Source organism: Dromaius novaehollandiae, chromosome 2 (genome assembly GCF_036370855.1).
Source record: "Dromaius novaehollandiae isolate bDroNov1 chromosome 2, bDroNov1.hap1, whole genome shotgun sequence".
NCBI lineage: Eukaryota > Metazoa > Chordata > Aves > Casuariiformes > Dromaiidae > Dromaius > Dromaius novaehollandiae.
In genome coordinates, this window is record NC_088099.1 from 67,887,821 (window position 1) to 68,031,999 (window position 144,179).

General features: G+C 40.2%; 2 protein-coding genes and 1 long non-coding RNA gene across 6 annotated transcripts; 2 read left to right on the forward strand and 1 right to left on the reverse strand.

Moving 5' to 3' along the window:
* Positions 1–9,716: 9,716 nt before the first annotated feature.
* Positions 9,717–55,266, forward strand: RPRD1A (regulation of nuclear pre-mRNA domain containing 1A). 4 transcript variants are annotated; one of them, XM_064506713.1, is made up of 7 exons: positions 9,717–10,115; positions 20,056–20,185; positions 20,919–21,025; positions 21,093–21,202; positions 22,175–22,301; positions 22,400–22,575; positions 37,063–46,995. In XM_064506713.1, exons 1-7 carry the CDS (start codon positions 9,965–9,967, stop codon positions 37,159–37,161), a joined length of 900 nt encoding a protein of 299 aa, XP_064362783.1. In that variant the 5' UTR covers positions 9,717–9,964; the 3' UTR covers positions 37,162–46,995. The 4 variants fall into 4 exon arrangements, with proteins under 4 accessions (XP_064362783.1, XP_064362784.1, XP_064362782.1 ...); XM_064506714.1 differs by lacking the exon at positions 37,063–46,995 and adding an exon at positions 25,641–25,735; XM_064506712.1 differs by lacking the exon at positions 37,063–46,995 and adding an exon at positions 50,216–55,266 and having other exon boundaries at positions 9,718–10,115.
* Positions 55,267–57,453: 2,187 nt separating this feature from the next.
* On the reverse strand, positions 57,454–64,408 carry C2H18orf21 (chromosome 2 C18orf21 homolog). Its single transcript, XM_026096074.2, has 5 exons — positions 64,251–64,408; positions 64,020–64,042; positions 63,062–63,261; positions 59,668–59,876; positions 57,454–59,257 (listed from the first exon to the last, which is right to left on the reverse strand). The coding sequence occupies exons 1-5, from the start codon at positions 64,331–64,333 to the stop codon at positions 59,104–59,106; spliced, it is 669 nt and encodes a 222-aa protein (XP_025951859.1). The 5' UTR covers positions 64,334–64,408; the 3' UTR covers positions 57,454–59,103.
* A 2,335-nt stretch (positions 64,409–66,743) lies between these two features.
* Positions 66,744–69,735, forward strand: LOC112980862 (uncharacterized). Its single transcript, XR_003258531.2, has 2 exons — positions 66,744–67,028; positions 67,653–69,735. It is a non-coding gene; the product is annotated as an uncharacterized LOC112980862 (long non-coding RNA).
* Positions 69,736–144,179: the final 74,444 nt, after the last annotated feature.

The window sequence follows — 144,179 nt, forward strand, 5'->3', positions numbered from 1 at the left end:
TAGAAGATATGACTGATGGTTCTACACACCTGTGCAATAATGATCCTAATAGCCAACTTTTCCACCCCACTCTGCCTGCTCATTGATCAGTAGGAGTTTATGGTTAAGCAACTCCAGAAAGCCACAAATACCTTCTTAGACATTAGAATGTGGGTCCTCACGATTCCTGCTATATGGCTGCCAGCTCACAGCAAGGTTTGTTACAAACGTCCCCCTCCTCCTAAATTTCTGTATCATCATTGGTTGTTTCCTGTGTGGAAGACCAGATGCTGCTTGTCTGTCTTCTCTCCTCGGTTGGAAGAGTGGAGACTGGAAAAACTGGTTAGCTCTTTGCCAGCTGATACAGCTTTATCTATTACAGAGGATGCAGCTGGTTCTCAGGTGGGCCTCCTACCTATTGTTCAAATCATCATTGGCCTTATCAGCAAGCTGCATGCTGTGGAACCAGGTAAGACAGACACAACTCTCATTTACAGTGAGTAGTGAAAGATCACAGTGGTGTGCAAATTCATCTGAGGTGCTCTGTGTGACAGGAGAGTAATGCTGCAGAGCTGGAGAACCTATTGTGCCGTGTGGATGCAACTGGCACAAGCCATAATAACCCACCCCTGCAGCATGGATTTGTACTCGAACTCGTATTATCTGGCCAAGCAAATGTGAATAGTATACAGACACAGCACAGAGCACTACTCCATCAAGAGAAGCACAGAATGATTCAGTCTGGGAGGGACCTTCAGAGGTCTCTAGTCCAATCCCCTGCTCAAAGCAGGATCACCTATGAGGTCAGACAAGGCTGCCCAGGGCTTTATAGAGTCAAATCTTGAAAATCTCCAAGGATGGAGACTGCACAGCCTTTCTGCGAAACTTGTTCCACTGCCTGACTTCCCCTGTGGTGAAAAAGTTTTTCTTTACATCAAGTTGGAACCCTGTTTATTTTATGACCATTGTCTGTCATCCTCTCATCATATACAACCGTAAATAGCCTGGCTTCATTTTCTCAGCTACATCCTCGTAGCTGTTGAAAAGGTGCCATCAAGTCTTCTCGAAGCCTTCATTTCTCCAAGCTAAACAAGCCCAGTTCCCTCACTCTCTCTTCACAGGTCATGCGATCCAACTCCCTGACCATCTTGGTGGCCTTCTGCTGGACTTGCTTAAGTCTACAAACATTTTTCCTGTACTAGAGGAGACAAAAACTGGATGCAGTGTTCCCGATGTGGTTTAATGAATGCTGAGTAAAGGTGAATAAGCACTTCCCTCAATCTTCTGGCTATGCTCATGTCAGTACAGCACAGTATCCTGGTAGCCATCACCTCCAAAAGAGTGAGACAAGTATACAATAAAAAAATACAGCACCTCCTTCCTAGAGCTGAATAGTCTCCAGGATGCAGTGTCCTCTGTTGGATCACAAACGTGAATCAGTGCATTTACTTTGATTTAAAGTCAAGTTTAAATTGGCATTTACCAAAATTTCAGAGAAGGTTCTCCACATAGTACATCAATCCATTTCAGTTTTCCTTTTCATTGCAAAGATAACATTATTTATTGTTAGGAATGTGCTTTATTACTTTTATGCTAGGACTAAGAGCTATACACACTCCAGGGCACGTATTAATGACCCATTAATATATTGCTCAGATGTTTAAAATTACTCAGATTAATGTTTCATGTCCTTCTGCACACCTGAGTTAATACATACCCTGGAATGCTTTCTTGCCTAGTTACAGCACTACCTCTACTAAGGAAAACTGGGATTTGATTGCATCCATATATTAATCATAGTATATGTTTACATAGTATGACTTTACTTCAAAGTGTAGTGATGAAGAAGCTGGATGTACATAGCTACTCTGGCTGAATGCCTGAAAAAGGGAAGGATTTAAAAAAACATCCTTACATCTCCACCACAGAGGGCCAAAGAAATCATGGAAAGGACTAAATGCTAGTGAGAATTTTCCAGACTGTGCAATCTATCTTTCTGCAATAGATTTGAGAGCCCCTTGCTGGATCATATATACATAGCTCAGTAAGTGGTTGTTATTAATCTCGTAAGTAGCAAATCATTTCTGCCTTTAATGAATTACATTTAAAGGTGAAGTGCTTAGTGGTAGGAATTCATATAAAAGAGCCATTATTCACCCCTAGGTTTTTGGCTCCAGTACGCAGCTTGTGTAAGTGACTTCAGTGGACTTCTTCCTTTCACTTAAGCTTTCTTTTATTCTCTGCCTACAGGCCTTAGCACTAATTCAAAATTTTAATTTTTGCCTGAGATGTGCCCCCTTGATTGCCAGTAAAAATTGAGCTTTATCAAAAAATTACCCAGATGAATTACCATCTCTCAGACAGGAATCATTAGGGGCTTTTTTTTCTGTTTGTCCATTTTTCATGCCTTTGCTGGACATGCATGTTCTTTCGTCTTTTCCACAATGCACCATAAGCACTGTTACCTTGGAGACAGATCGGCCCTTCTAGTGCTAAAACACTTCCTAGGATTTCCTCAAGGTAAGACAACTTAAAGCTTCTAGTCACTAGGGTGAAATTCCCCATTTAAGAAAGATTTTATGTGGATGTCCTTAGGTGAGAGGAAAGGAAAAGCATAAAATGTGCTACCAGAACACAGACATAAAGTGTGCAGATGCTGTACAGCCTTTTGGTGACTTCTAGTGCAGTCCGAGATGTAATTACATTTTTGAACTACCTAGAGCTTCCTGGGCCCATGTTCTACATTAACATCAACTCAGCAGTTTATTCACACTCATTGTCTTAGAACTTGCATGGGCCCAATTCTCTGGGTACTGGAGAACACAGTGGAGTATCACTAACCCATGGTGATCAGACAGAAGCGCAGAATCAGACAGAAGGGCAGCAGGGCATAATTTTGCTTTTAGGAAATTAGAGGAAAGATGATATTATGGTTTGAACACTGGAATGGGTGGAAGAAAACCTGACATCTGTTTACTCTGCCCCTGCAGAGCTGGGTGAATTTTTTAAAAGCAAGTGAAAGAGCTGGGACTGTTTAGCCAAAGCTCAAGATGATCTTATAACTGTTTATAATATCTGATGGGAGGGTGTAAAGAGGACAGGGCCAGACACTTCTCAGTGGTGCCCCGTGACAGGACAAGAGGCAATGGGAACACACTGAAACACAGGAAGTTCTGTCTGAACATAAGGAGAAATATTTTTACTGTGAGGGTAGTTGAACATTGGAACAGGTTGCTCACAGAGGTTGTAGTCTCCATCCTTGCAGATATCCAAAACCCAACTGGACACAGTCCTGGGCAACCTGCTCTAGCTGACCCTGCTTGAGAAGGGAGGTTGGACCAGATGATCTCCAGAGACCTCTTCCAATGCCAGCTAATCTGTGATTCTGTGAATAATTCACCAATTGTTCTCTGAATTGAAGCTGAGATTTTCAAACTCCACAGCAAATGAATATCCCATTGTGACTACTTGTTGTTTGAGATTCAGCTGACTTTGAATAAGTCTCATAGAAAACTTCCATTCCCTGACTGGATGAGCATAGTTTTTAGAATTAGGTTATTGATGTAAACATTTACAATTAAAAATTTAAAATGTGCTATAAACATTTATGAGGGGAGTGAAATCCCAGTTTTCCTGTATAACATGTGTAAGGGTGAGGCGGGGGCACCACCTGGACTCCCAGCAGGGACGCATACACAAACACAAGGCATACGATGGTCGATATGCAGCATTTATTACCTCTGCGTCTGAACAGAGGTTCCCCGGCGTTTTCCCGATTGAGGCAATAATGGAGCGGGGGATCCCTGGCACCGCTGAGTGTTGGTCCAGGGTGAGGAACACCGTGGGGGGGGGGGGCACTAGATGAAGTTTTTATGTCCTATACACATGCGCAGTAAGCATGTTGAGCTCATTGTTATTCTCGATTCAAAGCCCAGGTGCAGTGCCACCCTGGCACAGGCTCAACTACGTGACTATGGGTCCACATGCCCTGCTGATGCTCCTTTTCCCACGGAATGGTCTGGCTAGCTTCCATCGTCTATCTCCTCGACATTCTTCCGCACTTTCTCATACACTCCACCCCCGCGATGGAAAGCTAGTTACAGGCTGTCCCAATCCTCAGAAGGGCATGGGGTATGATGGCAAAGGAGTTTACAAAGTAATGAAATCAAAACATAACATAATACAAAGCAAGAGATAAACAAGAGTCCTCCTTGTATGAGGTGGCTGATATTCTCAATAGATGCCGATTCATCGGTGATGTTGAAACAGCACGTCTTGGCGAAGTCATGATGTCTGTGGTTATCTCGCAGTAGGAGGCGGTCGATCCCTAGGTGGTTTTGCAGTGTTCCTTGCTACACTGCTCCCAATTCCCTATTTGAAGAGGCAATGGCTCCAGATGTCCAATTTAAGCTTTGAGCCAAGCACAGGTAACATGCTCTAGCTGTTTACAATTATGTGCCACCACCCCTGGGATCCCAAGTAGGCTCAACGATAGGCCTAGAGCTTCTGCATGAGAAAATAAACTTATATGGCGGTTACAAGCAGCGTCTTAGGATATGTCACAGGATCCTCCACCGCTCTGTTGTAAAGGGAGGAATGCTTAAAGTAGCACAACCGACAATGCATAGGCCACCTGTGGCGCTGGCCGGCACGTATGTATATGCTGTAGTACCACACAGAAGGAACCACCCTAACGGTAGTATGGGCTGAGCAGATGCATAGGTAATATCCATAGTGTCATTACAAATTAGCTGCATATCAGTTACATTCTGCAGAACAGAGGCAGCATTTACAAAGCGAAAGCAAGTATCTGCTTTAGATATGTTAGCTATATGAGAAGAGTAAGCCCAAGGTGTCAGCTTTTGGGAAACTACTCAAATCATATAAATTCATGGGAGTAACGGAAATCTCTCTCTCTTTTTTCTTTTTCTTTTCTTTTTTTTTTTTTTAAGTATAACTGTAATACCACGAGTGGAGCTGGTACACCTATGTAACGTAGTTAAGACATCATCCACTGATCTTCTGCCTGCAATACGGAAAGCAGAGAGGTTAGCTGATCTTTATGCGAGTCAAATCCATGTATTTACATGGGAAGCTGGATGGTCTTGTAGTTCAAGGTCATCTGTTGTGGTCACAAGAGGCAACATTCCAACGGCAACTTACAGATGCCGGCGTGGTAACCTGTTGATGGGAAGATAGAAAGGCATGAAATCACCATCAGGAAGAACAAGAGCAGTGGCTCCTGGACCATCTGCTAAAATAGTGCCAGGCTGTTTTTTCTTTTGAGGAGTTAGTACCCACACACTGGCTAAAGAGTGTATTGAGGGTGTGTGCTGAACTTGAGGCACTCCGGCACTGTGGATCAGAATTCCTCACAGTATTGGTGCTCCCTGTGAGACATTCACTGGCATGGATACAGATACCTGGAAAGATAAATCTTGAGAAGAGGTCAAAAAGAGTGGGGCTATTTTAACAGGTATCAAAGGTGTGAATAGCCATACACACTGTGAAGGGCAGTCAAGTCTTAAAGGTAAGCTTATAACTCTTCATTCAGTAATCATAAGTTGCTCAGGTGTATAGAATTCTACCTCCCCAGAGGCGAGTACGCGGGGGGCAATCCCCCCCCTTCCATTACAGATATCCGAGCAGGGATTGCTTGGGTTGGTTTGGCTTGTCCTCACTCAGGAGATAACGTCCCAAAAGGAGGGGCCTCTTGGACAGGTAATGGGTCTATTGGGGGAGCGAGGGGGGGGAACCCCTCTGGCTCAGACAATAGAGGCATTTGCTCAAAACGTACTTTGCCTAACAAGGTTGCATGTGGGGTATAAAGGTCTGCCAGAACCCCAAAAGGCCCCCAAAAGCTTGTAGTTCTTTTACAGCAGTGGCAACAGGGTACTGTTGAATAGTATTGCACACTTTCTCAGGGATAACTTTCGTCTGCCACCTCCAGACTGTCCCTAAGAATTGCACACTGATGTCCGGCCTCTGTACCTTCTCATGGTTTACAGCCTACTCCTGCTCCTGTAGGGTCTGAATATCTCGGCCCAATAACACGTCAATCCCCAAGAGGTACTCACGAATCCGTGCTAATAAAACCAGGGTAATTTATTTTTTTTTTTTGGCCGATTGTTAATGTAACTACTGCCTGTACCGCTGGGGTGGCTGATCCTTCCAACCCACATATAAGGATAGTGGCCTCCCCAGAGCTACCGCACTATGTAGTACGGTAACATCTGCCCCAGTATCTACTAACGCAAGCACAGCAATTTCTCCTCCAGAGCACCAGTGAATTTGCAGGGGTACATAAGGGCGTCAGTCCCCCAGATGCCAAGCCGCAACGGATGCTCATATTGCAAGGGACCCGCCTCCCCCTCATTGTCTTTTGGCTGGCAATTTCCGCGCTGTGGCTGGAGCAGTAGGCTGTGTCTGATATTGCTGATTAGCAGGTAACTGCTGCTTAAATAAGTCAGCAGTAGAAAGACCATTTATCTCTTCATGTAATACCCCTACCTGCAGCAAATCAGTCCATATCTGTCACCTTGTTAGCTTTCCACTCAATTTAGTAGTCCCTGCCAATCTTCTTGCCTTGGAATTCCGAACTGCTCTCACTTGCTTAGTATCCAGTTTACCAACAAGTGCAAAATTCCGTATGTTATTTACCAAAGCCCCCACTGTAGCGGCTAACTCACCTGTGGACGGGTAAGCACCTACCACAGCGGCACACAACCATTGATATAATGTTGGAGCTACAGTAACATTTCCTGCCCCATCCTGTGCAGAAGTTAATTGGGTAAGATAATACTGTATTTGAGCATCAGTTGATAAGGGGCTCATTAAATTCAGCTCCGCTCTTATGAGAGTAAGCGATCCAGCCTCTGCATCCCATGCTCTCACTAACCAGGCTAATAAAGACTCCCCGGGGCTGCTGCTGGAAAGTAGTTAAAAACTCACATAACTCTTTTGGCCTATAAATCCTTGACTACTGTACAGTATCCCTATTTATTTGTCTCTCCCCCTTCAACTGCACAAGAGGTCAGACCTGGGGAGTAGTCAGTTCTACTTCTACTGCAAATTCAACCTCCGAGCCAGATGAAGTACTCCAAGTATTGCCATCCCACTCCTCTGGGTCTCAGGAGGGTCAAGTTATAATTGCCCGCACCTGAGAAGAGTAGTGGGCACCTTCCCATAATGCCCGCAGCGCTTCTTAGCCATCCACAAAGCTAATCGCTCTACCCTATGGGTTAATTCCTGACTCTTTTCAGTTTGGGTCATAATCAACTCCTGTGCTACCGCCTTCGCATCACGTAAATCTCCACTCTCCTTCTCCAGATCCTTTACTCGTTGCTGCAAAGATGATACCTTGTTATCTGAGGCTCGAATGCCTGTCAGCAGTGCCCACCCTAATCGTCCGGCTAGCTTCTGAGCTGCTCCCAAAGCGTCGTGGAAGGGCATAACCTGTAAAGTGGATTCAACTGCCTTTGGGGTAACACTTTCCCCCTGTGCCAACTCTGGCCAGTCCTCGGGGACCGCCAGCGTGGCAAACAATGCAGCTGCCGGCCCCCATGGCTCAGTCTGGGGCCATCCTGGCAGCCGTAGACAAGCAGTCCCTTCTTGACTCTCGCCCTCCCCCTTCGCTCTCCTCAGCCACGGCATTGTCGTTTGTGTATCCTGCCGACTACGCCAAGTGTAAGGGTGAGGCGGGGGCACCGCCTGGACTCCCAGCAGGGACGCATACACAAACACAAGGCATACGATGGTCGATATGCAGCATTTATTACCTCTGCGTCTGAACGGGGGTTCCCCGGCGTTTTCCCGATTGAGGCAATAATGGAGCGGGGGATCCCTGGCACCGCTGAGTGTTGGTCCAGGGTGAGGAACACCGTGGGGGGGGGGGCACTAGATGAAGTTTTTATGTCCTATACACATGCGCAGTAAGCATGTTGAGCTCATTGTTATTCTCGATTCAAAGCCCAGGTGCAGTGCCACCCTGGCACAGGCTCAACTATGTGACTATGGGTCCACATGCCCTGTTGATGCTCCTTTTCCCACGGAATGGTCTGGCTAGCTTCCATCGTCTATCTCCTCGACATTCTTCCGCACTTTCCCATACAACATGTAATAATCACTTAGTCTCTCAGCGTTCAAATATATTTATTTGCAGAATAAACAAATACCTATCTCAGAGGATTTATCCTTGTTTATAAAATGTTTTGAGAGTCTGGGATGCACTAATAAGCATTACTGTAATCATTACCAAAATTTTCTACCTGCTTCCTGTTTTTTTTCTTATCTTCCCTGCTTTAACTTCTAAATTTTGCCCAGTTGGTTGCCAGATCCTTTTTTATCCAATATTGTGAGAGAAATCTATTTCTTTTTCCATAGTTGCCCACAAAAGTTTCCACTATTAACTTCAGATTGTGCACCTCCAGAAAATATTATTTGAATGTTAATTTCTAAATTACTATTCATATTTAATTTTTCTAATGCTTGCATCTGTGTTAGCTCTATCTTAATTTTACTTCAGTGGCCAGTTCTATATAATGCCAATAGCGTCCTCTGCTGTACCTAGCAAAAATAGCAAGGTACTACAAATCCTCTTTCATTCATGATTACCAAAATGCAGTGAATTTATAGAAAATGAGATTTCTCAAAGATTTGTGCAGCTCTTCACTTAAATTCTTCTGCCAGGAATCATCCAAAATCATCCATGCCAATTTTGTGAATAGAATTCACATGAAAACACATAACACCCCCAAGGTCTTATGTTTTTGAAATGTATCGGATTTCTCTAAGAAGCAGCATTAGGAAAATTCCCTGAAAAGAGTGCTCTCACGATTATCACCTGGGCCATCTTCTCTGAATGTCAGACATGAAATAGGGAAAATGAAATTTAGAGTTTTTAAAAACAAAAATTACAGATTTTTTTCTCAATTAGCTTGTTGCTGTTTGGTAAGAAGCAACTGGATGCGCACATGACTACAGGAATACTCTGTCTTAAGAGTGAATACTTAAAACATTGTCAGGATGCCCCAAAGTAAAGTATATTTTTCTGATATGTATATAATTTTATAGAAATATTAAAACAGTATCTGTGAAAGACATTGTCTGAAGTTATGATTAACTACCCAGAAATAGGGCTCCAGAGAAATTTGTAGGAGCTGAAGTTCATAGTTCTCTGAAAACGTCAGTTACTCAGTAATGTCTAAATAAGATGTGATGTGAGGCAGTTTTAGAAGACTAGAAAAGCCACACATGCTCAGCAGTAGAGACTATCTTTCACACAGGCACGTACTAAATAGATTTGGATTCTTTAGAGTGAGAAAAAAAATACTGAAGGTGATACAATATTAAGTCTCTAAAACAATAACCACCACAAAACACACGGGAGCAGGGAGCAACTTTTATTCACTATTGCCACAAAAGCAGAACTAAGGGGCATCCATCAAAGCTTTAATGGAACAGGTCTGAAACAAGTAGGAGGAAATACTCCAGCACACAATCCATCACTAAGAAAAAGAGAGCGAAAGAAAGGGTTTTTTAGAAAGAGTTTGATCGGGACAAAAGACTGAAGGAAAGACATAAGCGAGCCGCAACGCTCCTTGGTCTGGCAGCTGACACCCGCTGAGGCCAACTGCCCCCGCCCCCGTTCCCTAACGGTCGGGCGGTTGGGGCACGCGTGAGGGCGGCGCGCGCACAAAAGGCGGGAACCGGCATAAGCCCCCTTCCCCCCGCCTCCCCTCCGCCGGAAGTGAGGCGCGGAGGAGGAGGGGCGGAGCCCGGCAGGCCTCCGGGAGGGTCGGCGGCCGCCGCCGCCATTTTGTTCGCGGCGGACTGCCGGGGCGCGCGAAAGTGGCGGCCGGCGAGGCGGGAAGGAAAGGGCCGGGCCGGGGAGCGGCGGGCTCCTCCCCCGCTGGGGCGGAGCGGCGGGGCCTGAGCGCGGCCGGGCAGCGGGGGCGGCAGGGTCGCGGCCGAGCGGCGGCCCGGCATGTCGGCCTTCTCGGAGGCGGCGCTGGAGCGGAAGCTGTCGGAGCTCAGCAATTCTCAGCAGAGCGTGCAGACGCTGAGCCTCTGGCTCATCCACCACCGCAAGCACTCGGCGCTTATCGTCAGTGTGTGGGAGCGGGAGCTGCGCAAAGGTGAGGCTGCCGCCGCCGCGGGGCCCCTTCCCGCCTGCGGGTGCTGGATGGGGCTTTTACCGGGGACGGTGGCGGAGGTGGCGCCCGGCCGGGCTGCGGGTGAGGGGCCGCCCTCGGGGTGTGCCTGCCTGGGGAGGCCTGCGTGGTCTGCCGAGGCGGGGAAGGGGGGCGGGTCGACCGCGGTGCCTAGGGAGAGCGGAGCCACCAGGACAAGTAACAGACCCCGGTTTCTTGATGGCTGTGGGGTTGGGAGGTGTTTCTCCTCCCTCTTCTCTCTCCCCTGCTCTGGCTCCCCTCTTTATTCCTGCTTCCTCCCTCCCAGAGATGCTTCTGAGGATGCTGCTTTTCCTGTTAACTTGTCCTTCTTCTCAGCGTCAGAAAGGAGAGGGCAAAAGAAGGGAAAGAAGGCGGCGAGCACGGGGTATAGGGCTTCTTGTTATAATAATGGTAGTTAAAGTACTTGCAACTTAACGAGAGATAAGGCATGTAAACGGTTATCTGCAATGATGTTAGCTCTGAAACGGTCTGTGTTGGCTGACATGGTGGCTTTGCCCACTTACACCAGCAGTTATTCTCGTGGAGCAGCTGAAGATGGGAATACTTCAGGGGATTAGTGAATAATATGTCCAAAGTGTTTTTTTTTACTTCCTGTTCTTGCAAGTGGGCTAATACTGATGATAGCATAATACAGATGAGTTTGTTTCTTTAGGTGTATTCATTATTTGATATTGTTGAACATACAGACTTAGATTTCTGTATGGCTTTCCTTTTAACAAGAAAGAACTTGCAACTCTAGCAAGTGGTTTAGGGAGTGAAAGGCAGAGATGGCATGTGAAACTTTACTTGACCTTCCTGGAAAGTAACTGGATCTTAAGTTGGCTCATCTTAAAACAAACCAACCAAAAAAAACCCTAAAACCCCACTTCCTAAAGCTCTAGCATGGTCTAGAAGATGTTACAGCCTTCCAGTAGTTACCTTTCTACCCCCAATAATACTTGAGTCTTTAATGGCAGAAGTAGAGGACTAGGTTTTCAAGTGGAGAGGAAAAAATGGAGCTAAGTTGTTAAAGAATCCCTGAAAGAGAAACCACTCCCTTAGTTTCAAGCAAATAAGAGGAGAATTTGACCTGCAGAAATGGTGTGTATATTGGTATGCTAAGAGAGTGTAGGGCTGGATCATAATTACTTCTTGGTTAGAGGGCATAGTTTCATTGAACCACCATAGAACAAAAATCTTGAATATGAAACAGTACCGAACTTTATAGTATTCTATGGAAGCAGGTTCTCAAACTCTGTAGATATTCATATGAATACTGTATTTTTATTTAAAATATATTTGTATGAAATACTATCTTTGGAACTTTAAAGTCTGAGGGTTTTTTCCCTTCGGAAAAAGGAACAATACATGATAGAATATTTTAATACATAAATTGAATTATTTGAATCTGTTTTCATGGTTTGCTTCATAAGACTAAATAAAAATATTTTATGATATGGTTGTTGCAGGATTTTTTTTTCCTTGTTCTGACAGCAAATGAATGGGTCTTCCATCTACATATGAAACAGTTCATGTTCCTGGGTCTTCTAAATAAACAACTTCAAATTTTCAGTGTTCTCAATGATTGGTGCTCAGCTAGTAATTTGGTTGTCTTGATTAACATACCAGTTGATCATACCAATGGTACCAGTTCATGATAAAGAACATCAACATTCGGTTCTTAGGACTTCAGCGTTAGCATAGTTTTCCTGTTGTGCTGTTTGAATAATTGGAGAAATGGAATGTTAGAAACATGGGCTGAATGTTTGGAGGGGGCATTGGGAGGCAAGGATAAAGCCTTTATCAAGAACTGATGGTTGTGCTTTGCTTTCCCTCAGCTTTCAATGAGGCAGTACTGTCCTGGAACTGAAAATTGAACCTTGCCTTTGTAGATTTTATATCCTTTGATTGTATCACCTTTTTGTTGTTGCTCCCCTTCTCCAAACCTTCTTTCTGCCCTACCTCTTTCAGGCTTGTGGAAGATTTGGCTAAAACATTGCATAGCTGACTGAGTTGAACACAATGCATTGTGAGACTAAATTTTTCTGAATGCTTTCACTTCTGATGAAAGACCCTTTTTGTGTTTAGATCAGGTTGCATGGACTCTTCTTAAGGTGACTTTAGATATTTATGAAACAGGGTTAAGATCACTTTTCTTTTTCTCCTAAAGGTTTGTTTCTGATTCTTTCCCATCTGGAATAGTTAATGTCCCTATATCATGCTGGAGTAGAGGTGAACAGGCAGCACTTCAAATGTGCATGTAGCTTGTTGGGCAACCTAAAATTTTAGTCTACTTCTGTTTCATTGGATTATTGGCAGTGTTCAGGCCTCATATTTGGAGCATCTTTACAAATCATCAGCTCTTTATACCTTAATCTATGATTGTTCCATAGCTGAGCTTTCATTGATTCACTTGGTGCATTCTTGTACTTAAATGTAAACTTAGAAGGGGCAAAACTTTCATGTCTTTGCCATAACTGTCAGGAGTTATGTAACATTGGATTTGTCTTGCTGAATTCTAGTGTTGCTAATAGTTTATTGAAAGAGTTCATGCAACTGTGGTTACTGAAGGCATATACATGAATGTTTTTCCTAATATTGCTTTAACTTTGGTTTGAAGTTCTTTAAAATACTGTCATTTAGCATCCATAGGGTCATTCTTAGCAACTGTCAAAAGTTGGAGGAAAGCTAGTATAACATTCTAGAATTAACAGCTTAGCAAAAGTACTGATTACTCTGGATTGTCAAATGGCTCTTAGTAACCCTCACAACAGTATGTTAAAAAAGAATGTCTTCATCAAATTACTGTCTGTAAAAGAAATTATGGTAAGGAGTTGCATGCTGTATGCTTCAAGAGACTGAGTGTAGAGGCATGTTTTTTTTGTAATTGACCTGGAATATTTGCTTATGAAGTATCTATTGTTGTGATTAATGGAGAATTGATCCTGTAGTTCATTGATCTTTTGTTCAGTGATCTTTCAGAATGCCTTTAACTTTAAATGACAACTGTAACAAAACAAAAAATAAAGATTTCTCCTGCTTCGAAGTATAAGCAGAGGCCTATACTGTCAGCAGAAGAGCTGCTTCTCCCCTCTGCTGTTGGTTAAATATTTCCATGGCTGCTTTTGCTGACATTATCTTGTGGAGTGCTGCAGCTGCAAATCTAACAAAAGCAATAATTAGCTGTTAACTCCATGAGTTTCCTGATACAAAGCTGGTGCTAGCGTAAAGAAAACAGCACAGTATCACCCCTTTAGGCAGTAGTCTTCGTTAACAGTGGCTTAAGTTGATCACAGGACTGCATGCTTCTGAATTTCACAGTTGATTTATGGAATAAATGGTGGGGAGGCAACTCTTTCAATACTTCATTTATAGTAAATGCACTACTGATACTAGAACATGTCATACGGTTTGGATTTTTATTCTAGAAAAGTGTGGGTTTTTTCCTTTGGCACTTAAGATGTGGCAACTTTAGCTTCGAAGTACTTCTGTGATGATATTGACACATACTCTAAGTTATTTTACAGAGGCCTTTTGAGTGGAGGTTAGGGAGAATTTGTAAAGGTTTAAGTGTGCATTGGGGAAAATGATCCTGCTTCAGCTAGATTTCAGATGTATGAAATGCAGCACTCAAAATTAGTTACTTGCCAAATAAACTTACCACTACTAAGCAATTAAGTAGTAGTAGTTAATCAAGTATAATGGGAATACATCAATCATTCCCAAATTGCAACCGGTGCGTCCCTTCTCAAAACCATTTAATGCTGCATGTGCATAAAGGGGTTGTCTTACAGGGGTTATTCTAACAAAATATTTCATTACACATGCAATTTTGTGTGAGCCTGCAGCCACTGAGTGCCTGTGGGGAAAAAAACCCATAGGGATCCATCCCTCTTTCAGAGTCTCTTCTGAGATGGAGGCTGACTATTCTTTTGGTACTTGCAAATCAGGTATATTCTCTTGAATCTGTTTCTTGCTCCATGGTTTCAGAATTCTTTGCAACCGTAGTCTTTAGGTGAAAACTTCAGTTCTCTAAAGCTTCTGGGGTGAGTGCTTGTTCAGTATGCACCATGTGATCCTAACTGTACTGCATTAAATATGTTCATTACAAAATAGTTTGGTAGGATACCTTCTGTTCTTTGAATTTTAAGTTGCAGAAGTTTCACCAAGTGTTTAACTTCTGAAGACAGTAGTGTAAAGGGCTTTTTGTTTTGAGCTCCAGTTAGTTGCATATATTATCTTCCTTTCCTGTGAGCTTTTTTGTTAGTTTTTTCAGGTCTGGTTATGTCACTGGTTGCTGATATTTATATCCTACTGACTTCTTAACAATTGTCATGTGGTATCTTTGAGCTTAATTTCAGATTTGTGTCTGATCTGTCCTTCAGCACCTCATAGATTAGTCTCCAAAACTGACGCTGAAACCCCCTTAATGACCTGATCTCTTTATTTTGGCAGTAGTCTTTGTCAACCTCAGTGTCACTGATTCTTTCCTCCGAAGTTTAACCAGGTTAGCAGAGCCATTGTATATCTGCTTCTAAGACAGCCATAATTGTGTGAGTACATCTGCACTGGTATAGAAGGATGTATTTTTAGCACTTGACTCTGCCATTTTACCTGCTTTTCCAGGTTGCTATGTCTGATTTTTTCAGTGCTGAAGTGATTCAGTGGTATAGGCAAAAATTCTTATTTCTTACGTTTTTTCTGTTTGTCCTCAACTTCTGCTGCTTGGACATATGCTAGTGTTTAGGTCCGCACTCATTTTGGCTGTTGACATTGATGCAATATATTTTTCTGAAATAAAAGATTGGGGATGTTTTAACAGCTGTTCAACACTACCAAGAAATGGAAGTTAGAGAATCTTAATAGGCAAATTGAGTAGGCCTAATGAGATTGAGACCACATTCAAAAGTTGTGCTACACCTGAAATACTCTGATATTCAGTCAGCAGCCTTGGAGCACTAGGTGTGTGGTTTTTTCTGCCATGAAAAGGAATCTTTTAGTGATCATAAGGTTATTTGACTTAGTGCTGGCATAGTGCCATTGGTTAATGTGCTAGACTTGAGAGAATAAATGGGTTTTGTTAATCTTTTACTCAAAAGAAACAAAATTATGGCTTACTGATTTCACTGGTTAGCAGATCTTCTTGAGAAGGTCAATAAAATACTTAAGATGAAGATGCTTGTGATACTTCCTGCTTATCTTTGTGAAGCTGCTTTTGTATGGAAAAAGGTTCAGAAATCAAAAACAAGCAGACAAAACTTAGGCGGTAAAAAGGTAAATGTTAGCTGTTGAACTGAATTTTGAAAAAAACATTTAAAATACATGGTTTACAAAGTGATGTGTTATCATGAGCAACAGATTGGCATTTATAGGATGCTTTCACTTGAAATAGTTGCATTTGGATATGTAATCCAACCTTGTGCAGTGCTTTGCTATTAGTGTTGAAAGAGTGCAAGGTGTATGAATCAGTATGCTTTTATGGTTGTGCTGTTCATGTCCTGGTACCAGTACCTGTCTGGCTCTTGTCATTCTGGTTCTGAATACAGAAGACAGGAACAATCACTAAACTTAAGCCTGTTTTTGTTGATTGGTATCCTTCTTGCATTCTACCAGGCCAGATGAGGAAAGTTTTTCTTTAAGATGTACGTTTCAGTCATGTATCCAGAAATGCTGCACTTAAATTGTATAAAAACTCAGTTTGTTCTCAGTGTGAGGGGTCAGTGATCTTGCAAGTCAAATTTCAGTGCTGCTTGACTTAGAAAAGATGAGTTGGGTCTTGTGTAATGGAAAGTTTGAAAGCTTGCCAGGTGTATACAAAGATGATATGCAACTGCTTATGCAAAGTTGTGGAACATGTTATGACACAGGAAGTGTTGCAGGGGTTTAGGGATGAAGTGCTGTTACCTGTATACTGTTGCATGTATGTAGGCTAACATACTCTAAAATAATTGAGCCAAAACTGAGTCCAAATTAGAGCACTTCAGTAAAAGGTAATCTAGAAAATACTGGGAGGGTTTGCCCTGAAACCTAGTAAGAAGTTGTCTCTGCTGGCATTTTGCTGCTTAGTGCTGTTCACTGATGAGGGTTTTTAATTTATTGATACCCATTTTCTCTAAAGCTCATTATATTTTCTTTCAAGGTCATTTGGCATAGCAGAGCTGGCCTATAGATGGCTAAAACCTGAGTTATGTTTTCAGTTGGGTCAGCAGTCTATTCACTTGCAGTGGGATGCAAATGAAATCCCTTGTGCTTGTATGTTTTTTTATTGTAGTTTTCTCCTGTTATGTCTAGGATAGCAAATCTCTCTGTTCCCTAGGGAAGAGATGTTGAACAGCATAGATGTGTTTCTAGCAATTCTAGTGGGAGCTCAGTTTCTAACGCCAGGCAGTAAAGCTTTGTAAATGGCTAAACCTGAAGAAGACAAATATGGGTGATTATGCTGGCTTTGACTGCCAGAGTTAACATCAGTGAAAATGACATGCTTACTGCCTTACCTGGTGAAGCGCTTCCCGGACTTGCTTGCCTTAAAGTGGTGGTTCTTGGGAGTTACAGTTCTCACGAACAGGGCTCCTACATGCAGTGGTAGGTTATCTGTGTTGGGCTCAGAAAATCGAGAGTGCTCCTGCCAGATTACCAAATACATGTTCCTGAAAGGTATAGATTGCCAAAAGCTAAAACTTGATAATGAACAAGCTAAGTCTCTGTGGTAGATACCTGATTTACACTAGTGGCAGGTGAAATACCATGAATACCTGCAGAGTAGTTCTTGTCATTTAAATGTCAGATTGGTTTTTTTTGAATACTTTTGTTTTCAGTTGGCAGATGCCAAAAACAGTGTCCTTGTGGATGCTATTAAGCAGTTAATGTCATTATGGATGCTTTTAAGAGGAATCTGCTTAAAATGATTCTTATCTCAGTCAGCACAATCAACCTTTTAAAATATTTCAGAATCCAGTGCTTCTGGGAGCTTTGACTGTGGAATTGGGTAAATGGGAAATCTAACTGAAACAAGCAGAAGAATGTTGTGAACACTGCACCAGACTTCTGAAAGCATGAGTCTGTTCAACGTGGATCCATTCTGAGGTTTGTGTGTGCAGCTGCTGAGCTAGTGTAGCAATGATACTATGGGCTCACTCCTAACACTGTACACTGGTGGTGTGTGCCTTTCAGATCCTTCCTTAACTGAAGATCATACCTGTTTTCTTTCATTTGATAGTAACAGCTTTTCTTTAATACCCTTGCCAAACACCGAGGACACTTTTCTGTTGTTTAAATAGTTTTATTGTTTGATCCATCTCAGTGTTCTGAGGTATATCAAAGCCCAGAGCTGATTAATGTCACCACTGCTGAAGAGAGATGCTTTAAACAAATTTCAGAACAGATCTGGTCTGGGATTTAATTTTGTATTTCAAGCTTCAGTAGTTAATTTGCAGACCTAATAGCAACAAATTGTTTGGGGTTTTTCAAGTCAGTTGTCAATCTCAGTTGCTGAAGATTCTTTAGCACTGAAGCCTTGCATGCAAGGCAGAACTATAGTAACCAGTATGTAACTCCTGAAGATATGTGAAGCGAAAAAACACTTTGAGAGTAGGCATAATTTTTAGCTTTGGAATTTTGTGCAAAACATTCCTACAGCAGAAGAAATGAAATTCTGGTTCACAATTTTCTGTGAACTTGGGGGATAGAATATTAGTTAAATTTCAGACTAAAGCCTTCGGTAGTTTAACGGTGATGTTTTTTCCCCTCTTTCTGTTAAATGTACCTTTGTTTTCATTGAGTAGTAGAAGGAAGCTAAAAAGATAACATTAAACAAGCTTGAAAGTAATTTTCTGGGTTTTAGCATCCCTTCTCCAAACATGTTATTGATCTGTCTACCAGAGTGAGAGACAGAGTAGGCTTTATGAAAACTAACATCACCTGACTCCATGACAGCATATACATCTGCTGTGTTTCTGGTATCAGGTGATTTGGTTACTTGCTGGCAGCAAGAAAGTTAAGGCCTGTCATTATTGAGGACTAAAACCTTTTTTTGTGTGAAATGAACGAATGAGAACCTAAGATGCATGCGATCCACAGGATGTAGTATGGAGAACCATGTGCCTGATTAGGTTTGGAGCCCTAACTCTGGATTCCTTTAAGAAATTTGAGGGGAAAAGGGTGGAGGGTGGCTTTAGTAATAGTTGCTTAGTTTTGGTACAGGCATGAAACAATCTGTGCTTTCTAAGATCCCACAGGGGTCCTAAATTCAAGGCCTTCTGTGTATTAGAACTCTGAATTACCTGGAACATATGGATGTTGCCATGTTTTCAGTCACTCTTTAATACAGAAATTGTGTGGCATGCATAAAATCTACATTTTATTTTTAGTTTATACAGTTCCTAATTTCAGGATGTTGAAACATAACTAAGCCAGATGATCAGGTCAGATTTTGACCTGAATAAATCAACTTCTTGGGTTTGTTCATGTAGTGTCTTGACTGATTGGAGTGAAACTTTATTAGATACACTTTGTGCAGCAGTTCCAATCTAGTTCTATTTTGCTGCTTGTTCATCTTTATTCTAACAGATTCATATATTTTTGCTATTAATATATTATCTTTTCACTTAATCTAGACCTCTGAACTTCTTGGGTGTGTCTGTCCAAGAGAATGGGCATTTAATATTCCAAGCAGAAATTTGAGTCATCTTTCTGTAGTGCAAAACTTATACTCAGAAACCTTTCCCTGGGGTCAAAGCATCTTAACACTGAAGTTTTGTTTTCGTGAGGATGGTTCTGTTTCATGTTTGAGAGGTTGAAGAGGAAATTAATGAAATTAAATCATGTTAAGAACTGAACTGAAGTTTAAAAGAAAGTGCTAGATTGGCTTTAGCACAGTGTTGCTTTCCTTGAAAGGGCAGAAAATAAATCTTTTGTCTCAAGAGAAACTTTTTTGTAAAGTGAGTGTATGTACTGAGATTGTGTGTGTGTGTGTGGGGGGGGGTAACAGAATTTGAGGATTCTTCTGATAATACAAAATTATATTTGATACAGTAAGAGTTGCAGCTCTGAGAAACCTGTTGACTAATGAAGATTAGATGAAGTGTGGTAAAATCAAAATAAATGAGTAGGGAGAATTAAGGAACAAGGAATACGTTTTTGAAAGTAATGTAAAGTTGGAAGCTTGTGTTGAAAACGTTGCCTCGAAGTTATAGCTTCAGGCACATAAATGTTTTGGTGATTAGGAGGCAAGGCAAAGGAGTATCTTAGATGTCTGCAGGTGAGTAGCAGGGACTGAGTAGAGTTTGACTGTTCAGTCTTCTCAAGTACAAGAATGAGAGGTGGTTATGTAATGCTAGGAAAGTGAAATTCAAATCAAAAGGAGGCGTTTCCTCACATGAGTGGTAGTGGACGTGTAAAACTCCTTGTCAGAGGACTTTAGGTGTAAGAACTTTATGCAGGTTGAAAGGGAACCAGAGGTACTTGGAAGAAATCCATGAAGGCTGCCAATAGACAAATCAAATCAGGCTCTGGAAAACACATGAAAATAGTTAGAGGCTGAAGAACACTTTGGCAGGTAGAATGTTTTGTTTTCTTCTGTTCACTTTTGGTGGTGGAAGAAACTTGGGTCATATGAAAGTGGAAGAATCTGAGCCAAGAGTTGCAACAGAAAAGAGAAAAGACAGTGTGGCTGAACTCTTTGCAAATGGGGTGTGTGGTTTATATACATGTGCATATATATATATAAATATAGCTATAAAATACACATATACACACAGAATTAAAGTGAAATGTTGTAAGCATTCATGAGATAAAGAAAGATGCGTTTAATCTGGTCTTTGTATTTAGTGTAAGAAAAAACTAGGCGTTTATTGGAGGAATAAACTTCTAATTATTCTGGATTTTTTTATCACTTTCTTTTTATTAGCAAAACCAAATAGGAAGCTGACATTCCTGTACTTGGCCAATGATGTCATACAGAACAGCAAAAGGAAAGGACCAGAATTTACAAAAGATTTTGCTCCAGTAATAGTGGAGGCTTTTAAGCATGTTTCAAGGTACAGTAAACTCTGCAATGTGCAGTATCCTTCATACTGTATTTGAAGGGGGGAAAAAAAAAAACTCTTTAGAGAAGTCCTCAATTCATCTCTTCTGGCCCAGCTAGTACTCACGCCAATTCTGAATAAATTAACAAGACTTCGAGTACAGAGTTCTTTTGATCTTGAGTAGTTTTAGTGCTGTTAGATGAAGATATATAATAAATTTGTCTGCATTCATTCCTGTTTGTCTTAGAAAGCAGTTAGCTGTGCCTTAAATCATAACCTTTTTTCAGTCTACATTAATGAGCTGCAATTTGGTATTTCTCATTACAGGTACTGCATGATTTTTCCCCCCCCTAGGAGCCATCCATCTCATTGCAGGAGTAGAATGCTAGAGTCTCAAAAGAGTTATTTTTAAATACTGCTTTACAGCTTTAAAGCCTTGTATTAAGGCAAATCTATTTACAGTACTTGCATAATAGGGGTACAGACTGATTTAAAAGTTGAACAAACAAGTAGAGGGATTGGGCATTGGGGTCTTTTTTGATATATTTGCTGGGACATCTTGGACTGGTCTTTGTTTACTTTTCTGTAAAATGCAGTTTTGTTATTTTGTGAGGCTACTGAACTTTTGATCCTTTGATATTGGTAAAGCATGCTCAGATCTTTGTGTGAAGGGTAATCAGTGTTGCAGTTATGATCGTGTTGCACTTTGACGTAGTACTGATGTTGCTTTTCTTCCTTGTAACAGTGAGTCTGATGAGAGTTGTAAGAAACACCTTGGCAGAGTACTCTCTATCTGGGAAGAAAGGTCTGTTTATGAAAATGATGTATTAGAGCAACTTAGGCAAGCTTTATGTAAGTATTTTGTGTGTGCATGAAGATTCAATCTCTTGTTTGAAATGTTATTTCCTTGACTCCTCAGTTTCTTTCAATTTAGATGGAGACAGAAAGCTCAGGAAGCGTACTTACGAGCAGATAAAAGTTGATGAAAATAACTGTTCACCTCGAAGTTCTCCCACTGATCCTCCACAGGTAAAAGTGTGTTTATAAAATTCTGTAATGGCATATAGTTTGTTATACAATTTTTAAATTGCTCTTATTTTTGAATACTCTTTGCTTTTTTTCCCCCCTTCCTTTCTAATGAGAGGTTTCTTATGGGCTGGATCAGTGCTCAACATGCGGAAAATTGTGGTGAGGGTGACTAGAACTCCAATCTTGGGTCCAGGTGATTCTAATATTCCCTGACAGGATGCAAAATTTCCCCAGTGCTGTGCTTAGTTGTACTTTATGACCTATATTAGCTTCATAAGGAGAAACTGCTATGCTTTTACCTATCCCAACAACCTTCTTATTGCAAGGTGAGATGGATCCTACTGGTTACATCATTTTGTTTCCTGCAGGTACCTCATGCTGGGAATCTTTGTTCTTCTGTGAAAAGGCAGCTTAACATTACAGTGATGTTTGGGCAGTGTAAGGGAACTGTGGGCTTTGGAACAGTGTGTAGTTAAAAAGTATATATAAAAAATTCTCACTATCTAATATGCCTTTGCAAGGTGTAATCCACTAAAGTGTTTTGAACAAAATCTGTTCACTTTGCCTCCTGAAACTTCATTTTGAAATACTTTGTTGCAGGTTGGAGCTCAGGGGCAAAGCTACAAGAAAGTTAAATAATTATATTTAAAATGTATAGTAAAATGAAAGGTACTATAGAATAATCAGTAGTGTCAAAACTGCAAGGTTAATAACTAGTCCTGGGGCGAGAATTTAAATGTAAATGTTTTAGGAAGATGACCTTTAAAACTAAGAAGACTGCCATGTTTCCTGAGAATTAATGGCTTGATTTTATATTTTTTTCAGTCTAAGAGAAGACAATGTTATAATGCTGATACTGTAAATAATTTTTAAAAACCATCAAATTGTATTCCATAAGCTTTCTATGAAGTATTGTTTTGTATTAGGTTTTATTTATATAAACTAGCTCTCAATCTTGCATGCTTTTTTCAGACAACAGATCTTATTAGAGCATTACAAGAACTAGAAAATGCTGCCTCTGGGGATGCAGCAGTTCATCAGAGGATAGCTTCTTTGCCTGTAGAGGTCCAGGATGTGTCGCTCTTAGACAGAATAACAGGTGAGGTTTGGGGATCCGATAACTGAAATGCTGGTGTGAGAACACAGAAACATATAATGGAATCTTGCTTTATCTGTTTCTCTCTGCTTGCCTTTTAGATAAGGAATCTGGAGAACAACTTTCCAAAATGGTAGATGATGCATGTATGTTGCTGGCGGATTACAATGGCAGGTTGGCAGCTGAAATAGATGATAGAAAACAGCTAACTCGAATGTTATCAGACTTTCTGCGATGTCAAAAAGAATTCCTTGCAGAGAAAGAACATAAGCTGGAAGTGCGTAACATTTTGTTTTAGTCCATTCTTCACTAAAGCTTGATCTTGTGAATGTTTTTAGTTTGCTTAAACAAACTTTGTCTCCAAAGGTAAATATTTAATCACCACTCTTAGATCTTTGCTCACCACTCTTAGGTCCAGCACATTATTAACAGGAATTCTGTGGTTTTGGTATTCTGTAACTATTAAACCAGCTCAACATTAGGTAGTATTACAGTTGTCGTCATTTCAGTATTTGTCTTTTTTTCACATGTTCAGTCTTTGTTATATAGAGAGACTTAATTCGACCAGTGCACTTAGAAAGTCTTACTGTGAATGGTACAAACTTAATTCTCCATGCAGCAAAATTTTCTGCTCATTTATTCATTGATGTCTTAATTATGTTCTATATGGTTTAATAGTATCCTTTTTTGTGAAGAGGGCTCTCATTGCTGGTGAAGACCTGGGTTTTTGAAGCCACTTTAAGAATTTAATAACTAGTTTCAGCATAACTTTTAACCTGATTCAAGCTCCTATTAAACCTAATAAAATATAAAGTTTAGGTGCTTCAGCCTCTAACATGGCTGGTTAGCAGTGTTTTTGGCACTGAGACCTGTAGGATAGGGCAAATCATTAACGAGGGGGATGCGGGATGAACAGTTCAGTGTGACTGATCCACAGAGTTACTCCATTCTTTGCTACTGTTAGTCATCTGTTTTCCTTTCCTACCTCATAATACTGTCAAGCTTCCAGGTGAATGTTTCACTTATCCTAAATAGGTCCTTAATTTCATGTGTTGCTTGCCAAGTCCCTTGTCTCAGCTTTGAGACATGAGTACCAGCACTATCTTGGGTATTGCAGGAAGAGAAATGAAGCTGCATCTTCTTGCAAGGGAAGGTAGCTGTACAGTTGCAGTGGACTAACTGCAGCATGCGCATGCAGCATTCTTGCATAGTGCACAAACGAATTCCTTTTCAGGTTGCACGGGCCTGTCATGAAAACTTCAGTCCTGTTTCTTTGCCCTTTTATAACTTCATACCTTGCATTCAGGTTTTTTAGTTTCTTGGTGCAGGAAAGTACTGTTCACGATGTATCTGAAGAGATCAGTCAGCTCAATTGCATCATTCCTGGAATACTCTTATTTCTTGACTTGCTTCCTTTGCTCTGTGCCTTGCAAAAAAGTGATGGATGAACATTCTTCCTGCAAAGTTTGTATTTATGTTCATCTGAGGGAAGGATCCTGCCAACTTCAGTTAAGATATTGCACAGTGTAGTGATGATTGCAGAAGTAACTGATCCAATGACACAATATAACTTGAAAGATGAATGCAGAAGCTTTAAGCTTCTAGTCACCTGCTGTGCCTTCCCTATGTGTATGAGCCTGTGATGTGTTTGAAGGACAGAGGTTCCCACAGTATTGGTATGGGAGTGATTGTCTTGAGATGCTTGCATTTCTGTGTAGATCGTTATCTGCAGTTACAACCTGTTTAGTAGACCATTGGGATAGTGAATTGATCAAAATGTAGTCACTTATTCCTTCAGACAGACTTACACCTTCATGAAGCCAAAGAGTTTGATGCATCAGAAATTATAAGCAGATTGCAGCTGTGAATAGATTACACTTCTTTTTTGACTTAAGAAACAAAACAGTTTAATTTCTCTTTATTAGTAGACCAGAGTTTTCAGTAAGAGAAAGGAATTGCTAATTCCCAGGCTGTCATGGTCCTTATAACTGGGTTGCTTTACTGAATTATTAACTATTCAAGAATCTTATTCTAATACAGCTCACTTCCAGTTTTGGATTGGTTTTAGATGTCTCATTCTTTACAAAATAAGTGCTGTCATCTTCAGTAATGGTAGCAGTCTGGTTTAAACAAATGAAGTCCTAGAATATTGAGGTAGACTGCAAGAATTTTTTTAGGCTGCTTAATGTGGTATAAATGCAAGTTACTAATAAAGACCTATAAGCCAAGGAGGTGTGGACTCAAGGTTCTAATAGAGCTGTGAGCCAAGAGATTATAAAGAACAAGAACCTAAAATCAAGCTTCTAAACTTGTGTTTAGGTGAATTTTTTCTTATGCTTACAAACCTGTAGCCACTTCCAGACTGTTTATCAGCCTCCAGTTCCTGAGCTTGAAGTTTTGAAATGTAAGATCAGGATGCCTTTCTGATACTATCTGTAGGGTTAGCTGACAGAATTTGTTCTGTATTTTTAAGGAATGGCTATCTTCTGAGGCAAACACCAATTACCTGTAGTCAAATGCGCATCTAATCCTTTGTTTTCTGAAGCAAGGACTTGGTTTCTACAGACTTGGAGAACACCATACCTCAGATTCAGCATTGCTTTTTGGCTTCTCATTTGAAATAGCACTGGAAAAGGGCCTCTCACCTAATTCTTTGAGAATGTATTTCTTGAACTTGCTGTTCCTAGGTTTTGTGTCTCAAGCTTAACTTCTGGTAAAATTCATTGGTTCTAGACAAGCTGGTTTCCTTTGATAGAGAGTTGTGACTATTGACTTTTTTGCATGTAACAGTGTCTCTAGGTTGTAACGTATCAAGTCTTCATTTCTTTCTGAATTTGTATCATCCATCTATCACCATACTGTTGATATGCTATGTGATTGCTTTATCAGACCCATGTATGTTAACAAGAGAGTGGTTGTATTAGTGGAATCTTGAAGTATAACCTGCTGTTGACCTGGTTTAACAGTATTAGAATTTGAACTCCTAGAGAATTCTTGCTGACTTTAAACTTGGAGCTTTAGACATAAATTTGCAGATCTTCTGAAGAGAATTTACAGGTAAGTAACTTTCTCTGAGTACCTTGTTTTTGCATGAATACTTTTTAAAATAAGAGGTATTATGTTTATATCTAAACAGAATTTCATGATTCCCATAAGTCAGGGTAGTGTATGCATTGGCATTAAATCTTGACAGAAAATTTTGACCACAGATAAATAACATGGGGTATCATGTCTGCACAAAAAGCTAACCATACTGCTTATTAGGTGATTGTCATATGTCTGCCCTGGGTAAGTAGTGTCATCTTTGACTCTTAAACTATGTTTTCTTTAATGTCTGTCTAGCTTCTATTGCAGGTGGTGGACATGGACGTATCTTCTAATGATGTCACCCTCCATTAGTACACACATCCTGCTAAAAATAAATTTCAAAATCCAAATCCTGTATTGTCTGTTGTTTTTGAAAACTGAAGAGGAGAAATTCTGTAACTACTCATACCAAACCTGTGCTATTTTCATTTATATTCTCACAAACAATACTGAGTTTATGCCCAAGATGGATAAATGTTTATCCAGTGTCACTCCTTTTTCTTGGACACAGAAGCTTTTGTTTGGTAAAATTCATAGGTCCTTTTAGTTAAATTATTTGAGGTTCCGATTGCAAAAGGTTGGGTGTCACTTTCACTGAAGTTGCTGTTACCAAAAGGAAAAAAAACTGTGAAAGCAACACTTTCTCTGACTTTAACTTTTTAGCTTATACTCTACTTACTGAGTTTGCATGAATATCAGAAATGAAGTGATGGATGTAGAACTTGTCCTTCACAAGCACAATAAGGAACTTACACTTTATCAATTTATGTCTGTTTTACATTTTATGTAGGTAACAGCAGATGCATTTTATAATTGCTCCTATGGTCCTTAAAAAAAAAAAACAAAACAAAACTTCTCTTCCTAAATAGCATTTTTCCTTCACTTTCCTAAGTGTTAAATAAGTAAATGCTAAAAGCTGCATGTACTTCAGTTTTATCTGGAAACTTGTATAGGATTTACAAGTAGATGTCATTCTGTCAGTTAGAGAAAACAAATACTTGTTGCAGAATGATATTGTAGGAAGCATTTTTGCAGAACTTTGAAGACCAATATCGCTTCCTGTTTTCTGCTGCTTTGCCTCACTGTTCCCCCTCTGCCTCCTTCCATCCCCAGTTTTTAAACAGAAAAGTTGGTTAATCTCTTGTTCTTAATCAAGGCTGGCAAATAGAGCAATTTATGTTGTGCAAGAACAGAGAATAAGCTATACACAAATTAGCCATGTGCTCTCATCTCCTGCAATAAACACCATCCTGTAGATACATACTCTAGAATTAATATGCCTTTAATTATAGGCGTGACATGAATGAGAGGAGTACTTGGTTTACTGTTTTTGGTTTGATTTGCTTTTGCCTCTTTCACAATCTCATTGGTTATGCAATAGACTCTTTAATTTCAAATAAAGGCTGTGGAAGTACAAAATTTTACATGAATTATTTTTGGGAAAAGGTCACATATGATCCCTTGTCCAGACTTGTAAATAACACTTGCAGGCAGCCTCTGTTCATCTTTAATGTTATTAAAAAAAACCCATGGCATTGCTATACTAATAAGTGTAGTGTATCCTGGATGATCCAGTCTCTTTTACACAGTACTTGCATCTACTTAACACCTTAAATTTGAGAAGATTCCTGTCACTAAATCCAAATTTTTATGAAGGAAGTGCTATTCTGGAAGACCTGCTGTATTTTAGCAGCTTCCATTTAATTAAGAGACTTCTATTGATGTTGCTATTTTCTTACATTCATTATTTTATACAGCTGTGCAAACAATATTCATATCTTTACACTAGTGCATCTGTTTATCACTCTGGTTTCTTAGTATGTCAAGAGAACATATGTTCAATGTATTTTTAGCAGTAATATTTCACAATTGAGCTATAAACTTGACTTGTCTTCCTAAATGGTTTAGTTTCATCATTGGATTTTTTGGGTAAATAGGCAGTTAATCATCCTAGTCTGTAGCTCTGGAGATAAGAGGGTAGGGTTTGGGTGGGGGAGCATCAGCGCTCTATCAAGGGTTTCAAATGCAACCAAAAGTATTAAGCTAAGTATTTACAGATGGTGATGGTATATCACAACAGGCCTCTTGCATTCAAGTTTTGTTTCTCAATACAAGCCTGGATTGACACTGTTTAACAGTGTCCTTCCATGCCCTTAGTGTTATCACAGGGTGTAGCGTTTTCATTCCTGTTTGTTTAGACCCCTTAAACGTGCCTAGTGCCTTTGTATGTCTTGGGACTTTTTTCTTTCAGTGCCAAGTGAACTTGGTGATATATTCAGTCATGCATTTCTTCTCTAGTCCGATTGAAATAGATCAGGGTTCGTAATTTTGCAGCTGAGCCAGTGAAGTTTTTTGTCTTGCACTAGACAAAGTTGAAGATTCATCAGTAGCCTGAATCCTGTGCTGCTTTTTGTTTGGCGTTCGCTTCATAGCATTCTAGGTGATCTACACCTCCCTAAATGTGGTGAACCCACAGTAACTCAAGTTAATCTTGAATTAGGACTGAACTCTACTGCAACTGCTGCTACCAGTACAATGATTTACAAAATAGTTGAGAAATATCATCAGGAAGTGGGAAATAAGGTGCATCCATGCTTTGTAGGACTGAGTATTCAAAATCTTGTGATAAACTCTGGGCAGCAAAAATCTCCCTGTAAATAGTGATACCAACAATTGTTTTATGTTATAGTCTCTTTGCCATTGTAAATTACTGCGTTCATTTCTATTCAGGATTGTAGCTCCAGGAGCTGAAGCTGGATTGTACATACTTCCAGTTCAGAGTAGGGTGTGACTTCTTCTGAAAGGTGTTTGCATCCATCTCAGAGCCTGGGTGACCCCATGACCTTGGGTCTCCTGTTTTCTCTACTTTAACTCTAACTTGCAATAAAGGAGGGGAAGGCCTTCACTGGCACTTTTTTCCCCACCCTTCCTATTGCAGGCCTATTTCAAGTAACCTTCACTGTTTTTCAGAGAAATGTATGTAGCTTCTAACCGTCAGGAGAGGCCTGTAAACTAAAGATCTCTAATAGATGGGTTCACTTCATTCTATTTCTCCCTACTATACCCTGTAGGAAATAGGATTTGAAATAGACCCTTGTGCTTGGAGTTTCCTGTTGGCTAGTTCTAAGCCCCTGCTCACCAGCTTTTGTTTTGAATGACCATTTTAAGATGTTTCACTTTGCATGTAGTGTATGTGACTTGAGGCTCAGTCGTCTTAAAGTTGAGTTGGTGCAAGTCTTTTACTGAATATAGTCCTTGATGTTGAAAAAGAAACTTAACTTCAGTAGACCTGGTGGTAGACCAGAGGTGATTGGGGAGAATTCAGCATTCAACTGCAAGACTTGTCCCTTTTTAAGATTTACTAGATTAGAAGTTAAAGAATGTGAGGGGGCATTTGAAATGGGAGATTGAGACAGATTGCATCTTACCTGCAATAGAAATAGGCTTCCTAAACGTGCTCACAGATTGCTAACCTGTCTTAAATGTAGTTGTTCTCTTGCTTCAATGAACCTTCTATTTCTGTACCAGAAAGTGGCAAGGAATACTGTTGCAAAGGTTAAGCTTTGTAGAAGTGATTTACTGGAGTGGAGAATAGCAGTCCTTATGTCATATACAGCAAAGCAAGGTCCAGATGTCAGTGCATTTTGTTGCTCAGTGCCATACTTGTTTTATGAGAGTAATACTTCATTGCCCTGTTCCTCATAGCAAGCTTATAACCTCTCTGGACTTGAGCAGGACCAATAAATATCCTTTTTAATGTTGTGACTAACAACTGTGATCTCAGATATTATGGTACAGGCTGTAGATAATTTCATAATTAGTAGCTGAAAAAGTATTAGATATCAGTTCTGTGTGGCCATTCAGAGAAACAAGAAATACTTGAAGCTTTCACTGCCTCAGTGAAATTATCAGTGTTAAGATTTGAGTATAAGTCCTGGCTTTTGTAGCAGATCTTGTAGGTTGTACCTTGTTTTACAAGGACAACTTTTTGCTTCAGGTCATGTTCTAAAGCATTGTCACACTGAAGATGCTCTACTTCTGAAATAAAATAAAACATTGTACAATGTTGTTTTCCTAAAACTTTTTACCAATTTCACCCTTATTTATGGAGGGTGGGGTTTTCTCAGGCTTCACTCTGCAGCTTACCAGTTACTTTTATTAAAGAAAAGGAGGGGAGAAAAAAAAAAGACTAGGTACTTCCCATCTAATGCTGAGGTACTTTTTGAATTCCTTATTGTAAAAATACACAGTGAGGATATTGGCCTTAATAACAGCAAGTCTTACCTAGATAATGAGACCTTTAGGCAGAATGTTCCTGGCTGTAGCAAGCCCAAACTTGATACTGCTAACCAAATTAAATGGATCTATTTCCATCATCTTCTGAAGAACAAGTTTTTGCAGGTATGTAATGGGATTCCTCTTGTGTGCTAATGAAGATCTTAGGATGGGAAATCAAAAGCAGAATGATCAGTGGGATATGCTCCATCTAGAACTAAAGTTTTTTTAAGGGATAGCTGTAGACTGGCAAGTGACTTAAAATGTGCTTTCTTCAGCAGATGTTCCCTTTGCTTTGATCAGGCATTTGCTTGGGGGGGGGGGGGCGGGGGGGAGTAGTGGTTTAAGAAGTGTTGAAGCCTAAGCACCTATATATGTCAATGGAACCAGTGTAGTTATTTTTTTTAATTAAGCCTATTCCTTTTTTACAAGCCTTAATTCTCCACAGTAATAATGCTGCCAAGTAAAGCAGACTTTTATTTGTGATGTTTGTATCACTAGACCTGATAAATTTTAGGAACATCTTTTTGAACTTTACTGCAAATAAAGTCAGCAGAACTGTAAACCCTGCTTTTTTCCCTTCCCCACCTGAAGCTTACTTTTGGAATTGATGTTTGTGTAATTCATTGAAGCACCTGTAAACTCTAAAGAGAAACATAAGACTACAGCATGGTAACAGGTAGCTGGTTGGGGAAAATATATTGTAAAATGTAACTATGTGGACTAAACGTTATCCTTTCTCAGTCAGTTTGTGGGCTGCAAAGAAAATGTTTGCAAAACTCGCTTCACCAAAAAAGAAAACATTGTGGATGGAGAGGAGAAAGGGAAGGAAGCTTTTGCAAAATTCTGCTTCACAACTTGAGATAATTTGTATAAACAAATAAACTGAATAGAAAACTCATGCCTCTAGCAAATGGCTTCTGGTACTTTCATTTAATGGGAAGATAAGCTAGTGTGTATTTGAGGGTAGTTGTGTTACACTTGCATAAATTTTCTGCCATCACTAGGATCTAGAAACTTTAAAACAAAACTGTGGAGGTTTAACAGCTTTCTACATGAAGTTGAAAAGCACCACACAAGTTTATCTTTACTCTGATGTATACATATAATTAGTTTTTTTTCCACTTCATCTCTGATAATGGTCTGACTGGTTGGTTTTGGAAAGTTTGACCAGAAGTGCTTCTAGAGATATCTACAGATCTCAGTGACAGAAGAAGAGAAAAGGTTAAAACCTCAGCTTTTTTTCTCTCAGACTTGCTGAAAAACACAAAGCAGATTTTGTTCCATCTCAGCTGCAACCTTTAGATGCTTACACTTAAAACCAGTGTAGTGTTAGGCAAAAAAAAGCAACTTGCATAAAAACTGACACAGAACTTGGTAATACTCATGCATCTGTGGACAAAAAGATAATGCCTTTTAAAGAGCTTGTGCACAGCATGGAGACAGTCTACCACAGAAAACTTGCGTACAATGTAGTTACTGTAGACACTGGGAAGAATGCTCTTATCTACTTGTGTCCTCACATATGTATAGGAAAATAATTTGCTTGTTTCTGTAATGGGTTGAGGTGACATGTTTTCAGAGTCAGTTAATGAAATCAAACTACCCTTTTATCTGTCATATTTTAATGTCAGCATGGGGAAGGTAAAGTTGGCTGACACAAACTAATTAGTAGTCAAGTGATGACTTTAAGAGAAAAGCCTCTTTATATTTTAATAAAATCATTTTAGGAGTGAAATACTCTTTCTTAGAATACTGTAACACTGTGGTAAACAAGGACAGTGCTGTTTCCGTATTTTTTTTTTTTTAAAGAACTTGAATTGAAATTCATCTGTCAGTAAGCCATCAGTTATGGGTAAGATCTCACTGAAAATAAATAATACTGAAGAGTCCATTTAAATATTGCATATCCTAGATAAAGATAATTTCTTTTTTTAAAAATTCTGTTGTGAAGTTATTTTGAACTTGTACTTGAGTATCTTCAATCAGGCACCAAAGCTGCTTTCTTTCCCTAGTTCTAGTTCATGATGATCTCAATGTTATTAGTGAACTAGTTGCAGGGTTTGTTGAGTCTTATACATCTTTTATGGTATGTATGCTCCTTTGAAACAGCTACTGATGATGTGAAGGGCACCTTAAACTTTTCTGTTAATAATTAAAAATTCTCTATATGCAGCTGCTAATAAAGGTACAAGTAGGTAGAAATACATTAACCAATGGGTAGAGTTTAACACATGGCAATGGAGTCTTTTTTTATTTGACCAATAATTTTCCAATGAGCTTTTATTAAGAGACCTTTTCTAATTGTCTAAATGGCAGATGTCTTAGTATCTTATGTATCTCCTCAACTAAGGTGTAAGTGTAGAGGGCAGAAATACTGTTTGTAGGATTCCAACTGAATTTTACAGATTGAAACATCATGCTTATTCCAATGTTTAAGTCAGTATATTTACCTTGGGAATTTTTACTTAAAGGGGGTGGGAGCATATTTTAAAACCAACTAGAGCTTATTGTTTCTTAAAGAACTCAAAAAATAGTACTGATTGGATGGGCCAGTTCATGCAGTAGCAGGTCAAGAACCCCAGCTGAGAGAATGTGTAAGCTGTTATGGAAAATAATGCTTCTCTTGGCTGCGCTGTTGCTGAAAAGTCCAGCTCTTAAGAACTGGCATATATTTCTGTTAAAGCATGCAAGTGCAATACAGAATTTTGAAGAATGTTTCCTTTCAGCTCCTCAGTAGCAACTTCAGCTTAATTAAGACTGACCTGATTCTGAAGATCAATCTCCAAGGATAATGATAGTCCTTCTCCCTAGAAAAGTAAATCTGGAAGACTTACCTCCATACTGAAATACGCATACAACTTGTGTGCCCTGAAATGAAATACAGGGGGAGAATGGGAAGAAGAGAATGCAGAGCGTTATGTAATGCTACAGAAACCTGGTAGAAGTGCGTGTTCTTGCTTTGCTTGTTATTGGAAGCTGAGATTCCTGATCATATATGTGTGTGTGTATGCTATATAAACTATTATTGTCCTGGCACCTTCTCCCAAAATGAGTTGTCTTAGAATCTGAATGATTTTCTTCCTAGCTGGATTTCCCTGATTGAGAGGGGCATGGTACAGATACCTAGGAGGAGAAACAAATTGGAAGATACAAATCGAAATGTGGTTGAGGACAATGTAAAAACCAGCACTGTTTATTGATGGTCTCTTAAAGTTGTATGCATTATGCATATTTGGGGGGTTAGTGGAAAGAGTAATAAGAAGAGCTACATTGGTAGCAGATCAGGAAAGAATAAGTATATGCCTCATCTGCTGTACTCACTGAGAAGTAGCTCTTTAGCCCCATGGCTATGGAAATAGTTCTTTGCCATAGGTCTGCTGACCTTCAGCTGATAAATGGTGCAAGATTGTACTTACATGTTCCCTTGGATTTAATTCTAGACAAAAAAACAAGGGCCAGAGTAGATTTACTTCTACATTCAGGCTGAAACAGTTGAGATGTTTTTCAGCTCTGGTAAAAGTAAAAGAATCCTGGATTAGTCTACTTTGAAGTTGTTGAAGTTTGCTACTGTGGACTAAAAGGAAACAAGAAACAGAATACAGAGAGAAAACAGAGAAACAAATCAGGATGGCATGTGTAAATTCTGTAAATTAACTGTATGTCATCCTAAAATTTTGTTCCATTAATATATTATGAAGATGTATCTCCAAGATTAAAAAGCATATTAAGTTGATTTGATTAATTGCTGCTTAGAGAGTGTCAAGCATTTTTCTAATGTTTCTCACCTAGTGCTGGGCCATGATTGGAGGGAGAGGAGAGTAGATTGCTATCATAGAAGGCTTATAGGCATTGTTTGATCTGGTTTCTCAGGAGACTAGACTAATGCAGTTGTGCTGCCTATCAGTTCTTTTCTTATTTGTCAGGGAGGTGATCTTAATAGTCTAGTTCCTTAGAAGTTTGCGAAAAACTAGTTTTCTGAAAACATGGATATAAGAGAAACCTAAAGGAAAGCTTCAGTAGCTTTGTTCCCCTTAGTCTGCTACCCATTCAGTTTGTGCAGCTTGGAACCAGCCATAACTGCTGCTGTGCTTCACTGAAATAAGCCTTGGGGGATGTAGAAGACATCAAGGGGTGGTGTTGAGGACAGGAGGGATGGAAGACAGACTGTGATTTACTGTGGGATGGAGGTGGGAGGTTTAGTTATTTATAGAAATCAAATAGCATTACCACTCGTTGAACACCTTTTTACTGCTGTGCTCCTCATCTTGGATAAATAGTGCTATTGAGGGTGGAAGTATTTGTATGCAATAATAGAATTAATATGGATATATCTCTAAAATCACTAGTCTGAAGAGCCAGTATTTTTAGGCACTTCTCTCCATGTTGCTAGCTGCATTATCATCTTCCTTGTTTTCATTATGGGATGAAATCCTTGGGTTTGTTCACAAAAGCACCTTTCTATTTAATTTTCATCATCTGTGAAATTGACCTCATAGCAGGTTCTAAATTCTTAGTGCTTTGGTAATTCAGAAGGATGTTACGGATTTAAATTGATTTTAAAAACTGACTAGTCTGCTTGATTTGAGAACTGTGCTATCAAGAAAATGAAGAATCTGCTGTTACAATCTTTTTTTATATTTTAAAAAGGATAAAGAGATTCAGTATTTGAAATGAGGTGGTACGTATTTAAGTGGGATTGTTTAGAATATATTGTGTAAGTGTCAAAAAAGAATTTTAATGACTTATTTTTCACACTGTTACATTACCAAACAAAAAACTCTTTTTAAGCTAATCGAAATGATGTTTTGAGGGGCATAGGCAGAAGAGGAACGTATTGTGATTTATTAGGCAGAAAATTTGGTGAAGACTGAGTCAAATATGTCTCACCTTTTTGTTAGTGGACAAGATGAGGACTCGGAGGAGATAAATTACTGTTAACAGCGTAACTGGCCCCAGCTTTAGTTCCATGAATTGAAGACTAGTTTCCCAGCCAAAAATGACCAGTTCTCTCTCCATAGCTGGGTTTGTCTGTCACTGGGTATAAAACATTTGTATGTGTGGGGGAGGGAGGGAGCTGAGAAGTGGGAAGAATGCCACATGCTTTTAAAATAAATCATAGAAGTTAAAGTATAAGTGCATCTGTGTGCTGGAATATAAATTGATATTTTGTAATTTAGCACAAGGCTCAAAGTATTTGAAGCTCTTCTGTGAGTCTTTTGATTTAAATGTAGGCCTGTGTTGAGTGATGCATAGAAGTGACTGTAAAAATAAGCTTTCACTCTGCCTGCAAATTAAGGGTTTCCCTCTGCTTTTTTTTTTTTTTTTTTTTCCCCCCCCTCCCCATACCTCCAAAGAAGACTTCTGTGTGCTGCTCCATCTCTGAGACTCTGTAAACTGGATGCGGAAGCTGTTTTGCAAGGAGCACATGAACTAGTCTTAAAGCTCTGCTGCATGCGGAGTTTGGGGGTTGGAAACATGTAGTTACTACGTTACAGAGAGAGACTTAGGTTTTCAAAGGCAAACAACTGAAAATAGGTAATACACATTTGAGCTTTGAGTTTCACTGTTCAAGTACTCTGTTTAGAGTCACTTCTGAAAATAGGACATAAATGACGTCAAAAATAGCAATAGAGCAATGTGAAGAAGGTTGGAGAAGCGAGATTAACATCTGACTGCAATCTTAGGTAGATACTTCCTTTTTGCTTGTTCTTCAGATGTCTCATTATCCTTTTCCATTCCCAGTTACATTTTTTCATTCTTTGTTTCTTTTAAGTCAGTAGCACATAGGTTTATTTTGCTTTGGCACAAATATTTCTGTCATCAGACAGCAAAGGAGATAGAGGGATAACAATTTGTTTGTTTCAACGTTCTGTCTGTAAACTATTTATTGGATCTTATGTGGAGGGTTGAGCTACTTATAACATCTTTAAAAAGAGCCTTAGAGTTGGCCTGATGTCAAGAAAGGTGAGGCCTTCTAAATATGAAGACTGTAGAAGGCAGAAGACTGATCAGACAGTAGAACTGTCCCTGTTTTACACTTCTGTAATATTTCAAGCACGTGAAGTTTTTGTGTACTTTGTCCTATGCTGCTAATAACACTCAGAGTAGAAGGAATGATTCTGCAAGAGCAAGCCATAGGAAATCAATTCTGTTTCCTGCATCACATCCTAATGTATTGTTTGTAATCTGTGCCTTTGCTTTATTTGTCTTTTCTTCTGCTGTGTCACTTCTGCACTTTCATTGTACGATGGTCACTAAGATGACATTAATGTTGTATTTTTATAGGATGTCCTTTCTTTCCCCTCTCTACTTGGTTATTGGTTACTATCATATGCATCAAGACTCAACAGAGAAGCTGAAACTGGTGCTTTTCATTGCCTAAGTATTCAGAGCATCAGGGTGAAGCTTGGTTAAATTCCAGAGGTATTTCAGGAGCATTGTAAAATCTCCCCTGTTGGTAGTGATGGAGCTACTTGACATCCATCAGCCAAAGTGAGCCATGGTCAGAAGGTGGTGGCTTCTCTGTAAGGTCAGTATAGTTGATAGATGATTGAGTGAGCTCTACCAAAGTGCCAACTTTATTCTGGAGTACTTGGCCTCCCAGATCCTGAAGATCATTTGATATCCAGAAAAATCTTAGCCTTAAGTTAAACTGGTATTTGATGGTTAGGTTCCAGCCACATCTTTTCAGTCTTTCACTCCTGTGATTCCATAATAACCAACAGATACTGCATGGGTGTCAGTAAGACATGTTCTCCCCTTTCTCATGTTTTGCCCTAGGAAAACAATGCTTTTCTTAACCTGTGATACATTAACCAACCTTTGGTTTTAAAAAGTTTACGTCTGGAAGGTGTAACACTGTCATTAGTATTACATACACTGACTGCTTAGCAAAACAATTTAGCATGCCATCTTGAAAGCCAGGCATTTCTTGTGCTCACTTTCACAGGTTATGTAGTTAGTTGAGTGCCTTTCCAGCAGAGAAATCCATCATTTGCCATAGAACAATATTAGATACAGTCTCTGTGGAGCAAATTAACTTCTGTCTATGTTTATACCTATTAATTTGCTCTTCTAGCCATAACCCACTTACTGCAGTTAGCTGTGGCATTATCTGAAGATACAGGAGTGGAAAGTCCCTGTTCATAATATTCATAAGTGTGGAGGAAACCAGGTATTCTTCCCAACCAATGTTATCTCAAAGCCTTTTATCCCAAGGCAGAGAGGTTGTGGATTAAAGCACAGGTAGAATTATGGGTACATACCCAAAATAGAAAGTATGCTCAGTACGAACACTGATTTGTTTCTGGGGAGTTACACCATCTGGCCATGCTCTGCCATCCGAGACTAGCTAAGTTCAAGTACAGTTTTGTCCAATGCATGCCTGTTTCTTTTTCAGATGACATATTCCCCTCAAGAACTAGTATTTCCTCATTTTCTGGATTTCTTCCTGTGCCATAGTGCTACCTTAGAACATGGATGGCCGCAAGAAGTTTAATCTGCGAAATTATCCTCCAGAGAGTAATCTTTAAACCACTACTCCTTTGGTTTCCTGGCTCGCTTCTCATCTATCGTTTATGTGGATTCTCAATGAATTCTCTTGTTACAGTGCCTATGAGAGAAAGCGCTATGCTGTTGAAAACATAACAGACTCGTTTCTTCTGCAGCTAGTTTGTACCCATTGTTTTCAGCAGTCCTGCAAAGAAAGAAGCACTTTGAATCAATGTATTTGTTGTTTTGTTTTTTGTTTTGTTTTGTTTTCCTGTCTGACTAGTGTCCCCTGCCTTATGCTGAGAGAAGAATCCAGGCCAGTTTTGTGAAACAAAGAGGATCTTCTGTTACTTGCAATCCCACACTCTAGCAGAGTTGTTACACTTAGCGCTAAATATTGAGTCCTAGAGAAATGCTGCTTTTTTATTTGGCTGATCAGTAGGATTGGATTCTAAAGGATCCTGCAACTGCTTTCAAGCCAGAGAGTTGGAAAAAAAAATTTTTTTAATATGTGTGCAGAGCATAAAATGACTACTAGTAGAAGACTTTCAAATAAATCATAAGGTTCAAGACAAAGAAGCTACCTGTCGCTGTGCTGACTAGGAACATCTCAATTTGTTCCCTTTCTGTCCTCTGCATTCTACTTACGTGTGTACAACTTAGCAAATATCCTAGTCCAAACTCCTTGAAGCCATGTTGGAAAATGGCCACTGTAATTGGTGGAGAATTAATGTTCTCTTCATGCAAAATACACTGAGAAATTGTGCACGCTCAGTAGCACGTGTAGGTTTTATGCTTCTATTCAATAGTAGGCCACAATTCTTAAGCTTCTGAGGAATTTTTCATATATGGGCTGTAGAACAGTCTTGATCACTTGAACTTCAATTTTGGAGTAACCTGTAAGTATTCATTGTCTTCTCCGTATCTGAATAACTAACATCAAGTTAGGTAATAATAACTACAAGAGCAAGATAAATTACAGAAGCTACCCTTAATAAAGTAAATTTAATAAAGATTAAAGTACTGTTTGAGATATATAATCTGGGTCTTAGCTATCTTCAGTTACCAAATGCTGAACACAAACTCCAGGTTTGCATCATTTGATGAGACTGATAACGGTTTAGCATTTAAATATGTATTTTTTAATTTGAAAAATTGTAATTGTATTATGATTTAAGGTTTAGAACAAAAATTTTCTATGTATAAGCCAGTGCCCAGTTATCAGCAAGAGAAAGTTGACTGAAAATATTAAATTTAGAGCTCCAGTGTGTTTAAAAAAAAATAAAAAAATAAAAAAAGCTATCGATGAAAAACGTAAGTGCAAAAAACAAACTGTTTTGAAGGACAGCAGGCACAATCTCAATACTACAATGGGTGGAATGGATACCTTACCATTCTGATGATTAAGTGATGTCTAAAATTGCATTAAAACTATTTCCACGGGGGAGACATTCTATTCAGTCTGCAAAATGTTTAATGGCGAAAAGTTTTTTCTTATGCTGTTGCTTACAGGTTTATTTGCTTGATTAAGCATGTCGTGCTTTTTTTATGGCACATTTGTGTTTCGCAATATTTTCTCTTTCAATATTTCAGCATATAGCATGATTTTATGCTATATCATACTGTTTTTGACATACTGCATGATCATCCTTCCTCCTCCAAAGTTCAGTTTGTTTGCAAAGGTAATGAAATATGGCCAGCATTGTTGCAGATTTTCCACATACATATTAGTGACTGTGGGGATGGATTTTTTTTTAGTTGGGCCTGTTGTCTTGACTCTTGCTAACGTAGGTCAGAGCAAGTCACTTTCCCTAAGTAGTGACAAAAGCATGTCTTCACAGTTCATTCTTTTTAGCTGCGAAAGGGGGGGACAGTAGGGTTCTCTGTGTGCTGTCGACAAGAGTTATTTTCTTGTTCCAGTTCAAGCCCCCCTTGCTAAACTCTTGAATATCAAGTATATGCTAGAGCTGCCAGTGTGTCACTGAGGGCCTCATTTCGCCTGCTAAGCCCTTTCAGCTTGTGGTGCCTGACCAGCTTGATTTTTTTCGCTTGGATGGGTTTGTTGGATGCCGGTAGAGAAATTACCCTTTGCTTTATAAGATGAGCCCTTTCAAAAAATTTGAATGCCTGGCGATGACACTTTTTCAGTCACTCTTTCAGACTGCATCTTAATTTTTCATGCAAGGGGTTTACATAAATCACAGTTAGGTTTTGGATTTAGTGCTGCTTGTTATCATTTATTTCCTTTTCCACAGGGGGGAAATATTGCCCTTTTGCACAGCAGTTGCACTGCAGAATGAAAGGAAAATGGCATACCCATGCTTAGTACTCCAGCTCTTCACCTCAGAGCAGGCTGGTAACACATACCCGGAGCATGTTTTTGTTGCTTCTTTATAAACACTTTCTCTCCTCCCCGCAACTGATTGTGTCCAGCAAACTGCAAATCTTAAAAAATGTACTGACAGGCTGTTTTTCTGTGCCCTGAAGCCTTCCAAAGCAGCTTACTGGCAGAGAAGCTAACTATTTTAGCATTTGCCTGAACTTCATCCAGAGGTTCAGACCTGCTGGTTTTGTTTGCCTTGATGGAAACGCCAGTCACCAGATGTTAGTCTTAGTTTAGTTATTTTTTTCTTTCAAAATTAATGTTTATGTGAGATCTGGATGTGTGAGCTTATGGACAGTCCAGTCTTAATGGACCACTGAACAAGTAGAGAAGAAATGGACAAGTAGTTTAGAAATTCTTAAATTGCCCTACAGCCATGTATTCAATTTGACTGTGGTGTGCACCCTTCTCTGCAGCAAGAGTGCCATCTCCCTAGTTTCAGTTCATGTTTGTGTGAGTGCATTTTATGTGGATAAGAGGGAAATTTGGCATGTCTGTCACACAAAAGCCGCCAAGGTAACGTACCTGGTGAAAATGTACCTGACTGGTACACTGACATGCAGGAAGCACATGGAAAACCAGAGATTTCAGGCAATGTACTACTTTGTCATCAGTTCCTTCACTGAATTTCTTAAACTAGTTCTTTTGGGTTTCTGAGGCGTTGAAAAAATAGAATCATACAAAGAGTAACACAGTTCAGGTGTTTTATTGCTACCCACTGAAAATTCACAAATTACAGTCATTAGAGTGATTTATCAGAAAGCTCTGAAATAAAGAACTAAGGATTTTTTTCCCCATTATTTGAATTTTTCCTTTGAAAATGTCTATTGAACTACTCTGATTTTAGGTATAAATATCATAATAATAAATAACTTTAACAACATTTAACTTACTATGTTAACCGCAGTGACCTGATCTTCAAAGGTCACTTCATCTAAAACTGAATGTAAATCCAGACCTACAAAACAAAGAAACCACAAGAATTCTTAGAGCTGTTACATGAACAAGTATAATCATTTAAGAGACCTTTTTAATGAAACACAGGTGGCTTGAATGGATGAAAGATGTTTTTAAAAGCTGAGACATTTTTAAAATGATTGCTAACCTCCGATATGTTTTATTTTATCAGTAAATCACAGAAGGATGTGCATTAATGGGGTTATTGCAAGCCTTAGGATTTTTGAATGAAAATAGCTCATAATGGGGAAGAAAACTTCAGGAAAAAGGAAAACACTGTAAATATCTTTCCATATTCTTTTTAATATTATTTACCTATTCTAAGTTCTCCTTTCTCTCTAGACCTTTTTTCTCTGGTTGCTCGTAATTTCTTTCCTAGCAACCACTTTTTACACGCTTTTTATTATAAAAATAAAACTAGCCCTTTGAGCAATTCAGAGTTGGGTTAATAATGTTAAAAAGGGTTGGTATACCAAATTTACTACCTGAAATTGGTTGTTTGAGAAGAGACACTTAAATCGTGATTCTTTCTTGTAGTCTGTGTCTGCTCTCACTTGGTATCACCTCCCTTATGGACAAAATTCTCATCATAATATTTTAATTTTTGCCCCCTTAAATTTTTAAATTTAATTTAAACTAAGGCTTGAGAGTAGGCATTTGATTTTTTTACATGGTGGAATTTGTATCTATGTGCACTGTCAGGAAACTAAGATTCTGCTCCTTTCTTGTTGGCTGTAGAAGAGGTGTGATTGTTTGCTCACCTCATGTGCTGGAAAGCTTTCATGGGAGTATTCCCACAGGACATACAAGGGGAGATTCAAGAAGAGGAGGGGTCAGAATATCTACTGGTGCTGTGCAGTTCTCCCTTTCTAGCCTTACCTTTCCCGTACTCCCATGCCCATCACTGAACGCTGCATTTGAAGCATCTATTTCACACTCCTGAAAGGAGGGAAAAAACAAAATTATTACACAGCATATCAACAGCATGTCTTACGCAGTCAAGTAGTCTCATTAGTCACATAAACAATTATTTCAATTTTTGAGAGATGCTGAGCACTCAGAACTACCATTAAAGTAAATGAGGCCTGTGGATGCTCATCTTCGAGTTGTAGCAAAATCCTCTTCTTTAGAATCCTTATCTATAAAATGGATATATCAACCCACCTAGTGAAATTGTGAGAATGATTTGACAAGTGTAATATGAAAGTGTCTAGCTAGTAAAATTCATTAGAGTATACACACATTGTATGACTCCCTGGCATTTATTGGCTTATTTTGAGAAACTCCCTTTAAAATCTCTTTAAGAAATAGCCTTGTATCCTTTGTGTAAGAGGTTTTTCTGAAGTTGTGTGGTGGTTGTTCATTGCATCAGTTTCTTCAAGTTTTATAGGAATCCTTTATGAATTGGAAGAATAACAAGAAGGAAATAAAAAAAAATAGTTTGAAGAGCTTGTTAACAAAACCTGTAGTCTTGAGTGGCCTGCGTTGATAAATTACTTAAATAAACAAGGCCAACAGCATTGGGTGTGTCTGTAGCAGGATATCAAGATCCTCCACTTGTTTTACTTAACTTATTTCAAGTAAGATTAATATAATATCCGAACTTCAGGTCAATCAAACACTGTTCATTTTTTTCCTTTCTTGCTTATAGGTTAACAGTGAGCGTGTCCACACCATGATTGTAGAAGGTGTATACATTAGCCTGCTTTAAGCTCTGTGCTGCTGCCATTAGACTGCTGCTAGTGCTTAACCTTGTTACTATAAAAGCAGGTCTCATACTTTATATAGATGTCTTTTTGAGATTAAAAGAAAGCAGAACCTGAAACCTTTGTCTCTTGGCTAGCTATAGATAAATCCCCTACCTGGTGACCTGAAGTGTTGCTTTCATTCTCAGGCTCCACCTTCATCTTCAAAATAGTTACAGGTAGTCCTGGCTTTATAGGATTTTCATACTTTTGTATGTGTGTTTGTTAAATAATGAACGTACAAAAGTCCACATTTTTGCACTTAGACACAGCATTGGCTTTGAAAAGATGAGTTGCACATACGGAATCTGTACTTGGAATTGAGACGTTTGTAATGACCTGCAGACAAGGGTTGCGTGAAATGAGGAACCTGTGTCAGAAAAGTATAACTTTCAGAATTCAGCCATTAGGTGCAGTAAATATTTGAGCCTGAAGACTTTACACAACTGTTCTTACATGCATTGCTAAAGACCTATTTTTTCTAATGGACAACCAAACTTTACCAATCCGATTCCTTCAAAGTTGATCCCTGATAGCTTTCAGAATTTGGATTTCTTTTAGATCATTTGTGAATAGGTGAAACTTTAAAAAGCTGTCTCTAAGCTGGGAGCATTTCACCTTTATTTTCTTACTTCCAGAACTGTTCTCTTTTAGCCCTTGTGTGTCTTACTGTATAGCGCATCAACTTGAATGTTTGTTTGAGTGTAGTTGCTAAGAATTTATTCTGAAATGCCTGATTCCTTGTCATCAGAAGTTCTTCAGAATTTCCTTCCATCAGCCAAGAAATGAGATTTAAGAATTCAGTGTAATTAAAGCATCTCCTGGAAATGTGCAGCTTTGAGTTTATTGTAATGGTTAAATTTCCAACCAGATAAAAATCCTGTAACAGATAATAAAAATACAAGAAAGGAGACAAAATTTATGAGATGCCTCAAACAGGCATCTTTCATTGGAGCTGCTGATCATATCTGCCATAATGTTTTAAGTCATTGTCCCATACAGGTATCTTTCATTGGAGCTGCTGATCATATCTGTCATAATGTTTTAAGTCATTGTCCCATAAGAGAGTCTCTAATTAAAGCAATGTCTTTACATAGTAATGTATTTTATAAATTAATATACATCATTGTGACCCTTTTATGATTGAGTGGAGGTAAATACAAATGAAGTGAGCCTAGTAACACTGCTTGTACTTAAGCTTGTAAGTCCCTGTTTTCTTTGCTTTAACTTTCCCAAGCATTGACCAACTTTCTGTGCAGAGAAAATTTTTGGCTAACAGTTCATCTCCAAGAATGATGCTAAGAACAAGTTTGTCATAAAACAGTCTTCAGAAATGACCTTTTCTTTGAGATGACATAATTCATGTTCCTTCTCAATGGATTATGGAATGGAGAAGCCCTTCTTTTTGTCAGGGGCATGCATTTTGGCATACAAGCAAAAATCAACCTGCATTTAATGAAACTGCAAGCCTTTGGAAAAATCTCACTTTGAATATCCTCACTGGAGACTTGTGAGATGATACTAACTTCTGTGAAGAGTTTCTCTGCTAGAGATTACTCCAGCTCAGGCTTAAGAAGACAGCTATACTCTATGCCGACTGTGGGCCAAGCATCTGAAATGAAGTTCATGTGTTGTCCGTAGTCCTCATGAGTCTAAGTAATGGGGAGGTGGAAGCTGACTGGTGTGAATGCAGAACTTGGAAAAGTGCCTGTAGTGTTTAGAACTGGGGGCTGCAGAGATTGAGAAGGAATCTAGGAGACTAGGTATTGAAGTAGATAAAGAGTGGAATAGGGGATAGAGCCTGGGCATGGGAGCAAAAGAGATCAGCTGGCTGAGGAAGTAGGAAGAAAGGAACTGACAGGCCTGAAGAGGGTGACGTCATGCAGGATTGAAATGGAGAAACTGGAATTCCTTTGGACAAAGAGACTGGAACCAAAAACAGGTACGAGGTAAGAGAGAAATCTCATGGAGATATTGTACAGGCAATGAACAGGGAGTGGCTGAGTAAAGGACTGGGGAGAAGTAGGTGGAACTGAAACCAGATGCAGGCAAAACTATAGACAAAGTGGTAAGTGGAGATCAAGAATGGAGAGGGAGGAATTCAGATACAGAGCCAGAAAGGAAGGAAATTGGTTTAGCTGGGCAAAAAGTACTTGTGAGTGTGTGTACTGGATGCAAACACAGACACAACAGGGAGTCTGAGAGGTGTTCCGCAGCCTTGCTGTGGGTGAAGAGCTTGGGTCTAGGAAGGGTATTTGAGGAATGGAGACCAGAGACCAGGAGTCAAGACTAAGGCAAGTGAGGTTTGAGACCCAAGTTTAGGCTGCAGGAGGCTGGGCAAAGACATTGTATTTTCAAGGAATGGGAAGAACAGTTTGTGACCACTGTGAAGGACTTCACATTTCTGGTACTCAGCCTTCTAATGTCATAAAATACCTAGGAAATGCCCTGCTAAAATACTTTGTTCCTATTTACTGCCAGTGCACTCAGGAATTTACAGTCTGAAGATGCACAGTGTGTTTCTGTCAATACTACTGCATGCCAGTTGATATTAGACAAAGTCACTTAATCAAAGTTTCCCCAGGTGGTCATCAGTTCGTTATGTGGGTTGCAGGCTTCTGAGTTCATTGCTTCCTCATGCTTCGCTTACTGATGTGTGGAGGAGTCTATATTTTAACTTAATTAAAAAAATTTGCTTGGAAGTATTAAGTTCCTTATAATTTTATAACTAAGGAAAGCCAGATCCTCAAAACTAATGGATGCTTTTGATTTTGATCTCTCCCTCAGCTCAAAGATGTTTTCTGAAGAATAATTTGTTTTGTAATGGTGAAATATGCCTTTAAAAAACCCATGAGGATATCAGTAAATCTTTTTACAGAGCAGAATTTGAATAAAATGTTACTATAAACAGTGTGGGGGGCAATGCATAGAACAATAAGGAATAAACAGAATAGCTCCTCATTATTTCAGCACTATCTGTTTTTCACCAAATGTAGTAAGGCCTAATGGAAAAGTGATAGATGCTTATGTACTGGAAAGCTGAAGCTTTTTTCCAAAAGTATGTTTTCAGCTAAACAGACAAAACTAAGCTATCCAAGTCAGATCTTTCCTAAGCCTGTCATAACTGTCCTTGATTTTCTAGCCTGTGTGTTTGTGTGCGTGATGCATATAGATGTATTTAGACTCTGTTTAGTGTCTTAGATGCTAAGCTACTTCAGGGTTTTGCTCGTCTAGGTGTCTAGGTGTCAGTCTTTCTTGCAGGAAAGTACCCAGAAAGGGTGATGTGTTAGGTTTTAATAAGGTGAAGTCTAAATAAATGTCATGTTTGGGAACTTGAAAATCTAGAAACCATTTCACATGCTGCTTGCCTTCATCTGAAGCTTTCAAGATTTCCAGTAGTTTCTGTGCTGTTGCACGCAGCAGATGAGAAGCCTCTCTGCTGGGACACCTGGGACACCTATTTCTGCACCTGATGTCAGAAGGTTGGAACTGATCTAGAAAGTCAGAGACCTCAGTTTTAAACCTGATGTGCCAAGAAGCTGCGGATGCTTGCATACCCACATGCCCTGAGCACCCTCTTTTTTTTCTTTTTTTTTTTCTTTTTTCTTTTTTTTTTTTTTTTTGCTTTCGTGTATTGGGAATATTGATTTTCACCTCACCTTTCTCTCTAAAGCTAACAAGGGTCCAGATTAAATATTTTTGTGTTTCTGTGAATATTTTATTCTTGCTTTGGAATCAGACACACATGCATTTTCCCTGTACTGTATATTTTCTGCCGCACAGTATTTTGGGGCATGTTGTATCCTTCTGGATCAGATGAGGGTTCAAAGTAATCTTAATGCTGTAAAGGAGAAAGAGTGTCCATTAAGGTCCAAGTTGTTTTAGCTATAGCGTATGTGTGAGATAATTGCAGAAACTCTATATTAAGATCTATTTCAAACTATTTCAGTTGGAAGGGAAATATTTTATGCTACATAGTGCAGAACCTGCCTGTATTTTTATTGTTCTTGATGTAGTGTCTTGTAGTGTCTCATCATGAATTATTTGGCTCTTTTGTCTGGCACTTACTTGACTGAGAAATACTTTTGGTCTATGTGTGGAAGTGGAAGGAATACATTGCTGGCATTACTTTCACAAAAACTCCCTATTTTACGCTGTCAAAATAATAGAAACTTGAGTAACTAGTGGCATTCTAATTAGCAAAATGAAATGTTTTGATTATCTCATAAACCTACTTTATGACTGGAAGAACCAAAAATTATTGCTTGAAAGTAGTGTTATCTTAGACCACTGAAGAAATTGAAAAGACTTTAACTCCATACATCAAGTTGTGCATTTATCCCAAGAGTAAGACTCTCTGTAGGTAGCAAGCAATGCAAATTCTGCTTAGTGTGACAAAAGGAAACATCATGCTTTTGCCTGTCCTGTGTGAAGTAAATAGCTTGATTTTTGCCTTGTTTACACAGATGTAATTTGAAGTATATGTTAAAATCAGTATAATGAAAAGGAAATTGAAGTTCTCTATAAGGATTTCTGTAGTTAAGCATGTCAACAAAGTGAATAAAGTGTCAATTAGCTGTATAGTATTTAGTGTTTCTGACTGAGTAACAATATGAGAAATAAAGTTTAAAATTCCCATTCCCAATCTCTTGCTCTAATTTTTAAGTTGTGCTGTCAGTACATGTACAGAGTAAAAGGATGTATAGATGTGTGCATGCTATTATGATGAAAGAATAAACATGTAACTAGCATTGTTTATGCTGCATATTTGATACTTGTCTTCCAACAGTCTAGGATTGCTTAGGTGATCAAAGTTATTTTAGCAGCCCTACAGGTACATAAGCAAAAACCTTTCAGAAGTGAGTAGTGATTTTGCATAGTGTTAATGCTGTGGAAAAACAGCCCCTGTGAAGGTATCTCAAAACTGCAAAATGGCTGCACTTTGAAAATTAGCCCTCCTTTGAAATTGCTCACCAGTCATGAAAACTGGCCATCTTCAGTGATTTGTAGGATGGTTTGGGGAGTGTCATGGAAAGTTAGCTGCTCCAGATCAGGTCAACAATAATACTACTTATGGGGGAGGATTGTCATGGAAATCTAGTCTGTAGTCACAGATCTGACAGAAGCTTTGGACTACCAAAATTGTATTAATATTGCATTCGGTAGCTTTTAGTGCATTGAGGAATGCAGTAATGCATTTATAATGAATTATAAAACCTTACGTCATTTTTGATACGCTGTCATTTTGTAGTAATGCTAAAACCTTGACTGAACTTTCCCAAAGGGCTCTGTTTCTGATAACGCCCAAGGAATGCTAATTGACTTTTGAATCCCTGAGAGTGTGAATTATGCTAGAGGTGTTGGCTGTGGAAGCAGGCTGTCTATGGAAGACCAAATTTATGAGAGCATTCTCCTTATTCAGAAAAAGGAGCCTACTCTCAGTAATATTGATCAAGCTGATATTCACTAGGCAACAAGGCCCAGGTGAAATTTTTGTGGGAAGTGTTGGATTTCAGAAATGTGATGTTACTATGGAAATTCCCTAAAAGGGAATCTTGATGAAGTCAAGCCACTGGTAATCTAATTTAAGGCACAATTAAGCTTGGTCAGAATTCAGCAGTTTTAGACACCGTTTTCAAGAAGTAACTGCTGGAATGATTTTAAAATGTGTGTGGGGGTTGGTTTTTGTTTTACTAATTTTGAGCCTATTGAGCATTTTGATTCAGCTTGCAGTTCCACTTGCCGCCTTCTGTACAGCAATATGTCTTTCACAACGGAGGTCAAATCTCTTAGCTTCAAGCTTGCTGTAATTCTGGGTAGCCCAGTGCTCAATCTCCAGCCAGCTGTGTTGTAAAATAGTGTTGTATATATTGACAAATTGTTTGTCTTACTGAACAATGAAACCTGTCTTTTCCTGTGAGTTTAAGATCTATTCCCTGAAATAGTCAGGAATATGTTCCTGCAAGCTGGACTAAAACGAATAGTGGAAAAGGCTGAACACAGAAAGTGTTCTACTGTCAAATTTTTAGACTCTGACAGAAGCAAAGGACCGTGGCTCTTGCACAGAATCAGCTCGCTGAGGACTCTGGATACTGCCATAATGTAAAGTATTTGTAGCCTTTCAGCGTTACTGTAAACTGGTCAGGATACAGTCTTTCATTTCCACAGTCACCTCCTCATATCACCTGCACAAGTAACACTAATTTGGGCAAATGTGACCAAATACTTGTTTTCCTAGCAAAAATGGACTTTCAATTATAAGACTTTTTTTGTTCATCTGTATCATAAAAGGAATACTGTTTTGTCCTGTGTACAATCACCAATGCTTAAATAGTTGGTGATTAGTGTGGCTGCTAACTATGAATCTGTATTATTTTCACTGTGCTTGATTCCTCGTAAGACTCAGAACTGTATAGAATATTCAAATTTTAAATGTAAATGATCTTGAGGAACAGACGATCATAATTCAGGGACACTTTTTTCCTCTTTTACTATATAGAGATTTAAATTCTTTTTATCTGTGTTTTACCTTCTTATTAAGAATTTGAGATTTCTGTTGGTTCCTGATTATCTCTTATTGCCCTTGGTAAGAAGCCCGCTCTGCCACTTAAGATAGCAGACTTTGTGTTTATGGGTATTGGACCTTGTCCAACTATTTGAATCATGCCTCAGCTATTTAACGTTTGAGTTCTGTTACCAAAAGGTCTTTTCATTGGCCTTCCTTCTTACTCTATGCTTTTAACAATATAGAAAAATGTTTACAATTATTTTCACTCGTAAATAGAATGATTGTTGTCACCTCTGGACATTCACATAGTGTTTCTATACTCACTGGCAACTGCCAGTATTTGTTTGGCACTTCTATAGGATTTAATTTAAAACTCTTTTCATTCTTATTTTGAAGTGGTTGTAATCAGCAGGTCTTGGTTAGCCATGAGTAGATTTTCCAGTTTGTGGATGGAAATGACGGGAAATAGTTAATCTATTCCCTCACTGCAGCAAAACTTGCAGCCCCACTAGAAAGCATCTGCACTTGATGTGAAATACAGGTTACTTTCATGAGCACTGCTTTGCCTGTTAATACTTACTGTCCCTAAAGAAATGTGTTTCCAAGTTTTTAAAATGTAAATATTCTTGTAAATTGTAGACTAATCTTCCTACATTTGTGATTAACTCTGTCTTCATTTTATGCAAGCTGGTTTCTTCATTACATCTAGTATTTTTAATAGGTGAGCACTAACTGTATTATGGTGCACTGGTTTACAGTGTTGAATATTTTATCTTGTATACTGTTAGGTTTAATGTGAAAAGTACCTCATAATCATTAAATGTATTAATTATGAGTGGTTTGATGTGTATTGCAGTATAGTGTGAAGCGCTAAATCCATTATTCAAAAAGTTTGCGAGAATGCAGGGTTAAATCCATAAATGTACTGATGCAATAGGATTCTTATTCCGTAAATTAATACCAAATACTTATGATTCATCAGCTTCGTGGGGCCGATCAACAGACCTGGTTGGGAGGTATTTGGTGTTTTTGATTCTTTCACTATTACAAACTGAAAGTAATATTTCTGACATTAGTAAATTTATCTTCAGGTATTCTGTGAATGAGAGCGACATGCATATATTTAATACCCTTAACGCAGTTTCTAAGAGTAATCCCATGTTATTAGTCTGATGCAGAAATGTATGTACATGTGTCAACTGGGATTTTTTCCCTTGTTTAGCATTTATCTATTTCCACCTCAGAAGCAAGGAAAACCCCCATAGATACGGTTCTGAAGTCAAATGCTGAGCAAATCCTACAGCTGATGATTCTGTCTCTCAAATATCTCATTGTCTGGATCCTCACCTATTAATATTTAGTCAACTAACTTGCTTAAGGAATGCATTATCTAGAAAATGTAGAGTACAGTAAATGCTAGGGATGGTATTAGAAGACGAATCTCATGTTGAACACTTCTATGTTACAGGAATACAAGCGCAAGCTAGCCAGAGTGTCCCAAGTCCGGAAAGAGCTCAGGTCACGCATCCAGAACCTGCCTGATCTCTCGCGACTCCCCAATGTCACGGGCAGCCATGTACACCTACCGTTTGCAGGAGACATTTACAGTGACGACTGATTGTAAGAAGATCCTTCCATAACCTCTACTTTTCTGTGAAATGAGGGGTAGGTCAGACTGATTGGTACTCTTGTAGTATTATTTTTATATATTGTTGGAGAGTGTCAGTAAAAATACTCTGAATAATTTATAAAAAAAAATGGTTTAAAAAGTTGATTTGTTTACTCTTTTATTGGCAAGTGAATATAAGGGTACATTTATAAAAGAGTGGCATCTGTGTCTATTGCATTAAAGAATGGGTAATTATATTTTGTACAGATTTTCGTTGGGTACCCTGTAAAAAAAAAACTGGTAAGATTTTTCTTATGTACCCTATATTTAATGTAGATCAATATATAATCAAAGCATACTTTGAAGTATGCTTCTAAGTTGACGCATTTCAATGACTAGTGAGGCATTGAAACATTATGGAACATAAACATTATGGAAATCACAACCTTATGTTTGTAAGAAGGTTATTGCTATTTAATGCAAAGTTAAAAGTGATCTTCCTGGCTATTATGTTTAACTTACCACTTCCAAAACAAGCCAGGTGGCTTATTTTAAAGTAAATGTTCCAATTTTGTATTGGAAGATGTAAATCATGTTACACTGAACACATCTTTAAATGACTCAAAATGTTGCAATATTTTAGTATTTAAAAGCCAGCACAAAAAAAAAAAAAAAAAAAAAACCCAAAAAAACCCCAAAACCCTGCACAATTGACCATTTTAATTAGGTATCAAAATGGTAGCTTTTCTGCTGCTTAGTTTCCTAGTTGAGGGACCATTCATTGGTACTCTAATCTCTTTCTGGAACATTCGTCTCCATCTAAAAAGTTGATCCCAGAAATGTGAAGCCATTTTACAAATTTAATTAAAGTGAAAGGCCATTCTCTAAACCGTCCCTATTGTTGAATGTCTGTTATTAAAATTTAACAATGCTATATACCATTTATACATGCAACAGCATGATGCAACCATGCTGTGTGGTAGCTTTGGGCCAACTCATCCTCTTCCATTGAGAAACCCAGGAGGCCAGTGTGAGCTACTGCTCCCTTACCTCCCACCGCTCCAGCAAACATTTCTAGATCTTCTTTTCTCACAGAAAAGGAAGAGATAGTTCTGGCCTCTGTATGATTTAAACTGTGGAAAAATATTGCTGAATAAGTGTTTTAAAAAAGATCCTTTGCATGGCACAAATGTGGTGTTTGTCTATGGGTAGCTAAACTTGTGAAAATTCCTTGTTACTATACTAAGCGCCAGCTTTTAAGTTCCCTTAAAAGCCTAAAGATATCGATAGGCAGCTAGTGGATTACCAAAAAGTTTCGGCTTTTTTTCAGTCAATTGTAATTAGGCACTTAAATATTTTGGGGTGATTTTTAAAATGTCTGTCTGCACGTTTTGGCATTTAAATGACCTTAAAAACCTAGGCTGGAAATATTTGAGTTGGATATATCATCTGAGTATTTAATGATAACATTTTGTGCATGGGTTTGCACCTGTCAGGCATTGTTTTGCAATAGTTAAGTTCAAAGTTTACAAATTTAACGCTCCTTCTCACATGAAAGCAAATTCTTAAAGACAGTCTAAACTACCTTGTCAAAAATTACAATGATTCAGCATAGTTCTGGAGTGAAATTGTTAGTAAGATAGTAATTTGTAGAAGATAGCAATTTGTCATATGTTGTTGACTTCCTTAGGACTAATCCCTAGAATACTTACTAGTTGTGAACAAAAGATAATATTTCTCTTTAAAATAGTTATACTTAGACATAAGCACCTCAGTCCAATTATCCTTTCTTATGGAAGTTGCCATGAATTAGACCTCTGTTAAGGGAGGAAAAAAATAAAAAGATAAAAATACAAACTGTTGACATAGCATTCCTTCTTCCATACCAAGTTTGACATTACCCAGCAGTCAGAGAGGGCATGAATCTGTAGATTAAAAAAAAAAGGCTATTTGCAAATAGAAAGAAAGCCCACATGCTCCATGCTAAATCTCTGGTCCTTTATCTGACACCATCCAAACTGCTGCTACTGTGGTCACTAAACATATATGTGATCCCAAAATGTCACAAGTCCATCCTAGTTTTGCCCGTGAGAATTTAAAACTAAAAGAAATCAATGTTCATTTTTTCCCTGAGATTTAAAAAAGATGATGCAATGTAGAATATTAATTTCATCAAAGATTCTGATTGACAGGTAGGAATGCTGAAAATAGTTCATCAGCACTCACTAGCCATCCAAAGATTTATAACAGTTCTGAGAGGCAATTTTCCACTCCACAGGAAAAAAAAAGAGTTAATCATACATAGTCCAGGACAGTCTTTTTTTTTAATTTGAGTCTAAGATGTAAAATTAAATAAAATTTATTGTCATCTTTTCATGATAAGAGAATGAAAATCCAGATATAATTTTCATGCTTTAAACATTTCTGTTCTAGTATGTTAAAACTTAGCTACATAAATTTAGCTATGCATGTATGTGCGTTACAGCTGCAGCTGAAGTTTACTCTTGCTAAAGAATAGCACAAAATTTGTGATAAATTTTAAAACAGTTTACTTCATTAAGAATTGTAAAACAAATCAAAAAATCAGAAAGCCCAGTGAGTTCCTGGTTGAATCCCGTCCATGGAAAACTTAATTAATACCCAAAGGTGATTACAGTTGTGGTGGCATGGCTTGTTTAGAGTCCACTGAAGGATCTAGGCCTTGGATATTCAAAACTGAGGGAATATGTTAAGTTTATGCAGTCTTTTGCTACCTTAATTCAAAATAATAATAATAATAAAGTTGGTGAATTTCCTTGATCTCTCAAGAGCATTAAAAACAACACAATAGACTTGTTTTTCCTTTTCATAACTCTTAGTGATAATGTTGTGTATCTACAGACAAGTAGAATTGATAAAAGAATGAGGAAAAATCTCACCTTTTTCCTGGTGTATATAAGTTTTAATTTTGAGAAAGTGCTATTTTCTATATATATTTTTCTTTGTTTTACTGTGAAATTGTTTACTTCAAGGAACGTTTAATAGTTGAAGGTTTGTTTTGGTTTTATTTTTTTAATTTTCCTCAAAATTTCTTTGGAAAAGAGGACTTGAGGAAGGTAAATACACTTAGAGCAAATGTCATATATTAATGGCTGAATGGTCTTTTATTTCTATGGGAAAGGCATCAGGTTAGAAGATCTATCTTGTAACTTTAATAGTATAGCAGGAGATAACATTGTAAGATACAAATGCAGCCCTTTAGTATAAAAAGATACCTCTGACTTCTCAGCTTCCAAAGCCTAAGATAAATGTGTGACACCTCAGGAAGAAAAGGGGCTGGGTGGGAAAAGAAAGAGTGCCTGGAAACTAAGAGGGAGAAAATATCTGAGTGGAAATGAAAAGCAAAACAAAGGTCTGCTTTTGACAAAACAGAAATAATAGTGTGAAACTCTGGGCAGCACAACATTTTAGCTGTAGATGGGATGATACAATAGGACCGCTTTGGGGCATTTCCACTCTTGGAAAAGATGTGGGTGTCCCTTGCCCATCTCTTCTAACACAGTGTGATTCTGCTCAAACCAGAATGCCTACCCTACCAAAGGCACAAATACAAAATATCAGAAAAATTTTCATCCAATTATCAGCCTATTTACTTCACTATATTGCACTTTTATTGAGCATTCTTTGAGAGGAGGAGAAAAAAAAAAAAAAAAAAAAAAGCAAAGACAATCCTGCAGCTCTTTGCCATATGAGAATGCTTGGAGGTCTTTCTGCTTGGGTCTCTGGAACTGCTTGTATATTCTAGTGTTTGCAGGATCAAGCTGTATTTTTGCAAAATGTTATGAAAGCTATCAAAAACATCTACCCCACTTCTGTGATTTTAAAAACAAAAATAAAGTCATTAGTTGCAAAAAATTATGATTCTTAGAAATTGTGTTTTTGTTGCTCTTTTTGAAAATTAAACTATACACTGCAGTAACATTAGCTTGTCTGTGTTTCACTCTGTTGATGTTGGTATTAATATATTAAGATAAAACACCTCAGTTAATCCCTAGGAACACAACCCAAACTACATGCTTAAATTTCCATGCTTAATATTTTATCTGAACAGTCTTCTGAATGTCCAGCTGAGAGCTTTCATTATAATAAAAGTACATTCCTGTTTTCCTCAAGTTTAAAAAGCCAATGTATTAGGAGTTCCACAGACTAATACTGCTCTCACAAGCCAGTGGCAACTCTGTCCGGTACTTCAGTGACTACCCCAAATGCACATGTAGGATGCAGTAACCCCCTGCAGAAATAACCATAAAAGTCATGAAAATCATGCTTAGGCTTGACTGGCCTGCTACAAAAGAGCTGAATTTCTGCCTTTTGGAACATAAGCAAATAGATTCATGTTTTCTGTGGAAAGATTACTGAACTAGAAAACCAGTACTTCAAAAATTTGACTGTTACATTTATAAATATTTAAGGCCAGTTCTGCTCATTACTCATGCACATAATCACAGTGATTGTTTCTGCAAGTAAAGAAAGCAGATTCAAATGTAGTGTCTGAAGAGAATTATTTTTAATGGATGACCAATTTTGTGTCAGATCCTATTTCAGTGTCATTTATCTTGATTAAGCAGTAACACTCTGTCATCTTGTTATTTAAAAATCTAATTCTGATTTCACCTTTACAACATTTAAACTCTCCTACTAAGCATGATGTTTTATGTGGGAATTTGCAAAAGTTCAATAGCATTCGTGTTACTTGTTTGCAAAAGAAATTGACTTATTTGTTAAGAGCTAACAACAGTTTGAAATGTAAAGATGTTTCATTATTGTGCTCTTCTGACAGAATGTGTAATCCTTGTGTAATTTGTCCTCGAAATAACACCCATCTGTATGCTCTTTCATATTTAATAGAATAAAACATTGTTGTAAAAACATCTTTGAAATCATTGTTCAATGCTTACCTACTCAATCTCATTTTGTGAAATGGCTTTAATGTAAACTGCTTCCTGTACTTAAGAGTAAACCAAAATGGCATAGTGATGCTGATGGAATAATTAGTACTAATTTTGAAGTTTATTATCCTCTGTATTTGTAGAACAAACCAACAATTTTCAGTGAGAAAGCAGTGCATTGAAAAGCCTGGAGTCAAATCTCTAAAATTGTAAAGAAATTATAAAAAAGAAATATTGCCCATAGACAGCCTACCTTGCCTGAGGGGTCTTTTTCAGGGTGGAGGGGGGGGGGTGAACCATTTGTAATAAGCCGGTTTGAGTTTTCCAGTACTCAAAATGGGAAAGTGGCTCAAACTGATGTTTCACAATAGAAGGTCTTTAGTTGAGCTATGAGCCAGCAATGTGCCTTTGTGGCCAAGGAGGCCAATGGGGTCCCGGGCTGCATCAGGCAGAGCATTGCCAGCAGGTCGAGGGAGGTGAGCCTCCCCCTCTGCTCAGCCCTGGTGAGGCCACAGCTGCTGTGTCCAGTTCTGGGCTCCCCAGTACAAGAGAGATGTGGAGCTGCTGGAGCGAGTCCAGCAAAGAGCTACTAAGATGATTAGGGAACTGGATCATCTCTCATAAGAGGAAAGGCTGAGAAAGCTGGGACTGTTCAGCCTGCAGAAGACTGATGTGGGATCTTATCAATGTTTATGAATATCTGAAGGGAGGGTGGCAAGAGGATGGAGCCAGCCTATTTCCAGTGGTGCCCAGGGACATGACAAGAGGCAAAAGGCACAAACTGAAACCCAGGCAGTTCCAATCTGAACACAAGGAAAAATTTTTTTACTCTAGGGGGCAACTGAGTCCTAGCACAGGTTGCCCAGAGAGTTTGTGGAGTCTCCTTCCTTGGAGATACTCAGAAGGTGTCTGGACACAATCCTAGGCAATGTGCTCTAGGTGACCCTGCTTGAGCAGGGGGGTTGGACTAGATGCTCTCCAGAGGTCCCTTCCAACCTCAACCATTCTGTGATTCTGTGAGCTGTTTGTATTAAGCAACATCTATCTAATAATGTTTTCATTATATGATTACTGTGCTATTATTATCAAAGATACACCATTGTGTAAATAGTTTGTATGAACAGGTAAGTAACTATAAATCTATAATTAAATACCTGTACCCAACAGGTATATATTTAATAATGAACCTTCTTGGTCTTGCTTTACAGTAAAGTCCCAGTAAAATTTTGGCCCCACTGAAATCACTGATGCCATTATAAATGGAGTTGTTCTTCTAGCTCTTCAAACAAACTGAGTAACACTGCATGGCAGATGTTTAACAGGGCGGCTCAGTAACAGTCTGTTGCAACCAACAATTAACCTTAAGTGTCTCAGCAAATATAGGAATGTACTATATGCTGAAGGGAAGAGTGCATCAGTTTTATATATACATTTTCCACTATATTGATTCTGTGACAATGCAGTAACAGAGAAAGACCATATGAGAGGTATAGGAATAACATAAAAGCAGTTCAGATATAAAATACCTGAAACTATTGCTGCACAGCATCTTGAAGCATACTTTTAAAACAAGAAATGATGCATACTGAATGAAATGTTTTACTTTTCTTCCATGGTAAAGTGGCTATTCTGATATCTTGCAATAGTGAACCCCTCCCCCCCCCCCCCCCAAGAAGCCATCTGGACTTTTGTGATGTCTCTGGTAATTACAAAGAAAAAGATGTGGTTTGGACCACTCTAAGGCTGTATCTACATTAACAAGTAGCACACTGCATTAGTAGTAGTTCTGGAAAGCAAAAGAGCTGACACTCAGGATTTGGCACAATACATTTTCTTAGGGATTTGTACTCTAGGCTACCTCTAGTGTGGTCCTAGGGACTGACTGCCTGTTAGCAGTTAGAACATAATAGTTGTACCCTTGGAGCATCTCTTCTGTACTTTTATCCATAATCTGCAGTATTACCCAAAAGGAAGGTGGTTCATGTACTCTGAGACCACTCTGTTGTGTAAAAAGTGCACAGGAACAAGTAGGAGATATGCTTCAAAAGCGTACTCTTGGTGTGACCTAGAAAAATTACTGTTGGTGCACCTCTAACTTTACCAGATGCCCAGGCCCTTTTCATGTATGTCTCGCAAGAAGCAGAGCAATAAAGTACCTGAAGTACACACTTCTAATATAAACATTTATTATAAAACTTGTTCTTCAAATTTTTTTTATAATATACATTCTCCATGAACAAGACCGAAGTATCTTCTCAGAATATTGGATCACAAACTTAGTAAGAACAGATGAATTAATACCAAGTAAGTTCTACATCACAAAATGTGCAACTTCAAGGTCCACATTTTGATCCTAGGATGGCACTTAATTTGATCCTACATATACATAAGAAACAACCTGAAGTAAACCTTTCAAAACTGTTCTATGTATGGCTAGGAGATATAACATGGTTACACACCAATCTTTGACACGGTAAGTAGGATTTGCAACAACCTTTATCCCCCTCCCAACTCTTTCAAGTCTGCCAACTTATTTGTTGGTCCTATTTCTTAACTGGTGTGCATCGAATCGGAATGCACTTAAAGGGATCTATTCATTAAAATACAAAATGGAAAATACAGAACTAAAACCAAAAATTCAAATGTTTTTTATCAGTTGATTCTCTTTTGAAAGGGGAAGTCTGAAGCATGATTTGCAAAACTGCCACTGCAGACTATATACGGAGCAGGCTATAAGCTCCATCCTGCATCATGGCTTTCTATTGTCCTTTATCACCTCCTATGCTGAACTGAAAACATAAAATCTGACAGTGGAGGACCACTTTAACCTTGGCCACTTCTATTCACATCAAAATGTTCTGGTGCAAGGAGATGACTACTGTCCAGAGCAAGCCTACTTTTCCAGGGTTAACTCCAGGAAGGAAGTAACTATGAAGTCTGATGCCTGTCAAAACTGAAAGATATTTAAAAAAGAGGTTCTCTCCTCAGCCATTTTTGAAAGAAACTGACTCATTTTGGTAACACAAGAGCAATCAAAAAGGAAACATCCTGTATACCTTATGGCTGTGCTACTCATAGAAGTAATGAAGTGGGGTACTGACAGTAGTCTAGCGTGAAACTCTTGGTAGGTATTCAGAGCTTCCTGCATTACAGTGCAGTCTCACAAGCTTCTGTTATCCTGGGAGCAGCAGCAACTGCAGTCCAAATCACAAAGGACATTCTTAAAATAATGAAGAAACTTATTCTGGATGATATACTGTTTTATCTCTCTTTGTATGAGTGTTATCTTAAAAAGTAAGTTACTTTGTTACCTTTCTAAATACTGTGTAATAACATTTAAATTACCACAAGTGTCAAATGACAGCAACAGTAAGGCAGACCTCTTGAACAAATCGTACCTGCAGAATATGCCAACCAAAGTGTCTGTGTTTAACTCCAACATGGGAAGCAAGGATGAGATCTTTTAAGTTCTATTGTGATACATTATCTTAACAATAGGGGAGGGAGGTGGAGGAAGTTGGTATGCTAATGGACCCAGTATTGTCTGCTTCCTCAAAGAATAGATTCTGACTTTTAATTCTTGGGCCATTAGAGACTGCAAAACATGTTCAAGATTCCCAAGCATACTAGACCGGTTGTTTCCCTCTTGCAGGCAGTCAGACCCCACAGAGACAGAGCTTGCTTCTAAAAAACATGGTCTGTTCTTACACAATAAATACCATTAGCTTGAGTTTTAAAGAAATCACTAATTTTGTTCATTTACAACCACTGGAAAAATACTTACTGCTGTAACTTCTATTATTTTGCAATAATGAATAACTAAAGTAAAGTTAAGAAGGTTTTCAAATCTGCCTTCTGGCTTTTCTCTTTTTCTTCTAGATTAAGCATCCATTTTAGCTTAGAAAAGTGAAATTTGGAGTTTCGGGGAGTCTTGGAAAAGGAGTTGGTTGTCGCCTGTCCGGGTACACATGTTCTGAAAAATAAAAGACTCAAATATCTTAAAGGTGAGATACCAGAATTAGAATAAAGTATGAAAGTGCACGTACATCTGAGTGAAAATTTTTAATGCAAGTACTGTATTTTCCTATGAAAGTAAGCAGTTAAAAGTATATCTTATACAAAATTTAAGCTAGACATTTCACATTACTCACAATAACATAATTGTGCCTTCTTTGCACATTGTCACTTTTCATAGCAATCTTTCATTTTAAAGGTTAAAAAGTCAAAGCTGATCTCCTTATTCAGATCACTAAGGAAAAATAATTAATTATCAGTTAAAGGTTTAATCTGAAGTCACTGAGTGGAACATGAATCCCTTTCCCAACAAGAAGTAGTATGCTCTACTCAGTAAAATGTCTCTTTAAATAGGAGAGACACAGGTACCTGGGAAGTGATGATGGACTCTTTCCTTTAGATCCAGTCCCACTGCAGCTTGCAGGTGTCATTTTGTTTGCAGATGGAATTTTCCGATCAGGTGTCTTAAGGCCAGATTTAATGGCTGGAGTACCAGAATGGTGTGTCACAGCAGCCAGAAAATCTCTGCTTTTACCATAATGTCTTGTTGTTTTGTCGCATGAGTTGCAAGTAACCAGCTACAGAGAGAGGAAAGGAAATATCACCTATTCTATCAGTCTTTCCCCCTTCGCATTACAAAGCCACTGTAAGAATTATCTAAACTGTTCTCTGAATATCATGACACAAGCTCAACTAGTTAAATATTTGATTAGGTGAAACGCAGAGATATTAAAAAAGCCACACGTACTTTACATCTATTATTTTCACTCAGACTTCATAAACCAACCAGGTCCCATGGCTTTATCTAGAAATGACTCCAATTCCCTGGCAACTAATTTCAGGAGGCCCTTAATTCTGAATGTAAACATGTGGTGCAGTGAACTGTGAAAAAACACCTCGTCAGAACAGCAAGACGAAGCAGCACCTGAACTGGCTGTATGATACCTTGAATATACATCAGTGGTATCCATACTTTACTAAAAAATATGACATACAAAGTGATCAAAACTCATTAAGCATATTCTACCCCCAACGAAGTTATATTACATACTTTCCAGGGAGTCTTGAGATAAAAAATTTATAATACCAAATCCTCAAAAATAAACATCCATAACTAATAACAGCAAGTCTCAGTGACCAATGAAGAGGCTTTTTATTAGTGTAAAAACACTTACTACAAAACAGTGAAAGTTCTAGACAAAGGGCACTTTGTCTTCTTCTGTCTACTTCCAGACTGTAGAGAACCTCCAGCAGCACAGTATGTTACAAAGGTGCAGCAAAATAGATACTGTCAGACAGTGATAGAGACTGTCAGATATTCCTAATGCTCCTCACTGCCATGACAACTACTCGTACTAAGAAACATGAGAGTAATTCAGGCAGACAACTTTCTAAAATGCAATTACACAGGCTGAAAAATATAGTTAAATGATAAATGTTTCTGGTCTAAAAACATATTGAAAAGAACTTCACAAAAATATAAGCAGTTTAGAAAACATCAATACCTAAACATTCTTCATTTCAAAGTGTGCAAATTTACCTAAATTCAGATTCCTTAGAAAGAATTACATTTAAAAAATTCCCGAATAAAACATTTTTCAGGTAAGCATTTTGGCTGTCTCTAGACATTAATTAGTCAGACTAACAAACTAAGAAGATCAGTTATTTATACAGTTCAGGTATCAACATATCTTTACTCTTCTAAATGAAATTCAGATGGAGGGAAAAAAAAAAAAAACAACCCAGCATCACCTGACAATGTTACTCCACAGAATATAAATGGAGGTGAACACCTTACAATTCAGGAATCACTGAACTGCACTTCACAGCGTTTTATGGCTAGTTTCCATTCTCTGAAAAACATATACAGATAACTCCAGAATTTTTGAAGAGCCCTGAAATAGTTTATAATGTTATATACCTTTTTATGACTCTCAAGTCAAGATCAAGATATTCCTGCTTGCTAAGAAAGGTATCACACACACAGCCTGTCATATCATTGCTGGATGTAATTCTCAACCACACCTGAAGCTTCATCCTTGCAAGTCTCAGGTATTAGGTTATAATTTATCCACATTGCTAATTTTGGAAGCTGTCAGTTCCTGACAATATTTTAAATACTTAATACCAAAAATACCTAAATCATAATCCACAGCACAAATGCAAGCAGAATTGAATACAAGTGCAGTTTAAACTGAACCTATTTTAAACTGAACTGTAAACTACTCATATGAATGCACAGTCCATTTGAGGAATTTTTCCAACCACAGAATAAATCTAAGAACCCTTTGTAATTCCCTAAGACACTGCTCATCTGCTGTCTAAAGCGATGGTTCTTCAAATGTACTCTAAAAATTTGTGATTCTACAGCAAAAACTAACTCAAAGCAAAGCTCCCAGCTTCTCAGATGCCTTTTCTCTTGCTGTTTTTTTTGCTGCTGCACTACAATGATCTACAATTCAGAGGAGAAGACAGGAGTTTATTGGACTGCTTCTTTTTTTTTTTTTTTATCCTGACAGCTGGTGACATCTATATTTCCTGAGTTTCATTTTGTGTTATTGGCTCTCTAACCATTTTTGATTTTGCAAATTTTACTTGACAAACCAGCAGATTCTTATCTGAGAACATGTCAAATATGCCAGCAACTGTGGTGCACAGTAGGGTGCTGTCTCATTTATCAAGACATCTGCTTGCATGTCCTGCTTTAATAGCAGGGTATGACCCAGCAACACTAGATTAAATATATACTTTTATTGTTGAAAACATTAAATCTTACGTTCTTAAATAATTTTAGGAAAAAAGAACTAAAGCCCCCAAAGCAACCTTAAGTCTGTTTAAATGACATATAAGGTTTAGTTTTGAAAGACTGTATAAACACTACTATTCAGCAAAATTTAAAAAAACTGAACTTACACACAAGGTAACAGTAATCTGTTTCAGTTATGATGGTCTATGGACATAAATGAAGTAAAGCTTTTAAGTTGAACTAATATACTTTTAGACCACTGATACAACTGAAAAAACTGATAATGTTTCAGACACTCAAGTCCTTCTTCAGATCTGAAACAAAGGCAGCAAATGTCAAGCCATACATATGGGTAAAAACAGCCTGACTGACTTCAGTTCAGCCTTAACGTTGGTACACGTTTTTATTCTTAGGCATGTTTTGGGGGGATTCATAACAATATAAGGATTTACATTACTGTAGTAAGGCTTTGCATCTAGCAGACTTGCCTGGACCTAATTTTACCACACTCATACAAATAGGACAAAAGGAGCTGGCAAAAATCTGACATTCCTGCCATTTTTGCAAAGCTATGCAAACGAAACAACTGATACAATCGCTGACAGTGGAAATGCTGAAGCTTCCTGACAGGAAGAAATGACTTAATTTTAAGCAAGGTCTTAGATGTCTGCAGAGTCTATCCAGAATGCTGCCAAAGAGAAAGAGATCACAGGGAGGGCAGTGCTGTTTGTGTAGCTTTGCTGACATGTTTTTAGGGGGAAGGAAATAAAAGATTTCTGTTTGTGCCATTGTGCTCTTGATCTCCCTGCTGTGGAGGGTAGATTTCAAACAGTATTGATTGTGAATGTGAATAGAAGTTATCCCAAAAGAAAGGAAGAGTTGTGTGCTCATGAAAAAAAGACATGTCAGGTGTGAGCTCCACTTCTAAGTGAAAGACTTCCATATCTTCCCTCTTGTGCTACTGAAAGGTTTCAAGGAAATATTAGAAACTTTGCAGTTCCAAGCAAATATCCTTACCAAAACACTTCTTGAGTCCCTGTACTTTTTCAAAATCTTTGTCTGTTTCATGTTGAGTTTACAGTTCTTTGCTTCTCGTTTTAGAATCCTCTCTATCTGTGGAGTCACTCTCATCTTTGGTTTGAGACGTACACGGTGGTTATCAGGAATCAGGAACTGGAAACAGTAAGGACATATCCTTTCTTTTTGCAATTCATCATCTACAGATTAATAAATGTAAAATAGTAAAATTTAAATGATAAAAATCAAAGTATCATTGTGTTTTACAGGCAAACATAAAAAAGCATATATTATGACTATTATATTATGACTGTTAATAGTTAGCATACCTGAAATTTCAGTTCTATTAAGGGTGTGGTAACATTTTTTTTTCTCCTCATAACATGTTTGAACTTTTACTCAAGTTATAACCACGCAAGTGCTAAGCACTTTGCTCATGTTCTCCTGTGGGGTGCATTTCTATTTCACATTATCTAAGTAGATGTCATTTCTATTCTGTTTCAGACACAGCCAGAACATAAAAGGAAGCTGAGCGCCGATCTCTTTAACAAAGTGCTATACAACAATTCACTACTAATTTTATGCGCAGTGTAGGGCAAGTTCACACAATACCTAAATTTTGATGGAAAAACGCAATTCCTTCCTAAAAATCTGTAATGTCAGAGTTGTGCACAGGGGCGCTGCTCTGCCTAGTCAGCAACACACTGAAGGTGTGTTCGTGGGCAGTCACACCACAGCCCTCCGAAGCTCTTGGCCCCTTTCACGGGCGACGAGACGGCAGCACCGCAGCCTGGGACCGCAGCAGACACGTCACGGGACCCGCCCTGATACTCCCTACAGCCGCAGCCCGGCTCCAGAGGGGCTCTGCAAACCGCCGGGAGGGCACCCGGGCTCCGCTGCCTGCCAAGCACGTTGCTTCTGCCCGCTGCCCCACCGCATCGCCGCCGCCCTCACTCGCCTCTGCCGGAGCTCAGCGTCCACCTGCGGGGGGGAGGGAGAGAGGGAGGGAGCGACGCCGTCACCGCCCGCTGCCGCGTCACCACGCCCCGCCCCCAGCAAGCGGCGCCCGCGACAGCGGGCAGCATCTCCTCTGCGTCACGTTAGAGTGACCCCCTCCCCCCACACCTCATCAGCCCCCGCAACCGCCCCCTCCTCCATCCTCGCCGCCCCTCCCCACGCGGGCCCTTACAGCAGGAACCGGGCCTGGCCCGGGCACGCGCCCACCAGCCCCCGCGCCGCCGCCTCCAGGAACCGCCGCCGCCGCCGCGCCATGCCGCCGAGCGTCCGCCCCACCGGAAGCCGCCTCCAGCCAGATCCGGCGGCACCCCGCGGCCGCGGCACGATCGTTCCGGGTTCACGCGAGGCGCTGCGCGGCCGTTTCCCCTAGCCTGGGGGGAGGGGGCTGCCGCGGGCCCTGCCGCGGAGGCGGTTGGGGCGTGGTAACGGCTGCGCGGAGCCGTTGGTGGGGGAGGGGAGCCGCCGCCATGTGAAGCGGGGTGGGGGCTGGCGGCAGCGCTCAGCGGCACCGAGCGGAGCCCTTTCTGCGTTTTCTGCTAAAGCCGGCCGGGTGTTTTACCGGCGGGAGGGGGAAGGAGCGGGAAAGTTGCTGAGGTGCCTGCCGCCTGCCAAACTTGCTCCGCTGAGAAGAAGAGTGATATTCGCTCCCGGGAGGTGTCTGTATTCCCAGCTGTGTTAACAGTTTTTCTGTGGGGAGGAAAAGTTCTCCTTTAGGAAAAAAGAAGATTTTCCCGTCAAGAGTTGTCACGTGAGAAACTTCAGCCGGCAGCTACAGAAAACCCCTCGATATTCGAAAGTGCTGAGCATCAGCTATGTGCCACTCTATTTAGATGCCTTTTAAAGAATTTTGGCAACTATGTACTTTGCTTTATCGCTCTGCAAATGTGCTCCTATTAAAAAAAGCAGCTTTTCAATGTTTGATGTGTGTTTTATTAATTCTCTAGGCCCCATTCATTTGCTAGATGTTCTTTTCCTTTGATCTGTTGGTAGTGGTGTTCATTTAGGAGATGTATTCATCTGAGCAGGCTTCAATAGTCTATCGAGGAATTTGAATAAATGTAGTTATTTCTTATTTTCTAACATAGAGCAGCCAGGTGTTTTAGCAATCGAAAAGCATGGAAGAAATTGAATTCTGGGCTTGCTTTAATGGCACCTTTACAGTAAAGTCCATAAATCTAGATGTGCTAATGAAATGTTAGTAATAACTGCAATTAGAACTTCATCTGAATTTTTTTTCATTAAAAAGACTTTTTCAATGAACTTATGAATATTTCACTCTTATTGGAGAATTTTTGGCTTTGTTGATAGAGTTTTTGTGCAAACTACCTTTTTCGGGCTGAAGAACAGGGATGTCACATCTATTTAAAACACTACTAGTATTCATCAGTCCACCACTGTTTGGCAGAAGTATTCCCATTTATTAATAGTAGGAAAAAAATGAGAAAAGTCACTTTGGAACACAGGTAAGCAAAAATAATTTCAAAATGTTTATTTTGGGGGCGAGGGGACCTGTTTTTATCATTTGTAATAATTCATGTAAGTCTGCCCACTAAGGTGCTACATTGCAGAGAAAGAGTGGCTTGCAAGGCAAAATGGTGCTGTGTTTTCCCTCAGCATCTGCATAGCAAAAGGGAAATGTAGGGAATTTTCTGCTGACTGTGGCTGGTGTCTGACTCCTCCTAGCCTTCCCGATGTTGCAGTGGACCAAAACACTTGCACCAGGATATGTATGTATATTTGGGGGGCAAGAACAAGTGCCTGAGTGACTTGATTAGCAAGCACTAGTGGTCACTGTACAAATTAATTAGTGATTAATAAGGTGCAAGGGATTCATTTTTACTTCTCTTTTCCTCCCTTCCTGAAATGTTTCTAATTTTTTTGTCTTCTGCCTCTGCCTCTGTGCTATTCTCTCTTTTATGCCAGCTCACTGGTTTCTCTTTGCATTATATATTATCTTTGTCCGAAAAGAAGTGCAAACTGTACTTTCCAGTGACATTCATATACAGTATAGCGTGTTTCTTGTCAGTGTCTAGGTTAGAGTAAATACCTCATGAGGCAGGATCTAAGTTTCTCATGTTACGTGTGGTGCTGAATGTGCTAAGCCAATAAAACTCTGGAAACAGAGTGAGAAATAACCAGCAATCCATGGCCTGTAATTCATGGCTCTCTATGAGCCCAGTTCTGCAGAACTCCCATAAAAAGTCTGTATTTCTGTGCATCCCATGCTGGTAGAACCAAAACCTTAAAATCCACTAACCCTCAGCTGCCCCATACAATACTTAATTTATGGCATGAATGGGGTAAATCCACTTGTGTTTCAAGGTAGAATACATTTGTCTCTACTTTTTCCTGGCTTCTGTTCACAAAAAGCACATTAGCAAACCCATGTTACCAACTGCTTCCTGCTTCTGTTGTTCAGTGTTTTGTAGTTACCACGGCTGACCAACAAGCTGTAAATCTTGCCAGGTGTTTTATAACAAAGGAAAAAATAGAATGATTTGTGATGACTTCTGGTCATCGTGCTTCATTATTGATTTAAACCAGGGCAGCAAGAAAATACAGTATATCTGTTGCTTTGCTGATTATCTAGCAAGGTGGTGTTAGCAGTCAGTAGAGGGCAATAGAGAAATACGGTTTGCGATACCTAAAGGATTTGAAGCACTGATTATGTGTTTACAGAAAAGAAAAAGAAGAGCCAGGAGGATGGGTTGTTCAGTTTACTACTGGAGACCTGTCTGTGACAGACCACCAAGAAAACAAAATTTTCAAAGAGAGCATCTGTAGCATCTCTGAGTCTTTCCTTTTTTCTTCAGTTACATAAGATAACTTAGCCAGAACTTATTGATGACTGCATGTTCAATGGACTCAAGAAGGTAATGGGAGATGCAGGAATGCATTCTTTTGAAGGAACAGAAGAGGAGGCATTTCAAAAATCCTGCAGGTGACTGAGGTGAGCACACTAGCACCTTCTCTTTCAACTGAGATAATAGGTGTTCAGTCAGCTGTATCGAAGTCATGAGCAAACTGACTGATTGAAATTATTTAAGAATTTTTCTTTTTCAGGCGTGCTGCTACACAATTTTATCTTGGAAAAAACAGGGTAGTGATGGTTTGGGTAAGCATTTCTAAACAGGCATTATTTTGGAGATGGGGCATGTTACAACTGGTGATTTGTTTTATGTGCAATACTTTATATTGGAACTATTTGAGACATGCTTATCATTGCACAAGGTTTCTGTATTGTAGTTCCTAGACTCTAGTTTACAGGGAAATACATAAAGAAAATGAGACTATTATTGTTCCTTTTGAAGGGATTTTTGCTAAGCTTTTGGACAAATGTGACTTGTAGGTTTGGAGAAATTTATTAGGAGGTTTCAGATGCATGGTGGAAATGCTCTCAGATTTTGAAAATGCTTTATTGTCAGAAAGGTACTGAGAAGTGATAAGAAAGAATATAGCAAGGACGAAAAGAGTTAAGCCACAAAAATCAAAGGGCTGACAGAGGGATTGGAAAGCAGAATAAACAAGAAACTAAGTTAGGAAATAAGCATATGAAACACTTTTCTATTGCCAGGATCTCTGCTGGTGTCACCAGAACACTTGGAAAATACCCTCAGGATGCTAGAAACCATTAAAGCAATACAGATTATCAGAGGATAAACTTCCACTTCAGCAGCCACCAGTACCAGAAGTGACCAACAAGAAACACTCAAGAAATAAAGGATGAAGAATTGTCATTCCAGGGATATCACAGAAAAAGTGCAAGGGTATCTAGAGGTCAGTCAGACACTACCAAACTGAGGCAGGGCAGGCTGATAAATAAAAGGGATAAAAGGATATTCTGAAAAATACCATCAGCTTTTAAAAGCTAATTACAGAAAAAGCTAGCTAGTGTTACGTTCCTCCTGAGCCTGGATGTATTTTAAAAGTGGTGTGATAGGTGTGGAAACAGCACAGTGGTTTGTCTGTGTTTTGTGTGCCAAAATGTGTAAAAAATTAATATGATGATTGTTTACTCATTGCTGAGAACACAGCTTCCTTGCAGTGTATACCAGAGGGAAGTGAAATATAACATATGTAAAGTATGTCACTATTTTCTATGGGTGGGCAACATCCGTCTGACAGGGAAGGGACTCAATATTAGAATCCCCCTGATTTTGAAAGCTACAGTTTCTAGTTATTCTGTAATTTTTTTTCCTTCCTTTTAGTCTGTTTCCAATGCTCTAGCTTTTTTGCATACCTGTAAATCAATTCTTGCAACAGATAATAGAAATTAGAGATGATCTTGAACAAAAACCTCAGAGAAAAAGTATATCTGAAGTTTAAGGAAATTCATATTTGCATACCAATTCTTCTTTAAAACAGTCTGTGGTATAAATGTTTGGTTCCTTCTCTAAAATGTGAAGCTGTAGGAAAACCTGGCAACAAACATTTTCTTATAGATGATACCTATTTTCAGTGAAATTAATGTGATTGCTTGGTGTTTGCTGAAGAATTTCCGTATGGGTCATATTGCTACAGATCTGACTGTAGGAACTTTCGTAGTGGGGAGCCCACAGTTCAGTGGCTGGGGCTGAGAAATGGGAGCCACTGCTTGTTCAAGTCAAGGCTTGACTTTGCTACTGTATGACTGGGGTACACATATAACCTCTTTATGGTCAGTTTATCTAGAGGCAAAACTGGGATCTCACCCAGACTGAGGGCCAGGCTTTAAATTGGAGGCTGCAGCTGTACAAGGACACCCTTGTTGTATAGAAGATATGGGCAAAGGCCATAGTTTGGATGCAGCATCCTTCAGTAAGCAGACAAAGATACTCCTGTGCCAGTTCTGGATGTGAGTCTTCATTCCCTTAAGTCATAAGAATTACTCCTTCATTTTCACTAGCAAAACAGTTGTCTAAAAACATTGAAATCTCAAGCTGAAGTTCCACCTACGAAAAAGACATTGTTAATTAGTGTGTTAATTGTCATCTAAACCTGTTTGCTTAATGAAATGTGAAATAGCACCTACTGTTAGAAATATCAGTGTGCGCGGGAGTTTGTTCCAAGCACTTAGGGTCATTTATTGCTGTGCTGCAGTACAACCCAGGGCTGCTATTTCAGCCTCTTGCCAAAACAGGAATGTTTTCCTTTCTGATGAGTCATCTGGGTTTCACTCAGATACATTAAGATTCCCCCACCCTGTTCTTTGCTGTATCGTCCAGCCCCTGCCATAGAGGCCTTGCTTTCCTGGCCAGCATTCTCCAAGCTGCAAAGGACAGGATGGGACCCTCTTCAGCAGCCTTCAGCTCCATTCCTTAATTAACTTGGAGGGGACTGCTGTTGAACCATTTTCTCTGGCATTGGGGCTCAATATGCAGCATTGCTAGCCTTTTCTGGCCTGGGGTATAACAGCAGTGTTGACAACTGACCTGGAGTTTACCACACAACTGTGCAAAATGTTACCTGCATCAAGCCAGAAAGGTCAACCACAGGAGGAAGCTGTGGAGGTTCTCCATATTGGTTGTATATACTCACAAACAACACAGAAGAGCTGTACACTTCATGGAAGCATTTCCTTACTTGCCTCTTTCTTTTTTCTTCCTTTTTTTTACTTTCCTCACCTCTCCTTCCAGTATAGGACGGGGATACAGGAAGTTTTGGAGATTGTTTCTTTGGTTTACATTTTGTTTGTTTTTAATACTTTTCCTTTTAATTCTGAGCAACCTGCTCTAGGGTAGCCCTGCATTGTGTAGGAGGCTAGACTATTTTTAAGATTTTTTTTTTCCCTGTAGGTATTATTTTTATGTATTTGAAAATGAGCCAGAGAGAATAAAACCCGGGTATTTACAAGAAAGAACTGTGTCATGGAGTAGATCTTTGTGGTTCATGGTCTTGGTGTTTCTGGGTTTTCTCAGAAAACGCTGCGGCTAGCATGCGTAGGCTGCTTTAACAGAATTACTATGATTCAGAAATTTAGTCCGTTGAGGGATAAACAGTTTGAAGGCTGTACTCCCTGCTGCAATAGAGAAGTGACTTCTCACATCTGTTTATAATATCCAAAGTAGATCTCATATCTGAGAAGTTGCCATCTTTGCTAATTCCTCCAGTTTTGTTCTTCGTGAGTAGGACGACAAGAAGGGACAGGAGTACTTACTGTTAGAGTATGTGAAATAATCTGAATTTGAAAGATTTGGATCAGTTTCTTAGCAATCAATTAATTTTGGCTTAGTTCATTCAAAATTAAGCTGTTTGCCCAGCTGGCACCCTTAATTCATCATCCTTGCTGGAACTGAGATCTTCAAAGCTGTTTACAGCATCTAAAAACAAACATGTCTTCCATTAACTTCAATCATATAGCCTGTTAAAGTGTGCAGAAGATCTGAGTCTTAGTGATGACAGTGATGTATGTAATTTAGATACAAGAGAGGCAACAGAGAATCAGATTGATGCTTGGAGCAAACTTTAAGCTGGAATGTCACAGCCAGATACAGGTGGGTGGTGCCATGCTCTTTTATTTGCCTCAAAACTGCTGAGGCACAGTGGTAGTACAGCATATTTTATCTGCGTTGGAAAGAGAGCACTTGAGTCATCATTGCTTTTAATGTGGCATTACCACTAAAACTTACTCCTCTTTTAAAGGAAAAATTAAAATAGGGAGGATGCAACTACATCATAACTCTGAGGCAGCTGTAGTAAAGGGGAAAAACTCCACATGACAGTAATTTAATCAGACTGCAGTGTTAGTGGCGTGATGTGTGATAGAAAACATAGAAATTCAGTGAAGTTTGCATTGTAGCTGTATAGTTCTTCAATACTGAAAGGAGATAGTCTTTCTAAAATTGTCCTGTGTGCAAAGCCCTTGTTCTTTACTGTGTCACTCAAGAGTGTTTCTACAGAAAATAAAACAGTAAGGGATAGATGATTCAATAAAATAGTTCTGTCTAGCACCCCAGAGTTCTCTGCCTTAGCATCCCAAGCCAGAAAAAGCTCAAAGTAGTTACATATGCATATGTTAAACAAAAATCAAAGTCAAGATTGTCATTAAATTAATACCCATTTGAAGAAGGGAGAGGGGCTTTGTGCAGTCTCCAAATTCTTTTCAAAAGACCCATAGCCACATGTCTTCCTGTATTCTTTGCATTATTAGTACATAATGCAGACAGCAGTGTTAGGGTATGGCCTGTCAAAGACTCTCAAAAGGTCACTTTGGCCCTCAGCAAGGAAAAGGTCTGTTTCCCCTCTTCTGAAAAGTCATTTTAAAGTGGCCAGGGTGACAGCATGGCAGGCATACCAAACTTTGTCAATTCATAATGGGCTTAGTTTGTGGAAATGAAAATTGTTTTCTCTTTATTGTCCTTAAGCAATGTTTTCCTCATGAAAATATTCATGGATGTCTAGTATTTATGACATGATGGTGCATTTGATTTTTGCTTTTAGAGAACTGTTGTCTAGATTAGAGCCACAAGTGAGGGAGACATCTCTTGCACTATGCTTGAATTCAGAATTCAAATTCAGATGAATTACAGTCAGGTGCAATATATGACTTGATGATTCTTGATCCTTTCCAAAGTTTGGAATCAGCATGATGCTTCAAATCTATTTCTTGTGAAAATAAACATTTTTCTTGGCTTGCTTTGGTAGTCTCACCTTTCCTCTTAACCTACCCTGTGAATGCTCTACATCCCTTAGCACTGTTAGGGAACAAAGAGCTGCTTTTCACAAGAGTCTGGGTAAAAGATAAAACAGTGGAAAGCCTAAAGGAGTAAAGGTCCAGATAAAGATGTACTGGCAGGCGTCTGTGAAGAGGTTGTCACAGTGCCTTTTGGCGCTCTGCTTCTGTCTCATTTGCTCTGCCGGTTAATCATTTGCTTGAGTGCCCAGGTACCATGGTGATGGACACACTACCGGTGCCAGAGAGCAAGAATGCAGCATATTCATTAAAACATGGAAACCCAAAATAAATAAGACTTTTGAAAATCTCCAGCATAGCTAATGTTGCAATTTCCTTTCCTCTCTGACAATACAAATTAACATGGTAGAACACAGGCTCTGTACTCTCACTGTAGGTTTTTCTGTTGGCTGTTGATATCCACAGCTTTTTCATGAAAACATAGTTTAGTCTGAAAGGCTTCAGACTCCTTCCATAAGTCGAGTATAGCACATTTGTGCATTGTCCTTTCTGTGCAGCTAATGTGATGTTTGTTCCATTATCACTGATATTAAGACCAGGGAAAGGGCCTTGGAATGAGAGCCAAATATGTCTTTGGACTGTTAAGCTATGATAACTTGCTCGTGTGACCTTTGTGAACCTAGGGATGTAAAGTGCAACTTTGGCCGGCAACTAAGATCAATGATTGTTGGAATGACAATCAGCGAGCCCTGGTGCATCGTTCCTTCTCTAGAGCCGAAGCCTTCTTCCTGAGTATCTCCTATGCAGCATCTTTGCTGTCCTTTCAGGTTTTGAGGTCTAAACCTCACAGAGACCTCTGCTGCTGCTGTTACTTTTTATAGTACAGCATTGCTTATAGTTCTGTTTGAATATTTATGGTGGCAGCCTGTGGAAAGTTAGTACTGAGCAATACTTATCCACAGAGGGCGTTACTGTGCCAGCATCCCTTAAAGATGACTGTATAATGCATAGAAACAAATGTTACCTCTGTATCATGACTACGTTATGAGTTTGCTCCTGTTTTCGGCGTTTTGAATTGTTTCAGACTGCTGCTTTCTGAACGCTGGTGCCTGGAGCAGATTGAACTAGCATACTTGCAATCTATGAACCCCAAGCACATGACATGCCCAGGAGACAATTTAAACCACAGAGGAGAGAATCAGAGCTAGATGCAAGGTACGCATTCATTCAAGCTGGATAATTGTTCCTCAAACTCCACTGATCATAAAAACTAGCTTTAACTTTTCTTGCAGCCCTCAGGAAATGGGAAGACATCCTTTCCCTATTATATTTCTCTCACATGATTTAAAGAAAAAACATATTTTTTTCAGGCCTATCTTACCCACTGCTCTGTCAGCAATTAGCTCATCAGCTGGTCTGGGCTGAGTTCCCATTGATGTATGGTAAAAACACACAGAAAAACTCATCACCCAGACAGTGAGGCAGGGCTGCTAGTGCTGTTTGTTTCCCTGGTATGGAGAAGGAAGGGACTTTGATGCATTGCTTGCCATCTGAGGGTTGGAGACGCTTCCAAGCAGCATGAAGGCAAAGCAGTATCATTTGAATTTCCTATGTTACTGATACCTAAAGAAAAGAAAGTATAATAATGATACTAAATATGACAATCCTATTACAATTTCTAAGCAAAGAATGAGTGAGGTTTATGGGGCTTGTGGGTCAGGACAGGGGTTTCTGTCTCTTCCCTAGCCTCCTGAAGGTAATCTTCTCAGAATATCTGAGCCAGTGTTTTTGCAAGAGTGGGGAAGTGAGGCCTGGACTTATCCCCTAAGGATTTCATTTACAGGCACTAGAAGTGGGATCCCATCCTCTCCATCCTTCTGCAGTGTGGGACTTTCCACCCTGGCACATTCTGGTCCATAAACTTTCTGGGATCCGCAGATAAAACCTACAGGTACAGCAACTCTTCTCTGCCCTGGCGTTTTATTGGGGAGAGAGCAGCCCTTGAGGAGAATGGGCAAGGAGCATTGCTTGTCTCCCATGCCTCTCCTGGAGACAGTGCAGGTAGAATCGTCCCTCTCCCAGGTGGAAGTTGTGCCCAGTGACAGGGTGAGAGGCAGAGGGCACAAACTGAAATGCAGTTCCGTCTGAACATGAGGACAAACTTTTTTTACCATGAAGGTGACTGAGCACCAGCCCAGGTTGCCCTGAGAGGTTGTGGAGTCTCCGTCCTTGGAGATGTTCAAAAACTGTTTGGACAGGGTCCTGGGCAACGTGCTATAGGTGACCTTGCTTAAGAAGGGGGGTTGAACTAGATAATCTCCAGAGGTCCCTGCCAACCTCAGCCATTCTGTGATTCTGTGAAGTTGGGCCAGATTGCACAGGAAGGCACCGAACAGGGGGAAGACTAATGCTGTGAGTGTCAAAATAGTACCTGAAGTTGACAATTCTGGTGCCTGTAGTACAATTGCAATACTGGGCTGTGGTATCAGAATATGGACCGTTGCTAATGAGAAGACAAACACCTATAGTGCAAAATCTGTGGGTTTTCCTTTAAAAGGCTTTTGTTGCTGAGATGTTGCCAGCCATGCAGACAATTCTTCCTACTAACTGCTTCCTCATTTCCATTATTCTGATGTATTTTATTTAGTATCCCTTTGAATTAAATCTGAGGAGTATTAATGGCAATCACAGATCCTGTTCCATTAATTTGCTCAGCTTGTTCGCTCTAGGTTATCCACCAGTTTTTTGTGAGCTGAACTGACAGTAAAGATGAGCTTGGGACACTGAGCTCAAACTCAAACCAACTCTTTCCCAGTGTTGACCCAAAACAAGGTTTTAATTTGGTCCTTTATGGATTATGATCCAGCTGCAGAATTAGGTTTTGAAGCTGAATGGCATTAGGATTCTATTGTATTCGTGTATATACCCTGCCTTAGTGTTTGTAGTATATCTAGAGCCTGATGCACATTTCTAACAAGTCATGTTTTTCTTTTTATCTACAGTAAAGAACTGCGTTTTTGCTGCTGGTACTGTGTTTGATACCTTCTGATGGTAGCAGTATCTGCAGATGTAGAAACACAATAAACATTCAGATATGAGGGTTGGATATGAGTCCATTTCTAATCAATCTTAACCTCTGTTGGAACAGAACAGAGAAAGGGTTTATGTAGGCTGCCTAACTTCAGCCATTGACTGTTCACTTTTAAAAAAGAAGATCCATGATTTTCTGTCCTCAAACACATAGTGGTTTCAGCTTAAGACAGGCCCAAATCCAAAATGACTTCAAGTTTTTCAGATGTCTAATTAACAACAGGCATTGGTACACCTGCAATTAAATTGAATTAAATTTATTTGAGGAAAGGGCAAATGAGGAATTAAGAAAAAAACCCAGCTAATATTATCTTCAATTCTTCAGTCTCTCTGTTGTCTTCCGGTCCTTTTCACATGTGTTAAGTTTCATAAAATTTTTAAAAATGTAGTTTAAAAAAATCAATTTAAGAAGTTAAATATGCAATTCTAACTTCAGGAAACCTGCAGAACCTTAGGTTCTGAAGGCAGCTGTATTTTCTGACACCATCATACATTTGTGACTAAGAGGAAACTCCATTATTTCACTAGATTGCTAGAGAAGTAGATCTGAATTTCACCTGATCCATTCTCATCCTGATAGGTTGACTTGGAAACCTTCAGTTTCAAAGAGGATGAAGGTGTCAGAGTGAGTTTGTATGGAACAGATTGGTTTCCTGGAAAAAGCCCCCACTGGGACAAACTTCCAGAAAAATACCACACGAGTGTCAGGAGATGAAATACTTTAATTGTTGTGAATGTTTGCTGATCCCACTGAAGTTGATGGGACTTTGGGAAGTGACTTCAGTTGGTACTAGGGCTTTGGTTATAGACTTGCGTAAGTGTTGAAGGTGAAGGTAGTGATCATAAAAGCTGTGTCAGCTTCTCAGTGATGAACTGATGTTCGCTTGGCTTGAGTTCAGTGTGCTTTGGATGAGAAGCCTTGATTTGTATAAAGCGTTTCTGAACTGTTCTTGTGGGGTTATTAAGCTAATCTCCTGCTGCTGTTTGTAGAGCCACCAAAGAAACAAGCAAAAAGTTAAAAAAAAAAAAAGGGGGGGGGGATATTGTTTTAAGTTTGGTGGCTGCTGTTTTATGTGCTTGTCCTTCCCACTGTCTTGCAGCTGTAGAGCATACTGGCATTGCAGGTGGGTAGTCCGACAGCTCCTGTTCAGACTGTTGCCAGTACTGGTCATGGATCAACCAACAGCTGTCTACTGAATTGTGTTTGCACCTGTTTCCTCTTCTGGGATAAACAGTCTTTTCTGAAAAGAGCATTGACAAAGGCCAGAGTTGAGTTGTACACTGCTATGAAGGAAATTGCATTTTCTTGGTGCTTGTAGAATGAAAGTGGCAGGTGTTACCATGGAAACAGTCAATTTCTGAAAGAAGTTTTGAGGAGGCTGATCATCACCACTAATCTAAGAGACTGCAGTGAAGATAAAAGGTTAAAGTTGGAGATGTGCTAATTGGGTGATAACTGTTTCTCTGGTAATGCAAGGATGGATACAAAGGCATTCTGTATTTGATAAAATGCTGTTGTCCTGGTTAATCCCTTGAACCTGTTGTTTTGGATATAGAACGCTGCCTGGATTCATCCTCAGTATAAATCCACTGATTTGATTTAGAATAGGTATAAATTTAGCACCATAGCCTGGAAAGAATCTCTCAAATACTGCCCTAAGATGTATTTAAAGGGTTAATTTTTCACATTCCCTTTTTGGATACATATTCCCAGGTCTTGCTTTGGATTTTGCAAGTATGGATGTCCTCTCTGTCCTTTTCTCTCTGCTCCACACATTTTCTGAGGTGCAGAAATTACTGTGGTTCTTCAGATTTCTGCTTAAACATGCTAAAATTTTTATCAGCAAATAGGAGAAAAGGCTTTATTTCCTCTGCACTTCCTCTGTTGATTGACTGTGCCAAGACAAAGTAGATAATATAGTAAAGTCATCTGCAGACAGGAATGTTTGGGCCGGATTCTCTCTGCTCATAGGAAGTGCCAAGTGCCTTTACAGACTTCATGAGAGACACATTTCTGCAAGAGCTGAAATATGGCAACATGCTATTTCCACTGAATTTCTAGAGCAGTTAAAAAAAAAAAGTTAACCCCATCTGACCAGCTAATAACACCTTTAAAATAATTCCACATTTTGGCCTGGATTATTTCATGAAAGTCTTAAATATTCTTAATTAAGACTCCCATTGATTACATGTATGTGAGCCCTAGCTATTCAAATAATCGTGGGCTCTACATTGTTTTAATTATTTATTTTCACTTGCAAGTAGCTTGCATATCAGAGAAGTCTTTATCTGTGTAATTAGTTTTACATGGATTCTGTAATGAGGACAGAATCCGAAAATCCTACTTACTGCTAGGACCTTTCTTTAATTCCTAAATGAATCTGTGGTGTTTTTACTGCCATTTTTTCCCCTCAAACCAGTGTTGCTCTTTAACTTACATAGCTCTTCTCCCACCTGAAGGTCTCTTCCTCGAGGCATTTCTAGGCAGCAGCCTATATCCTACTTAGCTTTTGTTTTGCTAGGCTGAACAGCTGACCTCTTTCAGTGACTTTGAATGGGAGATTGCCCTTTTTTTTGCTCAGTTTAGAAGCCCTTTTCTGCCCTTTTTGCTGTTTGAGTTCACCTTTCCCAAGCATAAACAGGACTGCAGGTGAGATATGACCTTGCTTTGGACAAGGTCACTGATGTCTCCTAGGTTCTTCTGGGAATCTCTGTCCTCATATCCTATGGTTCCACTTGCCTTTTTCATTGAAGCATCATGTCAGCTATTCAGTCATCCTTTGATTGGCAACTGTTCAGTCCTCATTTGTTTCCAGATGGTGAACTCGCAGCTCACATTTGAACTTTCTGCACATGACCTTCCTGATAACCGCATTTCTGTAGCTCCTGTCTTCAAGCTGCTCCATTTGTATAATCCTATTCTTCTTCTGTATTGGCAGTACTTCCTAATTCTGTAACATCTGCACACTGAATCAGCATGTTCTTGTCTTTTGCACCTGGGTCATAATGATCAAGAGCTACAAAAGGAGAGTATGTAAGTGCCAAGATGGGTCCTGAAGATCCTCAGCGTTAATCTTAATGACTTGCTACTTCCCTTCACCACTTAGCTGTTATTACCTTTAGCTGTTTTTTAACCACCAATGTCTTCTCCTTCATTTTTAGATTCCTTAATAATGCCTGACACTGTGTAAAATGTTTTCCTAAAGTCCCAAAAGATGATATCTACTACTACATTTCCTCTGTTTAGAAAATCACTTACTTTATCTAAGAAAACTATATGGCTAGTTTGTATAGTCTCCCTTTGGTAAATTTATGTTGCATTTTATCTTTTTTTTTTTTTTAATCTCCGTGCCTTTACATATTTTCTCCCTCAAAATGTGTTTTAAATCCTTGCATACTAATGAGGCCAAATGAAATAGCTTGTCATTTCCCAACTGCTTTATCCTCCTTTTCCCCCCCACACATTTTTTTTTAAGTAGAGAAACTATATTTACTATTTTTCAGTTTCATTCCCAACTTGACAGTGCTATTAAAAATACTTGCCACTGGATCAGCATTTCATATGTCAGATTTTTTTTTTCAGAAGTTAGAGTTGGTGACCAGACCTCAAGCTTGAATGCATTGAACTTTTTCAGTTGAGCTTTCGTGTTAGCTGTGGCAATATCTATTCACATACCCACATTCTCATTATCCACCTTATCTTTGTCTCTGAGTTCAGTATTGTACCTTTGATTGAAAACTATCATAAAACGCTCATTCAGTTCAGAGCCTTTCCTTGTGTTATCTTTAGTCTCCGCTCCATCCTTGCTGCACAGTGGCATGTTTTCCATGTCATCTTTTTTATTTATATTACTGAAGAGCCTTTTACTATTTGTTTTCACTTCCTTTGCAAGATCTAACTCTGTTGGGCTCTTGACAGTTCAAACTTTATCTTTGTACTTCCTGACCTCTGAGACATATTTTTAGTTTGCGGATAGTCCCTTCAGCATTCTGTATGGACTCTGTTTATTCTTGAAATGGCTATTTGTCCAGGTTAGGTCTAGGATCTCTTCTTTTGAGGTCCTGCTAGTCGCTGGCAGCAGTTTTGTAAAACCTACTTGTTCAATTTACTGTCCCTTTTCTGTACTATTGAATAGGCATAACCTGAGAAAGCTTACATGCCCTTTTTATTGTCATTTTACAAGGCATTACTATGCTAGTGCAATTTTTAGGTTCCTATGCCTACTTCCCTTCTTTCTTACTTAAATAATCCTACTAATGTCATAATCAGAGTTACTAAGATTTTTTTGTGTGAGAAAGGGTTGCAGATCATGGTCTGTGTTCCTTAAGGTACCTTCATCAGGTGCAGCATTTCATTTTTAGCAGAACTGCAAATGCCCTTTAAGAGATGCACATAAAGTGTCAAAATTGCTGAGTGTTTTGAAAGATCAGACTACTTGGAAATGGTTCCAGTGAAGGGTGCAGGGATTTGTGTGCCTACATGTCCAGTATTTCTCTAATAGCTTTTTGCCACTTGACTCAGGTTTTATTTCTGTCTTTTTACAGAATTATTAGATTTTCTTTTGCCACCCTGGTGTCTTGCAAATGTACAAGAACTGTACTGCATGCTCAGAAAAAACAGACTTTCACAGAACTAATTTTTTACATGCAGAAAGATCCTCACTAACTACTTCGATTTTGTCAGGTCCAAAAATATATCATAGCTGTGCTGTATTAACACTGGAAAAGCTTAGTCAGCAGCAGACTATGCCCCAAAGAGTTTGCAATTGAAATAGATAAAATACACTCAGGGCCAAAGTAAACAAGCATTTTTACAGTCACTGCGAAATAGAGGAAATGAGCCACAAAGTCACACATCTAGGGCATGACCAGTAGCTGAACCCAGTCTCCTTGACTTTTTGGTCTCTCAATTGCAAGATGATTTTTTTCTAGTTTTACTACTACAGTCATTATTAGGAATAGAAAATTTCAGTATGATTCTGTGAATGAAAAGAGACAAAATTTCCATTATTTTCCTGCTGTTTCATTTACTTCAATAATCTGTCACTATATGACAAAGTAGTTGGTAGAAGGAAAGTGTGGTGTGTTCCCTACTGGTGATACATTGCAATTTTACCCAGTCTAGTGAAGTAATATACCTTAACTATTAATCAGATACTGGGAGAAGTGGATGGTTGGGTCAAAACCTGGCTTGGCTGCTAATTTACAAATTTTGAGTGGTAGGTATCTAGTGAATAAAGAAAATTAGATAACAATAAAGAAAAGGGTTTTTTTGGTATCTGAAAAGCTTCTGTGTACTAGATCGAGCCTACTCATAACTAATATTACACACACTTCTGAGAACATATTAAGAAGGCTGAGGACATCTAGATTTTTTGGATTAGCTGGTGAGCTGCACAAATGTGACCTGAATTATGACTCTTCTGTGGTTTCTTCTTATAAATCCCTTTTTCCATTACAAATAAATCATGAATTACATTTAAAAATCATGAGTTAATGAAAAAAAAATTTTAAATCTGATGGACTTAGTTATTTTGAATAGTGTCAGTTTTTCGTGGGGATAAAAAAGAAATCTCCAGATCTCTTCCTTGTATAAATACATCCATTTACTTAGCTGGAATGCCACTCCTATGTGTGTGTCAGTAAGATTCAGGAGAGATTAGTGAGGAATTTGTATGTGATTCAATACTTGCCACTGTGTAACTTCACAGCAAGGCAGTATCCAGGGTTGTATGAAAGAAAAGGAAGCAGAATTCTGTTTTTATAGAATGTCATCTCATGTGTGTACAAAGCTATTACTTCCCTCTCTGGCAGCAAAACTACCAGGGACATTTTCGAAAAGATTTATATTTTGTGTTTACTAAAAGAACAGCAACAAATCTCATAGAAGTGCACACATAAGTGTTTGTATTTAAGGCATTTCAAAAAAGTTCTGATCAAAATGGTATTCAGGCTGTGAATATCTACAGAAGATTTCTCAGGTACCAGCACCATGTTGTAAAGAGTGCTACAGCAGGATTCCCACTGGCTCCAATGCTGCAGCTACTCACACAGCAAATCTTGTGTTCAATAATTTATCTCAACAGGAAAAAAAAATCCAAATAATTTCAGCACTGGAAATGATTTTTTTTTCCCACTCTGTGTTCTAAAATACCTAACATGAATCTTTATTCTGTTCTCTAGTTCTAGCTGATTGGTTTTTGTCAGGGGGAAAAGGTGGTACTCAAACAATTAGAAAGAAACTTTTCCATCAGGCATGTGGAGGAATGTGGAAACAGGGCTGATAAATCACTGTAATGGAGAACTGCCCCTTTCAGAATATGTGCTGGCTTTCTGAGCAAGATTTTCAGAAACCAGGATTTAACCTTAGGTTTTGTACTCCTACTTGAAACTTTTCAGGAAAACAATTTTACCACTTCAAGGACACTCCCTCTGTTAACACCCCGTTAGAGTGATGGATATTGATTTAAAATTCTGAGAGAGAAAAATAACTGGTGATTTTCAGAAATGTAAAGCGTATAGGTCACTAGTTTGAAGTAAATCGGTAAGTGGTTACCAGTTTTGAAAAACATATCATTTTTCTTAATGGTTATTTGTTAAAAATAATGCATATTTTTGACTTGGCTTACTTGTCTATGTTGATTTTTCTTAGCTGTGGAAAAAGAGCTACAATACAAATAACATGGCATAGCTATTTGCTCAGCAGTCTGTCCAAGCAAACTGACCTGATTAAGGTGAAAATTTTTCATACCAGCAGTTTTCTATTCGTGCATTAGGGATTTGTAGTGAAAGGCATGTTCTTTCTGCAGATTTATTTTAATAAAAAACAAAAACACCTCAAACCGCAAATACTTCAAACATAATCAAATTATTTTTAATTCCCAAAAGGCTCCATAGTACCTTTTGGGTTTTATAATTTAGATGCTTCTTTCTCCTGTTCTCTTTAGAGGCCTGTTTCCCTGTGTGGACCTAATCTCCCATGATGTGCCACTATCCCTGCTTTATGGCTATGGACACAACCTCTTCCCTGATGAATCGAGGGAAATACAGTCTAGTAATACAGCTACACAATGGAATGAAAGTATGAGTCACTCAAACTTTAATATCTGTGAGGGCCAAAGGATTGTACCTAAATCTCTCTTAGAAAATTGAATTCTCCTCTGGAAAGAAAAAAAAAAAAACACAAATAATTTTTGATTACTTCTAGACCTGTTTCTCATTTACTGTTGAATAAATATGTTGACTTCAGTAGAATTAGTTCAAAGGAAGTAAGTTTAGAATTTCAGCTGTGCAGAAACCTAACGATCCCTGAGAAAGGTTCGGTCTGAAGTTTACGTACAAATGACTTGATCTGATAGGAGAAAGAAAGGGTTAATGGAGAATTGAGAGCATGTTGGGGCTACTGGTATTTGTACAGAGAACTTTTTTGTTGGTGGCTGTATTAATCCTTTCTCTTAGTTCATAGCATTTGATACAAAAAAGATTTTTACACAAGTGCTATGCATGTGGCATGGCCCATACAACTGAAATCCATCTGTGAACTATAGTGTCAGCTTAACATCAGTTACTTTCTGTGCCTCTAGCACAGGTATCTTTAAGCATGAAACGACAAACTCAAGTTGTATGTCAAAGTCTTAAATCCAGCTGCCTGACTGAAAGCTCTCCAATTTGGATAGAATATTCTCAGCTTGGATGGGTTAATGCTTTGTCTTTACTTCATCAGCATAAAAAAAATATAAAAAAATAAAGCTTCTTTATTCATAAATTGCTTGCCATTTCCAAGCTGGCCGCAGAGGTCTTTGCAGTCACCTTTACTGGATCGCTAAATCTTTATGCCTCCTTCTCTTTGGAGAGTCCTTAAGCTTAGAAGAAGCATAAGCCTCTACAGGGCTGATCAGGATAGCTTCTTTTAAGACATGTCAAAACTGTTGGACAGAAGCTTGTTGAGAACTTCCACGTTATGGATCATTCTCGTTGACTGGGAATAAATTAGTGCCAGTTCTGTTATTATTATTTTCAACACAAGTTGCAAAGATACTTATACATCATAATTGAGTCTTTAGGCTAGGGCCAGCACACATATTTAATAAATCTAGGCTCTTCCAACTTTCCTTTTTATTAACCTGATATCTTTTATGGAGGCTGTATAGTAACTAGAAATCTGAGTAACTGTTATTCAATATAACTGCGAGACTGTTGAGAAACTGATTTTCAAAAAGGCTGTTCACCCACATCCTCACTGGCTTCAGCTCAAATGGACAGTGATGAGTGCTTCTAAAACTCAAATTTGTACAGAGTATGGCACAGCTCTACAGTTAACATACAGCCTTGCAGGAGCTTGTTAACCACAAGCCAGCACTGCAGACCAAACCTTCAGACCAAACCGTTAGCCAGTGATTCGTGGTCCACACACACACAGAGCAAATGGGCAGTGTACCTACACTTACACCCACCGTGTAAGTGGTGGCTTCCATCTACTGACCTTTGGTGAGCCACACTGTGACAATTTAAGCCTAACGGCCCCAGCTGCCCTGTCCTTCACTGGAAATTAATGCTGCAGCCATAGAGGCGGCAGAGTGTGCCCCAGTTGTAGCCTGCTGTTTTGTGTGCTTTATGATGTTGGCCTGTGACATGGAGTGGGTACGGAGCAGGTGCATGTTTTGGCTGACATGGGTTCTGGCATCCCATTAAAAACCACCACACCAGAATTCACTTAAGCTCATTCAGGAGAACACCTCATCCCTTTGGTGAGTGCAGGTGGAGGAGAGGGGAGCAACCAACCTCCCCCCTGTATTTTAGGGGCATTAGTCCCTATTAGGAAAAGAAGAGGGAACAATCCCTGCCTGCAGGAAGAGCTATTTGCTCTCTGCCTTTGCAGGCACTGTCCAAGGGTGTGAGCTATGTCTTTCCCTTCATCTCCTCCCTGTGATCCCAGGCAGGCTATCATCATCTCCTATAAGGATGTCAAGGCTCGGGAGCACAGGTGTGGGTCCAAGTTCTGCCAGAGTATGACCTGACATCTAATTAGTGTCAGGAAGAATTGGACTCTTAATATCCAAGGGTAGATTTTAGATCAGTTTTTGAAGTCTACACTCCAAGTTAATTCATTTCGTTGTCTGATCAATTCTTAGAGAAGAATTACATCTCTATATGCTGCCTTGTATGTTATAAATACAATTTGAGTGTATTATATTTATTATACTTTGAACTTAAAGTATTTCCACAATTTCCAGGAGGGCTTTCTTTAAAAGGTAAATAAGCTACTGACCATGGGTGTAGAAATGATTTGACAATTTTATTCTGAGTAATGGAGAAAGTTGAAAAAAAAATTCATGGTCTACTTGGGACGATTTATAAGGAAGAAAAAGTAGGGGGAAAATCATTGAATAAATGACTCACATCATATAATTCACCTCAGTCTAATTGGTGACTCTCAGATTTTGAGCATTTCTTAATCTGATTTGCAGGTGATTTATTCTGCTGCCAGAATAAATAAATCTTAGAAAGTGCCAGCACAGCTCAGCCATTTGCTGTGATCACTCCCACATAGGAAACCTGTATCATCATAGTCTTTCTTCAAGTATCTTCTTTAGGGTGGAAAGTTTTTCAAATGTATGATCTCCTTCTGTGTCCCGAGATGTAAGAAGTAGGAGCAAGGCAAGTACTGCAAGGTCCAGCTCTGCTGGCTGAACAGGAAGATCTAGTCAATAAAGCTAATCATAGGCCTGTTAAACACATGTAAGGTTTGGTAAGGCTGTGGAACATAGTAAATACCATAGAAATAAATTACAGTTGTCACACTTGGTGCTTCCTTCCTCCCTATGACGTGGACAATATTTGCAGAGTTTAAATTTTCTCTACTTGTCATATTATCTGAAATTAATTTCTTATATACTTGCATCTGTAGTTGCAGCTTAGTTCTTTCAAAATGATGTCAGTCTCTTTAAATCATTATCCAGTATTAAAAACAAGTAACAAAAATCCATTAACAGCTCCTGCAGCTCACCTTTGGAATGGAGACCTAATTAGTTCTTCCTGAGTTTGATCCAAAGTTCATTGAAGTAATTTGGAGTCTTTTCATTAAAATTATTTGGCTTTAGATCAAAGTTCTTTTTCAGACGCTGGTTTAGCAGTACAGGGCACCAAACTGTCACGCTGTCATCCACCAGCATCACCCACAGACTGTGTGTAGTGTGTGTGTTTTGTATTCTATTTGACATTGTTTCTGGGAAAGATGTCACCTAAGTTGATGATGCCCCTTTGGTTATGTAGAGGACGTGGAATAAGCTTTATGACCCGAATGCCCATTTATTTGGCAGTCACCAAAATCTGCAGGTTTTGCCCATTCCAGCTTCACTGCTGGAGCTTTCATAGGAAGTGTCAACCTTAACAAGATTTTAAATTGCAGGCAAATATAGAACATCATTTGATCCTGGCAAAGAAATGTTTGCCTCAGCACTTGTGGGATAATGTAGAGTAAGCAGCAAATCGTTGATGAATCTGTAATGCCACGCCATTCCCAGGAGTGCAGAGGCAAAACTGCTGTGAAGAAGAAGGAAAGATACCAAAAGTGATTAAAAACAGTGATAGATTTGGACCTTAGGAGACCTCCAGGAAGACCCTTCTTAAAAAAAAAAAAAAAAAAAAAAAAGAGAGAGAGAGAGAGAGAGCGAGAAAGGAAAAAAAGTGGAGAACAGAATTATTTCCTTAATCCTTTTATTCTGGTTTAATAAAAGCTATAAGGAACCCACAGATGCTGTATATTTTCTGAACCTTAACTGGCCTGGATTCATCCTTGAAGCTACTGTAGTTTTATGCTTCTGGTAATGTTGTTGACTTTTTGTCACTCTCCACTAGTTTCCAATGAAACTCTACTGCAAATTCTATCAGACCGCTAACTCTTGCTACTGCTGAATGCCTTATTTGCTTTTGCTGTCCATAGAGATAATTAATAAGTGTATGATAAAGTCTGTATAATACTTCTAAGTATTTCATCTTTCTTTGTACATTTAAAAATATGGCCAATTCACTAGCCATATCCAGCAATACTTAAAAGGTGGTTAGAGAACTTCAGTGGAGTTGCATTATTGTTAAAAAGGTACGACACATCTGTGAACGTGGGCAGTTAACCTTAGAATAGCATCTCAGTGGATGCTTACCTGCTCCTTACCTGTTTTGTCTTGTATGTGACTGTCATGGTTCAAATGTAAATCCAGTGGAGTCAGTGCAAGTCCTTCCACAGTGAGGGCTGGGACTTGTGGTTAAGATGATGGCACTGGGGAGATCTCTGTTCAGTTTCCATCTCTGTTAATTTGCTCTGTGAACATGGGCAAGTCACTCATTGTATGACTTTGGGCCAGTCATAATAGAGGTGACAGAACTTTTATTCTAGGCCTTGCCTGCTTGGATGGTCTGCTTTAGGAGAGGGCTATGTCTCTTACTATATTTCTGTACCTAGGAAGTAGGGTTCTAATTCCATTTGGTGTCTGTGGTTACTTAAAATAACAAATTTAACTTTGCCAATTTCAAATAATCACATCAAGATTAAAAAAAAAAAAGCTCCATATCCCATTAGTAATCTCCAGAGTATTCCACTCCCTTTGCATATTTATTTTGGAGACTAAGCAAGGTTATACTGCAGTATTAAGTACAATGACATGTTTGGAAAGTAGCTGCAAAGCTCTGGCTAATACTCATAAAGTTGAGATTAGGGAGTACATTCCACCTACTGATACCAAAAATACTGTGTTAATGTACCAAAAATAAACGTTCATTTAAAGAAAACAAAGCAGCTCTTTAAGTGATCATTCTGAAAATTTCAGTACCATTTTGCAGTCATTTGTATTCTATGATTCATGCCCAAAATATTATTTCCTGCTTTCTCTTAAAATATACTTCTCTATTGTTAAAAATAAGATGCCTTTGTGCTCTAGCTTTTGGGTTTGGAGGTAGGTGGGAGTGGTTGTTAGTCTTCTAACATCTCAGTCCTGAAGGTATTACTTTGGACTATATTGGCCTAAAGTGATCTAATGATCTTTAGTTTTATGTTTATGTACAAGCCAGTGGACATCCAAAAGAACTTTAGTCTCCAAGATGTGATCTGAAGAGCAGAGGGCAGTGTAGCTGGGCAAAGAGGCCCATATTTGGGCAATGAAGCCCTGCTTGTTTCATGACAAAGAGGCTCCACAAGGCTCTTCAAATCTATGTAAACTATACTCAAGGGACTAGGTAGGAGGGAAGAAGAGAATCTACTCATCTTGTTTTCCCACTCACAAAAAAAGAAATGTTCTCTCCCAGGCATCACCAAGGAAGAAGGCAATGCCTTCCTGACAGAGAAGCATATATTTAGCATCGTGATTTGTTGGGAATGTTTGTACTAACTTCCTGAGAAATACATGGCACCTCTTGATAATGCTAGATGATAGCATTCTGCCCTGTGGGCAGATGTGCACATTATAGATGGTGCCTGAGGCATATTTGCCCACGTTAAGTGGACTGTCTCTCTTTTTCATTTATGTGACCACATGATTTAGTTTTATTATTTTATCTGTTGAGAGCAATCTCTCCTTAATCTTAGAAATCGATACTTTATTTATAAGCATGCAGATTTTAAGTATGCACCACCTGCAATGCTGGTGATGATTTTTTTTTAATATGTGGTAAAATAGAGTATCACTGTTTTCCTGTGTTTGAAGATACTTTTGAATTGGTAGTTTTGTTGTACTGATTTTGAAATAATGTATTTTTGGTGCTGTTCCAGATGATGTAGCTTCATGGAAAATGGTCCCAAAATCTGGCTGGAGATTGTTTTTGCTTGTTTGAGAGTCAGGGTTGTACTATGCTCTCAGCTGTGATGGGGATGAGGTCATTTTCCTTGAAGTTTTATTGTTAAAGATCTACATCAATAAAGGACTTGTGTATGCATGTATTTAAGTAGTCCTTTTGAAATCATAGGATAAAATCCCAACTCTGTTGATGTCAATGCCAAAGTCCCACTGACTTCAGCGAGGCCAGAACTAATTTCACTGGAATAGCTGGGGATGGGAGAGGGTTGTTTTTTGTTTTTGTTTGTTTTTTTTTTTTTTTACCAGTGAATGGAGGATAGCAAAGCTTTTATGATTTTATTGCAGGTGTGGTGCCGATTTCCATGGTTCAAAGGATTATTTGAGTTTTGTAAAAACCTTCTGCTTTAGTGATGCCAGTTCTTTTTTTTGCCATGACTTTTACATTATATATTAAAGTTGACTATATTACTATATTGACCTGAAATGTAATATAACGTGTTTTAGATAGCATTTAGATACAATTGATGTAAGGCTTCTTACTGCATCAAAATAAAATGATTCAAACATATAAAAATAAATTGATTTGTCATTATCAAAATGCTCTTATTTGAGATTTCCAAATATATTTTCTTTAAGATGTTCATTTAATGGGAAATTCTGAAATACTGGCATTCTTTCTGATTTAGAGTATAATCAAATTTTGTAATGTCAGGATTTTGTGCAGAACAGAAATTTCAATTTTTACCAGCTCTAAATGCAGCCAAGACAACCCACTGTGGCTATTTACCAGCTCATTGAAAAGCTGTGTTGTAAAGTACTGTGCAAAATTGGAGCTTAACAGTCGAAACTTATCCATGATCAAAATGACAGGAATGTATGATCATACTGCTGGTCAAACACGTTCTCTCTGATGCTTTGATTTTCCAGAAGATAATGGCCATTCTTACAGTTGTTTCTGCTCAAACACTCTTCCCCATTTTTGGTTGACAAGATTTTTTCAGTAGAACCTAAGCTTTTGAAGAAAATAGCAGGTTCCTTTTATTGTCCTCCTGCGCTTGGAAAACAATTCCATGACATATAGTCATGACTAAGTCATAGTTTTACTTTTAAAAGCTTTCACATTAGATCGATGTGCAATATAGCCTCTTTTCTTGACCCTTTCATTCACTTCTACTCAGGACTCTTAACTTCTTGGCAGAGCACGATATAACAACAACAATTTTATCTACTTCACCTGGCAATTTTATCTACAGAACCTCAGTGTTTGTTTTTATGTTACTTTAATGGTGATTGGTTGGGCCTGACTCTGTCTTTATGCTATTTTATGTGAATATAATGCCCTTGGTTTAAATTGAATGACTCCTGCTTTATACCTGTGATTGCCAGAAAGGATTTTTGGACATTTCTTCATGTACTGAGAGTGTTAAACTCTTGTGTAATACAAATGCCTGACTGATGATAATATCCTCAAAAGGTTTCTGCTTGTTTCTAAAATATCTACTTTATCAGAAGTTTTGTTCACACGAAGTTATGAGAGTCCTTTGTTCAAGCAGGGCTAGCTGTGGTGCAATAACTGTCCTCAGTAGTTCAGTGGGAACTTTTCACATACAAGCTGAATGACAAGTAGCATCATAAATGTTCCTTTGCTGTCGTAATGGACCTTGAAAATCTGCTAAGGCCAAGAGGACAAGGGGGTCAAGGAAAGGCCGGATGTAAAAAATAATATTAATACATCATAAGCAGAAGCAAACATAGTGAGAGTTTTGCATTTTTATGAAATTTTATATGCTCACAGGAGGTATCATCTAGTGGTTAAGGTATGAAATGGGGAGCTGAGTGATGCTGCTTCTATTCTTGGCCATGCTGCTGCAGGTTTTGTTCCAAATAGAGAAGAGCAGAGGTCAAAAATGTACTTGTATAAAAGAGCTTTCAGTTTTTAATAATAGCAAGAGATAAGGCCATATCCCAGAGCATTAAAAAGAATCAGAACTTTGATTGTAGCTAAGATTTTTATGAAAACCAGCTCAGAATTTCAAAAAAGGGACAGATCAGAGTTTAATGAAAATGGATATGGAAGGAAACTTGCATTCAGTCTGAAATCATATGAAAAGAGTTATGTAAGTATAGGTGGGGGTCAACAGAGATAGAAAGCACAAAGGGCAGCAATGGCACAATAATTAGTTAAGGGGGTCATAAAATGTGTCCATTTCGTACACCCATGGGATTTCAAGAGCAGTCTAGCATAGTATATTAAAAACCTCTGAGTACGAGTACAAGTGTACAATTACTTATGGAGAGAGATTTGTGCAAAATTCGTGGTAGAATGCATGGTCTCCACATGTTTTGTGGTTGCAGTTGAATGGAAATGGGTTCAGACACGGTCATGACGAGCTATGCACAACTGCACAGGTAATATACACATGTGAAAGTGCTAAATGAAAAAATGAAACTTCAACTGAGACAGCTTGGAAATTCTGACCTTAGTTATACAGAGCTTTGTCCTTATTTGCTATCTCCTAGCACTTTTTCATGCCATCACCATCTTCTCCATGTATCTGTAGCATCCAGGATCTTATTGAGCTGTTTACTTTTAATTTACAAAGCCCAAATTAATGTACTGTAAATTTCTTTTCTGTTTACAGCCTGCTGTTCTGTTTCTAGATTCTGAAGCTGATGGTGCTTGGACACGCTGAGGGTGTGAAGGTGTATATTTCCAAGATAAGAAAGTACATATGTCTTACCAATCACATCTATGCAGAACCATTTATCTCTAAATGAACATCAGGCATAGTCTAAGTTTCTGATGTTAAAATGTGCCAGGTGTGCCCTACGTCTTACTCCTGTATGTGCTCAGAATGTCTCAAGCCTTGACACTGCTAAGTAGTTCTGTATCCATCTCGCACCTCAGACCTGTCAGGATATCAAACCTAAGAATTCATGGCTCACCTACAGGATCCAGTCTTATAGACATTCCTTGAGTATGGCATTCACCTTTTGGTTTAGTGGCATTCATCCAGACATTGGGACATCCCACTTCAAGTCCTACCTCTGCATAAGTAGATATGAGCTTAACATTTTCTACTTCCCAGAGAAGCAGCTTAAACACCAGGCTATAGGCTGGTGTTTAAGCTTTGAGTAAGAGTGATGGGAGATAGAGCTAAAGCTTTCATTCCCTCAGCTGAAGGTGTTAAATCTCTATGGATTAATTAAATGCTTATTGGGTCAGAGAGAGGCTGAGAGAGAGAGGAAGAGTGTGAATGAATGAACTGTACGAAGGGATAGAGGACAAGGGGTCAAATACCTCCAGATATTTGAAGGATTTGAACCTGGGGTTCTAGTCCCAAGTGAGAGCTCCAAGGATATTGGAGAGGCCCTGTCCGTCTGTATTTTGTGAGAAAGGGATAGATTAAGTATCCACCTTTAGAAGAGAGTTCATAGCTTTGAATCCCAAGTGCTTGCTGCAGCTCAGGATAACACATATCTTTTTTAGGAGGGCAGGAAGAGGGGCACCTCCATTTCCAGCACTGTCACTTGGCCAGGTTCAGCAGTTTGGCCTTCCATAGGTCACATCCTGAAGCACCTAAATGTCTCCATGTGCTATCTAGTAGCACCTCACTAAGTCAGGGTATGGATCCTAAAGGGTCAAAGCATCAAGGAATATGTGTCTGAGGATATAACCCATCATACTTTTTTACATCAAGAATCCTGGTGACACCTGTAAATCTCTTTGTAAAGCTCTTCAGAATCTCCAAATGAAAAATGGAATGACTATTTTTTCTGTATTTGTAATGGATCAAAAGCTGAAGAGAGGCAAGGTTTTAGAGGACAGAATGTCTTTTATTAGATCATCTGATATACTTGGAAGAAGTAGATCAGCTTTCAGGCACAAGACCCTCTCTGTTACAATCTTGATCATCACTCATTACCACAAGTTGTTGCCAAATCAACCTCCTAGTTTGTCTCTGTCTTTGGATCTGTTTCTCATTTTTATTGCAGGAGGTTACTTCTCCCATGTTCTAGCAGGAAGTTATTTTTTCCTTTCTGCTTCAGATTTTGTGATTATTCTAGTTAGTCATCTTGCCTGAGGTGTAATTTTCGGATGCTGGACTGCAGTACCTTTACAGCCCCAGGGACTTCTCTGCAGCAGCGGAATACCCATCTGTCTTGTTCCATCTGGTTTCCACTTCTGCCTCTGCCACTAGAATGCACAGAGCCAGAAAAGTGGGCCCAGCATTTTGGATTTCAACATGCACACATGTAGGGAGTATATTAAATGATTAAATATTTAATAGTTAATTATTAAATATTAAAAGGTGGGGATCAGAGAAGAACAGCTGGTGCTTATTTTTTTGAAATTAAGGTGCACTGATGTACTTGGGTTCATGGCTAAAAAAAATTAGTTCTTTGAGCATCAGAAAAAGGAGAGAAGATGGGGAGAGAGAGCAAAAAATAATGAAATTACTTTCTTCTGTATTTCCAAAATGACTGTCAGCTCTCTGTGGAAAGTTGGTCTACAATGTCAATTTCAGTGTCCGTTCTCCTGCTGTCCTTTGACTTCAACGATTCTAGCAAGGCATCCGCCAGTTTCTGCAAATGCTCTGCAGTGGTGACTGAACCTGTTTGTTTTCTGTTTTCTCTTTAAAATCTTTGCAAACATTCAGAATTTATATGTATTTATGCATTCATGAGAAAGCAGCAGTTGGGAGAGATCTGAAATGGCTTTTCAATTAAGTTTGGCTGTAGCATTCACTCCCAGTAAACTGAACGCCCTGTTTTGCTCTATTTAAAGTGTCCCCAGGATGCAATCCAGTTTTGCATCTCTCCAAATCCAAGGGGTTCTGGGACGAAGTTTTGCTTCAAACTCAGTCCTCAGGCTGAGATTCAGCATGATTCACAGACACTAATATAGCTGTGTATTTTTTACTTGTAATCAGTTTTCCTAAAATTCTGGTAGACTTTGTTGTTTTCAGTTTCAAAAGAAAAACAAGTCTTCTCCCAGTCCTCTAGGGATCATAAATATATTGCTTGCACCCATATGAGACTGAACTGTAATAAGCTTGCACCTGTATCTTACACTGTGAATTCAAGGAGTTATTAATAGAGTAAAGCATTATTCATAAATACAAATAAGGGTAGTAATGCCCTGTTCTTTCATCTTAGCCTTTTCTTCCTGGCCCTTGTAATAAATATACAAAATATAAGGAGGGCTTCAAGAAACTTTACTTTATATGAGAAGTAAAAATTAAGAACTGTGATGAGGCAACTTGAAACTTGCCAGTGAGAATAACAAGGCATAAACAGCCAATTACTTGCAAGGCATTGGGATCTTGGGAAGAAAGTATCATAACAGTATCATATAATGACTCCATTGTAAGAGTATAGATTATTTGCAGAGCAACATTAATGAGCTCCTCTAAAACTTTGAGGAAGGTTATAACAGTCTAAAATCACTTGATACCTTGGTCTAAATTAGGCATACATTAATGTCTCTGCAGTCACTTGATGCTGAGGAGAGAAAGAAAACCTACAGTAAGACACTGGATGTGCTGCCAGGTAGTGTTAACAATATTTATCATAATAGCTCATTTTGTGTTATATTTAGAATATTTTTAAATTAACAGTATAACAATATAATACAGTAAAGCAAAATAATAGCAAATGCAAATAAGTGAAATATCACAAAGAACAGAGGAAACTGAAAGAGATTAACATTTTGCATTGTTTTGCTTTTTACAAATTACTAAAACAAAGGTTTAGGATTTGATGCAACATTTTTTAGCTAATGGTTCTTTCTGGAGCAATTTGTTCTGTTTGTTCTAACAATGGTAAATGCACTACACAGAAGTGTGAATGTTCAAAATTTCTTGATATGATTGAATGTTCTAAGCTCAGGCAGTGTTAGCAGTGGAGCCCTCTCCACCCATTCATCCACCTCCGCTCCTTTCAACGTTGTAGATATGCTTCTGCATGTCACCAGGACATATTAAATGTAGCACATTTCTTAAAAGCTATTCAATTCCTTCTCTTTTCTGCAGGTGCATGAAAAATGCTTTTGTTGGCTCCAGCATTGATAAAGTAATAGCAATTTCTGCAAGCTTAGCTATTCAACATTATTTATTTGGAGAAATTTTATGGAGTGGGGCAGAGGAAGTGAAAGTGAGGGGAGTTTATTGCAATTTAGAGTTGAAGGAATGTGGTAATTAGCATGAAACAAGAATGAGAAAACAGAGTTTTCTACTCAATTTTGGTACTGGTAAGTAGTTCTTTTATAGAAATGCCCTTTCTTCTCCTTATGCCACAGAGCAGAGGTTTTCAATGTGTGGTTTATAGCTCTCTGAGATTCAAAGTGCTGCCTGTAAGGAGTCTGTGGAACTTAGCTAGGCAGATCAGATCTACTGTGAGTAAAATTTAATGAATTGCAAGCAAAAAAGGTTGAATACTAATGCTGTATGTTAGTACCTGTAGAGACTTAGGTGATTTTTTTCTAATATCTTTATTAAGCTCTTAATGTCTGATAGTAAATACCCTGAAGTCAGCAGGAAAACTTACTGACTTCCAGGGTCAGCTTAGGATCAGCATCTCAGTTTATTGGGGTTTTGCTTGTCTTTAATGAATATAATATATATAAGAAGATGTCCAAGTAGCAATAATTGTAATTTCCTAACTGTGTGGTACAGCAAGCAGGGATAGGGCACTGGAAATCTGCTCTCTTGAGTGCAGTATCGATGCTTTTCCATTGACAGACTGTATGACCTTTGACAACTGACTCACACCCTCAGCTTCTATGTTGTTAATTTACTGTGAAGATTCAGAAAATATGGAGAATCTATTTTTTTTTCTGTCAGTATCCAGCAGCTGTGAATTTTAAAGTATCTTCTGTGATTCTTGGACAGGGAAGGAAAGCAAATGCTTGAAGGCAGCAAGGCAGAGGCTTCTAGGCCAGCAGACAGCTCCACATTGGCTGGAAGCCAGAAAGAGAAAAAAAATACATTGCATGCAAATGTATCTGCACATAAAGATATCTCCTTAGAAGAATAAGATCTTCTTCCAGGTTAAATGGAGTATAGCGTAACACTGCTGAAGATGATGGTGTTAATGCAAGAACTGAGCCCAGTTTGGCCCATGAGGAACAGAGATTTTTCCCTTTTTTGCCGGTGGAAACTGGCATTCACAAGAAGACACAGGGAGGAAAGAGGAACTGTGTTAAGGAAAAAGGAAGGAAGTTATAGGAGTAGGAAGCTGCCATGGTGATGCCCAACCTTCCACTGCCATAAGTCCTGATATGTATTACATTGTGTATTCTGAATTTAATTAAGGTGCTGGAGTGCTGCGCTGATAACGCTTCACGATTTTGTCTTCTCCCTTTGTCTGAGGCACGGCTAATTAAAATAGGCATTAATTAATATATGCTTTGAGGTCCCTGAACTTTAGGTGATTAAAGTATTATAAATAATATATTATAACTTATAGCGTGGGGATATCTATGAAAGAGTTTAAATTAATATCACTGACTTTAAAATGTGAGTAGTCTTGAACTGCCCTACATGGTAGGGAACACAGCAATTTAAAGTGATGACCTTCATCTCCATGTCTCAGCATCCTGACCTCAGAGGCCAGTTTAGCTATCAGCCCGTAGGCTCCCTTCTCAGGGCAGCCAAGAAGTCATCTGTGGTAGAAACTGTCCATCTTTGATCTCACTTCCTCCTTCTGTTGTTAAGACTCTATCTTGTAGTCAGGTGTTTGACAGGCTATTGCTGGTTTTATATCTGCTCTAGATAAGCTGTAAGTTTCGAGCAAGGCATTTTTTATGGCTTTGTGCTTTTAGTTCTCTAATTATCTCACAACACCTAAGTCCTGTTGTAGTGGATGATGCACAGGAGATAATTAAATGTCCAAAACATTTTTACTGTCTTCACAATGGCCTTTGTAACTTTTGTCTTTGCATTCATTGCTGTCTTTTTATGATAGTTATGATGAAATATGTGCACTATCAGCAGATTAGACCTCTTAGTCTAGAGTACTTTATTTTGGAAGATAAATCCAGTGGGCAGTAAATGTGGTAGTGATTGTCAATAAAATCTGTTAGTACTTGCAAAAGCCTCTTGACTATCTGCAAAAGTCAAGGCTACCTCAGTGCTAAATAGGGAAGGTCAAACCAGATATCATTTCTAACGATCAGCACAGTGGTGCCACCCTCACAACCCCCTCAGTGCCTTCTTCACACCAGAGAAGAAGAGGAGGGTTACCTCCCTGCTGGAGGTGTTCTCTTTCAGACAAATTATTTAAATCAGACAGTCCTGTAGCTTTCAGGGAGGGAGTTAAACATCTGCTTTTAAAAATGACTCTCTGTTCTTGTCTTCCCGTCCTCCTGCCTCCCCGCTTTCCAGAGTGAAAAACTTCTGTTAGAAAGGACTCAAATCAAATGCCCTAGCTACAGAGAATTTCAGAGTCTGTATCCAGATTTCTAGACTGCTGTTGGATGCTGATTTCTCCTTATGATCACCATGGCAGCAATACTTAACTCATTCTGGTTAAAAAAAAGAAAATGCTTTTTAGACATTTCAACTATGAAGCACCACACCAAAAAAAAGGAGATAAATTTTGTAATTTATTACATGACAACACAAAATTGGAAGCCCACAATCAGTGGGAAGTAAAAGCTTTCAGAAACAAAGCTGCGAGGTGAAAAGTTAAAATTGCTGGTTGTCACATCTATCCCACTGCTTTTATCTGTAACTGCTCTGCTCCTTGTATAAAAGTGTGGCTTTATGAGCATTCACTGGGGGTCTTCAGAACCATAAAGCCTTGGGGCTCCCAGATTAACAACTGGTGTTAATTAGTACTAATGTACAGATTTGTGAGAATCTAGGGCTGCATACCACTTGCTAGGTTTTATCTGATGTGCATGTAAAAATCCAGTTTCTTCCCTCATGTAATGTCACTGGCTTCAGCACTGAGTGTTACTCTAAGGCAAGGCCATTTACAGATGCTTTGTAGTTGGATTTCTGTTCAGCTGTAAAAAGGGTCAGAGGCTATTGCAGCAAAATGGGTCTTCACACAGGCTTCAAGGGGGAAAAGGGAGCTGCTTCTTTCATTTAGCCTCCTCCATAAACCCAGTCATTCCATGTCTTGCAGGAGTGAAGGAATACAATGGTTAATCACTTACATATATAAAGGATAAGGAACAAAGGCAAACCTTTCTGGAATCCTTTCCAGCAGTGTCTGTCTGTGTTTTCCTGCATCTGAAATGCAACCTGTCACTGTACTGCTCTTCCTGAGCCCTTCTTCAATGCTGTGTTCACAGAAGCATGTGTCCTCTGGCAGGTCTGAGACAGCTGTAGGTGCCATCTCCCAGCTGGTAACCCAGCAGATTGACCCAACCTACAGGCCACCTTCCACAGAGCACATCAAGGATTTGCAGACAGACACTTCTGTGTTTTCTCCTCTGATGTCCTTCATGCTGGGGGACTACGCTCTGCAAACATCCACCATCTACTTCACCACCAAGCTTCAAACTGTTTTCCTGTATAGTTCAATCTGATGAGTTATTCACAGAATACTTGGCAATATGGACAGCCAGTGGGCTGACACCGTAACTTCTCTAGTTAGTAGTCTCATTCCTTATTCTTCTTTCTCTCCATATCAGTGTGTTTTTTCATGTTCTAAGCATCCATTGAAAACTCTGTGGGACTAAAGTGGTAAAGTAGTTATCCTACATATTACCACTGCTTAGTGCATGTGCTTAGATCTTCTGAATATGATGGCAATACACATAATAAGAAAGAACAGCTCCTCTGGAAAACTTCCATGCTCGAATTGTCGCTCTAATCTTATTCAACTGCTGTTTATTTATCTCTTAATACGTAAGACGTAGCAGGATCCAGCTGCAGCCCAGACTTGAAGGTGTTGTGCAATCTGTCAGAGGAATAACCATGCCTGTGCCAGAGATGTAGGTTTTGTCCATATCAAGACACTGGTTCATTCAGTAAATTTGGGTGACTTACTGGAGATTAAGCAGAAGGTATGATACGTGGTTCAATGAAAATGACATCTCGATGGTTAGAAGTATTTGAAAAATGCTGGGAGTAAAGCAAATTATTAGAAAAGGAAAGAAAACAAACCAGCCTCATTCTGCCACTGTATAAGAAAGTTCGTGGTTCATCCACACCTTAACCTTAACTTCATGCAGTTCTGCCTTTCCTCTCAAAAGGATAAAGGAGACCTGGAAAAGGTTCAGGGAAGATTAACAAACATGATCAAAGGATATGGAAGGATTTTCACATGAAAAATAATCCAGGACTCTTCAGTCTGGAAGAGAGATCTCCAGGGAGAAATATGGCAAAAGTCTACTAAACCATGAGTAAGATGAGAGATAGTGCATATGAGATTTACAAGAACATGGGGGCATCAAATGGAACCAGAAACCAGTTTCAAAATAAGCAAAAAATAGTTCTTCTAACAACAGATAAATGACTTGTGAAACTCCTTCCCTAAGGATATGGTAGATACTAAAAGTTTACACACGTGACTGAAGTTCATGAAAATAAATCCACTGAGAATTACTAAATGCATAAAGCCTGCATTCAGATCAGTAAGATCCTGAGCTAAAAAGCATTGGAGGCAGAGGGAGTATTAGCAAGTTTCATATATGATTGCCCTGTTCTTACTCTTCCATAAGCATTAACTTATGGCAGAGCTTTTGTTTTTTGTTGAGATACCAGAACAATTGGTTGCCAACAGTCCCAGGAGCAAAAATTGTGTTCAGAGATCTCTTAATGTTAATTCCATTAAAGCAGGGTGAGGTAGAGGCCTCCCTACTTTACTGGGGTGAACAGACCTTTGGTCTAACCCACTGTGGCCATTCTTAAGTTGTGTTTCTATATGTCTAAAATTGAAATCAAAATCAGAGTGTTTAACTCTGTCTTCTTACCCTTTTATTGTTTTTCTTATAGCAAGAATGGTTCAGTTACACACACATGCACAGTATTCAAACAGTGGCACCCCAGGTGAAAACAAAAACAGAAACAAAAACCTTGAGCTTCACCCCCATATCCCATTGACAGCGGATGTGCTTTGAAGAGATGTGGGTTAGAAAAGGTCAGTGGACGTCTTGAACTGCAATATTGTCTTGGAGAGGTGTCATTTCAACCAGAAGAGCGTCAAATAGGCCCCAGTGCATCTTTTGCAATGAATTCTGTGATGGTTCCCCATGATTTATTCAGTGGTACAGTGTGAGAGATACCACTGTGCATTTTAGGTATTTTGTCCAGTGCGTTGTCTACCACCAGGAATGTAATAGAATCATTTTCTGCCTTTGAAATACCAGATGCCATATTGATCTTTTTCTTATAAGTGCTGCTGTTATGGATTTTGATGCCTCCTTGCTTGTAACAAGACACAGAGATTTGCTGTAGAGTATGTTTCTGTATATGTTTTGTAAATGAGCATAATTTTGAGCATACATTTTTTTCTTTCTTTACTTAGGTCTGAGTTAGAAAAACAGAATTTACCAGAGGAAGAATTTTTGAACATTTGAACTCCAGAGAAGATTTTTATTCAATAGATAATTTCACCTTTCCTTTACCTGAAATCTTTTACGTGGAACCATGAAGGTAAACTATCTGTCTGCCTACTACAACAGCTAGGTGAGCTAATTTTAACTCACTATGGCCTCCTAAGGAGGAATACAAGTCCTTTTTTACCGGATACTTGTATTTCCTTTATTGCAATTTTTTGTTGCTTATACAGATAAAATGTTTCATAAATTTCCCAGACCTCTGCCTTCTCCCAGCTCTATAATCAGTATTTCCCTAGTTGGAGGTAAAGAATTCTCTGGGAGGAATGACAGATGACTGCAGTAATACTATTTTACACCTAAATTTTCAGAGATTATTTAAGCACTTATTCTCCTATTGAAATTGACAGGACTTTGGTGCCTGGTGGATCCTTCTACACCAGAGTTTCTGCAAAAACTGAAGCTTTATAGCTCACCCCCAGCTCCCTCACAAGGGTCAGTTCTGAGCATCATGTTCCCCTGCTGTATCATAAGCATCCACAAACTCCAGGCAGTACTGTTTGCCAGGTGCTACTTTTCACACACAGTCTAGACTACTGTGAGTGTCCGTTTGAAAACTTCTGCTTATTCTTTCTTGCTTTCTGTCAGACATGCATAACTGTAAACTTTCTCCAGCTCTGGCTTCTCATCTGACTGACCATAATAAAATGTAGGGTTCTAAATTCATGTAGCATCCAAAACTTCTCTGCTGTTCCAACTCAACTGTAATTGCCATCACCGGACAGGTCTAAAGCTCAGCATATGCTGAACCAGAAAAATTTTTAGAGTACTCTGATCACTGCTTGGAGTATTTAACTTAGTTTACAGCCAGTTCACATGAATTAAAATAGGAACACAAACTCTAATCTGGATTTACTCAGAGACACTTTACACAGACTGCACATCTAGTCTGTGTAAATGCACAATTCTGATTAATCTAAGTTGTTTTATTTGATCTAAATAGACAGTCCACCCAGAAAATGTTTTTTGTTACTGTTGTTTTTTACAACAACCTAACAACATTGCAGAAGAACTAGCGGCAGTTGTAGCAACTGAAGACTATGCTTCTGAATGATTCCCACAAGGAATGTATAGAGCCTGTATTTCTTTGTTTTCCATTTCCTTTTTCTCATTTTCGCTCCCACAGCTATCTTTGAGAACCTTCTGTTCTGTTATCTGTTCATTTCATTTCCCAGTATCGAATGCATGATGCCTGCAAAGCACCCAAAATTTGAGGTTTTCCACCCAAAGAACCTTTGACCCTAGGAAATGAGAAAAGCATTAAATGGCATTTGAGAGATCCAATTCAGAGTCTTTGTTCCAGCAATACCACTTTGAACGGTCTGTCTCTGCAGTAGCTGCAAAAGTGACATACTTTGCCTCTTTCTCCCGTCCTTCCACGTGGTTGCCTTGGGGGCAGGCAGTGGGCAATGTGCGCAACTGTGCTATGAAAGCAGTGCATTGATGTGCTAGTCTTGCTACGGCACGTGTTCTGGAGGGCATTTCCCTGCTGTATCAGTGAATGTGCTTTCCGGGTCACCCCCACACAATGGACATGTTCAGTTTTGAGAAGGTTTGTTTAAGCTTTGAGGCTGCCCTTACCTGGACACTGTAGCCACAGGCTCTCTGACCTTGGACTGGTTAGTTACTATTTCTGTGCTTCTGTTCTACTTCTTTTGCAGTTAGCTGCAAGAATAAAGCCATTGAAGTATATGACTGTGCTTCAACAGTCTGGACTTCAAAAAATACCTTGTATGTTATTCCTTCCTTACGTGAACACTTCTGCTGTCCGAGAGGGCTGGGTAACAGAACGGTGTCTGTACGGACAGAAGGGGAGCACAGTCTTTGATGTGCTTGCAACCTGGAATGGACTCATTTGTGCTCTTTTGGAGTCAGAAGGACTTTGCACAAAGATTTCACTGAATTAAAAAATAATCAAATATGTGGAGGATAGAGCAGGATGATTCGCTGGTATCTGATTTCATTAGGCTGTGTCTGCGTATGTCCTTCTCTACTGAGCGAATGCAATGAAACAGGAGATCCGTGCTGAGGAGACAGGTACCAGACACATCCAGTGCATACAGTTTCTTACTAACTTTGCTCCTTCTCCAATCTGGTGCGGTGTGGGCCAGTTCAAAAGTAGATACTGTAGACAGTTTAGTAAATGCCTGTACCTGAGCACATGAGTTAGTACAGTATAGTCACAGTTATAGCCTAGCATGTTTAAGCAGCAACTAAGCTAGAGCTAATGTGTGCCTTGCTGTAGGACACAGAGTGCAACACTTGTGTGGTTTAATAATTTGGTATAATTTTTTAGGTTCTGTAATTTTCTGTGTTCCCACAAAGTTCAGCATAGCTGGTGCCAATGGAAATACAGGGATGTGAAATAATGGTGTTAGAAGCTGCTGCACTAAATTTGGTAGCACACATCCACACAGATTTGCTGTAACATTACTGACAAGTCACTATGTAAGCAAAAATTATCAGCGGGGGTGCTGTTCTTAAATGTATCAGTACATGCATATGAGACATAGCTGTGCTACTTCAGTGGAAGAAGAGACTTGGAACATGTAGACAGCAGACCCCACCCTGGCGGGACGTTTACAGCTGATAGGCATTTGGCGGTCCTAATCACACTTTCCAGAGTGGTGAACGAAGCAGAGCTTAGAGACTAGAATAAGCTCTTTTTCTTCATCTTGTCTTTTTCCCTTCCATGTGAATTTGCGCAACAAAAGAGACTGCAGTCCCAAGTTTTGGAATGGATCCAGCTATCAAAGTTCAATGGTGTAGTGGCAACTAACTACTTTAATTCAGTTTGAAGTTAGAGTAATTTAGCAAGAAGGGAATGTATCGCAAAGAGCTGTTCAATCCCACACATACATTAGACAGCAAATGGGATGTACATTATTATTATATCATTTCAAATTTCTGTCAGTTGTGCTGTGGGAACAATTTTTTCATACAGAGTATTTAATTCTAGAGGCAATAGTCAGTGCTTAGTACTGGAAGGAAGCAGCAGTGGACAAAACCACCTACAGACTGGCAAATTTAGAACATCTATAAATCCATAATCGGCTCCATTATTCACTGTATTTCAATTACATACCACAGCCAACCCTGACAGGAGCTTAACGATGAATATGGAAATCGGTTCCTGGGGAGGTGGAGTTTAAAGGCTTTATTTGCACCTCTGATCCTGAGACTAGCTGGGAGGAGCTATGTGCCTACTGCTGTGCAGGGCTGACAACACCTCTGAGGCTCTTTTTTATATCTCAGTGTGACACATCAGGCACACTGTGCCTACCCCTGTTTTCCGGTCCCCACTGGACACCACTTGTGAACCTGCAGATCATTTTCGCACACATCAGCAGATGCCCATTCCATCCCAGCTTTTCAAAAATCTTATTTTCGTTGTTGATTTTGCCCCACACTTTCTATATAACAGCAGAGAAACTAGTAAGCGGCAGCACTTTCTGACATAAAATGGCTGTAATAGCTGCTTACCCCTCAAGGAAGCAATATTCAGCAGTGTGTCTCCAGCCCTTGGAGGCATTCATCTCACAGTCACTATATCAGTGACAGGTATCACTAGATGAGATTTTTGTATCAGTCCATGGGTATAGTCACATGCTTGTCCTTAGTGTTATTTCATTAAATTATTTAATTAATTCAGTTTTAATAACTAAATACCTAACTCCACATTGAAAATTGGTATTCGGAAAGCTGCAGAAAGAATGTGTTGTGTGTGTGCAAGTAAGAAGCAGGTGCTGTTACATAAGCATATTTCTGTGGGAGAAGGACTGCTTGAGTCACAGCTGAATAAGAAATGAAAAAAATTATGGCCTGTCATAATGGAAGTGGCCATTGTTGTTCGTTGTCACCCCACAGGAAGAGGGAGGCAAAGAAGTCGGAAATGTGTGAGCTGCAGTATCTCCAGCGGAGAACGAGAACATGTGGCAGCAGGCATGTGCTGGTGGCTTCACAGCGAGGACAGAGGCCGGCCGTACAGCCTACAGCCCAAGGGAGAGTAGCTGTCATCAGCCTTTCTCCCAGACTGATACCAATCCTGAGGTGAAAGTGACAGTTTTGTGGGATTTCTTTTTGTGGTGAGTGATAACTGATGTGCTGTGCCAACTTCCCCTTCCTTCTCTTTGATTTGGGAAAAAGGGGCTTTTTTGTTTAAGAATTAATGCCTGGCTCAGTTTTAGTTTTGTCTGTGGAAGTGAGCCTCCTCCGGGCTATCCAAGCTGCTGGATAATGAGCTACAGCCCCCTCACAGCATAAACTAGCTCTGCCTAAAGAGGGATTTCTTGCACAGGGTCAGGCTTGCTTAGTACTGACGCTGGAGAACCACGAGCACAAACATTTTGTTTTGACCTAATCCTCCACCTTTCTGGCTCCTGAAATAGCTGTGATCTTGACTGATTGTGCATTTTATGCACATTTTTTGTGCAGCTGGAAAGCGAGCAACTGATCTTTTGACTTTCAGATTTTCTTTGGAGTTTGACTCAGAACTTGGACAATTTTTCCCGAAGCACAGTGGCCAGGATGATTGAATTCATCAAGCATAATGATATTTAGAGATATCATGGGGATATGACGCAAACTTTCTCAGTACAGCAGTGACGGCTGTCAGCAGAAGCCCCAAAATAAACACTTGATTTGTTGAGACTGCGGCCTTTTTTTGGGCCTATTTCCAGAACTGAGCATAGACAATGAAAATAGTCAGTCGACCACCAAAAGTTTGCAAAGTCACAATGTATGGACTGACTGTAAAAATGTGAAGGCAGACTTTGTACGAGACAAACTAAAATGTTTGGAAAAATCATAATGGATACTGAGAAAACTAATCTTTAGCAGAAAGAATATATCTAAATCAACAAAAAACCAAGAGTAGCCCACAGTATTTTGTCTGGTGGTGCAACACTGGCTTAATGGAGTGTGAAACATGGCAACCCATCTGTGCCAATTGCATGCCATTCCATACCACAGTTTGTACGCACTAGTATGGGCAAGATCACAGTATCTCCCAACTCGACCTTGTGCCACAGTTCTATAGTAACCTCAGTGTTCAACAGGAGATATCAAGGACAAAACATCAAGGGAAGCTCCTTAAAATAAAGGCCAGATGAAACACTTACCCTAAAGCTGCAAGAGCCATTGAAATAATTGCTAGCTCCTTAACCTTTCAAGAAAAAATTAGCTGAATTGTACAAAATGAAGGATTAAAAAGGGGAGTGAGGGGGGGAGAGAAAACTGGAAAGAGAAAGAAGCTTTTAATTTGCAACCTGCTCTCTTCATCAGAATTACTTCAGGATAATCAGGCAGATGCGGATGTTTCCTGGAAGGTAATGCTTGAGTGGTGAAGATAAAATGCGATGGTTGGATAAAACATGCTTGCAAATTTGACAGGTTACATTATCTTTTATTGACATCCAAACAGAATTGCCAGACTCTGGAGGCTTTATTTTTGCATCAGCCTCTTTTTTTATGACATCTGCCATCTTTAAAATTTAAACAAACTTTTTTGGGTAGAATTTTAACAGATTATCTCAAACAGTCTTGACTGCTTCTTGGTAAATTGTGTGATATGTGATGTGCTGCTGACTTTAACCTGCATTTTTTTTCTCCTTTCTTTTTCTGTAAAATCATTCAAAATAATTTATGAAATTCACTCTGTGTTATAATCTAACTTTGATCTGGGGAGACAATACCAAGGCGAAATAGAAAAAGATGGATTATAGTTTCTACATTAATAGACTTGCACCAAAAAACTCCTTTCACTTTATGAAATGAGAAAGATAAGAACGTGAATTAATAATGCTTTAACAGCAGTGGCACAAAATCCTTGAACAGTAATGTTCCAAAACTACTCACATTGATTTAAAATCTATATTTAAGACAGTTAGGTCTAGAAGTCCCCCTTCAGCCACCTCAGATATAGATTTTCAATTTACAGGATTGTTTTAAATCATGGTCTTTAATTCAGAAAATATCCTATAAAGCTTTTTATGTTTAAAAGTAAATTCCTTGTCTTTTACTTTCTCAAATTATGCTACTTAAATTTTAGCAGTCATCATTGATAAATGCTTGTACATGACCATTTCAAAGCAGAATGGTCACATGTTCCATAGAGGGCTTGTCTCAAGTTGCATAGTTATAAGGCTTTGGAGCCTGGACTGAAGGAAATCCCACAGTGAATACAGATAATAAAATGATTGGGCTCATGGAGAGCTTAAGGTCACCGAGGCCCAAATTCTACCTGAGGTGGCATGCACCTACTGAGTACAACAGGGGTTTGTGTTCCTGCAAGGGCGATTTGTCAAAAATATTTTGCTAATAATAAACAGAGATTGATGTTCTTAAAAATAAAGTTAGACAATCTTCCCTCTACAGTATTATGTAGTGTGTTCAGTTCTTCACTTTATATTGAAGTAACAGCAACAGGAGAATTGATTATTGCTTGCTTGCATTTCAAAACAGTTCTTGAGAACTTCACTGGAAGTATGCACTGTTCATTCAAAGAGAACTGATTAGAGCCTGCAGCTACATTAATATGCTAATATGTAATTAGTGCAGTGTCACCTTAAACACCAAATTAATTCACAATGGTTAGGTAATTTGTAGCGCATACTCACATTTATTTTTCTACAAAATGACTGAAATTTATAGTATGCCTCACTGAGACTGTCCTCTCCAACGATTAAGATGAACTGGAGTGGAACAGATGTGAAATTTAATTAGAAGAACAAAAGGGTATTTGTCACAAATCGCAAAAATGCAACAAAGGATGGGGGTTGTGAAAGTCATCTGATTCCAATGGTGGCAAGAAATGTCTCCCTTAACTAATAATAGTAATGAGCAGAGGAGGCAGTATCCAGATCCAAAGGAAAGTGCTGGTTTACAGTTAATAGCTTGAGGATGAGGACAAATCACCCTGGCTCAAGTTCAGATTAACATTCAGTGGCCTCAGTATCCTTGTGATATATTTCTGGAACTGGAACCCCTCCCCATTTTGGATCCAGCCACACCACCCAAACTTAAGGGTGGGTTTGGTGGTAGAAGTCAGAATTCCTCTCAAACCTCCAGTTTAAAGGTAGTTTTGATTTGAGAGCTGGATCTGGAATCCCAGCTCCTCATTCCAGAAGAAGGACCAGTTCCACATTTCCGTAGCCAGCTGAACATATTATACCTGTTGTTACTCCTTATACAAGCCACAGAAGTGATGCTGATCTGGCTAACAACATCCTGACTGATTGCTTTTGAATGGTTCACTGTAAAGTCTAGGCCAACCAACTCAGTCGAGAGGATAAATTCCAGTGGTCGTTCACTGCAGCTCCCCATACCAGCTTCCCAGTCTCACAGGAGAAGAGGAGACTGAGGCACCATTCAGAAGGAGATTTGCAGCTCTCTCCCTCACCCTCCGTCCCCTCAGTATCAAAACTCAGAGGTTATAGCCATGGACCGAAAGATGATTGTTCTGTCAAACTGGGGAAAAGAATCCCGAGGAATGGGCGGGTTTCTCGCTTGTCCCTGTCTAATTGCCCCTGCTGGAAGTACAGAACAGGTGAAAGGATGCATTGTGCAGGGCAGGTTGTAGTGCCGATGCATCCTGCTTTCTGCCAGAGATGTCTCATAGAGCAAGCAACCAGGCCATTGCAGAGACGCTTGTGAACTCAGAGTAACTTCTCTTGGAAATGCCTTCAGTGAACAAAAATGAGGAGACACAAAAGAATGAAATATATTCTAATTAAGCAGAATCATCTCTAACCCAAATGATTTGCATGCTTTTTTCCACAGGGCATCAGCAGATCTTTGAGGATGCAATTTCAGTTCTAACCTTGAAATTCCTTGCTGTAATATGGCTGGAGTGAATCTCTTAGCTATCTGAACATAATTTTTCTGTAAAAAGCAGATTAATTCTGGGTCCCAAGTTTCTAGTACTCTGTGTTTTGATTTCCTTTTAGTGCCTATATAGGCACAGTTTAGGGAATTGGTAAGACAGATGGAGCTTGGCATGATTTTTTTTTCTTCACACTGAATATGAAACTGATATTTTTTAGTTTTACTACATAGCTGAGATAAAAAAGGCAGGGGGTTAGAAATAACTAATTTCTAGATAAATTATATCATTAGTTGCAAAAATATCAGAATACATACACAAAAAGTTTTGTTTTTTTTCAAGTTGCAGAATAATGACTGAAAGCTGTTTTTGCACTAATTATTAGACAACCTTGGGAGACATGTTATTGTCAAAAATACTTATGGCATTCCTTTTGATACCCTCGTATGGAAAGATCTTTTAATTCATAGCTTTGTCCTTTGCATAATCTGAGCTGTGACTGGTTGAACTATACTTTCTTCCATGCACAATAAGTCTGGAAATGAACAAAGCTGATAACTGAGAGTTTTATTTGAAGTAGATAGGAAACTTAAAAAAAAAATCTTTTGAACAGAAGCTAGACATTTTAGAGCAAACAGATTATGTAATTTACTAAATTCTATTAATGTGAGTACTTATCATCACAGTGCTTGAATAGGCATTTCAATGGGTCACCTTCATAAAAATAGCAGCTAAGTACACTTCATTTCCTCTACCACTTCTTGGGGTTTGTCTGGAGAAGGAAAAGTACCTAACAAAGTAGAGACAGAATAAAAGTGATGTGTAGAGAGTCAGGGACAAAAAAGCAATAAATCTGCCAAAGATATTTTGAACAGAGATAGCAATAATCTTGTCTTGTATACCTGGCTCCAAATTGCTGATCTTTATTGTAATGCACAGCAATGTACTGTACTGGACTGACATTTATATAAAAAAAATCTTTTCAAGCTCTGCCTCTCAAAGCATTTCACTTGGGAATGAATTGTAAGTCCACACAGAAAAGGACACATACAAGTAAATACTCTGCTCATAAGAAATTCAACAACAGCTCTGAATATTTTTGTTAGCATTAATTTATGACTTGAGTTGAACAAGCAGTGAAAAAACACATTGTCCTGTGAATATTCGCTTGGATTCATCAGTGAATTTCAATTCAACTCTTTGAACCAATTCTAGGGGTTGTTTTCTGTGGATATTTGGCTTGGAGCTTTATTAACAGAAACTATTCTCAACAATGACCATTTTAAATTCAAAAGTTAGAATATTTACCGAAAGTGATTTTTTGAACTGGATATCTATACAGTGTTAGTTAGTTAATTATACAGCTAACCTCATCAGGAATAAGTCTCATATGGCTTATATAATTAAGAAATGCAGTGTGATTTGCAAATATTCACAACAAGCTCCTTACAGGTGATCGGCAGACCTGGAATTATTCACTGACAGCATTCATAAAGAATTCTGCATAACAAATTTGGAAGTGTCGTGATCTGTGTAAGGGCAATTTGCAAGCAGGAAACAAAAGACAGAATGTGTTTATACATGATTAGTTGCTAATTATTTACCTAAGCTTTATCCGTCATGGAAAGGATTGCTAACAAAGTTACCACAGAAGTGCTTTCAGTCTCTGGTTTTGGAGATCTTGCTGGAAAGGCAAATTCAAACTATTGCAAGCTGGTGTGTCTTTCCTCCAGTCAACAAAATAACAGCTTCTAACTCCAAGTCTGAACTTGACCCTTTTGCCCCAGCTTGGCAGCTACTTGGGTCCTTTTTCCATTTGCAATGTTGACAGTAGCAATAGCACACAGTGTTATCTGCTTGCTGTCCACAAGCACCTGATTTCTATTCTTCTCTGCTTCTCTTTCACAGATTGACACACAGGTTGAATTCAAAAGGGCAAGAAAAGAGTTCTGCCTGCGAAAGGAGCCTGCAGTCCAGAGGGTTTGCTCTAAATTATTGTGAGACCTCCGGCTACAACACAGGACATGGGAGCTTTTCTGAACCCTCGTGTCTTGTGTTGCAGCCAGAGGGGCACATCTTTTCAACCAAGTCTGAGACGTGCAGAAGAAACCAACATGAAAGAGGTGTAAAGAGAGAGTGAGAGAGTGATACGGGCATGGGACTTCACTGAACATCTGAGACGAACAGACTCAGGAATGTGATCCTTGGCTTTAGCCTTTGAAGCTTTCTCATAGATCCAGAGGAGATGTCAGATTTCTGCCTGTTGTTGCATGCAGATTGAAAGACCTGATCAGGTAGTAAAAGTTACTGTGCTTACAGTGCCATTGGCAGTAGTTTTTTTTTTTTTTTCTTTCTCCAAATTTGACCAGTGTCACTGAATTAAATACTGAACTGTTTGCAAGTATTTTGTGAGTTGTCTTTTGGAACGCAGCATTTTTGTATCCGTACTTCAGCAATTGTAGGTATAGCATTCAGTAAAAAAAGAATTAAGTAGCCTCACATATTTTGAGGAGAAAGCATGCCTATGATTAGTGTTGAACTTTTTTGTTTGTTGCTGGGACAAATTTTTCAGTTCTTCCTCCATCAAGAGCTGACTTCAGGGTGGGCCTCAACTGAGTAGGGGCTGCAACATGATTTTTTTTGGTTTGGCTTTAACTTCGCCACATATTTAAAACATTGTATGCCACTATGTCCCTTCTAATCAGGTATTAAAGCGTACTCAACTGGAATCATTAGATTGGATATACTAACATACAATTTTTTAAATGTATGCCTTAAAATGTCTGTATGCCACTGAAATACCCAGAAAGTGAATCTGGGCTTGCATTTTGGGTTCTTAAAATAACATTGGTTATTAAAAATGCTATAGTTCTGATCCTTCCATTTTAGCATATTGCAGGAAGCTACAAAGAAGTGTATCCTCACATGGCAATAAACATGGTTAAATTTGGGGGTAAGAGCTGAAAAATTTAGAGTATGTTTCTAGACTGTCTGAACATTCAGACATTGTCCTATTCTGTATTCATTGATTTCAGTGGCGATACATACAACACCAAGCCCTGCTCAAGGGATTAAGAATAGTCAAAGATGGTCCTTGGATCTCGTCACAATAGAGGTTTTTTTTTTTTTTTTTTTTTTTTTTGAAGATTCCCATACCTGATAAATATTGTGTTTCAGTAGTCAATTTCAGATTGCTATTTCCCATGGGCAAAATAAAAAAGCAGTTAGAAGAAAGGCAAATAAATATTGGCACCTTCACTTCTCTGATCAGGCTCTCAGTTTCCTGCACAGTTTGTATAGTGATCATTTAAATGGGAGATAGTGCTTTCATTCAGAAAATGTCATTCCGGTTCAGTGCTCCTGGCTTAGTTTTCAATGCCATTTACAATATTCAGTTTGTCCTCCTGATCTTTGGTGCAAGTCGGCGGAAAAAATCTGCAAAATAACCCATGGGAGAAAGATGCTCCAGTGCCATCCAGTGCTCCATTAATTCTCTTTGGGCTGAAAAGTCCAGTTGTCCCCCTGCTCCCCCCTAGCATCTCTTTCAATCCCAGGTCCATAGCAACTGATACTTGAAAGCTCTTGCTAGAGAAGCTCAAGCTCCCAGTATTCTCAGATACAACTCAGGTTCAGCCATTTTATGAGAGAAAAGAGACTGAGAGAGTCCAATCCCAGTGGAAAGACTTGGAGGAGAGAACACTTTGGGGAGAATCAGAAAGAAATGCATTTGGACAGAAAAGCAGAGGTCTAGGTGTAAATCTCTGCAGTTCCACTGGCTTCATAGAACTACTGTAGCTGATTCCAGCCTAAGCGTTTTATGCAGTGATTTTTTTTCCCCCTTTTAAAGTATACTGTATGGGATAACAAAAATTCCAAGAGCTTTCTAAAATAATCAAAGTGAAGGATGCGCTTTTTGGCTTTTTAAGTGATCTTTATTCAAGCTCTTTTCTTCCTATGGCTAGATTAATTTTTTATGCTAGAACTGCAGAGGAAATGGTTTGACAGAAAAATATGTGTATACTGTCGAAGAGGGGTATTTTTTTTTGCTCTGTAGTCTACCGACTAAACTCTATCAGTTGAGAAGACTTTTGCCAGTAGTTAGCCATCAGACTGTAGCCAAACCCCTAGTTTGAAGGAAAAAAACCCAGCAGTTAAGTATAGTTTAATTTTTTTTCCAGGAAGTATTGTTATTATAAACTGCAATTAGTGGTTTTAAACCAGCAATACTTCATTTTTCTTGAAGGAGAAAAAGGCTCCTAGCTGAGCATCTTTGTTAGAGCTGTCAGTGTCTGCATTCATGAAAGGAAAAGAGCTGTGATCAAAAACTGGTAATTTCTTGGCAGTTTAGATGAGCGCCCCACCAATCAAGAAAGCCAAGGCCTCCTAATGATATTGAAATAACAGCAAATGGAACTTTGTCAAACATTCAGGTATCTTTGCGAGAACCTATTTGCTCAAGTGAGAAATTTATTTGTTGGCGATGGCTGAATACTTGATTACAGTAGCTGTGCTAAATATCACTGCTGGTGCTTGAGATATATTTAGATTCAGCTCCCTCTGTCCCAGAAAACACAGCAATTAAAATGCAACACTGTAACATAATGTAACTGATAATGGGTATAGACTGAGCAAGGCTTGAGGCATTGCCAAACCTGCTATGGAAACCATAGATGGAGCATGAAAATGATGGGAGCTTTTTCTTCCCTGTGCTAGTCAGAGCTCCTGTGCTTCTCAGTCAGTACAACATGAAGCCAGGCGGGGATTTTCAAGAGAGTCTGAAGCAGTTAGGTGCCTTTGACAGTAATAATCATTACAGCATTAGACTTACTGTCTATAATTTATCTTCTTCACAAGATCTGCCTCAAATAATGAACTGACGCTTAGTCCTGAACAGACCTAGGGGATCCCTTTAGGAGGCTCTTTTCCCCCTCTCCCCCCCTTCATGTGAGGTACACACAGCCTTTGTATCCTGAATCGGAGTGTGTGAGTCCCACCTGGGCTGTCCTCTTGCACAGACCAGCACAAGTCAACACAACCATCTTAGCTCTCCCTGTAGGGGCTCCGATTTCCTATGCCTTGCATTCCCAGAAGGCGATGCAGAAGCAGACTCGATGTGGGACGCAAAATCTCAGCGTTTGTGCTAAGCATGCCCTGGACCTTTGGTGACTTCATCTGCCCTCTGCTTCCCCACCCTCCTCCTCCTTGTCCTCCAAGCATGCTCAGCCCCCTCCGCTTCAATGGGAGCGCAAGTTGTTGAACTTTATAAATGCTTGGAACTGAAGACAGTCCCAGAAGAGAGCACGTAGCAGAAAGCTCTAATACATAAATCCTGATTGTATTTTTAACACATTTTTAACGTCACATGCAGAAAATCGGGCTTAATATCCAAGACTTATTATTAATAGTAATAATAAAACCCATAAACTTACATCTTGAAGGACAAAGTGGGAAGGCAATGTCTGCTTGGCACTTACTATGTGACTTTGCTGGAGGAAACCTGGTTTGCAACAAGTATGGAAAAAGCCTGTACTCTTCAGAGCTCTGACCTTTCCAGGAGTTGCATTAACCTTGAAAAAGAGTTTTACTAAAGAAGTATCCTTGTCCTCATTTAATCTTTGTATGTGCTTTGAAAGTCACACACAGTTTACTGAAGGAGTTTTTCTATCCCTCTTTAAAAAGTGGACATACTGATTATCAGAGCTCCAGACTGACAGCGTGAAGAACCGGCTTACCCTGTTTATCCATAAAATAGTTGCACTGTATAACTTCCTCTAGCCAGTGAGTTGCTTGGAAAGCAAAGGGCCTGGTCATTCTTGCAGGGTGATTCATTCTGCAATTGCTATGTAGAATATGCTAACAAAAGTGGCAATTCATTCTAGCTACCAAAAAAACCAAAAACCCCCAGCTTATCTTTCTTTTGCTTACAGCACCATTCTTAAGAGCTCCATTCTTTCAGTATGTGTTTAGAATTGAATTATTATATGCATTTTGTATATGTCCTTGTTTTCACTGAGAATTTAATTGACAAACACCTCATTTTAGCCAGGAAAAGACGGTTTTGCTGGAAGCTTAATAACCCATGCACCATTAGGTCTTGTTATAGTCAAAAAGGAGCAGTAACCCTCTAGCTCAGGTCAGCATCCTGAGTGGATCACAGGTGGCGTTTGTTCACTTTACTGGCTAAAATAAATCTTATTTCTCGTGGCCGTGAGAAAAATGCAGTTAATGGAGAGGAAGGCGGGCTCCAGACTGCATCACATATATTCAGCAGAAGTTAATTTAAACCTTCAATGAAGAATGTTTATCAGTAGTCATGATGCAGGGCAAACATCCATTCAGAGCCATGGTTGAACTTTTAGAGAGAAGTGGTCAGAAAAAGAAACAAGTGTCCTTGTAAAGTAAGCAGCTACACCCTGGAGTCAAACAGAAACTATGAACACAGAGCCCTATAGCACGCTTTTAATGGAGCCAGGTTTGGCAAGAAAGGCCAGTCTGTTGATAGCCCTATGGATGGCTGAAGGGAGAGAGGCAAGATCTCACAGAGCTCTTCTGTAATCCTCATACACAATCTACTCCAGATCCCAATGGGAGTGACAGGGTGACTCGAATCAGCACCTGTGGCATCTGGAAAGGGTGGAATACATTTCTTTCCTCTTCACGCTGGCCTGCAAAGCTAGCTATTTGTGGGAGGACGTTTTTCAAAGGCGTGTACCTCGTACAAAGGCAGAGTGGCTGCTGTCGCAGTACAAGCTCTATCTCAGACTGTGGTTGAGCTGAATGTGCCTTCTGGCACACTGATACTACGGCAGCATTGCCAGTCTACACGTACACAGTACCAAACAATACCAAAATCACTGAGTGCTCTTACCTCAATGTTAGGCTTGTGTCTGACTTCCCTGCACCTCTGATGCCTTTTTTCCCCTGCTTCTGCTCTCCAAAGATAAGGTGGAACTAGCAGCAGCAGGGAGATGAGTGGGCTTTCCTATGCAAGGCCGATGGTGCAACTTTTTCTTGCTGTAACAGCGCCAAAGAGCTCCTGGAAATACAGGGAGGGTCTGTGGGCCATGGGGTAGCTGGAGCAGGAGGAAAGTGTGCTGAGATTAAGGAGTCCATAGAATGGGTGTGGGTGGAGATCTTCAGGACAGGTCTTAGTTTCCTGAGGAGGATGGAGGGAGAGAGGAAGAGGAAGGGCCTGAGACCACCATCTCCAGAACTTCACTGCCTCCTTCTCCAGGAGGTTTTGCAGTTTGTGTTCATACTGAGCTACCCTTTCTGGTATCAACATTATAGCAGTTTCGAATGCCATTGGCCCTCAACATTCAGCACAGCAATGCAAAACCACAATCTCTGCTTTAATTAGAGAAAGAGACTGGAACTATCTGTATTTTGAAGCCATGACATCAAAGAGATTTGGAAAGGAGAAGAGTACAGAAAAAGAAAAAAAGTGCATGTGTGGGTGCATGCATGTGCACTCTCCAAATCATGGCATGGGGAGGGCAGAAATGCAAACATTTGGGAGCTGATGCTATAGATGCCTGTCACCCTTGTGTTCATCCAGAGCAACTCCATTAACTTCTGCTGAGCCACCTGGCTTCCCATCAGTGTAACAGATCACAAAACTTTGTCCCTAATCTTTACAGCATGAACCATGTCATTTTTCAAAAGATTTGCAAACTTGCAAGCTGAGCTTGAACATCATTCACAAAAACTGCTCTGTTTACCTCTCCCTGCTGCATGGGCAGAGGGGTGTATCATACTCGGTTTTAGGCAGTGCTGCAATTTAGCATTCTCAATTTGAACTCCACAATAAACACCATAGAAGGCAAACATACTTCTTCCCACTGTACTTGCAGGGCAAAAATGAGGAGTAGAACTGAGATGAAAGAGGCAGCTATAGGTGCAATGCAGCCACCAGATGATGAACGAACAATATCCCAAAAGAGATGGAGAATACTTTCATCGCTGTGATGGGGCAGGCTTCCCTATTCCCACACATGGGGCACAGTTGCAGCTGTGACTGTTACGGGCATCCTGAAGAAACAGCAAATCCAGCTGGCAGAAGGCTGCAAACTTTCCATTGTGTCAGCCTCCCCAGGATGAATCTATTGTGCTGGATTTCCGCCAGGCAGGAAGCGGCAGGGTTCCCGTTGTAGCCTTCCAACTGTATGCGTGCAGTCACCGAACCTATTATCTGCCGTGCAGAGGCTCACTGCAGCACCCTACCCTGCCAGGCAGCAAATCTCAAGGCCCAGCCAGTGGCAGCAGCTTCTTCCCTAGTTGCTCCTCTCTGGCAGTGCCTGCAGAAGCCCCGGTGCGCCAAGGAACGAGGCTTAGTTGCTCTGTGTAGCCTGCTTCGCTCGTCCTCTGCTGGTGCAAGGGGGAGGAGAGAGCGGAAAGGAGGAGAAATTGGTTATAACCGCCAGCAGGAGCTAACCCAATTGTGGCTCTCAAAGGGCTGCCCTTCCACATGGGCGCGTCTGCCCACTGGGAGTAAAGAGAGGCGCGCAGATGCAGGGGCGACTGGGATTAGTGGAATCAGCTATCTGCAAAGGGTAAGTGGGAGATACAGGATTTAAGCGTCAATGCCAGGCTGTCTCCAAAGCCCTCGGCCGACTTTTTCCCGTGGAGAGTGTACCAATGCATATGAGAGAAATTAACATTAAGGGGGCCACGGCTGATCTCATGCTTGATTTTGTCCATTTTGTAAAATGAAGAAAAAGAAAACCCAGATCTCTCTTCCTGTGGCTTATATGGGCTCTGTGCATAGCAGGAGAGCGATACCAAAGAAGTGCCTGGAGCCTGGAGCATGCTGGGCCTTTTGCACCTTATTCAGTAGCGGACTCCAATATAATCAAGATAACCGACTGGCCAAAATGTTTTAACACCCAGGCCTGTGTGTGCTGCTGCACAGGCGAGGTACGGGTAGTTTCGGAATATAGTAAAGGCTAGGAATGAGCTTGCAAACTATTTAAAGGAGCAGTCTGTAATTCTTGCTATGATCTGCCTCCTTCTATGCAACAGATCCATCCACACATAAGAAGGCCTGAATCACCGCATTGTAAATAGACTTGCTATGCATTTTTCCCCCCCTGAAAATAATATCAAACCAAACATGCCTACTCTATTTACTTTGAATTACCGTTCTCAGGAAAAGAGAAGACTACGTTTTGTAACCCTTCCTAGCCTCCCCATTAGTAGTCTCACTGTTAAAAGCCTTGACTGTTAGCCTTTGGGATGCAAACCTGCTCCCGTTTAAGTCAATGCGAGTTTTATCATTGACTTAATTGGAAGTGAGCTTGAGCCATTGGGCATGTGAGTGGCTTTGCATAGAACTCGAACAAAAATAAAGGCGACGGAGGCAAAACGCAGTGCCAAGTTCTTTCCTTAGAGCAACAACCTAGCTTTGCCCAGCCTGCCCACAGTCATGTTAAAAGCTGAGCCTGGATTGAAAGGGAGCACTCTCACAATATTACGGCTTAATTAGCTTATCGTAGGAAAGTGCTGAAGGGGAGAGGAGCTTCCACTGTTAAATATTTTACCATTGCAATGCTGATACTAATTTAGCCAGAATCCTTGCCTTGTTCTACTGCAGCCTGCCCAGTTTGCCATGCTCTGTCTTCAAGCTTAGATTTTAGTCTGGTGACAGACATGCTGGGTACCTCTGAAAGCACAGAAAACATTTCTTTTCCATGTATCTAATTTGCCCATTATTAACATTATCCCCAATCTTTTAAGTAGCTGATTATTAAGAAAAGAAATAGCAATGAAGCAAGGAGAGAATGTGATAGGGAGTTTTACTGTGTGGGAGGCAGGGATAAAATTAGATTTCTTTAAGCTGTGTAGTACAGTTATTAGGAAGTTAGGCTAATTTTTCAAGTAGCTGTCATTTAAATAACCTCATCTTATTATTCATGCTGAGGTATTTACTACAGAAATTCTTTCCCCCAGATCATCAGTTTTTCCAGTAGCAGAAGTTGGGAGCTCAACAATTGTTTTGCATCCCTGAATAATGGGGTCCTGTGTTATGGTAATGCAAATAATAGATTATTAAAGGACATGATTTAAAAACACTCTGCTGGTTCTAGTGAAATCAGTTTGTTTGGCCTCTTTCAATATTTTTACCATCTCTCTCCAAATTTTCCTTCCACAATCTCTGAGCAGAGACAGAAGAAAATTTTTCCTGCCTTGATTTGTTCTATGTGCTGCTTTTCATTAAATGCTGCCTTTTCTATAGCTGCTGAACTCTCCTAGCTTCAAACACACCAACTGCTAACAGCACGCAGTGTCTCCACCACCATATGGCTCTGAAGATCTTTTTTCCCCTCATTGCTTGCTCTTTGTCCAGCTCTACTCTGTTGCTCCCACTCCCATGCTGCCCGCAGTCCATTTTTAGGCTAAACTATGGGCTTTTAGGAGTGTGCGTTGCTCTTACTGTGGAAGGCAGCGGGTTTGGCATTTTCATAAGTAAGTCTACAGAAACGGCTTGTCAAATGTTTCCACTTGGGCTTCTTTCAGCAACTTGTCTCCAAGTCTCCCCCTCCATCTAAGTTCTGTTTCGCAGGAGCGCCTCAGGATCTACATCGCTGCTCTGGGTTGCTGGCAGACCAGCCTGCACGCTCCTCCTTGTGTTCCCGGGCAACCAGCAGAGCTCTGCATGCACTTCATGTTGCGCTGGGTCTTTACTGCAGGTTCAACCCCTCCAACCTCAGTCGGACTTTGAGTCTTTCAAAAATGAGGAACCTAGCAGAGAACAACAGGTTATTGTTCTGGGAAACACAACAGAGAGATCAAGGAGGGAAAAAAAGCATATCTATTTATTGTGCTAAGTCCCTCAAGAACTGCTAAGATTTGGGAGCCTCCTCAAGGTTGCAAATCCACATGTGCCTGAGACCAGTCTAGGTTAGGCAGCAAAGAGGTGCCCCTGGATCCATGGGATATCAGCTGAGGGTCTCCCGGGTCAAAGAGCAGGGAGCTATTTCTCTAGGGGAAGCTTTAGGAGGTTGGGGCAGCCACGGATGTCAACAGAAAAATGCTTGCTTGTTTAAAATGAGAAGGATATGGACTTCAAGGTGAGAAAAACATGTCCTTAAAACATGGAGCATGTTCTCATAGGGGAAATGGCACTCATGAAAAATCCCTACTCAAACTACTGAGGCCATTACCCCCGAAACAATGCCTTACAGGAAAAAAATCAAGCTTTAAAGTGATCACTTGGATTTATGAAATTAGAAACAAAAAGTGCCAAGGAAGCTCTGAGAAAAGAAGAACAGGACAAACATGACTAGTTGGGGCAGGGGTGAGAAGTGGTACATTTCTGAAAATGCCAAGAATCAGAAAAGATGAAAACGTGGTTATTGGGACATGTATTTCCCTTTGAAACTTCAGAGAATATGGAGTAATTAACTAAGCAGCATCGAGATATTAATCTTCAAGGGAGGCACAGCACTGGGGGAGAGCTACTCCAGGCAGGACGGTGTGCTACGGGTGTATGGCTGCTCTCACTGCTGCCCCTAACGCCTTGTGACAGCACTTCTCCTCCTACTTAATCAAGGCCTTTGTCTCCTTCTTCCTTTTTCTCTCTTCCTCACTTCCTTCTTTCCTTTCTTTTTTTCTTTCTCCTTCCTTCTTTCCTTGTTTGCTTTTTCTTTCCCCCTTTCTTTCTCCCTTTCTCCCTTTCCCTTCCCTTTCTTTCTCTGTCTCCTCTTTTCTCTCTTTCGTCCTTTCTTTTGAATGAGCTAAATATTCATTCTTTTTATTGGCACTGGTGGGCGAGGAAACAGACTTCGAGCCTGCCTGGTAAATTTGCATGGCAGTTTCACAAGACTGTCAGGCTTGTCTCTCTCTCCGAAGCATCTGTCCTTAGGAACATTTGTAACAGAAATGACGTTGCAAACAAGGCTCGCGTCCCCAGTGAGCCAACGAAGCTTTTCAGTGTTAAGTTTCATTCAATAATATACGTCAGCATCCAGTCAATTGTTTTCTTAACCTGGTTAAGGCATTTTGCTTTTTGTAACAATAAACATTGCACTTGCTTTGTTCTTCTCTAAGCACAGAACAGCAGGGGCAGGGAATTATATCTTGGGAGGGCAAAGACTGGCAGGAAAAGTGTAACTGAGACATTGATTCGAGGCAGGATGTCTTGGAAACATCTTGCAGATTTGGTCTTGTCTCTCTGGCTGACCTTGATTGGTTCCCTTAGATTTCTTTTGCTGCAGTAGGATGAGCACCCTGCTCCCCTTCATTGTGGGAAAACAAGAGATGATGCGCCCCGCTCCAACATGTGCACCTCTTCTCCCGCTGTTTAAATGCTTGGTCCCTGAAGCACTTTTCACGCTGCCCTGCAGCTGCGTGGGGCTGCGCAGAGGTGTTGCACATGGGACCTGGCGCGGGGACTGCTTGGCATGGCCAAGCTCGTGCTGCAGCGGCCCTGCCGGGGCCCTCTGGCGAGCCTGAGGGCTCCTTTTCCCAAAAGGAAAGTGACACCCTGCAATGGATCCCGTTGTGCGGAAATGATCCTTGCTCCCACACTCGGAAGGAGAAGGGAGCAGGTTTTGCAATGCAAGTGTCCCATCTCCTCCTGCTTCGCTGCCAGGGCTGTTGTCCCTCAGCTCGTACGGCCGCACATCACGAATCCCCCCTCGTGTTGTCGGAGGGAGAGTTTCCTTCGCACTCTCAGACTGCTCACCGAAGGCCAGGCTTGCAAAACTTTGAGCTTAACCTTTCTGCCTTTGTCCAGACCTGCAGCAAAATCGGATTAACAAATATTTGCCTAGCTGAGAGGCGCACTGTGAGGCCTAATGCACGGCCCCTAAGTACTTTGTATGATATAAAACGCTAGAAGAGCATGATAAGGAGGTGAACTTTACTTAATTAAGTTAACCCTTAGATTAATTGAATTAATTTCTAAAAAATGCAATGGGAGAGGAGAGTGCACAAATCCTGTAGGACTCTAACCTCATTTCTGGGGCTGCACCAGCTAGATACTGCAAAGTGCAGTATCCAGCGGAGGTTATGGGATCCTCCCCACTTATTTATGCTCTACAAAGTGTAAATTTCAGAAATGAACAGTTGATCTACTCTGCATGCAGTGACACTTTGCCCAAGGCTGGGCTGGGTTTTTCTCTGTGTGTCCGCTTGCGCCTTTGGATCATGCCCACATGCTGCTATTTCGGTTCCTGACCTAGCAATTATCCAGCTGCACGTGTGTGCAGCCAGCATGCCGAACACAGCTTCCTCCCCAGTGAGTTCAAGGAAATTCAGGTATCTCTTTCCCTCCTTTTATTGAATTGACCCTTTGCACCTTATCTGGCAATCCTTTTTCTCAGTGATTGAACTGTAGCAATTCATAGCTATAAAGGTATATCCTTTCTAAATCCCTCTTTTCTCTCCTGACAGATTGCAATTCCTTTTTTTTTTTAATGACTAATTAGCCAGGGGTTTTGTGGATAATCTGCTGCTGTCCCTTGCTTCAGGGCCTCTTCCTGCTCAGGTGTTAAAGGCAGAGAGTTTACCAAGGCAGGGTTCAGCATAAATTTACCCTGCATTGCAAACCTGTCACCTATCTCTTTAACTCTTGACATGACAAAAGGGAAAAAAGAAAAAATATGTGGGAGAATCTCTGTGGTGTGTTGTCTGGCAGTCTGACAGGCTAAAAGTTTCTTACACTGGCAAAGAGCTGAAAAGAAAAAGGACTTTTTAACTCGCTTCTCTTGACATCCGCATACATCGCGGCCAGGCAAAAGGAGCCGAAGACTGGGAAAGTGGTATTGCTCCATCAATATACAGGTGAAGCAACCAGCAGAAAATTATTCTCAGAATGCACTGAGAATTATCTAATAGCTTATCAATTATCATCTCAATTTTCTGATAGTTTAAACATTTATTAAAGATGGTTAACAAAAGACACTGTTTTATTTCCCCAGAATAGATACATTTCCAAGCTGCTAATGAAATTACAAGGGCTTATTTGAGACTGGATTTGAGATTTTGGGAGATTATCTGGGGGTTCAGGAGATCTATCTAATCTTAGCAAATGTAAGAGATTAAATCAGAGGTTAATGTTATGGTCAGTTCTTAAAGAACCCAGAAGTAAAATGGAAAGTAAGAGCTTTACCTTTAAAGGAACACCCTAATCGTCTAATCTAGCATAGGACAAACTGACATACACATATCTCTACTAATTTAAAGATTATTTCTTCCAGTTCATATCCATCATATTATAAGATGTATTTCAGGAGAAAGAAAACATTTAAGTGAGGAAATAAAATTAAGCCATTTTTATTTGTTTCTTTTGATCGTATCAGTTAGGAGGAACAGTGCTTATAAGGAAGTACTTTTCTGTTGCTCTCCTCTCCCCATCTATGGCAGAGCCTACCAGAAAATTCACTGTGACATGGATGGCACTGCACACACAGTGGTCTGTCTCAGGCATTTGAAGTGTCCACACAAATCACTTCTTCTCACTGGAGGAGAAAAAAATGTCATTAAAAAGTGTCGTTTAATATGTTCTGTGGTGGAGGAAAGATATTTTTCTATCAGGGACAGCTGATAAATCTCCTTGCACACGATATGCAAGTGAGCCAGCCTAACTGTTTTATTCTGTGTATGTGATGGAGCCACCTCCTATTCTGATTTAGTTTCCAGAAGCTGAGGTTCCGTAGAGAGATTTATTATGGGGGTGATGATTTCAGACTTTAAAAGGAAGCCACAGGTGATTTTAAAACATGAAATAAACTTCCAGATAAATCAAATGTCTCACTGGACGAAAGTTTAAGATGAGCTGATTTTATCAGGATTTTCTGCAAATGCAAAAATTAGCTTTCACAATGTCTAGAGGGACAAGGAGGCCTGGGATTTGGATTTGCAAATCTGAAGACTTGGCCCAACTATCACTTGGTGTTTGAATGAGAAGCTGGTTTTTTGTTGTTGTTGCTGGCTTTGGATACAGCCTAGCTTCCTCTAGAGAGATCCTCTTCTCCCATCTGCAAATTTTGTCCAGACACAAATTTGAAGACTTCGGCTATTTGTCAGGAATTTAAGACTGATGGACAAACAAAGCTTGCCAGTATGTCCACACTGGACCTTATGGTGCTTCACAAATGGATTGTGGGTAGGTGGTAAGGCTTTGGGGCCATATCAGTCTTACTGGCTAAACTGGCTGCCCTACAGCCAAGGCAGAAGCAGGAGGGCTGATGTGCCACATACTTGCCCAGACAGGAGACTGCGACCATGAGGTTAACCTGTGGCCTGAGCTGAGCTGAACCATGTTTGCTGGGACTGCCTCTATCAACCACATTGGATGGCTCTGGATGCTTGTTCAGAAAAATAAGTGCACTCTCTGCTCAAAAAGAAACCATCTATTCCCTGTTTCTAGCTAAGATTAACTGACAATGTCACACATAAGCACAAAAAAAAAGTGGGACAGTGTGGTCTGTCCCCCCCCCCCTTCTCTCTTGCTAAATCACAGCTACCTCTGCAAACAACAGACTAAAAGGAACTTCAAGGGGCAGCTCCAGAGCGAACATCATCTCTCACTTGCTAGTGCTTGCCCTTTTCTGGTAAGATCTGTGACATTTGATATTGTCCCCAGATCCCCAGTGCTCTGAGTCACACAATTTTGTGAGAATTGTTTCCTCAAATTTTAATTTCTAGAAAGAAGCCTGAAGACATAGCCAGAGTCCTCCTTCCGCTTTGAGAAATGAAAATAAAAAGGGTCTAAGTTACCCTTTTCCAACAGCCTCTGTCATTGAAGCCAAGCTCAAGCTTTCCTGAGCTCTAGATTTTGGAAGCGCAGCAGTAACAGGGCTGCGTTACAATTATACAGCGCAGCACAGTGATGCTTGGGGCATCCTACCCCTTCCCCTCCATGCGTCTGGCACATCTTAGCTTCTCCTCCACTGGCACCGAGGTCGCAGGGGCCCTCAGCCCGTCCGTAACAGCACCGAGAGGCACCAGAAAGCCAGGGCTCACAAAATCGCTTGGTAGTTGGACTCTCATTCATTGTGCTGGTTAAGGAGCCAGGACCGAGCTTCCCTCATGGAAGCACACACGGAATAAGGACAATTTTATCCTTGAGCAGTGCTTGGGACTCACCGAGAGAGGTGAACCAAGGCCGCTGGAAAGGGCAGTCATGCTGGGGTGGGTCTCTCCGGAAAGCGAGCAACTGCTCCCAGCTGCGAGTGCTGAAGGGACTGCTGAAGGCAGGGGCACCTTGTGTAACCTACTTTATTAAGCAGGAAAGAATAGGAGAAGCAGTTTATGATGCTAGGTTTTCCAAGGGAACAGAAACAAGGGAGAAATAGGGTGGATTTTAGAACTACAGTGTTTTACAATTTAGGCTTCATTTTTTAATCTAGTGGAATTTCCATCTGTGGGGCCATCATTGCTGCCCGTGGAAGGGAACGTCAACAAGGCAATCGTAAGTGCAATCTCTTGTCTGTGGAGACCTATCTCCTTGGACTCCGGTGACAGTTGGTGAAAAAAGCTAAACTCCTCCAGAGGGCAATTCAAAGCAGAAATTTAACTTTATGTTCTCTCTCTCTCGTTCTCCTCTTTCTCTGCCCTATGGGGATTACGAACTAGGTCAAATTCCTTTCTGAGTAATCCTCTCCCTGCTTTTCTTGACATGTTGCTTTGTTGACTAAATGGGGCTCAGCATGTCAGTTGACCTCAACAACTATCAACAAATTTGAATAAAATCCAAATCTGTGAGGAACAATTGCAAAGAGTGCTGTCGTATAGCTCCACAGGAATAAAGTAGCATTGGCAGAAACGAGCGATGGCTTTATTTGTACACCAGTTTCAGATGTAAACAACTGCTTTATGCAAAACCTTCTATCCATAAAGCTCTTCTCTTGCCTAAGGAACTGTTTAGTAATTACCAAACTCTGTTCAGGTGCATGCAACACAACATCAGATGTTGTTTTTTTCTCTGAAGATAAATATATATATATATATTTCCTTTTGATAACTTATAGTTGCTACCAGCAGCTCTCACCAACATCTGCTTAAAATAACTCTTATGGCCTATTTTTCTTTCCTGCTATGTGTGTTCCCATTCCTACTGAAATCCCGTGTAACCATGGGCAGCACTGGCTCATGGCACTGGACTAACTGTGAGTTGTGCATGAAAATGTGCGTATATGCAGGCGAGTGACAGTCGCACATGCCACCAGGTGCAGCTGTAAAGAAAAATTAGCTCTGTGTGTTGCTGCCACAGGAGAGCCTCTGCTCCTATGCAGATTTAACTCTGAGAGGTTGCTGAGACAAGGTACTGATCATCTGCAATTTCTAGGAATTTCTATGGCTGATACAGGCAGGAGGCTGAGTTCCCTACGGAAACTTAACCTCGTGTGATGTTAAGCTGCTTATCCCCCCCTCCCTCCAGACCTCTCTTGCACAACCTTTGCAAATCACTCTGAACCAGCAGCAACGGCTCCAAATGAGTGCTCGATGGATGTGTAAGCACTGCAGGACATAGTTCTGCTAATATGCAGAGTAGGAGTTTGCATTTCCTATAGGCATGCAAAAAGTGCCAAGTCCTCCAAGGTCCGTTAAGGTTTACCTAGCTCCAGAAGAACCTAAATCTGTCATTGAAGTACTTGTGAAGCTTTCAAAAATACCACTTGCGTCCTGGTAACCTCTGTACGTATCCAGGACTTGTAGAGATCTTCATTTGCAGTAGGCAGCACAAAGTCCTGGAAGCATTGCTGCAGAGTTGCTTGCAAATCTACCTCAGTGCTAACTGCAAGAAGCCCAGGAAGCAGATTCCCAGCCTCTGCAGAGGTATGGCTTGCTGATCTGTTACGCCCATACTTATGGGCTTTGCCAGGAGACACCACAGCCAGGAACAGCCAACACAAAAGCTGGGGTGAGAATGAAGGCAGCTCAGCCAACTGGTGGGAGCCTGCTGCTCGGAGAGGTGAGTTCAGCTTGCTTTGGAGAAGGATTTGAATCCACCTCCAGAGTAAGGCGGCCCATCCACCCACCTTTTTGGTAATCTCCAAATCATGTTTTTTCATACAATTCTGCTTAGAGTGCACTAGGGAAAGCCTGCCAGTGCTTTTTATTCTTGCGGAGAGTGAGTTAATTATGGGATTGGCTTCTCTTTCTGTCTGCCCCAAAGACAGAAACAGGGCAGCTTGCTCAGCTACTCTGAGCAGGAGGTTTTTGAGGACCCCTCCCCATGGCATCTGACTCTCCCTTGAGTTAGGAGTCTAACCCAGAGCTTTATGTGGCTAGTCGCTGCTCTGAGGAGTGCAGCCTACACTGAAGAGCACTGGCAGGGACTCATTTAATAAATGGCTGTGGTGAGAGGCTATCACCAGCCTTCTCCTCCTTCTGTTTTCTCCCCCTTCCCCTGCCTGCAATGCCATTTACTATTACCACGCTGCTGTTGCCCCTACTGCAAAGCCAGCATAATGCTTCTGAGCAGATCCCAGTGTAAAGTCTTATTTTAAACTGCAGTGTTTAAGCTAGGCTGTAAGCACTGATGCAGCTGAGGAATGGGTGCTCGCTCCCTTTTGTTGCTGCTGGGAAGGTGGAGGCAACTGCCAGCATGGGGAATGGATGGGGGGAAAGACCATCTTAGATGATCACAGCCATAACAAAAGAAAATAGGAGGCAAAGCCCTACATGGGCCTGAGGTTTAAGCTTGAAGTGATTTACAGGCTCCTGGGAAACAAATTTCATGATGGTCCTGGCAAGTTTTATAGGTAAGTTTTTAATCCTTGTTCTATTAATGAGGCAGCTAATGCGCAGAGGGTGTGATCTTCCCCTCTGTTGGATGATGTGCCATCGACCATCTCTAGGGATGCCACACACAGAATAATTCAAGGTATTGGGTAGCTGAGGCTAGAAAGATGCAAAGCTTCTGGAAATCACACCGATTCTTGTTGATTTTGACTGGCCTGACATCCCTTTAGGAGTGATCAGCCTCAGGCCATGGAGCAACTCAGTGGGAAACCATGACCCGCACTCGGGTCTCTGACTCCCACTACTGAACATAAATTACATGCTGCCTCACTGGGCACAAACAGGGGAGATCAACAGACTCCAAACTTCTCATTTCCCCCAAACCCAGAAAAGTTAATTCTGGAAACGTTCTTTTTTAAAAAAAACTTGCTTTTGGCAACTCCTGCCAAGTATTAACAGGCCAGTAAAATCTCTCTACATAAACTGTGTTGTAATTAGCGTGATTTGTTTAATGTCACCTTGTCTGGCTGTCTGAGAAACTGTCTCAAAATGTAAAAACACCACATTTTTCAGTAGAGGGATTGGAGTCTGACTGCACCAAGACATTTTTATTTCTCTCTATTATTTTACAATGGCCTTTTCAAATCACTCAGGCTAGTGAACCTCAGCAAAGTTAATCAAGAATTTGCAGGTGAGGAAAATTACAGCAATGAGGCATAATAACAACAGTACCATTATTAAATTAATAAAAGTAATATGCTAATACTAATTAATGTGCATTAAATACAGCACACAGGACAGCACAGTAAAAACATTCTGATACCCTAGAAATACTATCCTGCAGTACACTTGGCGTGTGTGCAAATAAGCAATTTTAGGGGGACCAACAGACAGGGTGACTGGAGAAAGTAGTTTGCTTGCTGGTAAGAAACAGATGTGCTTCAGGGACAAATCTGAAAAAAACTATCTTGGGGGAGGGGGGTGAAAAGACCTCCATGGCTGTAAAAAGGAGACAAGAGAGAGCGTGAAAACAAATATGTGGATAGGAGAGTTCTGAGCCTAAGACCTTTTTTGGTACAAAGTTTGTGACTTAGCACGATCCTGAGGGAACATGACAGCAGTCGATCTAGCCTGCTATCTTCTCTGAGCCCTGTCTTCTCTGCAAAGCCATTTTGGAGGAAGATATCTAGTCTCAGCAATAGCTGAAGAAATAGTAAATAGCAGCAGGGGATGTTTCTTCCTAACCCTACGAAATCTAGCGGCAGTTTGTTCTCAAAACTGAGATTTGATTTCATGGAAGTATTTAAAAAGAGGTTTGAATCTTGCTGAGCCCCTCCGTGGCATCTCACAAGTTAGTTATGTGAACACACCGAAAAACAAAAAGCATGCACTCTGTTTTAATCCCCGCCTATGGTGGTGCTCTCCCAGCTATTTTGGGATGGGAGACCAGCCCTTGGAGCCAGGGTCGCGCATGCGTGGCTGACGGACCATCTCCGCAGCCCTCGGCTCTTCCCTTGGGGCATTACATGGGGCGGTCTAAGATGTGCACGCAAGCCTGGAGCCCCTTTGCGCCAAACAGCTCCGTGAGTAGGCAATGATGACAATTTTGCCACCAGGTGGCAACAAGGAGAGTGATAGGAAAGCAGCCTGCAGAAGTGCTAGATGAGACCAGAGAGCAGCCAGGAAGCACAGTGGATTCTATGTTAAAAAGCCCAAACCTGAGTGTGAGCCCATTACTAACCCTCAGTCCTCACAAAAAGCTCCAGACAGGCCCAGCAGGTGGAAAACCAGCCAGGTCCTACATGTACCTGCGCCTTCCAGCTTGAAAAAGTGACCTTCAGCTTCCCTGTCCCATGAGCATCGCCAGCAATCGCAGAAACATAAAGAGAATAAAATACAAAACTGGGAAGCCCTTTCCATCGGGAGAAATGTTTTGGGGTGAGAAAGGTGCAGAAGGAGCACTGAATGGCCAGCTCAGCACCAGCGCTATCTGATCAGCTTTAGTCTTCCCTCCAAATGCTCTGATTTTATTCCAGCTAATTGAAGCAATGCCTTAAAATTCACAACACAAACTAAATTTGATTAAATCTTCCTTGGTTCATATGATAAAGCACTGCAATTGGAATGCAGCTAGAAAAACACATTATTCTAGGACATATAAGTACGGTTAACTTCAATAAGAGCAGAGGTAAATTGCTTTTTGCGTGAGATGTGCAATTTTACCTCAGTAAAGCTTTAATCAAGGTAAAATATTATAGGGGAAGGGAACTCCCTCCCACTACAATGTAACATTTTTGTCTGCTAACCACTCAGTAAACTTCAAGTTTAAATCGCTAAATAAAAACTGAACCTGTATATTAGTTTTTCTCGGTCAGCATGTAAACAATTAAGTTAAGGCAATAACCAGTTATGAAAAACTGCAGATAGTCAATGTGAATAGATGCTGTCCATCAGAAGTTTATCTGCCACCAAAATTTTCATTGGAAGCACAAGAATGGAAGTAAAAAAGATATTTAAATGGAGTTTGTGCTCACATTTATAGCACTTGTTTTTGCAGACAAATGAAAACTAGCATAAATTAATCATGGAGGAGAAATGGTACAGAAAGTATTAACATTGCATTTGTGGAGAAGGAATCCTGTTCTTTGCTCTCCAGTGGTTGATGTAATGTGTATCAACACTGGCTGCTTCAAGTTACTGCTTATAGCCCATCTCAACCTTTCACTTGGGGAAAGGCTGTTCTTTTTTTTTTTTTTTTTTTTTTTTTTTTTTGGCCAACATGGCTATGCCGCTACCATTTCCTGCCTTGCCTAGATGGATGCCTACCTCCTGGGCCATCCGCAACCCCTCTCCCATGTGGCTGTAGCTGCATGCAGAAGGTGTTGAGCTGTACCACCGTTTAGGACACACCAAGCTGAAGGAGGACGGGCTAGCTGTGACATACTACAGCTCAGCCTGGATTTCTGGAAAAAGGTTGATCTTTGTTTGCATCTGGCATTTCCCCATGGCAAGGAAGGTAACAGGAAGACACTGGAAGAGAGCTTCCGATAAAGCCTCAAAAAAGTTTCACAGTCCCATATTTCTGCATGCTACAGGAAAGTACTGACTAGCATGTGGTCAGGGGGAGACCTGATTTCTCTAGTGGGATGCCTGACCATATTAACTGTGGACGACATGCAGCAAAAATGCTTCCTTGTTCACAGCAAGGTGGAAAGGACTCCTCCAGTTCCAGCACACATTATTTTTGGAGGTTTCCTTTTTAGCATGATGCCAGCAGAGTACTGTAACCAGCGAGCATAACTTTAGAAGAGGAAATAACACTGGGGAGTAGGAGCCTCTCTTTCTCCTTTATGAGGGGCCTAGCATCTCTTCATATGATCAGATACCTCCTAATTTCATAAGGAGGACTGAATCAGTTCCTGAGAGGGAAATGGCATGCAGAGATTTGCAGGTGGCAAAGATCGAGAACCTACAGCCATCGTGTTTTCTCTGGCTTCCTTTTCCTCTTCCCTGTGCTGATGCAACCCCTTGGCCTATCACTTGAGCACAACCTCTGCCTCCCTGTACAAGAAGCCTGATATGGGAGTCTGAACAACAGAAAAAGCAGGATTTCTCCTGTGCTCCCAGGACATGGGCTGAGGTAGGAAGACACGTGGGCTGTGACCCCTTGGGTGTATTCTCTGCTATGTACACCCTGACACCTGGCATGGCTGGTTTGTTGGGGCGCTGTGCCAGGCTGACGCAATTAGCTGGCACCTGAACCTGGGCTGGCCCGTGCATAGGAGGTTCTGCAGCATGCTCCCCACCCTGCCGAGCCAATGTTTAGCATGGGGTCCGCCTGGACCTCCTCAGGCAGGTGTGTCTGCAGTAGTGCAGAGGCATGAGCACCATTAGGCTCATTTTATGTAGCTGCTCTTCCAGAAGTGCTAAGCCTTGTGAAGCTGAGCATGAACTGCAGCAAGGAAATGGCAAATGCTTGTGGCGTTTGCTTTTATTTCACTTTAAAAAATAGTTCAGAATAGGATCAGAATACTATTTTTTCCTCTTCACTGGCACAAGGGAGTGAGTATAAGATCATAGAGTTGAAGTAAATATGGCAATGGAAAGGACTTGGACAATTTTGTTAACTTCCCACCTTGCTTCCACTCTTTGGGTACTGTGTAACGGAATGAAGTACATGCATCTGACTTTGGATGAAGTTTGGCAAATCCCACTAGTCTTCAGAAAACACGTCTTTGTGCTCCACCACATCCAATGACCCAGATGCTTCTCACCTCATAACTGTAGGGTCCTGAGTTCAAAGGGTGACATGCCCTTCTGCGTAGCACATCCTCCTTCTCCTCCTTCCTGCAGCAAGGGGGATCTGCCAAGATTCACTGCTGAGTTTTCAGCTGTGGTTCTACTCAGATCCCTCCTGTTAGTCCCAGAAAGTCCAATTTTCTCTTTCCAATCCCTCAGTTTTATTAGTGCACAGAGCCTCATAAGTGATGGGATTTTATTGGAAGCATTTTACCAGGCCAGATTAGAATTTACCTCTTTTTGACTGCACACGTCTCTGCCTCAAAATGCAACACTTTTTATGTAATTTTGATTCTGTCATTAGAGGCTTCACTGAAAATCTCATCTGGGCTTGTTAGTGGTATATTGACTTCAAATACCCAGCTAGTAAGGCTACTCTTGAATAAGGCTAGGAAAACAAAACAAAATAAAACAAGAAAAGCTTAAGTCTCCCAATGAAAACCAGCACTTTCAAGAGGGAATGGGCAATTTGTGGAATAGAAGTATTGGCAGTCCAAGAGGGAAGGGCCTTGCGTATCTCAGGGAAGCCAAAATATTTCTGGATTACATAGTCTTAACCATTCAGTTTCTAGTAGGCTAGTTAGAGCCACAGTCTGCAAGCGTGTCAGTAAAAATAGATCAGTCACCTCAAACTGTCTTTAAGAGGTCTTTGCTGCAGCCCCCTAACAGTTTAAGCTGTGCCACTTGTAAAACAACTTGGAAAATTTCCCCAGTGCAGGCAGGCTTGAAGAAGAAAAGAATCTATTACAATTCATGGGAGTGAAAAACACATGACGTAAGTCGCTCCCCGGAGCCACTGCTAAATGAATAATGGATAAACAGTGTCAGCAGCATCCCCTCCCCTTACCTCAGGCACGAGAAAAAACACCAGCGGTTCAGGGTTTCATTCAGCCTCGTGTGAAACTTCCCAACAGGATGTGTCCTCGGCTGAAAGCGGCATCTGCCATTGCTTTGTGTATGAATTACTTTCCCCATGACCACTCACTCCCCGCTACGTTTTCTGCTCTGTGGATTTACACACTGAAAATACGCAAGAGGGAAGGGATATAAACTCTTCGCAGTATCAGTGGCTCACGCATCTCAGCTCAGCAGCCATGGACCGCGTCCAGTATTAACACGCAAGGGGAGCTGCCATATTTATGACTCCTCTGGCCTCACAGGAGCAGGGGAAGTTGGCAAGCAGTGACTGAAGCGGAGCTGAATGATATGCATAATATAAAGAGGGCAAAAATCAAGTATTTTTGAGCCTAAATATTTTTCCTAAAGAAATGAGGTTTATGCAATCCTGCTTGTCCAGGAGGGCGAAGATGCGTTTGCGAGAGTATGTATGGCCGGATATTTCTCCTACAAGCCCCACACTGGCATGTGACCCCACTGACCCACCACCAGTGATTTTGACAGGGGTATAGCAGACTTGGAGGCAATTAAGTTGTTCCAGGTTGGATGGAAATAGATACTTGGGCCTCATGGGTGGAAAGGCTAATAAATTCACCTTTCATTAGGCATCAGGCTATCAGCAGAGGGCAGAGATTTTTGAGAGCCGGGCACATCAGTTCTGCTGCCCACCAAAGTTCCCCTCCATGGTTTGAAACCGCCTATTGACGGGCTGAAAAATTCTCTGCGTGCATTTGAAATTTATTTGCCAACTTCTTCAGAAAAACATTTCTGATGTGCAGATCACCTGGGAAGAGCTGGCTGTGATTAGTTGCAGAGTCTGATTCTGCCACCCGCTGGCTTCGCTGCAACTATTTGCAGACGCAGATACTCCTCAATAGGAGTAAGACTGTTGTAATCGAGGCCGTAATTTGCCGTGGGAGCGACAAATGGAGTGCGTGGGAAATATAGCCTATTCCCTGCCTGGATGATACAGGCAGCTCACTTGCACAGCATGAGCTGTTCTTTGTGAATTATACCAGGGGACGTGCAATTGGAAAGGGGTACTTGACCCTAAAAAAATCTATTCTTTAATTTGTGCTGGTAAATGTCAAGCTCTTCAGTAAGCAGAGAAAGTGAACATCATCATGTCTACAAGGCGGAAAAATAGTAATGGAAAGTTTTTCCAAGCTGTGTTCTGTCACAAAGGGAACGATATTTGTATCTTGCAGACTGGTAATTAGCAAAACTGTATTTTGGAAGATGGGAAAATTTTTCAAAAATCTAATGTTAGAGGACTACTTTGCAAGGACTATATATTTTATGCATGTCTCAATGGCACTGCTTCCTTTAAGGAAACCCCCAAACATGTAGATTTCCTCAGTAGGCAAAGAAGTACATAATAGTGAATGCAATGGTATCAAAGAAACGGCATTACCTGTCTTTATAACCAATGCGACCACATTGCAGCAGTGATAAGCAGTTATCATTGCATCTTGTTGCAAAGGTAACACTATGCAAGTTTTTGCACGCACATCATAATAAAAAAATGAGAGGACAATTTTCAACACAGTGGCTAACATTGAACGCCTCCATCTGTAGAAGGCTGTGAGTGCACTGTCTGATGTTCAGAGGGCAAAAGCGGTCGTAGTTTCATTTCCTCACTTAGAAGATCAGATCACTTGCTCAGGAACTGCTGTGATTGATAACACTAGTGCTTGCTTCAGAGATGTCCATGCTCACACACCTGTGAAGGATGTCTAGAACAATAGTCCAGCACTAGCAAAGAAGTTTTGGCCTACAGTGCATCTGAACAAAGCAGAGCTCACACCAGGATACTGATTATTTTAGGTCAGTGGAATTGAAAAAAGCCCTCTCTGCCCATACACAATTTTAGCTTTCACTCAAAAACCCTCCCAAACAGTAAAAACTTTTGACTTGATTGCAGCTGCTAAAGTAAGATTAGAAGTATAACCAATGTGTAAACTGAGATCCCTTTGAATCTGAAGAGAGCCTGAAGCAATGATTCAAAAATATGTGACCTTTCAACTTCAGCTCGCTCAGGGCTGTGGACTCTTCAGCCGTGAAGCTGCTTTTCCTTCCCCCCCCCCCCCTTTTTTTTTTTTTTTTTTTGCTGCAGGGCTCATTATTTTGTAGAAGCTGGGTCTTTCAGCCCTGTGGGGCTCTATCCATCACTGCTGATTCTCTGCATCTTCTCCACATGGAAGAAGTAATTGGATTGTACTTTCTGCACACGACCAAGGCAGCAGGGAAGCCCAGAGCTGTAGGCTAGAGAACTAAGCTATCTAGAGGGTAGGGAAGAATGTGATGGCTAAGAAAACTAAATGGCTGCATCTAATCACAAGACCTTTCCTTTCTCTCTGTAGAAGGGCTGGGACATGCTGAACTGTGCTCACCGGACTACATTGGCACCTGTGAAGGTCTGTGAAGCTACACCTGTCAGTAACAGTGAAAAAAATAACCCCCCAAATAATCACTGCTGAAAATGATCACAGGTGCATTAACTATCTGTGAATATCTGAAACAGTAAGCCATGCTATGTTCAGCTACAGGAAGGCTAACAGCCAGGGACATCTCAGAGGTGCAATACACAGACCTTATCACAAAGTATAGGGGTGTTTCCACAATGAAAGGGCCTCTGTGTGCTACCAAATACTTGGGGCATGACATTATGTGGCAGCAACTGCAACCCTTCAGATCAGTAAAACGAAAAAATCCAGTTATTTTATGAATTGCAGGGTAGGGCTATATTTATTATTTATTATGCCATTGGAAAATACGATGTTGTAATCCCAAGTGTTGTGCTGTTTCTTTATTCCTGAAGACATCAGAATCCTGATGTTATCATGCTCATTGGGTTGGCTTGAGGAAAATGATGAGATTGCCAAGAGTTTATGCTGTAAATCTTTAAGAGCTTAGCAGATGTGTTCTTTCCCTTCAAATAAATGACTGCTGGTCAATGTCAGCCTTCCACTGGTTGGGTGTTCCCCCCCCCCCCACCCCCCCACCCCAAATCTAAGCTTAAAAAAGAAACTGCTTGGAGTTTGAGGTATTGTTTGTAGCTATGCTAAAGAAATTGCACTATTCTGGGAGCATTCAGGCTTCTCTGGACAACTTTTCCAGCTGTAACTTCATTCATGGTTGTCATCTCTACCACAAGAACTTTAATTTCTTTCTCTCCTACCAATTCCTATCAGTCAAAAACTAAGTGCTGGCTGATCGGCAAAGCCTAAAGAATGCGCACGCTCACGTGTGTGTGTGTGTGTGTGTGTGTGTGTGTGTGTGTGTGTGCACGTGTACGTGTGTGGTGTGTGTGTGTATACACACATGTATTCTCATGAACTGGTTGGGGCCAAAGGGCAGAGTGGGATGGGTCTGCTTTGCTCTGGACAGCTCATGATCCCCCTCATGCCCTTGCAGTAGAGGCTGAGCATGTTGGTACATGCCCTTAGGAAGGTCTGTGTCATCAAAGAGCCCCCACATAGGTTGCTCTACATCATACTTGCTTCAGGACTGCTTTATACAAGCAAGTGACTGCGCTACACCAGAAGGTTGGACCCTAAACTTCCATTCATCAGCAATGGCTAGATTTCTTAAGCAGGTTGACTTGTGATTTTTCTCCTAAATAAATATTTGTATCAGTCTTGATGGGAATAAAAACACTGACACACAGTGGAAACTAAATGCCACTTTTTTCCACTTAGAAAGAACAGAAATCTGCACTGTGGGCTCAACTCACCAGCTGCAAAGGTTATGTGTCACATGAAACAGCTAGAGTAGCAGAAAGAAGCTGTTCTTGGTATTTAAGGGGAAAGAGATTGTTCTCTGCAGCAGTAAACCACAATGATGGTCCCATTCAGCATCTTAACATTCGCAGTAGAAGATGGCAGTTGCAAAGTGATGGGTGGTATTATCAAATCAGTGTTTCGTACACAGCTTTGGAAGGTACAAACAGATAGCTGGAACAGTAACAAAGACCCTACAATGTTCTGAGTTGTCAGCATTTCTGAGGGGGCAGATTCAAAGGTCTGCAACACTTGATGCCTTTCAAATTCCAGATGAATGGAAGCTGCTCAGACAGCACAGCTCAGGGTCTTGTACGTGTAAGTTGGGGTGTTTTTTTCTTTTTAAAATAAATCCATAATTTAAATGTTGCTGTGATGGAAAAATTAAATTACACAATGCCATATGCAAAAGTCCTGTGGACAGATGAACTAGGGTGTGTGTGTGTGTGCGTGTGTAATTTAAAACATAACATCATCCCAAGCTAGAAAAGTTTGGGAACATACTCAGAGAGAAAGGCGTTACCTCAGAAAGAGGACCTGTGGTAAGGAGCATAATGTGACAGCTAGAAATATCATTTAGACCACTATCGAGAAGATACTGAACATTACTGAAGTTAAACTGATCTTCCTGCCTTCCATCCCAAACATCGCTGCAAAACCAGCCTTCATTTCTTTATGCTGACAACTACATGGTATTTTTTGGCTCCATCTGTACATATGTATGCCATCTTTGCCACCACTTTCTCTCTCACTCCACACATCCACACTATAGCCAAAACTTTGGATTAACAGGAGCAGCGATGCCGTGAAACACAGTGAAACCAAAGAAATTTCAGCCATTAATGCCTGAGCACCCACAGACAACTGGACTTTCAGCATGCAATATGCTGAGGCTAAATTTGGTATCATAATGAAGTGTGGGTCTAAATAAAAACTATCCTAACTCCCAAGAGTTGTGCTTTTTCTGAGTAATGACAGTTGTTAGAGAGGAGTTCTCCTGCAGGAAAAACCAAACCATAGTGTGCTGGAGTAAATGCAAGTGGCAATGTTGGGAAAAATTAAAAAAAATGTTTTGCTTGCTGTCAGAATGAAGCCCTATTTCTGCAAAAAGCTGTGGATGACATAGCTGAGGGCTTTTCTCCCTTTAGCTCTGTGAGTCCCTTGCTTTTGATATCCAGCTCTCTAGCTGCCCTCCATTGCTAATGCAACATGGCCAGCTGGGTGGCAGATGCAAAAAAATTTTCCTCCAGAAGCTTGTGGAAGGGCATATTTCCACTGATACAAAAAAAAAGCCTCTTTAAAAGACCCTGCATTATTTTGCCAAAAGGCACAGAGTGCTTAAGGAGGGTGAAAGCAATAGACACCTTCACAGCTGTTATCTCACCTAAGCCTACTCTCAGCTCCTGGAGATCTGCCTTACCTGATGTCACTGAGGGCTTTTTGCAAGCTTAACCCAGCTTGTGTCAGACCAGGCAGTGGAAATGCTGCTGGCTGTGGGGCCTGGGGAGCTAGAGCCAAACACGCGTTGTAGTACTCATGTGACAAGGTCAGTAAATCCTCAGCTGCTGGGCCAAGGTGGGCTGTCTGGGTGGATTTGCTCCCTGGGGGAGTCAGCCTCCATCCACCCAACCAGCATCTCGTGCTTTTGATCAAGCTGCCACCTTTCTTTCACTGTTGTGCTGCTGGCAGCCTCTCCCAGATCACCCTGCTTTTCCTTGCTTCCCTTGGGCTTTTTTGGAGGATCCAGGTCTTTTTCCAGACCATGCTTTGGTTTAGGAGACTCCTTGGCACGCCAGCCTCCCTGGGGGAGTCAGCCTCCATCCACCCAACCAGCATCTCGTGCTTTTGATCAAGCTGCCACCTTTCTTTCACTGTTGTGCTGCTGGCAGCCTCTCCCAGATCACCCTGCTTTTCCTTGCTTCCCTTGGGCTTTTTTGGAGGATCCAGGTCTTTTTCCAGACCATGCTTTGGTTTAGGAGACTCCTTGGCACGCCAGCCTCAGAGAAGCTGGTGAGCCATTTCCTCCACCAGAGGAGTGCCAGCTACTTTGGAAAGAGGCTCCTGAAAGCCCTTATCTGTGTCACCTTTCCTGCTGATCTACCACTGATTGCTGCTTATAGCTCATCTTGCCTTAGCTGTGTATTCAGGCAGGTAGCAAGACACAGGTAAGAGGGGAAACAGCCAGACACAGCAGTACAGACATGTGCCCCCTTTATCACACTGGTATATTTTTCAGCAACTTCTCTGCTGTCCTGTTCCTCCTGTTCTGCTCGGGACGTCATGCCTAACACAGCTGCTGTGATCTGCAGGAGCTTTGTAGCGATGTACAAACTGCAGGACATGGAAGGCAGCAGAGTGGTGACCTTACCTAGAAACCTGGATATGCTGAAACCAAAGGCACTGCCCCCCGCATCGTCCTCAATGGGGGTGGGATTTCTACCTGCAGGTTTCAAAGCACACCAAGCATTGGCACTTGCAAGGGAGCTTCTACAAAGACTCATTCCTTGGCCTCTTTATTTAAAGCGGGTTTCCATCTCTGCATCTTCTTTTCTGAGGGCTATTTGGTTGTTGTTTCTGGAGCCACTCAAACTTTGGCACACAAAGCAGAACTCAGCAAAACCCCTTACATGTAAGTACAAAGCAGTGACTAGAAACGATTTTCACTGAAGCTGAGCTAACTTGATCTATAACCCTTTCAACTAAGCTGAGGAGTGTTCTTGATTTGTAGGAAAATCCTGCAACCAGGCAAGTCTGGTGCAGGGTCTTGACAGGTCAGACAAAAACATGGTGACAGGGGAAAGTAACTGCAACCCCAGCCCCTGAGAGCAATGCTTTGCTCTTTGCTGGGAACCTTGCTACGATACACACCTATGGGTGCTACTGGGAGTTTTGCCTGAATAAAAGCTAGAATTTGGACCACTACAGACACAGAGATGGCCCAGGGGAGTCTGCATGCGTCTGAAAGATGGCTGCACAGCCTGTGCTGTCTGTAATAGGCACCAGTGTACTGAAGGCCTGACACTTAAAACATTATCAACATTCTAGATGGTGAGCCCATACCATTTCATTTTAAAATTAAAGTCATTTCTGAGTAATAGGAACACATTCATGCTTGGAAACCATAGAGTACTTAGCTTCTTTTTCAATTTCAATGCTTAAAAAAAAAAGGGGGGGACAAAGTGCCAAGAAATACTGTTTCTTGGCTGAACTCTTGTAGACCAAATTTCAGTCCAGAGTGAATTTTTTGCATGACTCAGTGCTAAATTTCTGAACAAAGAGCTTTATAATGTAGAGGCAGTACTGTAGAAAGCACTTAACTCTATCTATGCTGGGAGGCAGTGTGGAAAACTTCTGGCTTCTTTTCTTTCCTCTTCATGGCAGTGGTTGTAAATGGGTTGAAACCTTCCTCAGGGATTTCCGTAACAACTCACATAAAAATTTAAGTGCTTTGTAATCTCTATGGGAAGACTTAGTATCAGGTAGAGTAGATAATTTGAATTACTTAGAGCAATCATGTCTTTGAAAGCTTTACTTCCTTCTCGTGAAAACTAGTTTGTAGCCAAATTACCTTCCAAAAGCTGCTTTGCGTGATCCCCTAATGAACTTTTGATTTACATGTTGTTTGTAGATATGAGTTCTCTCTGGAAAATGTAGTTTTCTTCCATTTATTAAAAGCAGATTTCTGTTTTGGGGGGAAATATTATGTAGTGTGGATAGCTGCTGTGAAGGAATTTATTGCAAATATCTCATTTATAACACTTTTGTTCTTCCACTCAGAACTCCCACATTTCACTCCTCCATGGAGGAGAGGATATTTTTTCTGAAGTATTACCAGGCCTAAAGCATTCCTAAGACTGGCTGCAACTAATCACCAAAAGGTGCCATTTTATTTTACAACTCTTGTGAATCCTAGACACAGAAGAAGCACCTCCTACTTCAAAATCTGTTTTCCTTCTGATTTATTTTGTTTCAAAGCCTAGGCCCAGGCTCATATGCCTTGCTCATCAGCATGTCTGTTAATATCAGCAGGACTAAGGACATGAGGAGGATGACACCCAACAGTGAAACAATCACAGCACAAGGCTTGAAACCAGAAGTTATTAGACTTCAGGCAAAGAATTAATGGAAAAGCTGTTCAGGTCACCAGAGACTGTGTGTGGGACCAGTCTCAGAAAGGTGGATGCGCAGCTGTCTCATGGCTTAGCCTCTTCTCCCCCACTGCTCAGCACTGCAACTTCCACAACAACACATCCCAGCTTTATCTGTCCAGGTAAGGGTGGAATAGCAGGAGGTGAGCTGGGCAAAATTTGTTTTCTTTTGACAAATAGTAATTTTGCTATATTTTCCTTTTTTTTTTTTTTTTTTTTTTTTTTTGGTCATGACAGCAACGTCACTCTAATCTCCATGATACAATCTACTTATGTAGTGTCCTCAGATTATAGAGGACTATGAGTTGGAATGAATATTTTATTGAAGAACAATGCTGAAGAAAGGGACATAAGATACTGTGCTGTGGTTTAGAAAACTGGCCACTGATATGGATAACAAGCCATCCTGAGTTACAGGATGGAATAAAAGTTGCTTTTAAAAAATAAGTGAAATAAACTTGTGTTTCTGGGCATGAACAAGCTCTGTAAAAGGTAGCGATAGGAACAATATCCCCTTCTGACACGTTACCTCATAATTATGGAATACGGGACTGCTTGCATCTTTCTCTGAAGACTCTAGTGCCAGCACTCTTAGAGAGCAGGTGAAAGTGCTTTATTTAATTTATAGATCCTTCAACTTCTTTCAGCGGAAATATAGGCTGTCAAGGACATTTCACACATGTCAATTGCTATGTAGAGACCAAGAACTTCATTTTCTCAATCACATTTTGTGACCACATTAGGTAGTCCACAGATGCCCATTTGTGACTACATTAGAGGAAATCCACAGATGCCCAGGGACCAATGAATGACACGGTGAAAGCCACTAGACTACAGAGACCAACAGCAGGATTTGGTCTGACAGTTTTCTAATGCCTCTAAATCAAGGCTACTTTTTTTTTCTTTTCGGAAGACATGCAAAGATTTCTTGCATTCGGCAAGAAATTATGAGTTTGGGGAAAGAGCTTAAAAGCCTACAGCTAGTCTATGTGCACTATTATACAACAAGATTATGACGTTTAATTCTAGCTTGAAAAAACAGCGAATCTACAAAGTTACATATTTCTGCAAAAATAAAGATGTAAACCTAAAGCTATATTGATAAACAACATGCAGACTTCTCCTGGAGAGTATGTGCAAAGAAGATCAATACCTGCTGGGAGGGTGTTCTTAGGATGATGTCACCTACCTGTGCCATGAAGGAATTTTCTCCTTCGTTGGACAGATCAGAGTTTTAACGATCACATCCCATTTACTCCACAATAGTTTCATTGCTGAGTAACGCAAGAGTTCTTCACACAGTTTGAGCTTGATGGCATGTACAAGTAATGCAGAGATCTTTCTTTCCTGAGGGAAATTAAGAAAATAGTTCATTCTTTCACATACTAATTCAACTGAATCCAATTTGGGTTCATTATTTTATGAAATATATTTAAGTAATTCTGTTAAATTAAAATACGAAAGGAAGACTATCAATAATACTGACCATCTTGACATCATGATTCTTCATTCTCTTATACCATTCTTCTTCCAATAACAGTTTTATTTTGCAGAGGGAGAAACGGGGATGAAGTCTTGGAAGGATTAAAGTACATCAGCAATTTCTGTATATTACTAAACACTACTATACATATATATACATGAAACAAAGCCTCAGCAACATACTTTTCACATTGAGTTGGCTTTTTGGTTTCTTTTGTGGGTTCTTTTCTGAGTTCTTTACTTACATTTATGTTAGTGTCAATTTGCTCGATCTGTTGTATACACAGAAGAAGGAGTAAGAACAGGACTGGAGTGTCAGCTGCACTCTATGTATTTAAGAGAGAAAAAATCAAATATTATTTGGAAATTCCTATGGTACAGGGACTTCCCAGCAGGTGCTGAGCTCAGCAGATCACATCCCTATCCCTCACTTGTAGTTGTTAATACAGGGACACATAAGGGAACAGCAGAGAATTAGTGAGGCCAAGACCAAAATGAATATTGATTCCCTTCTTCCTTGGCGTGATTGGCTACTTAGAAAACATTGATCACTAGTGCTGCCTCAAGAGAAGACTGGCAAAACTCACAGAAGAGAAATCCACTGAGGGTTACTAAATACCCAGAAAACAAGCCTGGCCCAGGATGCATCTGGGCTGCAAATGGCTGCAGGAGAAGAGAGTGTGTGGAGGAGAGGGGAAATACTGCTTCTGCCTGTCTGGTCTCATACTGCTCCTTTAAACATCTGCTTTTGGGCATTGTCATTAGCCATGCTTATTTTATTATGCTTTTATTTACTGTTCAAATGAGATAAGAATTGGAAGCAAATTAGGAAAATGGTTGCAGGTCTTAGAGAGACCTCTCTTTTTTCATAGACTTTGACTGAAGCACAGAGTATTGACAGTGTTGTTCCAGCTGCCTGGGAACTACACCTAATGAATTTTCCAAAGTGCCTAAATGGCTTGAAGCCTGCAAATTCTCTTGACCAAGCTCAAGTTACTTGCCTATATTGGGAAATTGTATCCAATTAACTTTCTCTGTGTGTGTGTGTGTGTCTCCATGCGCATTCTCCGTTATGCAGAAATACATCATTAAGCTGAACTTCTTTATATTTAAGCAAGTGAAGAATAGAGTGCTTAAAACTTCTACTGAACTGCACAATACCTTGAAATATTTTAACTCAAGCCATTCTCTCCCTGAAGGTAAAAAAACATATTTCCTTGCTAATTCTCAGAGGCACATTAAACAGTGAACCCTTGTGCCTGTAAGCATAGCATGCTAGATGGATAGACTGCAGCAAAGCTAGCTACACACTGTGTTTGTATTTAGAGGCAAGTACCGCCTTTAAAAATTTACCAGTCTGCTGAACTTGGCAAAGCAAACAGGTAAGTTCAGCTCAGTACACAGAGAAGTTCCTTACTGCCTTACGCTCTTCCTGACTACAGGGAATGCCTGGTGTTTCGTGTAACATATGCTGAGCAAGAACCAAAAAACATTCCACGCATGTAAAAATTATGCAAGCTCTATCCTGAAAAATGTATTTATGGGATACTGGAGCCACAGGTAACTCTCTGGCTATGCTGCTCAGCCATCACTCAGAGCCCAGGCACCTGATGGAGGCCAGCTTTAATCAGTGTCAACTGATAACATGGACCTTTGCAATACTGAAGAACCAGCTCCAGCTGCCCTGAGCCAGTGTGTCTTGGGGGTTACCTTTCCTCACATCTTCCTTACCCAAACAAATAGTAAGAGTAGCATTAAACAAGTATTAACAAAATGCACCTATTCAATTATTCACAGTCAGTTATTCAGGAGAGCCTCTGGGATATCCTCTGCAGTTTTGACCTCTAGCCCTCCACTGAGTCATCAGCAACTCTATTATTGAGAGTTGGTAAAACTTCTAATTTTGCTTGTGTCATGCTGGTAGCATCCACAGCATAAATACTGTTCTCTCTTAGTTGGTCTGGAGCTGATTACCCCTCACGAGAAAGAGTATTGATTTTTCAAGGCCGTGGTGTTACTAGTGCTGTAAAATTTCACAGACGTGGTCTCATGCAGAGGATGTTCTTGTCTGTTTGAGAGCTTTCTGGCTGAATCTCTTTGTAACTTTCTGTTCTGGGATTTAGTGGTGGTGTCAGTTGCACAGGCTCTTTCACATGACATGATGGCTGGTACCATCAGGCCAATGTGATGGCTTATAACAGTAGTTGGGTTATAAGTTGGTCTTTTTTTCTGGCAGTCACTCTCTGCATTTTGACTGAAACTGGAGAGGTTTTGGAAGGATCAGACAGACATGCGCATATTCTAGATTTAGGCTTTGCGTCATGGGACTTTGTGCACAGCTATCAATTACAAATGCACCCCTAAAATTCACGTCAAGCTGCTAAATCTCATGTCTGCTAAAGTGTGACCTGTTGTCGCACAATACTTTACACAGTATATCATGTCTAACATGGCTGTAATCTGTCTTCGATCTTACTCACATCCAACTGCTATTTCAACTCCTCTCCCAGGGATGCTGTTTCTGTTAGACAGACTTAATTCCATCATTCAGGCTCAAACTACATTTTGTCACTATTCTGCCCCAGATCGAAATAACATCTTCACTCCCTTTACACCCATGGCTCCCTAAAACCAGAAAGCTGCTCCCAGATAGCCCACCTCAGAGGAGCTAGGCTAGCAAACTGCCGTTGCCGTGTAAGTTCCTGTTATTAAAAGCAAATAGACATGTCCAAAATTTTTTCCCAGGGTCAAGCTAGGCTGCCTCCCTGGCAGCTTGCTGCTTTCCCTGCCTGACATAATCCACTGTGGGCACTCATGCTTGGCTGGAGGATATGCTCTGTGGCTTAGCTCAGGCAAGGCTGTCTCCCATGTGTTCAATATATGTTGGAGAGGTGATGTCGGATCTTTGCTAGGACTACTGGGTGGCTATTTAAAAAACCCCTGGGAGCTAAGAGAGGCACCTCCTGGAGCATTCAGGCTTGCCTGTAGTACTCATCCTGTGCCGTGAGTTACAGCAATTGCTGGAGCCTCCCTTCAGAGCTGTAAAGGTTTTGCTGACAGACATCTGTGTGGTGGTGTTCTGCACAGTATGTGCCCTGCTTGCAGTGTGCATCTGCCATTGCTGGAGACATTGCCAGGCAGTACCTCATCCTCACCTGATAGCTCTGGAGTCCCAATGACATGTGCTACAGTTGTCTGAGCGCACTCAGCAGTGACTTCTTTATGATGCCTGCTAATTTCTCTAGGGCAAGATCTGTTTCTCTCAACAATTTCACTTGCAGGCTGGAATCCCCCAGGCAACACTGTTTTTAATTAGGGGCTCCGTAATGTCTCCGAAGTCACATGTAGTGTCAGAGTTCTTACATCTGAAACATAAGGCTCTATTACCTCTTATTTTTCTACTTGGTTTTGAGCACGATTACTGCCTCTCCCTACAGTCTTAATCTGTCTTGGTCAAGTCTTTAAATAACTTTCTCAATGGTTCAATTGTTCCAAATATTATTTTGAAAATAATGTATCTGAAGTCACTTTTGTCCTCTTTGACCAGTGAGACAGTCAAAAGTTTTACCTCTGCTTTTTATCACTGCCTTTCATGGCCAGCTCCATATATTGATTCAGCTCTTCTTCCACTGAATCCATATTGTGTGAAGGCTTTGAACCACCTGTCAGAGCTCTCAGTGGCCTAAGTCCCTTCTGGCTGCTTGTCCGCTCTGTTTGCAGGCTATCTTTCTTTGCCTGGATGGTGGGACAGTTTGTTAGCTAGACTGCTGCTGCAGCAATGTGTGTACCACACTGCTTGATGACATAAGCTCTAATCCAACCTCTTATGAAGGAAAATTTTTTATCTAGCTACAGGTCACCCTCTCACCATATGCTTCTGGATGCCACCTCTGAAGATTCCCACTCAGACCTTGCA

Excerpts from the sequence above, each read along its gene's own strand:
- RPRD1A (XM_064506712.1), top strand. The coding sequence starts at position 9,965 with ATGTCGGCCTTCTCGGAGGCGGCGCTGGAGCGGAAGCTGTCGGAGCTC. Across the intron at positions 20,186-20,918 it reads GCTTTTAAGCATGTTTCAAG|TGAGTCTGATGAGAGTTGTA; the intron begins GTACAGTAAACT and ends TCCTTGTAACAG. Across the intron at positions 21,203-22,174 it reads CTCCCACTGATCCTCCACAG|ACAACAGATCTTATTAGAGC; the intron begins GTAAAAGTGTGT and ends TGCTTTTTTCAG.
- C2H18orf21 (XM_026096074.2), bottom strand. The coding sequence starts at position 64,333 with ATGGCGCGGCGGCGGCGGCGGTTCCTGGAGGCGGCGGCGCGGGGGCTG. Across the intron at positions 64,043-64,250 it reads GGCCAGGCCCGGTTCCTGCT|GTGGACGCTGAGCTCCGGCA; the intron begins GTAAGGGCCCGC and ends TCCCCCCCGCAG. Across the intron at positions 63,262-64,019 it reads GACGCTGAGCTCCGGCAGAG|ATGATGAATTGCAAAAAGAA; the intron begins GCGAGTGAGGGC and ends ATTAATCTGTAG.